Below are 144,179 nucleotides of genomic sequence, written 5' to 3' on the forward strand. Positions count from 1 at the left end.
TCAGATCACATCCTGTCTTGCCACTTGGGGCCAGATGCCATTGTTTAGGGAAGAAAGCTGGGGGTTTTTGTCTGCGTGTTTTTGGACATAGTATATTCCTCTTGTTTCACTTAACACCGATTCACCTTTTGGTATTAAACAGAAAAGCAGAAGAAGAAAAAACTGTACTGATAAGACTATCCCTAGGTATGGTGTGCTGTGGCTGTGTGTGTGTGTGTGTGTGTGTGTGTGTGTGCGTGCGATTCAAAGACAGATTCTGTGGCTGCACAGTGCCTTCAATAATCTGTCAAAAGCTGCCATCACTGAGCAAAGAAGGGCTGTTCATTTCTATATCTCATTTTGGATTGATGTATGTGCCACTTTTTCTATCCTTCAGCTCAGGATAACATTTGCCCTTTCATGTTCTCAGTTTAAGCCACTGGGAATTGAGAGTATTTCAAAGGATAATTATACCAATCTGCATATAAAAGGCTGGATGTCCTACAGAGGGTTCAGTCGAAAAGCAAACTCTTCCCAAAGATGAAAATGAGAAATGAGAAGTAAATCCCAAAACTAAAGATTCAATAAAGTTAATGCATTTTTCATCTGATGCAGGGTGAATGTGGGTTTGTAAAGTGACTGGAAGATTTGCTAAGCCACTGCTTGAGTCACTTTTCTGACATAAAAAGGGAGCTGCTATGGGGGCCCCTTCAGCTTTGGAACTCACTCGCCCTCCCTTGGTTTTTAGAAAAGTGTTAGTTTATTGACCTGCAGGGCATGCTGTAAGGCTGATTTGCTTGCATTAGATGAGGAGAATGGAAGCCTCTGTTAGTCATCTTAACTGTATTTTTGCTGCTAGCTTATCTTTGGATGTTGTGAAGGGAGGTTGCAATAGCAGACTGTTGTTATTTAGCTGTTCTTATTTAGCAATTCTCAAAAGCAATTTTTAGACATATGCACTCTTCTTAATTAAGATCTGTTTGTTGTTTGAGAGCTACTTTAATATTTTTTATTAATTATATACAGGTAAAAATATTGGTACCATCAGTTTGTTGTGAATTTACATTTCATCTTATCTGATTGGAACATGGATCAGCAATTGTCTGATTGAACAACTTCTCTTTCACATCTGTGTTGGATTTAAGCTACAGTTGTTTATACACCAGAAGTAGGTATGGAAAGGAAATGCATAGAGTTTTTATTTCCTATGACAGTATCTGTTTCATACCTCCCGAGAATGGCAAATGGACAAAATATGTCTTGCTTCAGAAATTTTTGTACTTTTGAGGTTTGTAGTGTGTTGTAGTGAAGAAAGGATTGATACAAAACCATGTGTACTTTTCAAAATTGTGCACAACTAAATATTTTTTAGGAATAAATGTGGAAATATTGCAGTCATAATCATCCATGCTATAGTATTTCCAGTTTTCATGTATGGTTGTGAAACACGATACAGTGAAGAAGGCTGACAGAAGGAAAATCAAGTCTTGTGAAATCTGATGGTAGAAGACATGAACCATGCACTACCAAAAAGAGAACAAAATGGGTCTTTTTTTTTTTAGGGGGGGGGGAGAGAAATCTGAGCTTTAACTAGAAAAGTGTTGACTGAGACTGTTGTTGTTATGCACCTTCAGCTTGTTTTTGTCTTATGGCCACACTAAGATTTTATTGGCAGGATTTGTTTCAGTGGGATTTCTCTTTGGTTCCTCTGAGGCTGAGAGAGAATGACTTGACCAAAGTCACCCAGTGCATTTCCTTGGCTGAGTAAGGATATGAACCTTGGTCTCCAGAGCATACTTAAGACATATCTTGTGATTTCATATCTAATCAGAAAAGTCATAATAAAAAGTAGAAAGCAATGAGAAAAGAGGAAGACCATAACAGAGATGGACGGGACCAAAAAAATATCATGGCCCTGAATTTGCATGACTTGAGTGTGAAGAACAGGCAGAAGTATGCCAGGCTAGCAACAGTCAATCAGGAAAAAGCTAGCTACAGCCAATCAGGATTCAGCTGATGACAGCCAAAAGAATGTTAGCCTGTTGCTGACAGACAGTTGGAGTCAAATAGAGTTTTCAGAAATTAGGGTCTGGTTGTATGAAAGTCCAATGGTTAGGGACTGTGGCGGGTTACAAACCGCCCAAAAATACGTATTGAATACGTATTAGGGTTAGGAAGGGGCGGTGCTTCCGCACCCCCCCAACCCTAATACGTAATCAATACGTACAATATGGCGGCGGCCGTTCCACATGGCCGCCGCCATATTGACGTAGCGGACGCTGTGCGTCCGCACATCGCGCGGCACTTATGACGCCGCGAGGGCGCCATTGGCGCCTCGCGGCTTCATAACCACACTGCAGGAAGAAGCTCCATTTTGGAGCTTCTTTTTTGCTCCGCGAGGGAGTTGCGCGGTTTGGCTGCTGCGGCTCCCTCGCGGAGCAAACAGCAGCGCTGGGAGACCGCTGCAAAGCGGCGGTTTGTAACCCACCTGTGAGAGCTAAAGTTTGGAAAGGAACAACTTAGCTCTATGACAAGGTCTGATATGAAACAAGTTCAGAAGAAAGGGACTTGGTCCTGATGCAGCACTCCCAGTGAGGGATAGGGTTAGCCTGAGGGCTAGAACAGAAATAAGGTCAGAAGGATAACAGTAAATGAGGATGGTGTGAGGTCCTAAGTGAGAGTAACTAGAGTTCTCTAGGAAGAGAGAGAGTAAAGTAACAAAGTATAACTAAGTACAACAAAGTAAAACAATGACAAGTGAATGTACCAACTGGACAAATGAAATACTGTTAAACTGTTTTTCAAAAAAAGTTTTATTGTTAATTACTTACATGATTGTCTGGGTCTGAAATAAGCAACCATGCTGCTAAGTGGCATCTGACAGTGAATTCTAAAAAGGGGGAATAAACAGTTTTGATGGTTCTCGTCACATAATTTGGTGGCAGCGGTGAGATGTCAAAACCCATGGAGCTGCTGCAATAGGAAAATAGATTGGTGAGTGGGAATTGTCATCACAAAGTAGAAAGCAATGAGGAAGGAGCAAGTCCAAAGCAGAGATGGGTGGGACCAATGAAATATCATGGCCCTGAATTTGCATGACTTGAGCAGGACTATTGATAACCAGCGGCCTTGGAAATTTTTCATTCATGCAGTCACTTTAAGCCACAGACAGCTTGATACCACAAAACAACAAACATAATTATGTTTTTTAATATATATATACCCAGAGGTATGTGTGTGTGGTGTAGTGGTTTGAGTGTTGAGCTAGGACACTGGGAGACCAGAGTTTGAATCTTGGCTCAGTCCTGGAAATCCATTGGACAAGTCATGTTCTCTCAGTCTCAGAGGATGGCAGAAAAAAACCTCCTCTGAAGAAACGTGCCAAGAACTCCATTATATGTTCACCTTAGGGTCACCATAAGTTGTAAATGATTTGAAGGCACAACAACAGGCACATCCTAGATAGTCACACTATCTGATTATGAGCTTGTTCTGAGGGCTGCAGGATATTATTGTGACCACTATTCTAGTTGATTTGAGTGTGTCACACCAGGTGCCTCTCAGATTACTAAAGGATGGAAATACTGTTTCACTGTAGGGAGCTCCATGAAAAAGTATGTTTTAGGTGTTTGTTTTTGTTTTTCCGCTTAATTTTTTTTGACCAAAGAGATTATTTATGGCTGACTTTTTGGTATAGGGTGGACCAGGAAAAAAAAATCATATAAAAATGCAGAGGGATACAGAATGACAGAAAGGGGAGGTGAGATGCCACCCTTTCTGCCCCAGATGGAGATTGCACCAACCAAAAGGCATGGCCTCCAGGAGGCCTAAAATGAACTTGCTCCTGGCGGGTTCTTTTGAAGCTGCGTGGGGGGGCCATTGCCTCACTCGCGCATGATCATGGTGTTCATGTGGTGCGGCGCTCTTTAGGCGCTGCACCATGTGGACATCTTAATCTCATGCTCCATGTGGACGGGGGTGCAGCAAGATGGTGCACAGGCGCTGATAGTAGGGCTGGGCATGTGAGGACACCCAGCCCAAAGTAGCCCTAGTTTCAGCCCCAGGCCGGTTGAAACCACCAGTCTGTACCGGGCCGAAGTCCCACTTAATGCTATGGCACTTGTTTCTGAGGAGACACATGTAGGATTGCAGTGTTAACATGCCAAGTTTTGACTTTGTGAATTTAATTAGTATTAGAAAATATTTTTTTTCAATTTCAAGTAACATACGCAAGGTAAGTTTTGCATAAGCTAAGTTGCTAGGTAACATATCACACTTTAAAAGTATCTGCTAAGGCTATCTTCTGTGTCATTCTTCTACCACTAAAGGGCTGAACTGTTTAAGCAGAAGGTTTGTGGGAGACATCGCCATACATCCAAAGTTTTGAAATACCCTCCCAGAGGCAGCCTGCTTAGTACAACATAATTTTTTGTTTGGTAAGTGTTTGAGGTATTATATGATAACTTTGCCCCCAGACATTTTGAAATTCTGCTAATGAGGAGTTTGACTACTGTGGCTTTTTCTCCTGATTTATCAGATTGTCTCACTGTGTTTAATGACCTTGTAAACTGCCCTGGAATTTAGATAATTGAAGATAGTATCTAAATATTATCAGCAAAACAAAGAAGTGAGCTTTAAGAATGCACCTAGTCTATAAGAGAAGACTACATTTAAATGGACAGGACAAAATTTTTATAACACAGCAAAAATGTTTTAATGCAGTTTACTGTGGATGTGGAATAATGTGCAATATTTAATTATATTAGCTGTATTTTTTTAGTAACAATAGACAAGGGATTCTATCTGCTCTGCACTTGTGAGTGAGAAGGACTATGTCTGAAAATAGATGATTATAGGAATCATCTCAAACTGAATCCAGACAAAACGGAGGTACTTACAGTAGGGGCCCCCAAACCAGGTTACAACCTCCAGTCCTGGATGGGGTCACACTCTCCTCAAAGGACTGTGTTCACAGGCTGGGGGTGCTTCTAGACCCGTCGCTGCAGATGACAAATCAGATAAATCCGACAGTCAGAAGTGCCTGTTATCAGCTTCGACTCTACATGGGCCTACCATTGTGCTTAGTTCGGACCTTCAGTTAGTACAGAATATGGCAGCCAGGTTGGTTGCTGGAAAATCTAGGAATAACCACATGACATCCATCTTAAAGTCACTCCACTGGCTGCCTATTGGCTTCCAGGCACAGCACAAGGTGTTGGTTATCACCTTTAAAGCCCTACATGGCTTGGGTCCAACCTACCTAAGGGATCGCTTACTTCTGTGTAATCCACCCTGAACCCTCATGTCCTCTGGGAGGAACTTATTGCAGCTGATAAAGACCAGACTAACTGCAATCTCCCAGAGGACATTTTCCACAACCGCTCCCAGACTGTGAAATGGTTTGCCAGAAGAGATCCATGAAATCACATGCTTAAACAGCTTTAAAAAAGCTGTTAAAATGGATCCGTTCCAGCAGGCCTTCCCTGAATAGAATGATCCAATTATGAATAATTTCCCCCCTTCTTATGTAGCATGCCACCACTTTGCCCATTGGACTATTGTACTGTTGACAATACTCTATTTTAACAGATCAGTTTTAATTGTATTATGTTTAATTCTTTTTTTAGGGGGCTAGATATTGTATTGTATATGTATCGTGTACTGTATATTGGTGCTGTTTTAACACGTGAGACGCTTTGATCGCCCTCAACAGAAAAGCGGAATACCAATAAAGGTTTTATTGATTTTATTTATTTATCTGACTGTCAATTGATAGAATTTTTGGCATGACAACTGCTGCTATTGTTGCCTCTTCCTTATTAATACCACAGATAGAAGTGGCCATGTGCATGTTAAACACCACATACAAAACACTGATTGCATTGTATTTTTAGCACATAGCTTTCTGATTGATTGTTTGCTACTTGAAAGAGTAATCCTGTTACCCAAGGTCAGGGAGATCAAACAAGACCAATTGGCATTCAGCAGCCAGAGAGCGCAGCTGCTTTTTCTTGTCAATGGTTGGCCTTCAGTGGAAGGGAAGTTAGTGTTCTAGCTCTCTGCTTCTCTTTATGGTGTGTGTCACGGGAATAAAGGGACCTATGACCTTGAGGCTCCTCAACTGCATTTGATATTACCCCAAACTTCCCCATTAGCAGCCCCACTGTTGGTGGGATGATAGAATTATCTACATCCATAGAGGGCTTTCATGGGTGGACCTACTTTAATGTGGAAAGAGAGAAAGGTAAAAATTATCCAGTGGCCCTTGGCCAGCCTCCCAGGGCACAGAGGACTGCCCTAATTCTGGCTCTTATTAGAGATCTCTCAATCTTATTAAAGATCTCTCAGTTATTGGAGACCAATTGCTGTTTGAATATTCTTTTCTGTTGCTCTTTTAGATTGCTTAAAAGGAGTTAATTCAAGAATGCAGAGTTAAGTATATGCTGTGTTGAAAACTATATGGTCCTCCAGATGTGGCTGCATCTCACTTCATGCTTCACAATTGGCTGTGTTGATTGGGAGCTGCTAAGAGTTGTAGTTCAACACCATTGGAAGAACCACACAATTCCCAACTAATGTAAAGCTGTGCAAATAAATAAATGCATCTGTGATTGGGTTCAGATGATTGTCATTTGAGGGAACTACTCTCCCCACCCACCATACCTAGCCTTATTTACTTTCTTCACCACTATCCTTGATCAGAGTTGCCATATCTCTTTTCACCTCTATAGCTGACAAGCATTGCAGTCATTGGAGGAATATTACATTATTTCATGGCCATTTTGAATCTGTGGTAGACACTTGAACAGAAATCTGTGGTATAAAGCCTGGCCCATACATGTAACTTAATGAGATGAGCAAATCTCATAAAACTACCATTCCCAGAATTCCCTAGCACTAAGCCAGGACAGTTAAAGCAGTCTCACCTTCCACTATTTTTGCAGTGTGTTTTGGACCACAGTTATCTATTAGTACTAGTAATTACAGCTGTATCAGTTTGGAAAATCAGTACGCAAAGAGATCTTGTAACTGTAACACCTTTGAGGCTTACTGAAAGAGAGAAGTTGGTAGCATGTGAACTTTCATAGACTTAAGAGATTATGTCACACAGAAAAACCAGTGGAAGTGAAGCAGGATCTAAAAGACAAAAATGGATTTTCTTGCATTTACCCATGACTAGGCTGTAGACAGCCCTTATCTACCCAGGGAGTCTGTCTACAATCAAGACTTCTCCTGCCACTTTTTCAAGAAGGGGGTTTTCTGCTTTATTGGAATAATAAATAATAAATAGTTAATTTCCATGTATTAGAGGCCGTTTCAAGGTACAGTGGCCCCTTACCTTACGCGAGGGATCTGTTCCAGACCCCCTCCATGTATTGCTTGAGCCCCATTCAATATAATGGAGCTCGTGCTTGCAGTGCAGCAGCGCTCGCGTGCTGTGGGCGCACTCGCCATTCATCCTTTTGTCATGCAGCTTCAGCATAAGTTGAAAGCTGTGTACAGTGTGCCTGTGTATGGCGCACTGTATTTTTTTTAAAAAACATTGAGACAGAGATTTATGAAACTCTTTTAACAATGTTACTTTTTTTTCAATAAAATCAATAGTAAGCAATGGTCAGTGTAACAATACAACAAATTTCTTTTGTCCTAGCTTGTAACAACAAAAATTGTGCTTTACTTTCAAAACACTGCAATGTTTGGAATGAATACCTTATAAAGGTAACTTTCCAAACTCTGGTCTTGGGGGAGACATCACAGAGCTAGTGTGAAAATGGAAATGGAGGAAATGGCATCGAAAATAGAAGTGGGAAGTAGATTGGAAGCAGCATGAGGTAGGAAGATATTTTGACACCCCTTTATAATTGAGTTAGACTTTGTACAGTCCTTGGAATTGATATTTGATGGTCACATAAGGAACAGAGAGTGGGGAGAAGGGAAGTAATAACAAGCTAATAGTGTCTGTTGGTTCTGTCTTATTGTCAAATGGTATTGTTATAACTGAAAACTGGGTGTTTCTTGCACCAAACATAATCTGTCATATTCAGCATCCAATATTAATTAAGCCTTTGGGGTAGATCATCATTTGAAGCTATTAACCTTTAAATAAACTTTAAAACGCTAACTTGAGCAAAATCTAAATCAAGCAAAAGAATTCAGTGCTCAGGAAATGTTTATGAGAGTTCAGTTCCTCATGGGAAATGTAAGATTGTTTAGACTGCCTTTCCAAAAAAAAAAAGTGTGTGTGTGTGTGTGAGAGAGAGAGAGAGAGAGAGACTTTGCAAATGTAATGTGTTTATATTTCACAAATCTTGTATATATCCTAGGAAAAATATAACGAAAGGTTGTTAGCACAAAAATAAAGCAGCACATGGTGATCCCGGTCTCCAACATGAAAATGTGTCTGTCTGTGCCAGCTCTTAATTACTAGCTCATTAACACTCAGGTGTCAATTGCTGGTGGCAAAGGCAATACCCAAATGGCATGGTTGCTGTCATGCACAATGTAATTAAATTGACCTCAGCAAAAGGAGCCCAGCAGTTTCCTGATACCACTTGGACACTGGTTTCAGGCACTATTCACAATAGTGTAATCTGGTGAATCACAAAGTGTAATGAGGGAATGACTCTGGAGAGTAGAAAATTGTACTTGCATATGTAATAATGACTTTAAGCACAATTAAAAGGGTATAATCACTGCTCTGTTTTGTTCCAAGCTAATAAGTGCAGTAACTAGTTGATTTTGTGTTGTTGATTTAAAACTCTGGATGCTGTTAGGGAGTGACATTGTGAAGCAATGTTAAACCCTGAGGATTAACATTAAACATTTTAATGCTAATTGAAAAAGTCTCATAATAGCTCTACTATGGATCCTGTTTTTGGGTGGATTTTTATGAAGCAATTTGATTTGCATATCACCTCCTAACTGAGGGTTGTTGTTATTTTCCTGAACAGGGTATGTTTAAAGCACCTAATGATGACTTAAAAACTAATTGCATCATTATACCCACAAATATGCAAGGATTTTTCTATGTTAAAACTCAGATCCAGTTTGTGTAGCTATTTTTTTTCAGGGGAGGCACTAGACTGGGAATCAATTTTAATCATATTCCAGATAGATTCATGAAAAATGCTGCAATTTATTCACCATGTGTTCAAATAGCCAGTTGGCTGAAGATGGTTTTATTACATCATCTTGTCATGTTCCATAGGCAATAACTTTCCACCTGGCTGAGTCAGATTCTTTTCCACTGAAACTCCTGGATCCAGTTCTGCCTACCCGGGGCTATGGCTTTATAAATAAAGAATGTCTGTAGGGGTAGCCAAGAAAAAGAGAGTTATTCAGCTAAATGTATGCAAGCTATTCTTCTGCCCTTAAGGAAATGGGATGATGTGCAAAGGCTACACCCTTTCACTGAGTTATTTTTCCCTATTTTGTTGTGCATTTGGTGGGGGGGGGGGGGGTAGCAATAACTCAGGAGATCTGTCCAAAATGTAGGGCAATTATTTGATCACACCCAATACACCACTCCATTCACATCAGATGTTCTTCCTTATTTATTGTTGCACCTACTGTTGTCTTGAATATTTTCTCACATGCACAGACATTTAAAAACAAATGAAGCTAACATGTTAGTGGACTGGAGGATGTATAAGTTCTTTTTATTTTGCTTTCTGCATGGCTGTTTGCAGCCATTTAGTTTCATCTATTGGCTGCTTTTTCAGAACCTCCCCATCTTGTGGTTGTGTATGATACCAGCTCCACGCGTAGATGCCACTGACCACAGTTTGGTAGGAACCCAATTGAGATCCAAAGTCAGTCACATTATAATGCCACAAGTCACAAAAATTCCACAAGCGCCTTTCCTTGTTCCTGGCAGAAAGAATACAATAATAGCAAATTTGCTACTCTTTCATGATATTCATCAGTCTTTGCTGGAGTCTGATGTTTTACTCTGATAATGGAAGAGGTGGCCTTGTGTCAGTAATCATATCTTGAAAAACATGATGTCATGAGGGTGTATTTCCAAACTGCTCTTGGCAAAGCAGTGTCATCACTGAAAGCAAACCAAGTTGCCCTGCTCTCAGGGAAGGGTGAGAAGTAGGACCATGCCCCTTAGTTGTCTGCTGTGCTTCTTTTTCCTTTCTTATCACACTGGTTTTTTTATCCTAAACATAAAGCAGTTTAATGACCAGTCCTGGCAACAGGGACAAAACAGGGAAAATATAATTGTTTGGGCAGTGTAAAAATTCCACCCCTATCTCTGGCCTCATGTTCTAGAATTTTGAAGCCATATCTTCATAGCTCTAAATAGAGTATTTGCATCTTTATGACACTTCTTGCTCAACCAAACTGAAGGGATATCCATAATTAAATAGCAGATTCCAGGATTCCATAAGATGGTACTATGGCCCTTAAATCAGAATAGGGTTATAAAAGTGTGTGTAGCTTGGAAACAGACTATACCTGTACCTTGAGTTGCTGTGATGATATTTCTAAACTACAAGATACATTATTAAGACTTAATAATTAAGACAAGATTTATGTTGATTGGAATATTTGTTTGTTCATAATGGTACACAAGACTGTATCTTCAAACACTTGCAGTAATGTACAGTAATTTAAAATTCAGTTCCACATTCTTCTGGTTCTTTTCCAGTAAAATAAAATTCTTCTTTATCAGTTGCCAAAATAGCCCTGGCGTGTGATCAGTTCTAAACACTTATAATGGGGGTGGGGGAGAGTGTCCCTTAAATGGGAAAAATGGTCAGATGGACTCTGTACATTTTGGAGGGCAGTATTTGCAGCATGTGGTGGGAAAATGGGTTATAGTGGGGACAAAAATGGATGGGTGCAGGCTTCCAGGGCCCTGGGGATGGTAATGCAGTTTCCCAGCCACTAGAACTGGCCTGCTCTAGGGGCATGGCCAAAAATACAAATTGGAATTCTGGGCTTTGTATTTCAATGTGCCTAACGTGCCAAATAAGAGGAGGAGAAATGAATATGAGCAAAAATATGATGCCATTTTACAAAAAGTTACTGAGCAGATAAAGGAACAAGGTTTGAGTGTTCCCCCTTCTCTTGTGAATGATGTAAACAGATTTGTTGACAAGTTTATGTAGGGGAAAAGTCATTTCTAGAAACACTACAAAAATCTAATGAATAGATGAAAGCATTTTGTTGATTATGTATTTATTAAAGATTGAAAATTCTGGGGGAAATGATCTAAAAGAAAGAAAGCAGTGAACAAAAGGAAAAGTGCTCCCTTGAAGAGTGACAAGCAGTCACAGAGAGATGGTTTCCATTGAAGTGCTAACAGCTCCTGCAGGTGGGAATGAGCAAACTGAAAGGTACCTGGCTGAAAACACGAGGAAATCAACACCTTTTGGTTTCTCTCTGTGATGAAAACCTTCTAAAATGAATTGAATAAACAATGTTAAGTGAGTGAAGTGGTGATAGGAATAAGGGGAGAAGGATGCCAAACATTTCAAACTTACAATATGAAGAAGGGATTTATGTTTGTGAATTCCAATAAAATGTCTAATATTCAAGAAAAATCTTTATCCATCTTTTAATCCCCCCCTCTCTCTCTCTCTCACACACACACACACATGTGCAAACATACACACATGCCAACTGATGTTTAAATATCATGTGTTCCAACAGGTAGGTTTAAATAATGGGGGAGAGTATAAAGCAAATGCACATGCATGCATACAACCAAAAGAAGATATTGGCTTCATCTTTTCAAGTGATCATGTAGATGGGCATAATTGTATCTTGCCTTTTGGCTAGATTCCTTGAAATAGCTCAAAGTACTCTTAAGATCCACAAATTAAAGATTCTATCAAAACATTGCACTGAAAACTCAAACATAAAATAAACAGGGGGGAAATGTAAGTATTAATTTTTGATTTTTTAATAAAATTACTGAATTAGAATTTCCTATAAAGATATTACTCTTTTTATTAAACCTTTTAAAAGGAATTCAGAAACCTTTTCATTGATTTATTAAGAAAACTCAGGAACTGAGATGATGTAAATGGCTGATGACTGAGATAAAAATTAAACTGTTTCATGAAACCAGAAGACACTGCAGACGGATGATGCATTAAGTTGCCATACTTACTGTGTTCAGTGGGGTTTACTTCCTAGTAAGTATTCTATGGAGTTTATCACACAGCTTTAAAAAGTGACTTACCACTGCCAAATTCAAATTGAATTTGGGATAAATCCACATTTTATTGTACGTGTTTTTGTTGTCCATATCACCAGGCCAGTTTATCCTGGGTAACATCCGGCTAGAATCCGAGTTCAGATGGCCAATTTGCAAAGGTGGGAAGCTCCCAGCTTTGAAAAGAGATTGGCTGAAGTTGGATTCTAGTCTGATGTAACCAGGAATGTGCTTGCCCAGCAGCAGCAGTGGCAAAAACACATCCAATAAAATCCTGATGTATCTCAAATTTGAATTGAATTTGGCAGTGGTAAATTACATTTCTAAACTGTGTGATAATCTCCTAGGATTTCACACCCTTCAACTGTCCTGGTTTGCAAGGGAAGGTCCTGTTTATTCATGTGTTGTCCCACTCTTTCATGACCCTATAAAATGTCCCAATTTCTCTCTTCTCCTTCCACATTTTGCTTCAGATTATTTCAGTTGCTGCAAACTGAGGCCCGTTACAGATGGGCCTTAAACTACGGACTCAGTCTGTACTAGGGTTAAAAAAGGGCATTGCTTCCGGACGCCCCTAACCCTAGTACAGACTGAGTCTGTACAAGATGGCGGTGCCCCATCTACATGGGGGCCGCCATGATGGCATCACTAACGCGCTGCCTCCAAACGAGGCGGCGCGGACGTGACGCCATTGCTCTGCGCGAGGGCGCTTAATGCGCCCTTTCGGCAGAGCAGGAAGGAGCTCCGAAACACACACGTGTGTGTGTGTGTGTGTGTGTGTGTATATATGAGAGAGAGAGAGATTTGGAATGACATGAAAGAAAATTCCCAATAAGTAGACATAAAACATTCTATCTTTTGAAAAGGAATTTCCCTATTTCCTGTGCTGACTTGGAATGTGGATAATGGTTGCAGTCTTTCATCCCAAATATCCCTTATCACTTTCACCAGTATTTTACTGATTTGATGTCCAGTTATCTTTAACAGCATGGGTGGGCTGTTTTTGAAGTCCTCAACTCCTCCGGATTTCCCAAACCACCACTTTTCTGGCCTCAAAGAAAACAAAAATGTAAACTCTCCTTGTCATTCCTGAGCGCTTTTAGGAATGGTGATTCACTTTTATAGTATGCCCAACACTCAGTTTCACCTTTTTCAAATATCTTTCACCCCACTCTAAAACAGAGATGTATTTCTGGCCACTTCTGTTTTCCTCTCCTTTAGCATTTCTGACAGAGATCATTACAAGTGTACTTCTTGATATTAGTAGATCATGGTCTGTGCCATAATGGAACTTCTCCATCTTCTGCTTCCATTCAAGTAGTCTATTTAATATTGGGCACCAAAAGGTGGAAATTCCATTTGGGGCAGTCTGTACCCACCCCTTTCCCTGGTGTATCAGGGCCTCAGCTGCTAGAACGGCAGCCACTGAGGCCCCGATCCGCCGCTTTTCAGGCTGCGGGGAAGCGACAAAACGCCGCTTCCCCGCAGCCTGAAAAGGGATGTCCCTGGGGCTTCAAGCCCCAAGGACACCCCGTGGTGGCGGGGAGGAGGAGAAAGGGGCTGCTTGGCCCCTTTCTCCTTTGGTCCGCTGGGCGCAAACCAGGAAGGAGCTCTGAAACAGAGCTCCTTCCTTCTCCGCGCTAAGGGCGCACTAAGCACCCTGGCGCGGAGCGAGGACGTCACTTCTGCGCCACCCCGTATAGAGGCGGCGCGGTTGTGACGTCCTCATGGTGGCGGCCGTGTGGAACGGCCAGCATCATTTTTTACGTGCAGAGCGCTTATTAGGGTTAGGGAGGTGCGGAAGCGCATACTTTAATGTCGGTGTATAACCCACCTGAATAACCAAGAAAAGAACACATTATATGACCAGGATAAAATAAAGACAATAGAGGCTATACAATGAAGACTTATAGAAAAGAAAGGAAAAGATGTCAGATTCCTTCAAAGAAAAATGTGTTGACAAAGAATATGCAATTTTAGAAAGAGAAGTGGATTCTTCTTTCAAAGCACTTGGAAGAAATAAGTCACCAGGAACCAAAACTATACTAATAGAGCTGTTTCAAGCTACAAAGACAAAATTCACCCAAAATCCTACCATAAACAAACAAACAAACAGACAGATATCAAATATGGAAAACAAAATGTTTTCACAGCATGAAAATATTGAATCTGCATTCAGTTTCCCAAGAAAGAGAACACTAGGGATTGTAGCAACCATTGGACCATTGCATTAATCTCCCAAGCAGACAAAGCAATGTTTAAGATTTTACAACAAAGGCTTTTACAATACATGCAGTGAGAAATGTCATCTATCCAAGCTGGTATTTCAAAAGGAAAAGGCACGATGGATTGTACATGTTGGATAATGGAAAGTACCACAGAATTTTTGAAGAAAATAAACCCATGCTTCATTTTTATAGCAAAGCCCTTGATTGTATATATCAGGAGGGGGAGGCACTTAAGGATTGCTATAAAAATAATGGCAGTACTAAACACTTGATTGTCTTGATATATAACTGGACAAGAGGCGATTGGGAGGATAGAATATGGAGAAATGAGATACCAGTTACCAATTGGCAAGAGGTGTATTTTATCTCCCAGTCTAGTTAAATTTATATGCAGAACAAATAAAGATTGCACAATTAGACTTATATGAAGAAGGTCTGAAAAGAGGAGGGAACATCAAACTCTTAATATATGCAGTTGATACCTGTGTGTGTGTGTGTTTACTTTCAAGTTTCCTATCAAGTTCATAGGATCACCATAGGGTGGAGCCAATTTGATTGTAACAAGTTATCTTCTATGGTCAATGAGATAATGAATACTGCTGAATCATATATGCATGGTGTAACATCACACGTCCTGACATATGTGAAATTTGTATATTATTTGTATATTGAATTCAATAGAACTAGTATCCAGAATGCAAGCATATCTCATTTAACAAAGCCTCTGTCAAAGAAGAGGTATATCTATACATTTTAAGTCATTAATCCATTGTAATGGCCAGCAGTATATTTGTTTAAGACAAATATTATGTCTTTATTTCCTTGATTGCTCAAGATTTAGTCAGCCACATGCAATAAGCATATCATAAACAGACATTTATTGAAACAAAAACACTGCTTTTTGAATTCTAAACTAAGAGATATGGATGGCATCAGGGATGACTGAGGAAGTAGATTTTCCACAGTAACAATATGTGTTACTTGAACTAGCCTTCCTAAATGTGTTACCTATGCAGCCATATATATATATATATTTTAATTACCCAAACAGATCAATCCTTGGTTTCTTATTCTCTGGCTGAAGCCTCAACCTCATCCACCTATTTCCACCCATTGTCAAAATATATGTTTCCCCTTTGTTAATTTTCCAGCCTAGAAGGTTCAAGGGCATATGTCTTGTCCACAGCTTTATCAATCAAACGTGCACGCACACACACACACACACACACACACACACACTTCCTGTACAAGTCTTCAACTTGCCAACGAGATGAATGGATAATTTGGGACTGACCTACAACCTGTACCTGTTCATTAAGTTCATCCACAAAGATGAGCAAGTCAGCTTTTGACTTGTTTCAGGAATCCTGACAACATCACCGTATCAATTTCTGGTAGTCATTAACAGAGGACAATCAGCCATAAGGCTTACTGTAATTTGTTCCTTGCTCTTACTGTTCCCTGGCTGAAAAGCATAAATGAACAACAGAAAAAAAGATTGTTACATTTTCAGTAAGTTGGCAGGTACTGTATATGTTCTATTTTAATCCCATCTCAGTGAAAGGAATGGAATCTGAATAAAATACCAGAGAAGAAATTGCACACTATTGCAGGTTGATGTTCACATATTTTTAAGGGCACACAGCACACAATATCTTAAATACATCCTTAAGTGTGGCAAAGAAATGTCTCGCGGTTATCTTTCAGATAACTTAAAAGTTCCTGCAGAGAAGCTTGAGAATGCATAAGATAAATACTTGCAGAGAAACAGGCATGTTTTTTGTGTATGCCCCAGACATGTCAAAAGACACTGGCCCATTAACATCTACAGTGAGAACAAGCCTGTCTTAAAACTTGTACAGCTAAAACTGTACAATGAGTCATGCTGAGAAAGAAAGCTAAAAATGACATGACCATAAACCATTCAGCTCATGCTCATTTAGAAGGTTACTATGCCCTACTTAAGGGAAGGGAAGTGATTGTACTAAGTCAAACTGCAAGAAACTAGTTTTTTAGTTTTTTCACTATACAATGCTCTATGATGCATTCAGTAGTCTTTAGTTTTTGATGATTACTAATATATGTTTAAAAGCAGACGTAATGAAGCACTGCCATTAGCAAAAGGATCAGAGGTTGTAAAATTAAAGAGAAAGTCTTTATTTAGATTTCCTATTGTAGACACTGAAAGTTTGTGCAGATGCTGTTTGAAAAGTAGTGCATATTTGATTTATTTTTTTCTCCTTTACATGAAACATTCCTGTATTTCATGACCTAAATTGAATTGTTAGTGCCAAATAGGGTAGATCCATTGGAATAACAAGAACTCAATAAATCAACATTTGTGTAAATTCCACTGATTCAATGAGTCTACTCTATTTGGGAATAACAATTAGATTTATCCCCAGATACCAATGTTTTCAGTGGTGTTATTTGTACAGATATAAATAGGGAATTTATTCTTGCAGTGTCAGGATAGCAGTTTCTGGAATTGCTCTGGTATAATGTTCAAGAGACCACAAATGCATATATTTATTTACTATGATTGTAAAATTTTGGGCTGCTTTGGATATGCTATAACTTTTTGTACAGATGTCACTTTTACATTTAAAAAAATCTAAATCAGTAAAAAGTAGCAGAATATGGAGAGGAGCTTCATTAGCAGAACATGTAAGGGAGCTACTTGTTTTACATGCAATAAAATTCATCATATATACAACTATAAGACATTACTATCACCATATTCTGCTAGATCTTTTAATGACTGTGTAGAAAACATTTTAATGTAAAAAAAAATTCTGAATTTTTTCTACAAATATTTAAAGATTTAAAGTATTTCAATAGGCTTATCATGTTTAAAGCAGTTCATGTATAGAGATCACACATTGGAAAGTTAAGGAAACTGTCTATAATCCTTAAAAAGTAGTGTATTGATGTATATCACAAACACTAAAAACTGTGGATCTGGTCATAGAGGATTGCAAATGAAATTCCTATTCCAACTTGCAATATACTGAGTGATCTCAACCAACCCTATATCTTTCAGGATGGTAAAGGTCCATACACACACACACACACACACACACACACACACACACTAACTGATTGAAAGATGTGTTCCCCACTCCCAGTCTTTTCATACATTGCTCTTATCAAGGTACTGAGGAGAAAAACATATACTCTGCAGCATCACATTTGGCACTTTATATTGCCTTCCATTTGGCTTCAGATGCAAGCAAAGTCTCAGAGTGCCTTCACTTCAGTGTTATGTTTCCCTACATTTAAGTATGTTGCAACTGATCCCCTTCATTATGCAAGATGCAAAAACTCTTCATTCACACAAAAAAAAGGAGAAGCAGAGTGAGGAGAAAATCCAAATATTTCCTATTTCTTCTTAGTTTCATAAATTATCTCCTTTGACATATATGGCTTTTGGAAAGAAGCTGATTGACCATGTAGTCATCATTAATATTCAGAATCTTTCATGGATAGAGCATGCCTGCTAACTTAGTTAACATAACATCATAGGCCTAAATGAAAATGCTAGACAATAAGAATAGACCCACTGAATCAATTAATGATAAATCAAGATCTGTATAAATTCCATTGATTCACTGAGTCTACTGTAGTTGGGACTAGCAATCAGATTTAGACTTAACATTAGAATGCCAAGACAATTTTACTAAAATTATGTGAAATTTTTTGGCATTTCTGAAACCATTTAATGGATGGAACAGGATTTCTTATTTATGAATATTTTACAAAGACCTTTAAAAGACATTGGTTTTATTGCAGCTTTGTAACTCAATCTGAAAACAGCATCTTAATGTTACGCATTCCGGTATTGTGACTATAATAGTGATCCAGCAAGCCGGATGACTCTTTTACTTGCTCATAGTCAAATGCTTTGGGTTAAAAAGAAAGAAAGAAAGAAAGAAAGATGTATCCTGACTTGTTACCATAAAATGTATTTCCTTCTCCACCCCAGGATAAGTTGGACTGAATGTCTTTTCTTTCAGGAGAATTGTAACCACAGAACTTTGCTTTGTTTTTCTAGGCAGCTCAGAGTCTTATGATTTAATTTTATTTAACAAGTTCTAACAAAACTTCAGTTCAAGAAAGCTGTCCAAATTAGTTCTTGCCTATGACACATAAGGGTATCTACAAAGGCACAGATACTCAGCAATGGATTTGAATTGTGTTTGTGGGACACAGCCAGTATCTATCTGTGCATATGTCACTTTTATACTAAGACTTAATAGCAGATTAGTGAGAGAGAGAAATAAGATGGAAGAGCTCTTGAAGAGACTTCCAGGCCCTGGTTGTATCTTTTATGTCTATTTGGGCTGTTTACATCAGACAAACAGATTAAACAACTTCCCTCTTCATTTCATCTTCTACTAGCAATACTTTTTGGTGCAAGTGCATATACTAAACTCATGTTTTAAAAGTTCATGATGACTTTCAGGACTAGGAAGTGGACTGCTCTTGATCAAAGCATACTGAAATTAATGGGAATATAAGTGAGGTCTATTATTAAAAAAATTATAAATAACCAGAAACATATTTTTGAGACAGAAAATAAATATCAGTGAATATTCTTTCCATATCTTCTATAAACATTTTTTTCTTTTAAACAAAGCTGGAATTAAGGGGGAAAAGAAATTAATGGGAATACAGTCGGTCCTCCAGACCTGTGGATCCCTCATCCCTGGATTTAACCACTCATTCTGTGTGTGTGTGTGTGTGTGTGTGTGTGTGTAAGCAAACCTTGATTTTGCCATTTTATATAAGGGACACCATTTTACTACACCATTGTATTTAATGGGACTTGAGCATCCACAGATTTTGGTATCCATGTGGGATCTTGGAACCAAATGCCAGTAGATACCAAGGGTGCACTATATCATAGCAGGTGGAAGAATCTAATGACCTTTAAGTGCACCAGAGATTTATTTTAGCATGAACTTGCATGGATTTAAATGTATTTCTTCAGTTGCACCGATGGAGTTCAATAGTCAAGCATAGTTACATAGTCGTTTAAGCACAGTTACATAGCCATGGAGATTTTACACAAAATTCTGCAACCAAGTCCCGAATGCTCTGATTGCTTTGATGTAAAATCAATTCCCTGTGCAGACTTTTAAAAGCAGGGCTGTGTGTGAATGCCCCTTTTGGACACAGACATACTTGTGTCTGGCTCCATCTCTGGCTTTTGTGGGTAGAAATGGGAAAGACTCCTTCATAAAATTTATAGACAGCACTTTTGGCAGGCAGTCCCCAACTTAGAACTTTACCACATGAGAAAAGAAAGCCAAAATGGATTGTGAGAGTAGCAACTTTCTTTGTGCCTTTTTGCCATGGTGTCAAAACTCTTCCATTTTCTTCCCAAGGGAGATGGTAGTAAAAACATGTCTTTTGTTTTGGTGGAAATATCGGTTTGGCAAATGCCATGTTTTTATGACCATCTCTCTCAGGAAGGAGAATGGGGGTGCCATGACAGCATGAGAAGAGGTAAAGAGAAAGCCATTTCGACTTTCTTTTCCATGCAATAAAGCTTTCAGTTGAATTAACAATCTGATTTGGTATAGCCACCTTTTTTAACATGGGATGGTATGTTAGTGTCTGTACTGATGAAGCAAGCAAAAACAATTATTATTTAATTTTGTTGGCATGAATCAGATGAACCCATTTAATTGTCAAATCAGGAGTGTCTCCATCATTCATAGCTGGAAACCAAGGAAGTTTTCATTTTGCATCAGTGACTACTTTAAAATTTCTGCAAAATTTAAAGAGATGCTTGCTAAGCTGAACATAGTAGAGCAGAACATGTGTCTCCTGTTGGAAGCAGTGTACTCAGAATCTGTACTATGTGCATCGCTTATGATGTGGCAAAATCATACATTTGTGATTTTGTATATGGCTGCAAAACTGGGAGAGGAGTTACATTCATATTTCCTCCAAGGAGCTTTTTTTTTTTTAAGGCCATCATTTGTTTCATAAAACACACACACACACACACAACATTTATATTACTCAATTTTGGCATGCATATATGCAAATATGATAAAAGATCAAAACAACATGCTTGATAAGTTGTCTAATAAGTATATGAAAATCAATTTTATGAGTACATGTGCAAAAGTGCAAGTTACCAGTGCCAAAATACTTTCCCCTTCTTCATATCTTCAGTGCTGAAACTCTTCCAAACAATTCTTTCTTGTCCTTCCTCCAAAGAATCTGGAATAGTGTTCAGGTGGTTTCTCATGTGGGTGTAGCCAACGTAGTGTTTTCAGCATTGGACTAGAGTTTGAATCCCTGCTCAGCAGTGAAAACTTACTGAGTGGCCTTGGGCAAATCATACACTCTTAGCTTCAGAAAACTCCATTATAGGTTTCCCTTAGTGCCACCATATGTTGGAAATGACTTGAAGACCCACAACAACTCATGTGGGTTGCTGTCAAGTCTAAACCTATTTAGTAAAAGAACCACATTCATGAAACTTGTGTGGTAGCAATTGGCATTAAGAAAGCTGGTAGGATGTAGTTACTTTTCTTCTTTTACGTGGATGATGTTGCCTGACCCCAAGACCTTTATGGTTACCCCTGAAGCTTCTAAATGTTGGACAGCAACAATTTTGAAAGCTGGTGTGGAAGCTGGCTAAAGATTCATAGTCTCAGTGGAAATACAAAGAATGAACAATCCTGACATAAAACTGAATTCTGCTCTAAATGGTTCCCACAAAGAAATCAGAAAGAGTTGTTTTTCTTTATAGTTACAATTCATCAATTGACAATGAATTCAGCAATTTCACTACTTGGACTCATTTTACCTGTGTAGTAACTACTGACATATGCTTAATATCCTGAATATAATAAAGAAGGCATGATTCATAAGTTTTCTTTCTGACCTAGTTATTTGCTCATGATGTGATTTTTGCCACAATGGTTTCATGTGGTAAATTATTTCATTTGTATCATGTTCTATAAGACTAAATTCTAGGTTTTTAAATAAGATTTGCTAGTCTTCAAATACTAGAAATCACCATAGAAGGAACAAGTTCTAATTAAATATTCATAGTGGTAATATTGATATTACAAGTCACTTTCCAGTAATTTCATCACATCAAAAGTCAATTGCTGGCTTTTCTTTCCACTAGCAACTCAGAGAGAACTGAGCAGATTGTGAATGGTTCCCCCTTGTAGTAATGAAAAACAACAGTGACAGGTCAATCTAGTTTCCACATGTAAGGGTCCCACTGACCTCACTTGTACTGCTTGTATACATAAGTAGAAGAAAGAATGGCTAAAGCAGGAAATTAACTGATACAAGTACAGGCCGTATTTCTCATAGTCCATTATACAGAAAAAATAATGAAAAGTGCACCAAAGAGAGTCTGAAATGTACAGTGCTTATCACAAATATTTTCCCCAAAAAGTTGCATGCAAAATGTGAGGGAGATTTTCAGTAAATAAAAACACTTTAATAGTCTATAAAAAAGAAAATGTGATTTTTTTTTCTCTCAACAGGACTAGAAACAACCCTAATTTACAATATGCACCTCTGTATAGAGAGGCAGTAAAATAAAGCAAAATAATTTCCAAAATGGGCATTCAGATTCTTCCTTAAAAATCAGCAACAAGTTGACAGACTTCACCCGACGGTATATTACCCATACATTTCATTACTAAAATAGCCCATATCTCCCCTTATCCTATGAAACTAACAAGGCATAGAGGTGACCAATACTCCCGTTATCTAAAGCTAAAGATGATTTTACGGCTGTGTTCGATCCAAATGATCATTATTTTTCTGTGCTTCTTTCTATGATTTATATATATCATATACATTGTTAAAAGGATCCCAAGAAATACCTGTTGACATATAAATAGTTTAGAAATATTCACTGGAAGTCTGAGCAGGATTTTTCCCCTTTTTTCCTTGGTTAAATCTTGATCACATCACACACACACACACACACACACACCTCATGGAGAAATGAACACACACAATTCCTGATTGATCAATTGGAATATGATAGAAAAGTAATACCAAGTCATACATTATCCTGTGAACAGTATTCAGTGTAAGAATTCACATTTATGGTCTTTGGGTTTGATCCCAAACTGTCCAAAATTAAATAGATTATATTCAATTGATACAAAGGGGAAATATATCAACTTATTATCTCCAAATGATGTAAATGCTGTTATAAGACATAATGTTATGATTTCTTTTGAAAAGAGTCATCATGAAAAACACAGCATAGTGTGAAAGGAAAAAAGAACAGAGGAAAAGATCTTACCACATTTCACTTTTCCTCAATGGCACTCAGTGGCCAAGAAAGTAAAGGTGATTTTTACTTTGCAACATTTTGAGGTTTTGACAATTTATTCTTTTTCTAATTAAAAATATCTTTTTTGAGATATTCTAAAACACAAAATGACTATAAAAACAACACAGGCAGGATTAACCTGTTTACCATTGAAATTAGTATATAGACTATTCCTAATTTCAAATTGTTGAAAGGCTAAATTCAAATAAAAGATTTGCATTACACTTTGTTTGGTCTTTCTTCGATCATTTTAAACCAGCATTGCCACAGCATCAGCACTGCAGAAATAATCCAGTCTGATACCATTTTAAATGCTATGGCTCAATGCTATGGGATTCTGGAAATTGTAGATTGTTGCAGCACCAGAGCTCTCTGACAGAGAAGGCTAAATGTTTCACAAATAAGTTTATCGCATGGCACTTGCAGGAACAGGAACTGAGTGTCATGGAGTGAGGCGGAGAGAGAATGGGTGTTACCGCACGGAAGAATGCTGACGATGCTGCCAGGAGTTCCCCATCCATTCCATGGCAGCTAATTTTGAAGGATGATTTTGAACCGTTCTTCAAAATTGGCTGCCAGAAATGGCTGGGAAACAGATGGGGAATGGCTTGGGGACCCCTGGCAGCAGTGGCAGCATTCTCCCATGCAGTAACACCCATTCTCCCTCATTCCATGCCATTCCATTCCTGTTCCTGTAAGTGCCATGCGATAAACTTAAAAGGTACAATTCCCAAATTCCATGGCATTGAGCATTTCTGTAGTGCAGTTGCAGCCCATGTCATAAGACAGATGTGTGTGTGTGTGCACGCACGCATGTGTGTAGGGGAGATTTCCTTTAAATAGTTATTTTCACTTACATCATATCTTACATTGCAAAATGTACAGACACCAAGTGTACGTTTCAACAACATATACATGTGAGTTTATAGAGCCTTTATAAAAAGTTTCTTTTTGATTCCAAATTAAAAGCCATAGAAATAGAATCAAAATAATGGAGATTGAATATATATACTATGATAGTACATAGTCAGTGCTCATTTTCATAATTATTGACAGCTGTATCTTTGGCATTGAAAATTCAGTACAACTTTCAGAAAAAAATGATGTTGCTTACAGCTCTTTTTTCTTTTCTTTTCTTTTTTTTAACAAGAACAAACAGGATTGACCAAAGTACAAAAACGGGGGAAGTATTACTAAAGATTTATTTTATTTTTAGGCAAGGATAATTTAAGACCCTGAATTACCTTCTCACTTTAGTGTATGGTGTGCACTGTATGAATTCATTTAAAAATCAACTGAATGGTACCACGTTTCTCGGAAAATTATATGTAATATAATATATATATCTTATATTTATTTAGAAGCTTTGAAATAGTACAGTAAACACTTTGCAACACGGTGTATAAACTACAGAATGTCTTTGATATTTTGTGGGCCTGCAGATTAACAACATTTTCATGACCCACAGGTGAAAAGAACATGATTCACAAGTTTTTTTTTTTTGTAAAGTTGGAATAGTCTGGGGGACACTTGATCACACAAAAATAATATAAAACAGTCAAGTTTAAAACAGTGATATTGCATTTATAATGCATGTTTCCTTTTTTAAAATCTGTACGATTGGCTTCTTGTGGCGAATATAAACATCTAAAGGGCTCAGTGACATTTTGGAGAGAGAAAGAGTAAGAGAGAGCTATATAGTGCTGTAAACAGGCACACACTGATCAGAGAGGCAAAAATCAGTTGCCCCTTGAAGTTTCTACAGTTCCATACATTTCAACTCATTTCTCAGGCCTGCTGAGAGCAATTAGGTCCTATTATTGGCCAGGATGTCTCCAACAGCACAGTAATTCTTCAGTTAACACAGAATCAGATGGCCAAGATAATGAAGTTGAAAAGTTGATGCTTTTGTTGGTCGACTTTTGTGCAAATCATGCTGCTTCAGGTAAGTCCCGTAGAATTGACTAGCATATCCTTTTCCGTGCTGTGGGGGAAAAGAAAGAAACTTCTGAGATATCAAGGAATAATTCTATGTTAGCTAATTCATTATTGGTGCTCTGCTTCAAATACTAGAAGCAGTATTAATCAGTGTTCAATGCTGCATTTAAATCATTCTTAATAGACAGTAGTTAATAACTGATATTTCAACACTCCATTGTACTAAAGGTTGATAGGTAAATAATTTGATTGATAGAACTATCTCACATGATTTGGCAAAAGACCAGCATTTGACGGTTCCATTCATTAAAATGGAGGGAATTAAAGTCATGTTTAATTCTTTCTTGATGGAATTAATAGGACATGCTGAAAATGCCTTGTAAATATTCCTAGATATTAGTTTTACTGGTTACAACAGCATGTAATTAAAAGCAAATGTATGAATTATAATTTTACATATCTTATTGTAGGCTAGATTATGCCCATTTGTATGTACTGTATATTCATTAGAAAGCAGGTATTGCATATCATTCTGATTTTAGATTAGTGAAAAAATCCAGATATGTTGTCATTATTTCTACAAAACATATATACCCAAAGTATACTCCTTATTACATCAACCCATGGTTTATTATTAGCTGGCATGTCCAATCAGAGAAGTCACAGTCTACTCATAAAAATATGATGTCAATGACAATCCACATATGCATGCTTATTCTGCAAGGCTTTCTCTGTCTTGTAGTTTGCCATGTTGGTCATTACCTGCAGAGCTGGGAGTATACACATTCAGTATGTCAAACAGCCAAGTTCCTAATCAGAAAGAGTAGGGTTTTTAAAATCACCAACACTCACTTCATGCACCATGCTTTTAAATGGAGTTAGGCTGAGGGACATTGTCACAAATGGGCAAAATATGATGTTTGGTCTGCATGTGGCCTTTCAGGATGCAATTTGCGGCCTTATACTCACATACTGAACTCCAAAAGCTTCAAAATACTTTTGTACCATCTTTTGGGTGTTTTTTCACATTAAAACTGACCAAATGAGCTCAAAACAGGCTGCAAACATGCCAATTTATTTTCTGCCCAGAACAATCTAATCACCTAATCCTAAAGCCTTACCTGGAAGTGATGTGACATCATTTCCAGCATGATGAAACACACTAGTGTGACTTGCAGCTGCACTGGACTCTGAAGTCAGTGCCCCCCCCCCCCCACCACCAAAGCCTTCAAAGTTTGGCATGGCTGCTGAAGGCACTATCCCCCAGCTGTTGTTTCTGGGGTGGGCACCACTGTGGGATCCAGATGGCCTGTGTAGCTGCTAGGAAAAGAGATTCCATCTCAACATTAAGCGGAACCTCGTGACAGTAAGGGCTGTTCGACAGTGGAACACACTCCCTTGGAGAGTGGTGAAGTCTTCCTCTTTGGAAGTCTTTAAACAGAGGCTTGATGGATATCTGTCAGGTATGCTTTAACTGAGAGTTCTTGCATGGCAGAGGGATGGACTGGATGGCCCTTATGGTCTCTTCCAACTCTATGACTCTATGATTCTAGAAAAGTGCCTTTTCTCACTTGTCCAGTAGCTGTGCCAGTCCCTCTGGCCCCTTAGTGACACTACTAACTTGAAGATATCCAGAATCAGACAGCAGACAAATACTTTGTTCTGCTGAATGTTTTGGTGGACTTCATCAGGTCCACAATTCCTGAAGCATTTTATAGGACAGATGCAAGTTGCATTCTCGGATCTTATTTTTAAAATACCCACCAAAAGTTTCATCAAAACATGGCTTAATCAGTGGAGAGAGGAGGTTTAAGCAATATAGTACAATGCACATAATATTGCACTCACTGGAGAGGGACCCAAAAATTTGAAAGAGGACAGATTTCATCCCTTAAAGCACACAAACAAATATACAAAAGACACAATCAGGCATGGACTAAATTCCCAACTTTAAATGGATACTTAGTGACACAACTACCTCACCTACAAGGATAATTAGCACATAATTCCTAGAATCCTGGTAAATTGGATGTGGGCTAATATAAAAATACCAATGGAGCCTCAGAATCAGAATCACACATGTGAATTATTCTGGATTGTGTGTGATTCTGTCCCCTCCAAAACAGAACTTTTTTAGCATTTGAATGCTAAAACCAGTACTTTTTTAAGCTTTTGGATGCAGAAGTGGTCTGTGGCATTTACAAACTAATTGATTACTCTCTTAACTTGCTATTTGAAGCTAAAGTTTCTACAAAAATCTAGAATTAGTTTTAAAAATGAATCATTACACAATCAGAAAGAGACACATTTTGCCAAGAGGAGAACTGAGTTAAGATTATATAAATACACATGTGAGTGTGTATAAGATTTTCAGTTGGTTGTCACATATATTACATTAATTTCAGCATTCAAGTCCATCAGTGAAAAAGGCCAGCACATTAGGCAAACTGATATCTAAATCTGGCAGGTTTAGTAGCTGTGTATTGTTAGTGCAAGAGATCAGCTATTTTGACTGTAATTGGGAGGAGAGGTAATAAACAATTTGCATTAGCATTCAGAAAAGATACCAGATTGAACTATTTGAGTCAATGGATTGAACTAAGAAAAGACATCAGCTATGTCTCCTTAAAAATACTGCCATTGCATTAATTCAAGGTTCACCATCAAATAAGCTAAAATAATAGAGACAATCCAGTATTTACATACTTCATGGACTCAAACTCTGCATTTACAGTATCTTCAGATACAAAGCATGGTTTTTTTTATTGTTTTTCATTCTATGAGAAAAGAAATAAGCAGAGATCCTCAAGCCTGCTATAACAAAATATTGTGAGCCAGTATTGAATTATGGAGCTAATTAAGTATCATACAATTAAAATCTAATCTGTAAAATGACTATAAAGGACATGGTGGAAAAAATATGCAAGAAGTAGAAAATAACATTTGGTCTTAGCAGTATCTCTGTGTGTTTGACATTTGGACTGAACTCCAAGCAACCAGGGTTCAAATCCATGCTTAGTCATGGAACCCAATAAGTAACCTTGGACAAGTCATAGTCTCTTAGTCCAAGAGGAAGGTAAACCTCCTCAGAATAAATAATTCCAAGAAAATGCTATTAAAGCACATGACAACAAATGCTTATAAATGGAGGGGGAATATGCTATTCAATCTCTTTTCATTAGGTTTGCAAAAATGGCAAAGGTTTAATATACGGAGAGAAGCCAGGTAGGAGTAGGAAAGAAATCTGCCCCAAATCTTTGAAAGGCACTGCCTTTGAGCATGCTATACTGCCCTGGATCCCCACCTGGATTGAACCCCAGGCTGGTGTGGGGATCTGCAATGTGGGGGGGGGGGGCTTCTCAATGGAGTCAGTGGCTGAGTAAAGTAAAAGCTGTATGAGGCTGTCTATTCTGTTGGGGTTTGCCATGAGGTTTCCACAAAACTCTGTGGCAAACGTCAGGTCATTTAGATAAATGTTAAGGCCTCTTTGCCCGAGGATCAGGCTGGATGCACCAGATTTGCATCTGGTCTGCCAGATTGAGGTGCAATCCTGCCTGCATCATCCAAACAGGATGATGTAAGGCTAGAGGAAATATGGGTCTTTTAGCCCATGTGGACAGCTCCATTATTGACACTACTGTATTAGATGGACACAAAACAAAACAGCCTCTAATGAACCTAAACATATAGAATTAGTGTATGATTAACTACTCTGCAAAGAAGGAAAACACATTGGCTAGAATCCAAACAACTATGAAAATGGTCACATAATCTATGGATTGTTTTTTTAGCAGCAGCCCTCCATCTCTCATGGTATGTAGTTTGGAAACTCGGGGAACTTTCAAAGAATTTGTTGTATAGCGTGTGGGTCATTTGTTCAAAGAAAGAAAACCCACTGAATTTATTGTGAGCACCAAAACCACCATACAGAGCAAATTACTGGGATAGAAAAACTGAAAGAAGATGAAAGATGGATAGCCTTAAAAAGAAACAGTCTCCTTTCATTATTTATTGGAACACAAAGTACAAAGTGTATTCCGGCATTTCTTCTGTATTTCAGTGATATTTAATGTATTAAAAGAAAGAGAAAAGAACCTATTTTCTTGAGGTGTTCCTTTTCCAATAGTATATTGTAGTTTTGTCAAGAAAGAGAATAGTGTTTAACTATATTATAGGATCAAAGTTTTGGGATCAAAGTAGAATGAGTGCTTGTAACTGACTGCTGTATGTAAATCATAGCAGAGACCAAAAAGTATAGCACTTTGTTATTGTTTCAAATCAATTCACTGTTAGTTTTTTGAATAAACAATTTAAAGCAATGCTTATAGTAGGTGAAAACAAAAGAGAGCTGTGCCCCCTAAGGAATAACAAGGCATAAGTTTTCAGCAGTAAGGTGAGAAAGAAGTGAAGGGCACGAAGTGCCAACTCTGATAATTATGTTAACATTATATGTAGGAGATGAAATAATTACATTCACCATTCATCAATCAGTGCTGATGATAATAAAAATATCATAGCATTATTTATGTAATTAATTTCCATAGTCTAATGAATAAAAATCCATTATCTTGAATCAGGTGACAGATGGTAAAATTTTGATAAGCTGTAATTCAGGGGTTTCACACCAAAATCTTCCTTTGAAGTTTCTTTGTTCATAATTTGCCATTCTAAGGTCAGTAACACATTGCCTTGCGTGGCTGAAATGTTCTCCTGCTCTGAAATATCAGAACATTATTTGCTGTATTTTTGCTGCAATAAACAAATGTAGATGCGGTACAGACTGCCTCAAAGGGGCAGGTCTGTGGCACCCCTTTTATCTCCGGGTTGGGGGCAGCACATCATTGGGGAATATTTCATTTATGTTTTAAGTAGTATAACTAGTGTAATTTTTTATTTCAATATGTATAATTTATTGTGGTTTTACTGGTAGGCTTTTTTAAAAAAATAGATTAGAATCTTCTTTAGCTCTTCACCACGGGAAAAAAGGCAGAATATAGATTAATCAAGCAAGCACATGACTAAATAAATGAGCAGTGGCATATTCAAGCAGGAAGTAGATTTGCATGGACCACTATCAGTTAAAGACAAACCTTTAGAATATTGGACTAAAGAATTAGGTCAGATTAAATTATCAAGTTATTTACATACACAGTGCACCCCTTCTTTATGCAGGCAATCTCTAATGGACACCCCCCCCCCCGCGAAAGGAAAAAAAAACATGTATGCTGGAGCCCCATTAAAAGTAATGGGGCTTGTGCTCATGGTGCGCCATGGCACACGCGTCACACGCATGCACACCATTACTTCTTCTGGGCGCACCAAGGCTTCTTCTGGTGCAGGCTTCCAGCATATGCCATGTATGGCACGTCCGCATATAATGTGGGTGCACTGTATGATTTTTAAACCTCTTGTATTTGAACAGTTTTAAAGTATAGACCAAAACTTGAGATGAGGTGGAATACAGAAATAGCTCCAAAAAGAATACTTCCTGATATGAAAATGATGTTGAAGAGGCAATAAAACCAACAGCCAAACTAAGTGATGGAGTGTTTATGTTCTACAGATAAAAACACTGATTTGTGAATATACTTCTCCTGACCTATTGGTCCTGGGAGAAGGCTTTGCTGGCCTCTCATTGGAGAGACCAGATATTTAAATAAAAACTGTGCGGCTGTTATCAGGAAGTGGGCAGGGCTTAGCCTTCTTGAGGCTCTCCCGCCTGATCTCCTGTCACTTGCTTTGATCGCTGGCCCACCCTCCCACCTCAACAACAGTGTGAGATTCATTCTGGTCGCTTCAGGGCTGGGTAGGAATTTTTGCCCTTGTTTTTCCAAGGGTTTTTTGCCTACCCTACACTGTTAATTGGGGAATTGAACAATTGGCTCAGGGTGTGGTCATAAATAGGCTTCATGGCATAGGCGGGGGAGACAGAGGTTTTGGTGAACATCTCGGCACCCTCCTAAAGGGTGAAGGTGGGTCTCTGGAACTGAGGTTTACGTCTTGAGACTAAACATGATGGGAAAGAGACTTGCCTTGGGGCTGGCCTGAGATTTAAACCCTCACTTAAGTCTTCAGAATTAAGTGGGGCAGTCTTGGGTTGGCCTTCCAGATGAGGGCCGGCCGGGGAGCAACCCAAATTATGGATTGCCCTTGGAGCTCAGGTGTTTTTGCCCTTTGGAAGCTGGGGAATTGGTCTTGGAACAGACCATCCACCAGCTGTTCCTACACAAGGTTCTCCCCACTGGGCTTGCAGTTCTCAAGAAATAAAGTTAGATAGTTTGAATTTTAATAAAGTTGCCCATTTTATAACCCAGTTCTCTGTGTCTGGTCTCGTTATTCAATGAGTTGGTCAGCAAACCCACTTTAGTCACCAAAAGTAAGTGGCTTAAACTTCTGCAGTCTTTGTTTGTGTAGGCCGAGATGGCAGTGTCTAATGATGGTTATGCTGTCCATGCAGTACTGCTTACCCTGTGCAGCCAAGGCCATACTAAAATAACATTTCAAAAATGGCTCCATTTTGTGAACAGATTCTGACTTCAATGGATCGTTCGAGTGGAATCAGAACTGACCCAGAAGGGAAGGATTGTTAATTCAAATGGCAGACTCACACAGTTCAATCATGCCCCAGTGGCTGGACTATTTAGATAAAATCTAATGCATCCCCACACAGCTAAATTCATAATGAAATTGAAATGAATTTGCTTCTGAATAGACATTGTTGGTTTGCTACATAATGTGCAAGAACTTCTGATAACAGCTCCATCACAGGAAGGAAATCTCTGATGGAATGAAAAATCCTTTAAGTAACAACTTATTGCCTAAAATTCTCCAAAGCATGAACTTGTTTATTGTAAGAGAGAAAATAAAGTATATATTACCCAGCCTACATTGTAGTGGAACGCAGTACATTTCATTAATCTGCAGTTTTGTATGCTTTTAAGTGAGCACTACAACATGCATGTATATCTGCCACCTTATTTATATAAGCAGGAATCACACAGAAATTCCTACAAAATCTTACTGAAAATGACATAGGTGGTGCCCACACAATGCTCAGATGTGGGGGGGGGGGGGGGAATCTTCATACATTGAAATGATACTGCTTGGGACCAGCTGTGGGAATTTTGGAACAAATTTCTCCCAGTTTAAAACCACAAGACCCTAGAATCATGGAATCCTAGAATCGTAGAGTTGGAAGAGACCACAAGGGCCATCCAGTCCAACACCCTGCCATGCAGGAGCTTTCAATCAAAGCATCCCCGACAGATGGCCATCCAACCTCTGCTTAAAGACTTCCAAAGAAGGAGATTCCACTACACTCCAAGGAAGTTTGTTCCACTGTCAAACAGCCCTTACTGTCAGGAAGTTCCTCCTAATGTTGAGGTGGAATCTCTTTTCCTGGAGCTTGCATCCATTGTTCCGGGTCCTGTTCTCTGGAGCAGCAGAAAACAAGCTTGCTCTCTCCTCAATATGACATCCCTCCAACTATTTAAACACGGCTATCATATCACTGCTTAACCTTCTCTTCTCCAGGCTAACATCCCCAGCTCCCTAAGTCGTTCCTCATAGGGCATGGTTTCCAGACCTTTCACCATTTTAGTCGCCCTCCTTTGGACATACTCCAGTTTCTCAATGTCCTTTTTGAATTGTGGCCCAGAATTGGACACAATATTCCAGGTGGGGCCTGACCAAAGCAGAATATAGTAGCACTATTACTTCTCTTGATCTAGACACTATACTTTTATTGATGCAGCCTAAAATTGCATTGGCCCTATTAAAAGGTAAGTCAGGTCAAACCATGCCGAAACAACTCTGTCATTCAAGCTGGGCCTGTAATACCCTTTGCAAGTTTCTAAGTTCTACCCCTTTCTTTCTTCATCCAAGGTGGTGCTGTTCCTAATTATTCATATTAAATATATTCCCCATACCCAAAGAATGGAAATTATGGTGATTTACAAATTAAGCCAGATACCTAATTGTTAATAGCAACAAAATATTATCATTAAAGTGTAATTAAATGATCTATTTAAAAAACCATATATTATAAACTATTTCAAACAGTATAGCACTTTATTAAAACTCTTTTTAAAAAGCATCCCAAATCTTGTCAATACTGTTTGTTTTAAATTCTGCCTGCTGGTGGAAGTGCAACTGGGGAGGGAGCATGTACACTCTAAGGAAGTGAATTCTTCTGCTTAGGAACAACCACCAAGAAGATCGTCTCATGTTCATGTGAGGTGATGGGATTGAGTGACAAATGCTTCCAAAGTTTCAGTGCCTGGCTAGGCTTCTATGGGAGAATATATTCCTTCAGGCAGCCTGACCTGACCCATATAGGGCTGGAGGAGGGGGTGAAGTACATTGTGATCCGTATACCAACAACTTTAAGCTTTAAAGATGAGAATGCAGAACCTATAAATCATAGAAATTATGGGAGATGTACCTCCTACTATCCTTACTGTTTTTAGTTCAGACCAAATCAAAGGCCATTCCAAACTCATTCCAAAAGAGTTCACTCTTTGCTAGTTTTAAGTACAAGAAGTGTAATACCATAATTGTTGCAGCTTTTGATCTTTTTTTTTTTTTAAGGTTACAAAGGAATATAAATCATGACCAAAATTATTTTTAAAAAACCACAAACAAGCCTGTATTTCTTAGAACACACAGGAAAATCAGCAAGTACTTTAAAATGCAAAAACTGGGTCCCAATGAAATGAACTGTGCATATCAGATGTACGTTATTACTTTCTTATAATCTACAGGGTTTTATTTGATCCCCATTCATTTACTGTATATATTTGTGCATAGGTCTAGAAATTTTAGCTTACCAAACCTGCCTTCAGTTTACAAATGAGGTTAACTTATATTTGGATATAAACCATAATTGCTTCATGAACTCCTAGGCATGAGATAGCAGATTTCTGGACTGTTTTAGCAGCCAGATCCATATGCCAAAAGCAATCAAGTCATAGTAAAATCAATGGTAAATGAGCAGAGTAGCAGAAACATCAAAACATGTACTCAGACCAGTTTAAATAATTGTGAGTGAACTAGTTTAAATCTAAGGACTTGGGCATTACAGAGTTTTGATTATACAAAGTGGTCTAGCTAAATCATCACTACCATCATAATCACCACCACCACCTTTGTAGATTTTGGAGATCTATGAAGAAGAGCTAAGATTTCAGCTATTGTGAGCAAAGTTCTCCTCAGACAAATAAATATTGCAACTCTCCCCCTCCCCCAATTTAATACCAGTCTCCCATTAGGTTCTCTGCTTTTGCTCAGAGCTTCATCTAAAATCAAATCATCTAAATTTATCTGTATGAAATTGTGATGCCACAAGCTGCATATTTAAGCATTAAGCAAGCTCCTTCATGGCTTAATTAACCTGGGCACTAATGGGACAATTCTTTATGCCCACATCTGATCAGATATTTATAATATGTAAGCCACTCAGCTAAAGAATGGGTTAAAATATTTTAATAAATATAAACAAAAAACTATAATACTTGAATTTAAATATTTCCACTTGTGGAAATTCAGTACTTCTGTAAACTGTGATCCCTATTTCTGACCACGCCAAGCTTATTTGCCTCCCCCCCCCCCAAAAAAAAAATCCATTAATTATCTCATGTAAAAAACAAAACCCAGAACTCTAAATTGTCACAACTCAGAATTTAGTCTATAAATTCTGCTGGACTCACTTGTTTCCACAGAATATAGGAAACTTCTATTTTTCTCAAAACACCAAAAGAAAGATTAAGTTGGGTCTCTAAAGTAGGGTCAGCACTAACATTCTCTTTCCCCCCCTCTCTTTTCCTTTTCTTCTGCAGGCACAGAAAAGTGACTGCAAAGTAATTGGTCTGGGGTGATATTATTATCCTTGCTTTACAGTTGGGGAAACGGAGTCAGAGAGGTTCTATGGAAAGAAGGATGATCATGGGGTTAAAGCAGAGGATGTGAAGACAATATATCTGAGCTATTTGTGACTCTGCCTTGTAGGTAAGGAAAGGGGAAAGGAAAAGGAAAGAATCACTAAACCTCTCTGTCCATGATTCCCATGTCTGTAAAATGAGAATAATAATGCTTTGCTTACCTATCTCACAGAGGATCTGCAGGTCTTAAAATCACTATTCTTTTATAATCCACTTTGAGATCCACAAATGGCAAGGCCTAGAGAAGTGGAAAGCATCATGGTTATTATAAGAGTTCAATGAACAAATAAAGAGCTGTAAGTCTTGTGCTCACACTATGGATATTTTTAGCCATCTCTCCTCAAGTGTTTTATAGTCTCCTCCTTATGATTTCCTGAAATCAAGTCAAGAGGATAACTTCACGTTGATCCTTTCAGTCTGATGGCTTGATACCTATTTCTTTTACTTTAAAAATAACAATAGTGAATTTAAACAAAATTGTTAATATGTATGGTTCTGAAATAAACGTCTTGGATAAAAAGGATGAAGAATCAGCACATGGGGGGATTTTTAAAAATGCAGGTTTTTTCATCTTAGCTCATTTAACTAAAAATTAACAGTCTCCTTAAAAAACAGAAGATATGAACTATGCTATGCTAGTCTATTCAAAGGAAGAAGAGGTTTTAAAAACTACAGTAAGAGGGCAGAATATAATACAACACAAAAGGAAAGGGAAGCATAATGCTGAACACTGTTTTGGATATTTACTTATTATTAAAATGTCTACCCTATTTTTCTTTTCCAATTCATGCACCCAAAGTAGTTAAAAATGATAGAAATAGAAATGTCATGAACATCAAAGACTAATATGTAGCCGAATATAGAAAACAGTATGATAAAGCTGGAATAATATAGAAGATGGGTAATCAAAGCCATCAGCAGTAGATAGCAGGAAAGGGAAGCATACATATACTGGGCACATTTCCTATGTTCATATACAGTCTGCCCTCATACCCATGGATTCTTTATCCATGGATTCAATCATCCATGGCTTGAAAATCTTCAAAGAAAATATCAGTTTCAAAAGCAAACCTTGATTTTTCCATTTTCATAAGAGACAATATTTTACTATGCCATTGTATATAAGGGACTTGAGCACCCACAAATTTGGGTATCCACGGGTGGTCCTGGAACCCAATCCCAGTGGATAACAAGGGCCACTGTACAAACACCAGAATCAGATAATTGCTTTCCATGTGTGCACATTTCATAAAATGCTACCATAAGATGAAATGATTTAAACAAATAAACAAACAACACATTGGTATTAAGCAAAAATTATCCAGAGGAATAAATAGAAATAAAATAGAAATAGAAATAAAAAGTGCAGCTTTGATAAATGGCCAGATTGTGGTTTACTTCAAGCATGTAATTTGGCAGAAAAAAGACACAGGATTCCTCTGTGCCTTTGCAGATTTTTTTTTAAATCCATGGCCCAGGTAGGGCTCCAGTCACTGTTGTTAATTATAGCTCAAGTGGCTCTATCATAATCTACAATTAAGCTACTTTTACTTCAATATCTCTGACTCTGCTTCAAATGTTCATTTCTGTTCTTCTTTAGGGACTTCAGCTCAATTGTTGGAGATACAAAGATTGCAACCATCTCCCCAAACACCAAAGTAGATGACTGGTACCTGCATAGAGCCAGCAGCTACAAGCAATAGGTGCAGCCTGCTCCACATGAGTTTTAGTATTAAATCAAGTGTATTAAAAATGCTAAGCATGTAGGAATGTAAAAGGAAAAGTTGAGGTCTTTTTTTGTGATGAAGAGCTCTTACGGACTGTACTCAGGCTAGAGAAAAGCATATTTAATCATGAATCCAAGGGAAAATGTACTTTTCAAGTTGTATGGAAAGTTCAAGGATTTTGCAATCAGTGTCAAGAAGCCCTATGGTCAATCTCCACTAGAAATGAGATGAATGTTCAGCTGTGTGTGCTCAGCATACGGCTGAGAAGGAGACTTGTATAAATGAGGAGATGCTGTCAGACAGAAATCTGTCAATAGCAAGGAATTGTCGCATTTAGGAATCTATAGGGAAATGTGGTGAAACTGGGTCTCTCCAGGAGGAATATGTGCTAGGGAATGACTTATTTTGTTTATTGTTGCCATGATTAATGGGTGCAGTTTAAAGAGAAAGGACGAAGGGAATCACCATTCAAACTCTTTTCTTCAGTTCACTGTTTTCATTGATGTTACTTTTGTGATTTCTGGAAGACCCAACTGAAATGACGTTTTGTCCCATATTCTCCACTGTGATTATATGTCTACCAATGTGAACCTGGGATATTTTGTTCAGTGAATCAGAGTACAAGCAATGCCAGCACCAACACTTTAAGAAGCCTAACTGTAGTATTCATAAACCAATTCTTGCCTTAATCTATGTCAAAGGTGAGGAAAGTGCAATTCTGGGAACATATACCACCCCAAGGCTGTTTTTATGGCTCCCTGGATTCTGCCCTTTTTGGTTGGGGGGAAAAAATTGATTTCCTTTCTTCAACCTATCAGGAATGTTGATTTGCCTTATAAGTCACATGGCCTCTCCACACACACACACACATTATTTTTTATTTTTTGGGAAACCAGAAGTGCATTTCCAGCTTCCAATTTTAGGTAGCTCCTGGAGGACCTATACAACAGAAAATTGGTCCCTGGGCCAACATATTATGCAATTCCCTTCTTGAAAAAAGCTACGAATAATTTTAACAATATTGTTCCATCTATGAGAATCCCAAAAATTAACCCATTTTGGGATTTATTCTGCACAAAATTCACATGGTTTTTGTTTTTGGTTTTTTGGGGGGAGGGGTTGTCTGTAGGACAGAAACTAAATTAAATTATCCCAGAACTAAGTGTGAATTTTAAAAAAGAAAAACAGAGTGTGAATTTTGTACACAGTAAGTTCTGAACTGCAAAGATTCATATTGGTAAAATTCTCCTCCTCAGGGTTTCCTAACACTTGAGGAATATATTTTCAACTATTTTTGAATATTTTAAAATTCTTTCTGTCCCTTCCACAAAACTAATCTATACCCACAGTGGTGTCACCTTAAGCTGGACACTACTTCTTTCTGGCAGATCATTCATAGCTACAGTGATAAGAATCAACCATATGCACACACATGCAGCTAATATTATTTTTATTCAATTTACAGAGCAGGATCAACTCCTGAACCAACAGCAGATGCCCACACACCTGATCCATGACCACAAAGGTGCCACCTAAAGCTGGATACTTCACCCTTTTGTATGACAACACAAGGTTCATGCCTGAATTTGTGTCTATTTTTTCTTAGTGGAGAGATCACTCCCATCTACAGTGTTAAGACAAAACTAGTGGTATTTAACTTTTTTCTTTTCAAGGGACCCCCTTTAAATATATTTTGCTGCTGCAAACACCCAAGACTTAACTCTAAATTTAGAACCTGAAGAAGAAGAAGGGTTTTTAAAAACAAACACTAAGACATTACAATTAAACTTTCCCTCAGAGGTGCTGGAGGAGAAGGAAAGATTTTATCTTGCTTCTTCTCACCAGTTTGCAGCTGGAGCAGACTGAATTGTAACATACAGACCCAGCCAGCCAGCCTTTGCCTTTGTCAAGGGAGTGAGTAGCTGAGTGTCAGCAGAGCAGCCATGTGACAGGAGCCAAAGCAAGGTTGGGCTGGTTGAGTTTATGTGTTGCTGTTCAATCTGCTTGGAGGCTGGAGCAGACTGAACTTTGTCCCAAGAATCAGGGGATAGTGTAGCACTGTCCATAAAGGGACTTGTGTACATGGATGTCAAAAACTCAGCTCCCACTGTATACTCTTCCAGTTTTAAGATTCTGTGATTCTATCATACCCCTCAAGTATGTTTTGATTGGATCATGAACTCAAAAATAGGAAAGAGGTGGGTGGAAGATTTTGAGGTCCAGTAGAGGTAGCCTTGGAGAGAGACAGGTGTTGTGATGCCGAGGTAGTAAAGGGAGTTATGTGTCTATTGGTGGGAAAAGAGATGGACAGGAGAGTGAGGAGGATTCACTGTAGGCAGGTGGTGTCAGAGAGCTATGTTGTGTATAAATGCCCTGCTAATTTTAAATAGGTTAGTACAATATCATCCAAACGCCACAAAACAGTGACACCTTTGTTGGATAAACAAAAATGCAGAATAGACATGTTGCAAGTTTTTGAAGCTCTACTGGCCTTTTTACCAGGGAAAAGTGTTAAAAATCATACAGGAGAAAGGGGGGAGGAGGTGACAATGTTAGTCATAGGCCTGCATTTTGTCAAGGTGTTGTGGTCGTTGTTCTCAGTTCAGATGGTATGTTAGGGCATTCATGTTAATTGACAGAAGTTCTGAGGAAGGGTGCCAGACCCTTTGCTTGCTTGCTTGCTTGCTTATTAGTCCACCTGATCTTTCTTTTTTCTTTTCTTTCTCTTTCCCCTATGGTTTCCCAAACTATGAGTTCATAATTTATGCTGCCATACTATTTTAATTCAAATACCAAACCCAAGTATTTCCCTTTACATGATTTTACAATCATTCATCCTCTAAGACCATTGTTGTTTCCTTAGCACCCCAGTTCTCTGGTGTACTCCTGCAGCCTTTAACAATTCATTAGGAATAATTTTCAAAGCAGGAGAACCTTTTTAAATCAGCTAAATTTTACATCACAGGCAGAAAGAAGTGCATACCTGTATATATAATGAGAAAGATATATTTGACTTTAAAAAGACACCCCTCTCTCTTTCTGTATTTTTTTTCCTCCTTTGGAATAATCTATACTTTCACAAACAGGGAAATGCATATGAAAAAAAATGATGTAGCCTTGCATGTCACCTAAACTGGAAAGTTATAGACAATCACATTTTTAAATAAGCTGACTTACCTCTTCTGTTTTAAAGTCAAATGTAGGATCTAGCCAGGTATTATTGGGAGCTTCCCAATTTTGAAAATCAGCCATTAGAGTGTGGCTTCTAGCCAGGTTTTAGGTGGGATGCAGTGGGCTGTTAGCGTCTGTGGCATTTTCTTTGTCACTGCATCCCTCATTTGACTTTAAAACAGAAGAGGAGGTAAGTTGGCATATTTAAAAATGTGATAAGCTCCAAACTCTGAAGACTTATTTTTACATGTAAGGTAGGGTTTCCAAACCATGACTGATATTTGTTCTTCTGCTTGTTTGTCTTCTGTCATTGCTGACAATAATAAACCATACTTAAATTGACAGAATTCCTGATTGAGGCATGTGCAAAAAGAGATGAGGTACTGATTTTCCGAGAAAACTAGTTGTGTTGGCACACAGTAATGGAAAGATACACATGCAATCTATTGTGGTTTAGAGGTTACAATATTGGATAGGAACTTGGCTACAGAGATGCATAATTAAGTCCCTACTGAGTCATGATATCACTGGATAAGTATGGGCCTGTCATTTTTTCAGCATGTCCAACCTCAAAAGGCAGTTGTATAGATAAACTAGAGTAGGAGAGAACAAGGTTGGGCATCTCAGGCTCACTGGAGAAACAGCAGCATGGAAATGTAACCAATACATCTCTGCTTGTTATACATGAGGTTAGAATAAAGAACTAAAGGGTAGGTCCATTTAAAATCAGTTTTCATGCTATCAACGTTCATTCCCAAAGTGCCTGTTTATGTTGCTGGTTATTTAACATTATATTTCATGTAATCAAGTAGGATGGAAACAATAGTGGTTTGGGCTGGTACTTGAACTGCAAAACTGAAGTAAAAATACTAGGCAGCTCACCACACTTTGCAGATTTAATTGCATATGCTGTGAGACCCATCTGGAATAATCACCTTTCCTATGTATTTTCTCTCCCCATCTCTTCTCCCTCTCCCGCTTTCTCTCACTCCAACAGGGTAAATTATCTAGAATTCAGGCAAATATCACAGTTCTGTAGGGCCATTTTTTACCACAAAAGAAGCAGAGATAGCAGGTGATCTTAGTATACTATATGTATTTCTGCATGTGTGTGTTTGTGTAAAAGAGGTGGGGGGAGGGAGAAGAAGAGGGCTGTGTTGTGTCTGTGTAGAAAGTTTATCTGTCAATGGGAAAAAAGACTAACAGCACTTATAGAAGGATTGAGGATTTTTTCAGCGTCCCAGCTATTCTCTTGAAAACAGCCCAAAATGAACACAACCCAGTACCTCAATAAGAAGAGGAAAGATCCTTAAAGAAATGAAGATGGTTCCATTATGGAGACCTCAGTAAGCTCAGGTCTGACTATCTGCATACACTCTAATCGTGACAACAACAGCGTGAGATTACAGTTAGTGTGTTAGACGGGGAACACTCAAATGATCACTCAGCTAAGAAGTCCACTGGGTAGCCCTGGGCCACCTGCTTTTTCTCAGCCTAATCTACTTTGCAGAGCTCCTGTGAGGGAGAACAAAATGATATCACCAGAGCAAGTCTGATATCATTTTTAAGATAACTAGCCCTGGTAAATCAGTTTATCTCTTCTTGTACCATGTAGCCTCTGAAGAAAAGCTGGGGTGTTTTAGAACAAGCAATTTATTTATAGCATTTATAACCTACTATTTAGCCACAAAAATTCTCAGAGTGGCTTACAGATCATAAATTAGACAGTTCCCTGCCCTCAGGTTTACAATCTAAAAAGACATGACACAAAAGGAGAAGGGAATGACGGTGGGGAAGGGGAATAAGTCCAACAGGTCTTCTCTCCCTCTGAAGTCTGGACCATGACAGATGGACTGGAGGGAGGGCCCTTCTTCTTACAATCTGTAGAATTCATATGGCTCAACATTCTATTATTCACTTTGTTAAAGTATTTATATACCAGTTTCCTAGTCTTCTATGCAGACTACAGTCATGCTGCTTATAAAATACATATCAGGTTTAAAAAAAAATAACCAAACACCAACAACCAACTCTAATTCCTGAAGGGAGACTGTGAACACTAAGGCACATCTTTCTATTTCATACATTTGAGCAAATGTCACATTATGAAATATCACATTATGGGGCAGCAATGACCAACTGCTTGCTCATGAGCCAAATCTAGCCCCTTAGCTACTTCTAATGCCCAGTACCAATGTTTTCCAAATACTTAATCTGGAAATAAGGTTAAGAAGTAAAGACAGCGGCAGATGGTCAGCAGTAGCCATACACTCAGTGAAGCCTCCACAACACTGCAACTCTTCCCACGATTTCTGAGCAAACTGTCCAGCACATTGTCCTTCTAAGAGGTGAAATAGCTACCAAACTGACTCTCTAGTGACACAGCAGTTTTTAGGCTCATCTCTTCAATCAGCACTGGTAAAAATGAAGTGCTGTTGGACAGTTCAAAACATTCTTCATGGTGGAGCCATGGCTCTGGCAGTGTTATTTCCTGCACAAAACTGCCCACTGTAATGCACATAGACTAAAGGATTCCAGGAACAAATTTCTTGCAAAAAAGCAGCTCCAAGAAAGCATCCTTGTTCTCAACTGCCATTAGGTTTTGGGGAAGATTTCAGACTCTTCTGGGGAGCAGGTGATGTCATCACAGGTACAAACACCTTGCTCCTGAAGATATGAAAAACTGCATCAAAAGATACTGGTAATTTAAAATGGTCTATTGTGACACTGAAAGGAGTTGACTTTTCACAATGACTCTGCTACATCACTTAGGGTGAAACAGACTACCCCTTTGTGTCGCTGTGCAGGTGGCTTCATAGTGCAGCATTTTGTCCACATGTCGGCTGGCTTCCAGGCATTTTGGTGGCATGACATTTGGACACCACACACTGTCAGAGCATCACAAAGCCAGCTTCCAGCTGCAGTGGAGCCGAAATGCCAGCTTTTTGCCAGAACAAAAAGGAGCAGCTATTTGTCACTTTTTGCAGCCAACAAAAAGGTCAATTGGGCCAAATGTGCAGTTGTCAGGGGCAACTTCAAGCTGGCCCTTTGGGGTGGTCTGTTTCACCCTATTGATGATGGCTTCCAAGCTCCATCCACCCTGTCCAAGGTCTTGACTATATTGTTGCTTACATCTGTTCTTGTTATCTGGTCAGACCTGTCGGAGTATAGTGGAGTCTCCTTCCTTAGAGGTCTTTAAACAGATGCTGGATGACCATCTGTCGGGGATGCTTCGATTTAAATTTCCTGCATGGCAGGGTGTTAGACTGGATGGCCCTTGCAGACTCTTCCAACTCTATGATTCTATGATTCTATGCAGGAGCATGCAGCCATTGGAGTCAATAGGAATTTCAATACTGGTGATTTTCCATTTTCGCTGTGGGTTCCAGAATTTACTTCTTGTTGTTGTGTGCATCCAAGTCATATTTGGCAACTCTAAGGCAAACCTGTCATGGCAAGTTTCTTCAGAAGGGTTTCACATTGCCATCCTCTGAGGCTGAGAGAGTGTGACTTGCCTGAGATCACCCAGTGGGTTTTTGGTTGGTTTTTTTGCTTGAGTGGGGAATCAATCCCTGGTCTCCAAAGTTGTAATCACTCAAACCACTACACCACATTGGCTCTTATATATATTTTCAAATCTGTGAGACATAGGCTATTGCAGCATATAGAGAGCAATCAAAGAGCAGCACCCAGAATGCTATTGTAGGAAATGGAAAAAGGCTCTTAGGCTGTGATTCTTGATGTGAGAAATGAGATATCAACTATTCAAGAACATAACTGATTCCATCCTCAAAATGCTGAATAGTACATGTATTGTAGAGAAAAAGTGGTTCTGAGACAGTTCAGGTTAAGAGGTATTGTACACTTCCATCTTAATGTATGTATTAAAGCCAAACTTCTGTATCCTGTTTTAAATTGGTAAATCTGAGTTTGGTCCTCTGTATACAATAGCCAGTGCAAACTAGGATCTTCTTCTCACTACTTATTTGCTTTCACTGAGAACAGTGTATTTGCATCTTGCAGTCATGACTTGATTACTCTGACTGAGATATAGAATCAGTGTTAAATGAAACTGTTCTTGAGTTTGAACTTTGAGAGACAGAGAAGTCCTTAAATGCAGATCCTCGCATCTAAAATAAATTTAGGGCAAGGGTGGGGAACCTTGGTTATTTGAATAGGTAGATTTCAATGCTCAGAGGTGGGATAGGTGGCATCACTGAGGTTGGCATCACCCAAGTCGTGCCAGACTGGGTTGGACTGGAAGGCCCTTGGCTTGTTTGGGGAGCAGTGGTATCATCCCCCTTAGGGTGTCACTTGGTGTGACCTCCCTCCTACCATACTCTCTTAGTGATTCTCCTAGGTGGAGTTGCACCTAGTGGAGTCAAAGTGAGGGATTTTTCACTTGCAAATCATTGGCTAATACAGCAAAGCAAAGTCCTATGCTGAAGTCCAATTATATAAAACTACATACTCTCTTCCAAACTCAATCAACAGGAAATATTCATCCAACTTCATATTTGTCTAGCCTGTTCCACAGAAAGAATATTCCATATCCTGGCCTGCAACAACAAAAGGACCATCTAAAATGCAACCTTTAGTTTTCTCCCATATGCTAAATTCGAGCACATACATCACATTTTCTGTCTATCTATCCAATCATACACACTCCAACAACTTACAAGATGAGAAACAGAGTAAGAATAGGTTCCCTCTAGAACAACCGAGACTCCAGAACAGAAGCATCCAAGATAAGAACAGCACCACATCTAGAAACCTCAGCATTTTCTTACAATAGCAGCTTCGGACCAGAGACCCTCTCACAGCTGCAGGAGTTTACTGCATACCATGCAGCTGCGGACAAGTCTACATAGGGACCACCAAATGCTGTGTGCAAATAAGAATCAAGCAGCCCTGGTGGCGCAGTGGTTAAATGCCTGTACTGCAGCCATTCACTCGAAACCACAAGGTTGCGAGTTCAAGACTAGCAAAAGGGCCCAAGCTCGACTCAGGCTTGCATCCTTCCGAGGTCGCTAAAATGAGTACCCAGACTGTTGGGGGCAAATTAGCTTACTTGCTAATTAGCTTACTTGCTGTTCACCGCTATGATCTTTGGAATAGCGGTATATAAATAAAACAAATTATTATTATTAACACAAGAGACACTGCAGACCGGGCCAGCCAGAACATGCCACAAACGATCCTGGGCATAAAATACTGTTTGAAAACACTGAAATTCTGGACCATGCCAACCACTACCATGTCAGGATGCACAGGGAAGCCACTGAAATCCACAAAGATCTGGATAATTTCAACCAGAAAGAAGAAACCCTTAAAGTGAACAAAATTTGGCTACCAGTCCTGAGGAACAGCAAAATGCAGACTCAGCAAATGCAAATGGGAAACCACTGAGAGTCAGGGACTTTCCCAGCAGATAATGATCACCAATTAGAAGACATTAATCCTCTTTTGCATTAGCCTCCCAGCCTGAGGCCTGCCATCAGCACAGAACAATACACATGCAAATCACTCCTGCATTCCCAGGCTCACACAGTGTATATACACCCATCTTTTTCCAGGCAAGCATTCTCTGAAGATGCCAGCCACAGATGCTGGCGAAACGTCAGGAAGAAATTCTTCTAGAATACTGCCACATAGCCCAAAAAACCCACAAAAAACAATAGCAGGTCCACTTCTATACCACTTCATACTTCACTAACCAGTCTCTAAATGGTTTACAACTGTAAGCTAATTGCCTCCCAGCAAGATCTTCCGAGGTCATTTTAGTGACCTTAGAAAGATGCAAGGCTGAGTCGACCCTGTGCCCTTGGCTGGGATTGAACTCACAACCTTATGGTTTGTGAGTGAGCGGCTACAGTACCAGCACTGTGCTATTAGAGCTCTTATTCTGACCCATTAGTTACCATTAGCTGAATTTTAATTTTTTGTACCTATGGCTACACAATCAGCTGAAAGAAAGAGTGTACAGTAAAATGCTACAACTAAAGAAAAGTTCTAATGCTGTCAGCCAGTGGTTATCCTTCCTGTGACAACAACTCATAAGATAGCAAACATGCCTACAGTGCCTACTGTCTCTATGCCTTCACTCACAGGAGGAAACAAGAGTCTAAATGATATTGTTTGTGTCAACTAAAATAGACCCATTAAATAATTGTGGTTTCATAAGTATTCACTCACAATTCAACAATTGATTCAGTGGGTCTACTTTAGCTGTGATTAACAAATAAGAGTCAAGATACTGAGTTTTGTTTATTCTCAAAATAGTACCTATCATACCAAGGTTATATAGGTATGTAATATTCATAGGTATGTAACTGTTATTTTAATTGTGTATTTTGCTTTGTTTGCTACTTTGGACATTTTATATGGAAAGACAGGGAATAAATCTGACACTTTAGTATTTAAATAAGAATGTATTTGAATGTGATACAATGTAAGTATATTTTAAATGTGCCCTTTCAAAGTTATTTCCCTGATCAAATATTTCAGTCTAACTACTTTGAGTTGCTGGAAATCATTTGAAATATTTATGGAACATGTAAAATTAACATGATGTTTTGTTTTGCTTTACTTTCCATGTCTAAATATAAGTCAAATATATTAAATCAGATCTTGAACAATTTAGGGAGAGGATCTGAAAAGTTTTCTGATTCAAAGTATACAGAAAATCCACATAAGCAATAAAAGCAAAACAAAAGATGTAGTCAAGCCTGGCCACATGTATATGTGTGCAGCGGGTACCTAGAAAATATCACACCTCATTAACAACCCCAACTGTATACAAAAGATTGATTGGAGGCTGGTAATGAGCAATTAATTCATGCATCATGTATCTTAAAAAGACAGAAATACTGCAGTTGCCTTCAGTTTGAGGAAATATAAGAAATCTAAGACCTGTTCCAGTTTCCATACAAAATATATTTGTGTTTTTTTATGGTCATATGCATTAAGGTCATGTTAATTTATAACTACTGAAAGCCCTATGGATCTGAATGTATTCCTATGTGGCTCTTCCCTTTGAAAGGAATTACTCATCCGTGTGTATGGAGGGTGCCCTTCCTCCTGTCCCTGTGGGTGATTTGTTCCCCTTTATTAAAAAAAGGAAAAAGGAAAATAAAAAAGAACTGTAGCTCAGTGATGAACATGCTTTGAGAACAAAAAGGTCACAAGTTATCCTGGCATCTGCAGGTATTGGTGTGAAAGACTCTTATTTTAAATCCTGGAAAGCCACTGCTAGTCAGTATAAACAATACAGTACTTGAGTTAAGTGGTTCATTCAGACAACAGCATGTATAGCAAAATCTTATTGGATTCCCATTTTGACAATTCGGGTTTGTCTTTAGCTATTGTGCCACCTACTGTATCTGACAACCAAATGGGGCAAATGAAACTGTCATCTGGCAAATGGATTAGCTAATGAAATCAATAAGCCAGAGCAACCCCATAGATCAACAAGCTATTCCTTGTTATTGTTCCATGTTTATTTGCATACCTAAATTACAAAATTAATAAACTACTACATATCAAAGATTTTGGAGGACTATGCAGTAAATTAAAATAATATCCTGCCACTGCCACTGCCCTGGCCCCAAAGGGAGAGAAGAGGCCGGCACAGCTCCACCATACACCATACAACTATGTTACCCGCTTTGATCTACCCAGGAAAAGCGGGCTACAAATAAATTATTTATTATTTATTATTATTATACCATGCCTAGCCTGGACACAGATGAAGGACCCTCACTCCATTCCAACTGCCAGCACCCTGGCCAAGAAAGTTGAAAAGATGCAGGCACAGCTCCACCATGCCTAGCCCAGAGGCAGAGGAAAGCCCTCCACTCCATTCCAACTGCCATTGCCCTGGCATTGGAGGGAGAGAATAACCAGCAGTATCTGCCGGACTTGATCCCCTTCCCTACTGCCATTTCCCTCTGCTTTTATGTCATGTCTTTTTTAGATTGTAAGTTTGAGGGCAAAAATTTTCAAATTAACAATTTGTAAGCTGCTCAAAAAAGAGTGGGATAGAATCACAGAATCAAAGAATCTTAGGAGATTATTGCACCGGGGTTAAAACATTCCCCGGTGTGTTCTAACGTGCACGTGCAGGGGTGCGCACGGAGCGTGATGGGAACCCGATGAGGCCCAGAACACTAGTTTACTGCACACAGGAACGCTGCCGCCGCCAAACATTCCCATCGCATTCCCATTGAGTTCCAGGGGATGCCATTTCTGGGGATGCTTTGAAACAGTTCCCAGAAATGGCGTCTCCTGGAACTCGATGGAAACATGATGGGAATGCTCGGCAGTGGTGGCATTCCTGTGGGCAGTAAACTAGCGTTCTGGGCCCCATCGGGTTCCCATCATGCTCCGTGCACGCCCCCACGCATGCACGTTAGAATGCACCAGGGAACGTTTTAACCCCAGTGCGATAATCTTCATAGAATCATAGAATTGGAAGAGACCACAAGGGCCATCCAGTCCAACCACCTGCCATGCAGGAAATCGCAATTAAAGCATCCCGATATAAATACAGTCATCCCTTCCGATTCACAGGAGATCTGTTCTTGACAAACACACACCCTGCAAATCGGGAAAATTGCCGATATTGGGGTCCTATTTATTTCAATGGCCTCATGCTCCTGCGCATGGCCCTGTGTGAGTGCCATGGGTGCACACGCCCATCTGTGAGTAGTCAAGACCACAGATTCCAAGTCTGCAAACAGGGAGGGATGAGTCAATGAATGAATGTACATGAAAAAAATCACAAGAAAAGGCATTAAACATGACTGAAATTTATCAGACAGAAAAGGTTTATTTGAGGGGGGGGGGAAATCTCAGCATGGGCCAACATCACGATAATATAGATACAAATCCATACTCAGTTTTCATAGGTGAGATACTACTCCTATGGGCCCTACACAAATTTGGACCCAACAGGAGCATTTGTGAGGAAAATCTTAGCAATCAGGCAGTTTGATAAGGGATAACATGTGTCCTCTTGTTGCCACCTGGACTCCATTTTGTGATGTACAAAGCACCTACAAGGCTGTTTTTCACTACACCACTATGGCAACATATTTTTTTAGCATATCTGAGAATACAGTGTCAGCTTGCTCACATCAAAGGGCTATGATTCTTCGTTACTTTCAAGTGGGAAGAAACAGAAGGCTTCCTCCCACAAAGACTTCAAATCTAGTTTAAATGAGACCTGGAGCTTCAGTGCTAATAAGGCTGTGTTGTTCTTTCCAGATTCTAAAATACCCAGAATTCATATGCAAGTCTCTTAGATAAGATGATAAAATTCACCCTGGCATGTACAATTATTTAGAAGTCATGTAAAATGGGGGTGGGGATGAGAGCAGTGAACATGAGGTCTCCAGGCTGTGAAGGAAATTAAAAGTAGTAATTATTCTGTTCTCTGCCTTTGTTAAAAAAAAAAAAAAGCCTTGCTTTTATCTAAATATATAAATAAAATCAGCAGTTTAAATCTTCTTTTCCTCTATCAATGATCTTGCCATACTTTGAGGTCATAAGATGAATAAGCACAACTAGAAGCTTTCTCACCCATAGCTGGTATAAAACAGCCTCATGGACTTAGGGTTTAATGTAGTTGCATGTAACTGCATTTGTAATATCACTGCCTGAATCAACTCATATCTATTTTGACAACAACGATTCTGAGGCCAACAGGGATGGAAATGGCACTGATGGATAGAGCACTAACCATTCAGAGTTTTCCCTCCATTCAGAGTGACTTTGACACTGATGTTGTTACCTCCACCATCAAAAGGGGACAGATGGTTCATCTAAATGGAAATAGGTCACTTTTTCTGTCAGAGCATATTTGTAGATACTGGACCAAAAATGAAATGAATTTGCTTAAAAGGTTTATGAACCTAATTTTATGTGTGTGTGCGTGTGCGTGTGCGCGCGTGCGCGCGCGCACACACACACACTCCTATAATAGTTTTAGCCTGAAATATGACTGTGTGTTTGATGCCACTAAACACTCTTCATTTGCCTGTGAGCAAGATTTTTTATCTGTCTTTCTGGAAGGAAACAGGCTATGTAGCCAAGTAAATTCACCTTCTTTACCTACAATCCTATGCATTCAAAGACATACCTAAGGCCTGTTACAGACAGCCAAAATAAAGCTGCTTCGAGTCACAGTGGAGGTATGGTGCTTCAATGATGCATGCATCCAAAGAGTCCAGAAGTCGGACCAAAGCCACACTCCAGCCCTAAGGACTGGAGTGTGGCTTTGGTGTGGCTTCTGGACTCTTAGGACGCATGCATCATTGAAACACCATACCTCCACTGTGACTCGAAGCAGCTTTATTTTGGCTGTCTGTAACAGGCCCAAGTTAGTCTGGAAAATCAGTATGCAAAGGGATCTTGCAGCACCTTTGAGACTAACTGAAAGACCAACGTTGGTAGCATGAGCTTTTGTGGACTTGAGCCTACTTCCTCAGATTTATTTGGAGAGACTATGCATGTGTACTGGAGGTTATACTCACTGAACAGTGTGAAACTTAGGGGCTGTGCAGAGGGGCAGCTCCATGCCACCCATTTTTGCCCCGGAAGGAGGCCATGGCAAGCAGATGTCACGGCTTTCAGAGGGACCAAAAAGAACCCGCTTCTGGGTGGGTTATTTTTGCATCCCCAAAGGGATGCCGTTGGTGCGCTCGTGCACCATGATGATACCCCTTGTGCTGCACCTGAGTGCTGCACCTGAGGGGCATCATCATGGCATACCCTGTGCGTACGGAGCGTGCTATAATGGCAGCTGGGCTGCGGAACTAGGGCTTGGAGCAGGAACGTAGCCAAGGGGGGGGTCCCGACCCCCCTTCTATTAGATACAATGAATGGTGCGTTCTGCCGTGCCACCGCACCCAAGCCCCATTATAATGGTGGCACTTAGTCTGGACTCCCCCTTTCCCAAAATCCTAGCTACATCCCTGCTTGGAGCATGTGAATGCTCTGTCCTAGTTCAGCTCTAGTATGTGGCCAGGCCAGCACAACGTTGCCGGTCTGTATTGTCTCTTAGAGTTTTGACAGATGAGTGATAAAGACCGGCACACGCCCTGATGCTGTACTGATGCTGCCGTCATGCTGCGCTTGACCACATGGTGGACGGTGGCACAGCATTCCTCTGGCATTGAGTCCAGTGACGCAGTGCCAAAGGAGCACTGAAAAGCTGTAGCAGCAGCGGCTATGGTGCCCTTTCCATGGTGCAAAAAGGAACCGCTTTTTGGTGTTTCTTTTTGCACTGCCAGATCAGAGCTGCAGTGTGTAGTTGCCGCAGCATCGATCTGGCAAAGAAAGAGGTGGCTACAGGCCTAAACATTATTTATCTTTGGTACTGTATAAAATCCAAAAGCATGTACATAATTGTTATACCATGATATTTGTTTGTATAGGACTATTGAAATGTAGTCTATGCCTGTGACTCTTTTGCACCTTTTAAAGATTTCAGACAGCTTGGGTATTTATTGAGTATGTATTCAATGTTTGGGGTTATGGTGTAGACAGATAAATTTTGATTTACTGTAATCACAACAACAAAAAAATTATAAAACTGTTGTGATACATATCAAGATATCAGCACTTATTGATCTTCAATTTCATACTGTTAACTGAAAAAAGCCTTGTCTCAGTATAAGAACAGATACCTACACTCTGCTAAGGAAATGGGAGAAACATTCTTCTTTATTTAGAAGGATACTAGCTATTCAATAACATTGGGAACATATGCAAAGGGATTATCTTAATTTTATATGCAAAATTATCATTCCACCCCCTTTCCCCTTCAATGTTAATAACAAATAGTATGTATTTCTAGTGTGGGATGCTGCCTTACATACAACTGAGGACTTCTACTTTTGATATATGCAATGGAAAGCAGATTCCTGCTGATTCCTTTTTAAAAGGCCCACCACTATCTCATTTTCAAAGACACATGGAGTTTCATTAATAAGTCAGAGGTGAAGAATACCTGTTCCAACCTTTTAGAGAGGTAACAAATTTAAATGAATGAATTTATTTTCAACATATTGCAAGACAAAGAAGTTCCTGAAATAGTCAAATTTTGAAAGCTTTGGTTTTAAATCATGAAGCATTAGAAACTGTGGTGAAAGAAGGGGAGTCCAGGGCCAGATTTATTTATATGTTTATGTTTTTACTTTATTTTATTTACTTCATTTATATGCCACCTTTCTTCCGGAATGGGACCCAAGGTAGCTTCCAGAAATTACAAATTAAAAATGTTTACAATAAAATTTAAAAATAATTTTAAAAATTCCCATATTAAACACTATAAAATTATTTAAAAGCCATTCAAAAGTTCAAAACAAATAAAGCACACATCTATAAAAAGAACCTTTCCTGCTTAACCATTAGAAGCCTGCTTAAACAAATATGACCTTTGTCTGCTGTCAACAGGGAAACAAGGAGGAGGCCAGCCTAGTTTGACACGGAGGGTGAAAGCAGCCACTGAGAAGGCTCTTCTGTGCTCACCAAACAAGACTGTGATGATGGTAGGACTGAGAGAAAGCCTTACCTTGAAGATCTATCTATGTAGCTATGTATTTAAGGGAAGCATGTTTTCCTAGAAGGAATGGTGGTTGATACCCTCTAGGGCTGGTGGGGTAGAAGGAAGAATTATTAGAAGTAAAGCCAGTGATTTCTAGTTGACTAAGTAACCTCCTCCCCTACAGCATCTAAGCATACCTTACAAACATCCCTAATGGTGGCAATGGCTATTGGAGGAAAGATGAGCGGTGCTCAATCTAGCAAACTATGGCCCGTTACAAACGGGCCGTTTTGTGCGTGAGGAGTGCGCACTAGGGTTAGAAAGGGGTGGTGCTTCCGCACCCCCTAACCCTAGTGTGCGCTCCGCACGCACAAAATGGTGGCGGCCGTTCCACACGGCCGCCACCATGAGGACGTCACAACCGCGCCGCCTCTATACGGGGTGGCGCAGAAGTGACGTCCTCGCTCCGCGCCAGGGTGCTTAGTGCGCCCTTAGCGCGGAGAAGGAAGGAGCTCTGTTTCGGAGCTCCTTCCTGGTTTGGTCCGCTGGGCGCAGCCTTCACACACCTGCGCCCAGCGGACCAAAGGAGAAAGGGGCCAAGCAGCCCCTTTCTCCTCCTCCCCGCCACCACGGGGTGTCCTTGGGGCTTGAAGCCCCAGGGACATCCCTTTTCAGGCTGCGGGGAAGCGGCGTTTTGTCGCTTCCCCACAGCCTGAAAAGCGGTGGATCGGGGCCTCAGCGGCTGCCGTTCTGGCCGCTGAGGCCCCGATACACCAGGGAAAGGGGCGGGTACAGCCCGCCCCAAATGGGCGGTCTGTAACCCGCCTATAGAACCATCCCTACTTAGAACTATTGAACCATCCTACTTATAACAAAGTATGAAACCATCCCTATTTAAAATTCTGATGGTGGTGGTACATATATTTGAAGGTTGTTTTTGTTTTTGTTTTTAAAAAATCTCTCAGAAAAGGAGGAGTTCAAGGAAATGGCCCAAGTTTCACTGGTATCCCAGTCTTCCACAAGCTGAAAGCTTCTTTTTCTTTTTAATGTGGTGGAAACATAGACGTGTGCCATCTGTCACTGCATTTAAAATAGATACAGATGAAGGGAGCATCGTGTGAGGTTTTTTCCCCTACTTTGCAGATCAGCTCTTAGTTCAGCATTTGTGAAGCAAAAGTAGAGAATAAATGGATAATCTTGATGTGTTTTTTTCCCACATTGCTACACCACCACCACAATGTTATTTTTGCTCTATTTTGCTATTATTAAATGTTAGTACAAATTGGATATTCTGTTACTCTAATCTAGCTGGTATTTCCTATAACTTCGTCACATCATATTTATTCTTACTTTCAGGTTGTGCTTTTTTTTTAAAAAAGAAAGAAAAATTCTTTATCTATTTCACCCTTTTGTGTTCAAAAGCAAACCAATTATATCTTATTTTGAAGTGCTATCCTATCAAATTTCAGTCTGTCCTTCCGATTTATCAAGATTATAGAGTACTTAATTGCATTCTGCACATAATTTGCAATCTTTTCCAAGCCTGTATTGTTTAAATATGTGATTAGTGCACTCTTCACTGCAATTTCTAAGTCAGGGATGGGTCATATTATGCCTAAAATAGGCCACTTGTTATGCTCTTCACCACTGACACTGGGCCATCATAACAACAATTAGAGAGCTTTGTTACTGTGAGCTATATTTCTAAGCTGTTGTTTTATTTAACCATGAAAAGGCACTGACACAATGAGTTTAATTCTGAATTGATTAAACTTGATGTTGTAAATTTATGTGTCCTTTGCAGGTAGGCCTAAAGAAAATGTTTATCATTGTCTCAATTTAAAGATGGCAAAACTGGCTCAACAGTTTGGGTTTTTTAACACAGCAAAAACAAAAAAAGTAGATGAGCATTATTTACTGAGATGTGGCTTACATAATGGAATTCCATCATGTATTGCAGTACCGGATTTGTAACCTAGAGTTATGGATACATAACTGCTCCATATTCAGTAATACTTTGTATTCATGACACTATTGCGAGAATTGTAAATTCCTCCCTCCACACCTACCTTATCATCTAGCAACTATATCAAGCAATGGAGAACCTTTCAGCTGGTAATTGGGGCACAGCAGCAAGGCATTTCCAGCAAGCAAGGCTGTGACAATCAGAAGCAAGACTTCAAGGCAATTTCACATTGCCGCCTCACTTGCTGGTCAGAAGCAGATGGAAATGGCATCCTGCTGTGCCTTAAATGCTAGCTGGACAGTGCTCCATTGCTTAATATGACTACTGGTCATATTGGGAAGGACTTGGGCCAGGAACTATTACTTATTCATAACTAAGGGTCAGAATAGATGGGCATGAAGAGGCGGCTTGAAGCCACCCTGCCCAAGACACCTTGGGGCTGCAGCAAGCACAAGCTTCAGCCCAGTCCACCAGGAATCAAGCCCATATAGGAGCAGGAAAGATCTGCTCCTATCTGTGCCAGGTTTAAAGTGCACTGCCACAGCTCCAGGGAATCTTGGGGCGGGGTCATCTAAACACCATGCCCCCAAGATGTCTTGAAGCCGCCACTGATTGACTGGGCGGCTTCAAGACGTCTTGGGGGGAGTCATCTACATTGACTTTTAGAGCTGGTCTGTGCCAGCCCTAAATAGGCAATTTTGGATCTCAGATTTTTTTCCTTTTCCTTTTCCTTTTCCTCAAGCAGAAAAAGAGGATACTGATGACTAAGCAATATCTTGCCACCTATAATCACTTTATAAGTGTTTTCTCCAAGATATTTTAAGAAATGCTGTCCCAGATTAAGAACTGATGGGATAAATGATACTTAATATGCATCTGCTATGGTCAAACATGTTGTTGTTGTTGTTGTTGTTGTTGTTGTGTGCCTTCAAGTCATTTCCTACTTATGGTCACCCTAAGTAGAACCTATCACAGGATTTTCTTGGCACATTTCTTCAGAGGAAGTTTGCTATTGCCTTCCTCTGAGGCTGAGAGAGTGTGACATGCCCAAGGTCACCTAATTGGTTTCTAAGGCTGAGTGAAGATTCGAACCTGGCTTCCAGAGTAATAGTCCAACACTCAAAACATTACACTTTACTGGCTCTCGTGGTCAAACTATAACCACCTAATTTTCCAGCATTTAATCTGCAGTTGTACCATGTCATTTTATGTTTTGTTTTTGAGATAGCCCATAAAATGTGTCAAAGATGGCATCATGCAAAGGCTTAGGTGGTATCCAAGTTAAAGAGAGAAATAGAGAATATATTTCTATATTTTAAAAAACTTGCCAAGGTGAAATTGTGGCAACATGTTCTAAATGTTGTTAGCTAAAGGATTCCAATGAATTTTGCACAGGTACTACTGGTCTGGTTTTTTTTAAACAATATAGGCATATTGCTAGCAGAGATGTTATAGATTTCAGAGAGAATAAAACTATTACCTCAATGTGGTAAAGGATTTGAATGGAGCTAGTCTGACACACACAGACACGCATAGTTTGTTAAAAAGCCTGTTCTTGGAAATTGGTTTTTCCCATCCATTAGCTACAAAACATACTAACTACATCAATACAAAATTAATCTGAAACTTTTCCTTTGAAGTTCTGTTTTTATAGGTTCTTTACACACCACATCTATTTTTGCAATTCATCAGGTGTTTTACTGGCATTGCATTATCTCTCCAGAAGATATCATAGCAGACCTGAATTTCAATATTCATATTTATTTTATCCCAGTGGCTTATGGTACTCAATAACATTCATGATAACACATTGTATAACCTATCTGCATGTTGTCCAGGAACACAGTTTCTTTTCTGAGCCTGCATTGGAAGGGACCAAAGGCTTCTACATTGAAACTGAGATAGGAAAGTTAATAGTAGGTAAAATTAAATGATCAGCTAATAGTTAAAATGTTAAAGAAAAGACTTCTGTGACACTCTTCCTTGTTCATTTGCAAGGGAGAAGTGAGCAGGTGCCAGGCTGCCCAGAGGCAAGGGAGTCTGAAGAATGTGTGCCTGATAGACATGATTTCCTCTGCCTCCTCTGCTGCACTGGAAATGCTTCTTACTGCATCCATATATATATGCATTTTCAGTACTCAGTGAGTTAAATTCATGGATCCAAAGCCTGCAGATAGGGTGGGCCCACTGTACTAAATTTCTATTTAACTTTAAGATAAATGCCTGAACTAAATACGCTATGAGAATAAAGGTGAAAAAAGCTTCTAGTGATTTATCCCCAAACCCTTATCCTTGTTTTGAGCTATGGGAAGAAGGAAACATCTATGTCAATTTTTGGAAATACTGTACCATTTTATTTATAGGGTATTTTCTTACTCCCTCATGATCTCATCTGCTTAACCTAACTCCTTCTATAGTTTACCAGCTCCTTTCCTGATCCAGGCAAAGATCCCAGGGTTAAGAGCTTTAACATTTAGTTTTCTGGAAAGCTTCTACACAATGTCCAGTGTAGAACACAGAAAATTCACCCAGCTGAAGAAAGCATGACCCACTTTCAAACTGTTCAATTTGTTTAAAAAAGAAACTGGTTATTAGACTGTAATCCTATAGATTTCTATAGCCATTCGCATTTATTTATTTAAGAAACAAGCTTGAAAATGTTGATCTGCAATGAAGAAGTTAATAGCTAAACTGGGGCATTAAGTTGTGGCTGAAAGTCTATCACAATTAATCAAGTTTGGTTTTTTTAAAGGTTTTTAATTAAGTTGTATATTTTCATTAGAAAATGTCTAACTTAAATGATACATTGATTTAAATTAATTAGTTCCTATCACTGTGTTGGAATGTATATATTTCCATTCCAACTTTACATTGAAGCAGACACATACAATATCCTGCCAAATGTTGTTTTATATATGTAAGCAAATTCATATTTTATCTTTCAGTTTGCAAAATTGCACATATTTCCCTCATGAAACTTAGCTCTGAAACATCATTTACATTTATTTTGTTATCACAGAAAGACAATTGCTTGCTTATCCTAGTACTTATTTCCTTAGTCTGGTTCAATGTAATATATGGGGAAATGGTTACATATCCATCAAGCTCACTTCAAAAACAATATTGCTGGTTGTGTATATTCTCCACCAGCCTTTTCTAGTAGGATGCTCACTATCTTTATTAATCCATGCTCAGTGATATCTAATTTGTTTGGAAAAGCAGTAGTTCAATGTTCCCAGAGGTTGGGAAAGTTATCAAAGGTTTGCTGGGAGATTTTGTGAGTTGTAGCTCTCAAAAGTAACTTTTTGAGCTCTCTCTGTTCTTTCTTGTTTCTCTGTTACCAGTTCCAAGTCCTGTCATCTTTCAAACTTTCAACTTCACACATACTCATGGAAGAAGTGTTACTTGGGGGCACAAAAAGTAACAGATCCTCCTCAACAAAGTATCCACACCACATACATGCTTCATCCAAGTTTGGATAAACAAGGCAATGATCTCTCCCTCTAATGAACATGTAGGTCATAGAAAGCGTAACAGAGCTATAAGGATCATCACAAGTCATTACCAGAAGTTAAGACAATTATAACTCAAAACTGAGAGAAAGCATGGTGCAGTGATTTGAATATTGGTCTATAATTCTGGAGACTAGTTTTTTAATCTCTGCTCATCCATGAAAATGCACTGGGTGACCTTGGGTAAGTCATACTGTCTCAGCCTCAAAGGAAGGCAAAGGCAAAAGCAAACTCCTCTCTGAACAAATTCTGCTAAGAAAACCCCAGAATACGTTTGCCTTAGGGTCATCATAAGTGAAAAATGACTTAAAGGCACACAGCAACAACAACCTCTGAACTAAGCACAAATTACTGAGAAATAATTGGTACACATCGCACAGAACAATGCAAGTGCTTAGAAAAGCCTTGGGAAGAGTCTGCAGATTAATTCACTCCTTTTGGAAAGATCACTGGGTAACACTGCTTCCAGAGTTTTGACCTCTATAAGAATGTGTGCATAATACACCTTTAACATGGAATCTGTTTTATTCTAGTGAAAAAGAGGACTTTAGCAAAAGCCACTGCCATAATTTTCTTCTTTTAAAGTATCACATTACTAACTATACAGGGAAATATGTGACTGTCACTCACAGACGGCCAATGACTGTCAGCCTTTGCAACTATTGCAGATGAGTAGAAGTGAGACTGGACCTTGCTAACACAGACCTTAATAATATCAGGACTAGATCACTACCATGCATAGGAGTTAATTGTATGTTAAATGTATGTACAGCTATTTGAGAAGTGTCTGGGAACTTCAATTAGTCCAAAATGTGGCAGCACCTTCACAGCTTTGTCCAAAGCTGACTTTGGAGACAATCCAATTAACACCTATAAATAACAATTATATTGATTCTAGGTTCACTTTTCATCACAATTTTCAATAGTTCTTTTAAAGCTTAGGGTACCTGAAGCACCATCTTCTATGGGAACTCGTCCATTTATGAATGTAAACTAGAGAAGTTCTTATCTGTAGTGGTTATTATCAGTAGTGGAGCCATGTCTAGTGATTGCATTTGCGCAAAGTACAAGCAAAGTGTAGGGATGCTCAGTCCATATACTGACATATATGTCACAATGTGAGGGAAGCCAAAGTAAACACTTTGGGAACATGGCAGGGAAGTCTGAGACAGTTTAGACAGACACAGTTATCAGCACCATACACCTGTTACACTAACTGAATATTAGTAGTGTGGATGAAGATTTAATGTGGATCAGAATTGAACTAAAAAACAGTAAGGACATGGTAGATGAATGCAGGCTATAATGGATAATAATCCCAACAATTTTGTTACAGATCAGCACTTAAAATTTAGTCATGACTTTTTCCATGATCTTCATTACAAAATTCAGTACTGTATTCATGCTTATTAAAAATTGATCTAGCAGTTTATCAGATAAGGTTCATTCATTCCTCATCACTTCTGATACTTATACTGTATACATTCTTTAGATATTGTGAGAGGTGCATACATGTGGATAACATGTTCATAGTAAAATTAATGCTATTTCCATTTATACTTTTTATTTTACCAATAAATCTTTTGCTCTGATACATTCGGAGGACTTCTCTTTCATTCCTTATTCCCTCCATTTTTTCCCTACCCAATGACCAGTCACACAACACTGGTACATCTATTACATGATTATATAACAATAGGCTTGAATATTTCTGAGTTCATAAACATTTCAGACTGCTCCATATTAGCTCAAGTTTTGTGTCCATCTAATCCAATATTATCTTTTCTGAGCGGCAACAGCTTTTCAGGGGCTCAGACACCTGTCTTTCACATTGCCTGCTACCTCATCCTTCTTAAAATGGAGATTGCCAAATATTTAAACAAGAACCTCAGACTGGGGAGTGAAGAAATGTTACATACAAATTCAAGTAAGCTTGTTTTTTGTTACCCCAGAGATCAGGAAACAAACCAGTGGATTCAAATTACAAGTAAAGAGCTTTTATCTAAATATCAGAAAGCACCTCTCTGTTGTAAGAACTATTTGGCAGCGGAATAGACTGTCTCAAAAGATGGTTGACTCTAATTTGGAGGGTTTCAAACAGAGGTTGAATGGACATCTTTCAGTAGTGCTTTGATTGTGTATATGATGCTGTGAAAACCTGTGTTGTAGCCCTGAACTAAGGTATTTATATAATAGAGTTTGCACAATTGTTGTTGTTGTTGTTATTTTCTAACAAAATCCAACTTCAAAAAACAATGAAATAACAATGAATAACATTCATTGTGAGCACTACAAATTTCTACAAAAAAACACAACAGAAATCATTTATGTAAGAGTTATCATTCACTTTTCCTGGCACAAGCTTGTGTTCCTGTACATGTCTAAGCAGCTGATGTGGAAGGAGACAAGGGCTTCTCAGAGATCTGGTTTAATTTGTTGCTCTTCATATGGTTCCTTCTTGTGACGAATGAAGGCACTTGAAAGAAAGTCTTCTTAAGTCAAGATGGATGTTTTGGAACCAGGGACCTTAAGATAGTAGTATCAGAGTAGAAGCAAAAATATAAGCAAGTTGCAGTAGACTGCCCAGAAAAAAACGTCAAAGAGAAACATATTTACAAGAAAATTTTATCTCCAAAATACAGATTTTTTAAAACATGATATCAAGCCCTATTATCTATCTGCTTCAGGATGGAAGAAGTTCCATCTACCAGGAGAAGTTTTCATCTCCAGTAAAAATGGCAAAGATGGTATGTGGGGTGCTGAAAGAATCAACAGTGCTAGCATGTACTTATTTTGTGCTGTCTGCCCATAATGACAGAGTTCTCATAATTTTCCAACAGTCCCTTTGTGTGTTCTGTATGTTGAAGATCTCTGCTGCGGGAATTCTAATAAATGATATTTTTCTAATGCTTCTATGATACCCCAGATATAATTGAACAGTAACTCTGAGAAGAACTAGATAGAAGAAAACGGAGTGCTGGGAACTGTTCAACCACAGCTGGAGGACCATACTGTTCATACTCATGTTTCATGATTTAGATTTTACATTCCATATCCTAAATCAATGACATTACAGTGCTGTCTTTCAGTTAAGAAATTATAGAAATAGAAATCCTACAAATTAATCTGTAAAATTCCATAATACTATAAAATAATTCTCTTAAAATTTACACAGGTGAAGCCAAGCTGCTAATTGTCAGCTTCTCTATGAACAAAACCCAGCCCTGGCTGTTAGTAATGTACAGCATTTCTTTACAGAAGTGACGTCCATACAGTAGTGAGCTAATGTTACCTATTCTTAGTTTTGTTAAGAGGTTTCTAGTCATTCTGGATGAAAGGTACTTTGCAAATGTAAATCAATGGCACTGAATCATCTATGTCCTTTTTATATATTATAGAGGCATACTGCCAAGCTCTCTCCACTGTCTTTACCACACAAAGAAATGCAGGCAATTACTGTGTGCAATAGCTATTTTGTAAATCGCATGGCTAAAATTAGAAAGGTGGAAATATATTTTTCCTAGGTTTTTTTCCTGTTTGTTCTTTTTATTTTATTATTAAAGCATGATTCAGAAATTTATCAGACTATTACTGATTTGTAATTAAAAACAGAACACTATGTTCAGACTGTCAGCATTTTTCTATGATTAACTATTTCATCACTGTTTCTTTGAATATTTAGAGAATTTTCTAGTTTCATGTTGAATACTGTCCTTCTAAATAAAAATTAGCAACTTCATTCCAAGAAATAAAGCTCAATAGGTCAATACATCTTCTATATCTGTCCATATAACTCTTTTTTTCTATTACTGCATGAAACATTCCTTTGGTTTTAATCCCCTAAGAGCAAGTAACTAAAACAAATCCATAAAATAACTAAAAGAGGTGTGTATGAGATAGAGAATCATTTCAAACTTCCTAAAAATTGATTAAAGTGATTCATATGAGATTGCATTACTACCCACTTTTTAAAAAGGAAAAATAAAACTATTTTAATAGAATTCTCTTTACTTATTAAAAATACTGATTATTAAGAAAGTGCTACATTAAAATTACATATTATATTATGTAGCTAGTTCAATAAAGCTTAATTTAAGGTATGTACATATAACACTGTAACTTGACAGTGCAAATCACTGGCATGACTATTCAGAAGTAAGTCATAATGAATTCAGGTTATAGAACTGCAGCCTTAAAGGATTTTTTTTAAATTGTATTTTTAATTGGGCTAGTTATAGATACTTCTGTTAATTTTCTGCCTGGTACAGGCACTAGAAAACATAAAGAGTTCACGTGTGCTTTAGTGGTAGCAGATGTTTCAGTTATTGGTATAAGAGTACCAGTTCATGTTGTATTTCTGTTCATGTTACTTTCCATTAAAATAAACAACTAAATAAATCACAAGTCTGTTATCAAATGTGAATAGCATGACTAAATGTGTGAATAACATAATATTCTGTCATGGTCATTGAGGCCTAGCTGACATATACAATAGTGATGGGTAACTGCCAGAGTCTGTGGGGTTGCACGGCCTTCCACCCCTATTGAGAACCCCTTCACTGGTCCCATATTCCCCACATCTTATTTTTATTCTGAGTGTTAAAAACTCAAAATAGGAAAAAACTACCTCCACCTCCTCCTTCACTAATAATGCGAGTGGGTATTTCCTCTCCACCAGTGACATCGATAGGGTTGATGTCACTCGATGCAGTAACTCATGGTGTCACCCCACCACCACCACCATTCACTTTCTCCCATTTCACCCCATACATAATCCTCAGTAATGCTTTTCTGCACTAATGTTACTCGTAAATCATAATTCCCATATGCCACTGAATGTAGTGCTAATAGTTGTGATGTAAACAACTGGCAAAATTAAAATTATACCTTCAAATTACAATTTCATATGCACAACCTAAACGTATTTACATATGTTTAGTGATGTGGTTAAAGTGTGATGTTTCTAAAAAAAATTTAAAGAGATTTTTTTTAAAAAAATAAAGTTTGATAGGTCAATACATCTTCTATATCTGTCCTTATAACATACCTCTTTTTTCCTGTATGTTACTGCATGAAGCATTCCTTTGATTTTAATCCCCTAAGAGCAAGTTTAATTTTTTTTTAAAAAAATACTATTTATTTATTTTTAAAATGAAATTTGAAATTTTAATTTTTAAAAATTCCAGAGCCTCTCCTTTCTCTTCCCACTGAGCTTCACCCCACAGTATCTCTTAAAGGATTTTAAAGGGAAGCAGGTGAGTGCCACAGCCTGAGTATGCCAAAAGGTAAGAGTTTGAGGAACAGTGGTGTCACCCCTCTTAGGGTGTCACCTGGTGCAGTGCCCACATCCCCCCCACACCCCAATGATGCCCAAAGGGTCTTTTTGTCTGCCGCTCCCAGGTTATGGTATGGCCTGCCAAGGAGATCTGGTATATTACTAATCTTGACTGCTTTAAAAAGATGGTATTGGCGGGTTACAGACCACCATGAAAGTACGTAGTCAGTCCGTATTAGGGTTAGGAAGGTGCGGTGCTTCCGCACCCCCCTAACCCTAGTACGGACTGAGTCCGAACAAAATGGCGACGCCCCATCTACATGGGGGCCACCATGACGACGTCATGACCGCTCCGCCTCTATACGGGGCGGCGTGGACGTGACGTCGTCGCTCCGTTTCCGAGCTCCTTCTTGGTTTGCGCCGCTGGGCGCAGCCTTCACACAGATGTGCCCAGCGATGCAAAGGAGAAAGGGGCCAAGCGGCCCCTTTCTTCTCCTCCCCGCCGCCACGGGGTGTCCTTGGGGCTTCAAGCCCCAAGGACACCCCTTTCCAGGCTGCGGGGAAGCAGCCTTTTGCTGCTTCCCTGCAGCCTGGAAAGCAGCAGATTGGGGCCTCAGAGGCTGCCGTTCTGGCCACTGAGGCCCCGATACCCCGGGGAAAGGGGCGGGTACAGGCCGCCTCAAAGGGGCGGTCTGTAACGCGCCATTGTATTGTATTTATATTTTAATGTTGTAAGCCTTGATCTCATTGGAGAGGTGGGCTATAAATAAATTTTATATTATTATTATTATTATTATTATTATTATTATTCTGTTTCTGTTCATTACTGGCAGATTTATTCACTGAAGCAGAAGATATTGAGAAAATGCTATTTACTAAAAATTCAACACTTCTCTGTTGTTGGGTGCCTTCAAGTAGTTTCTGACTTATGGCAACCTTAAGATCAACCTATCATGGGGTTTTCCTGGCAAAATTCATTCAGAGGAGGTTTGCCATTGCCTTCCCCTGAAGCTGAGAGCATGTGACTTGCCCAAGGCCATCAGTGGATTTCATGGCCAAGCTGGGAACAAAACCCTTGTCTCTAGAGTTGTAATCCAACACTCAAACTACTTTTTAAGTACCAGTTTGGAAAGGGTGCGGGGCTACTGCTCTTGTAAGGTGGGGAGGAAAGGGGAGGGAATGAGAAGCTGTCAAGGGCTTCTGCAGAGATCTCTGCACAGGTTGCTCAATCTTTTCATAAACTATGGAACCAGAATCTGGCTCTTGGAACGTGGGGGGTGGGCAGGAATGTTTGCTGAGGCTTTTGCAGACATGGTTTCACACTATGCAGGCTACTGCTACAAAGTACCGATCCAGATTCCACTCTTGGAGGGTAAAGACATATGAGAGAGGTTTTCAGAGGCTTCTGCACAGATGTTTGCAAAGCACAGAAAAACAGGGAGCCAAGATCAGCTTTTCGGATCTAATCTATAGTGCAAAAATAATACAATTTGACACAGATTTAATTGTCATGGCTCCATCCTGTGGAATCCTGGGATCTGAAGTTTGTTGCATCACCAAAGTTCTCTGATAGAGAATGCTAAATATCTCACAAAACAACAAATTCCATAATTCCATAGCACTGGACCATGGCAGTTAAAGTGGTGCCAAATAACAGTACAGATTAGATCTCAGGTGCTATATAGATGGGCAACTAAACACCACCCCTGTATGCCCTGGATTGGTGCCAGAGCAGTTGCAAACTGCGGCACCGATCCACACCCCAAAAGAAGCTGCTCTGAGCAGCTTCCTGGAAGGGGCGTCATTGGCGCACACACACACCATGATGATTCCCTTTCCAGACAGCACTGTTTGGGTGCTGTGTGCCATGGATGTCATCATGTTGCACACCGTATGGATGGGTGCGTGCCATGATGGCAGCCGAGCAGTGAAACTAGGGCTGGGGCATGTGGATGCTCAGCCCTAGTTCAGCCCTACTCTGCAGTCAGGCCGGCAAAAAGTGTCGGTGTGCACTGCCTCTCAGTCTCTCTTTAAGTGCTGCCACACTTGCAGAAATAAAGCAGTTTGACACCAGTTTAACTGACATAATAATGCTATGAATTTCTGGGATTTGAAGTTTTGTGAAATATTTAGCCTTCTCTGTCTGAAAGCTTTGGTACCTCACCAAACTATTAATTCCAGAATTCTGGACCATTGAGTCTTGGAAGTTAGACTGGTGTCAAATTGCTTTAATTCTGCAGTGTGGCAAGTCTGTCCCGGGACAGAGTTAGTTTAGCTTTGAGCTTGTTGGAATTGGTTTCATTTTGAATACATCACAGAAATGGATTTAGGAGCAGTGAGTTGGCAGCTTTTGTTTATTCCCACCAATGCTGGCAGCACTGCCATTAAAGGAAACCGAAAAATTTTGTATAGCCTTGGAGCTATATAATTCTAACCCCCTGCTTCTCCCTGGAAGCTTTTAAACCCGCATTTCCTCCAGCAGGTATTATCATTAAAAGGAAAGAGGGTAGAGCAAGGAACAGATTGCAATATAATCTATAGCTTCAATTTGCCACAGATTTTTTGTGGTGATGACTTTGGTTTCATTTATGATGCATTAGGGGCTTTGGGGACTTCAGAATGGAGCTGGGGGCACATGTTGCCTATAGGATACACTTTCCCCACCTCTGACATAGAAGATCTAAAAGCTCCTACAGCACGAACACAAATGCTAAACGATTTTCTTCTATTTCACTTTTAACTGCAGTCTCTTGCATTGCACTGAATGGTACTCCTAAGAGTTTCCTGACCTTCATTATTGATTTTTTTAAAAATCAAGTTTAGCTTTTTAAGGTGTGAAAGACAGCTTTGGGACAGCTATGGACCTGAGAAGACCCAATGTATTGGTGGCTCACTGAATGTGGGTAGCAATAAGTAACCTTTTATAACTCATCAGCTGAAATGTAAAAGGCTGTTGAATGTATGATTGAATTTTACCTGGCATGAAGGCAAGAAAACTAGGGTCATATATGAAAGACTGTAGCCACTCTTCACCTAGACATTTAAAATGCATGCCAACTTGAGTCTAATAACATACCATCAGGTATGATTTGGTCACCAAAGGCTAGCATAGCATTTTAAAGAAACCAGTTGTGCTTTCCCCTTAAACAGCAATGTACTGATGCATCTGGTTCCAGGGATTTGCAATAATTTATGACAGAATTAGTTCTGTGACTTTGCTATAAAGTCAAATCTAGTGTCATTGACCACTATTGGACTAGTGTTATTGACCACTATAGGTTTTATGGTCCAAAATTCTTAGGATCTACTTACTTTGGTTCTTTGTTGATAGTCAGCTGAAGAACTGAAACAGAATATCACATTTCTACTTTAAAGAACCACATCTATCTGCTTTCAAAGCACTATGTGTCTCTGCTATTTCAGATTCTTCAAGCTAAAATTAAAAATTTGATGCACAGTGGACAACATCCTGTTAGTGATATATGGAAGCAATGTGGTGCAATGATTTGAGCACTAGATTATGACTCTAGAGACCAGAGTTTGAATACCTATTGAACGATGGAAATCTATTGGTTGGGCAAGTCATACTCTCTCAGACTCAGAGAAAGGCAAAAACAAACCCTTTCTGCCTACCTTGCAAAGACAGGTTCACCCATGATAGATTCACCTCAGGGTCACCATAGGTTGGGAAAGACTTGAAGAGGCACAACAACAAGAGGCCCATTTTATATTTGTATATGGGTTTTTTCTCTTTCTCCATCTAAATGTGGTGCAAAAGCTCCCACCACCACCACCAATCCATTGCTAGTGGAGAGCAAAGGGGATCACAGAAGCATCTGGTCATAGTACCATAACTCCCATAGCCATAATTCTGCTGAGACCTCTGCAAGATGCTAGCAAATTTTGGTGGAATATGTCTTCAGTCTTCATTTGGCTATAGAGACACAGCAGACACTTCTTTGATTTCCCTGCTTTTCACCAGCCATAGAATAGCTATGGAAGAAGCTATCACAGAACAAAGGGTAATCCTAGGGCTGGTAACAGGAAAGCCCTAATGAAGATTCTATAGAATCACAGAATCATAGAGTTAGAAGAGAGCTCACAGGCCATCCAATCCAACCACCTGACATGTACACAGTCAAAGCATTCCAGACAGATGGCCATCCAGCCTCTGTTTAAAAGCCTCCAAAGAAGGAGACTCCATCACACTCTGAGACAGCATATTCCGCTGTTGAATAACTCTTACCATCAGGAACTTCTTACCAATGCTTAAGTGTAATTTCTTTTCCTGTATTTTGAAACCATTGTTCTGTGTCCTAGTCTCTGCAGCAGCAGAAAAAAAGCTTGCTCCATCTTTAATATGATGGTATTTCATATAGTTAAACATGGCTTTCATGTCACATTTTAAATGTCTTTTCCCCATGCTAAACATACCCAGTTCTTCAAGCCACGCCTCATAGGGCATGGTTTCCAGACCTTTCATCATTCTGGTCACCCTTATACTCAGCCATGTAGGATCTCAGCCAATGTCTAATTTCTTCTAGGGACTACTCTCTCCCCATTTAACCTCTCGCTACTTTTTTTACATTTTTGCCCCACTCTTGCCCACAAACACAGTGGGGATTTTTTTGCTGTTATGAAACATATGTTCATTAATAGTTTTCCTTTCTCCAGAACATCCTCTGTAAAAACAGAATCTATCATTCATATCAGTGGAGATACAGTGCTTTGATAACACATAGCTCCTTTTCTCCAATTTTGCCTTGATCAATATGATTAGAAAGAACACACTTCGTTCTTCTCTCTCTGGTGATTTAACAGTTCCAGCTCTTGTGCATTCTCTTGTATTTTAACATTAATTTTCTAAACTAATAGTATTTGTTATGGTTATAAGATTTAAAAGTATTTTAAAGTGAAATATGTTTTTCTAAATTTAATTTTATCTAGAGCATCGGACACTGTAACCTTAGACTGGGATTTTTGGAAACCAAGTCAACATTTCAGATGAAAATTCTTTCATCTGTTGGATGAACACCATCTGGTGTAAGCAACTTATTTTTATTTAATGTGTCAATTTGTTCCAGCACTTTGTCACTTGACTTCTCTTCTTCAGATACAGCCTCTTCATTGTTACCTGATAAGAAGTTAAAAAATGTAGACATCTGTCCTATCAACTTCTTCAAGATGTACTTAAACCTGTAAACTGATCCATAAGCCAGATCAATTCTATGCATTTTCTCAACCTTTCAAATAATGTTCAGTGGTGGTCAAGATATTCATTTTTATCATACTGACAAGTTGTATTAGAAATACATTACACTGTATTTTCTTCAATTAACAATAATTCACTTTATGTTTCCTACTTACTTTGTAAAGCTATTCATCTGTTATGTACCTTGCAGTTTTGCCATGTGGAATACATGTTGTTATACATGCATTTTGTGGCTAACATGATGGAATTAAACTAGCAACTACTGACAAGAGCACTACTCACACACAGCCTAAATTACCTTCTTCCCAGACTTTGGAAGTAATGTATTACTAGAACAAACTATCTGTATACATCACTTTGGGACTGACAAGGCAACAACATTCTTTTACTTTTGCATTATTTTTTTCCTCTTTTTTCTACATACTAAAAAGCATTTACAGATTATGGGGGAGGCATAAATTACTTCATGGGCATTTTGATATTTTAGAGGTTTGTTTTTTGTTTTTAAGAAGCTATTTTACTGTTTTCAAATGATTTTTTTAAAAAAAATGAAACCCCTTCAAGGGGTTTCTTCCAATCTCTACTTATTTCTCACATCTACCAATCCATGCTTCCTTCTTAATTACCAATTTAGCATGTGATTACACATGGCATGTGCTCATACACTGTAGCCTTTTCAGTGTTCCTTTCCATTGCTCTGAACACTGTTTCTGAGACCTATCTCTCTATTAAACTCAAATGGAGCTGGCTTATTTTGGAATAAACTGGACCAAAATATTGGAAGCAAACAGATATATGGGGTGGGGGGGGGGTGTTAAGGCAAGTTCTAGATATGTCTCACTCCATCTCTAGCAGTTAATTACACCTCTCCTAGGTAATAAATATTTGTTCTGACCAATAAACTAAGCATGTTGCTCATTCTTTCATAAATTAAAAACAAAACAAAATGTGAAATAAAAAATGTTTCTAACTCAAGTACACAGCTCCATGAACCCAACACTGATTTGATTAATGCTTTAACTGCAGATTTAGTGTTTTCTCAATTATGTGTTTGTTTAATTCCTTTTGTAGATTTCAATGTTTCTTTAATCGGTTTTTTTGTGTGCAATCTGCCCCAAGAGAACAGTAAACTTAATTACGTTGTGGTCACTATTACTCAGCTGCTAGCTCTGCCATGGTTACCACTCTGCTGGCTTATTTAGAATTGAACTGAGAATGGTCTCTTCACTTGTTGCATTCAATGAATGTTATTCACTGTGGAATATTTTTACAGCTCTACAAAATACTTCAATAGCTTTCTCTTCTTCTTTTTTTAAAATAGCCCCTACTTTATATGCATTTCAAAACCCAATATTCTATTAAAGAAGTAATAATTGCAAGTAAATATAACAAAACCAGCTATGTAATAGTAGATTATAGGTTTAGCAGAGTATAGGATAGAATGTAATCCCATTATCCCAAAACAAGATGATCCTTTCCCTTTCCCAACTCACACCTGAAATATATATCAAATACAAAAAATGCTTCAAAGGTAGAAGACACAGCTTGCAAGAAAATAAACTAGAAGAAAGCTGGCTTATAGTGTACTCCATATCAAAAATACTACGGCATAAGAAAGTGATGGATTCTAATTACAAACTGTTTTTATATACATTCAGATATCAGTTTGTCCTTGTAAAGATAGCTCTTCAGCTACTCAAGTGAAATATCTGATTGTTTTATAAAATGATCAAGCCTAGGTGCCATGAGACATACAATGCAGTGGGATGGGAACATTTGAATTTAGGTTGTTAAAAGAACATTTGACTTAAAAAGTAGTATCACAGTCTAGGAAGTTCTTGAAATGGCTCATGAGATGAACACAAGCTTTTCTCCTCTAGATCATTAAGTTCAAAGGCAGCCTAGCTGGCTGTTTCAGAAAAAGTTATGTGCTTCAACATTAGGAGCTGGTAACTAAATAAATAAATCACGAGGCTGATTTATTTCTGCTCTGCTCAACTCAGTCTACAAGTTGAAATATAATATGATATAATAAATCAGACTAAAAGACAGAACTACCATTTTACAATAGACTATCCCCAAGAGAGAAAACTTGGAGAGGGGCGTGTTTCCTTTTTTTTTTTTTTTTTTTAAGAAAAACCTCACCAAAATGAAGTATGAAACATGTGACTATGTATTTGAATAGTGACATAACCACTGTTATAATATTGATTTCAAAACAATCTCTTTTTGAAGCCACTGAAACTTACTAAATCAAAGCAAAGTTTTTACTAATACTATGTTGCTCTCCAAAGACCCATTCACACATACGATTAGAATCATCATTCAGACTTGTAATCAAAGGAAGACTTTTTATTATCTCATAATAAAATATAAAGTGCTGGTAAAGATAATGATCTAGCATCTTGGGCCAAAGAGTGACTTCAGTAGACTCCACCTAGCAAAGTATCTGAAATGAATAATGAAATAACTTTCCCAAGCTTCTCTTCTTTGTCATATATAAACACCACACTATCAAGAAGCATAAGAATAGAATATTCAAGTCCAAGGAAATAAAAGGTAGAGGGAACAGCAGGAAAATATGACTCACATAGGATGATCTCCAGGCCTTGCTCAATGGGAACAAACCATCCATGGTACAAAACAGTTTGGTGCAGCAAGAAGTTTCAATCAAGAGGCACCACAGATAGCTACAAATATGAAGAAATACTTGTCTTGCTAATTATTTACTTGAAAGAAAAATCACTAAGGCATCAGTTCCAGAAAAAATCAGCATAGGCATTTTGTTTTTACCGATCCATCTTCAACAAGTTCCTAGAGGTGATAAATTTTTAAATGCCACAGATGTTTGGGTTTTTTTTTAAAAAAAAAAAAGAAAGAAAGAAAATTCAACATTGCTCTCTTCAGTGATTCTCAATCCAAAGGGATTCAGGGTTTTCCCCCTATTGCCTCTGGTATATTTCTCTACTCCTAGCAAGCACACTGGGGAATGGAGTTTGATTCTCATAAATGGAACACTCTCTAGCAGCCTTTGGAACAGTACTTACTCAAATATGGTGGTTTGTAAGGCGCTCGTGTATTAGACAGCAGTCCATCCAGTTCCTTCCTCTCCAGAGTGCCGTGAAGGGCCTTCTCTTTGCCAAAGGTGGAGAAGGACCTCTCTGCCCCTGGCTGGGCTTCTGGTGTTTCAAACACTTCAGTGTCTGGAACAGAGTCCATACCGGGTACATGAAGATTGCTGCGGTAATCCGCAGCCTGGCGTCCATCGGAAGGGACAAAAGAGGGCATCCAGCACCGATCCGAGTGGCCCAAAGCTTTACATTCCTCCGTGCAATTAGAGAAGAGATCCATGCCTGCAAGCAGGAAAGAGAGAAAACTGCAGATATAATCTTCAGCATCATCACTAGCTGCTGATAGATTTATATGAGCATGGTGGTCAAAAATACTTTTTTTTCCAATCACCATTCTACCAATAAAGAAATTTGATCATTTTGTCTTCCAAAAAGAAAAGAAGAAAAGAAAAGTGGCAGCATCAGCATTAAAAAGGAAAGGAAGTGCTAGAGATCTCCACAGCTAGCAAAGCAATAATGATAAATGGGATTGTTATTATTAAAAATGTGAACCTCCTCCAAGCCATCAAGAAACACGTCACTGAAGGAACTGCTGCCATTAGGCTGATGCCCAGTCATAGTTAACAAGGGCTTACTATGACAAAAAAGGGGAGATGCAATGCTGAAAAAAGATCTGATTGTGAAAATATTGTCTACTCTTCTTCACCTAGATTTTACTACCAAGGAGGGAAGTGGAGGATGTCCCTGGAAATATCCACATATAGACAGGCTACAAATCAAGTATTTGGAGCAAGGATTATCCCCTAAAAGAGCAAATTCTCATTGCCATTTCTTTCAAGATAATTTCTGCTACTCTAGCAACCTCCTAACCCACATTTGGAGCTGTAGAAAAGCCTATGGTGAAATAACTGTAATTAGTGACACTGGGGAAAGCTCAAGTCCAATGTGACACAGATCCAGATACTATTGACAAAATGTATTAATGTTTACTCTATACCAGCAAGCACAGGCTCTTGCCAACACGAAACAGTTTGCTTACAAATCCTTTAAAGCTATTAAGTTTTCAAATGACAAGCCATTGACTATCTTCCGATTGGAATTTCAATAGTCTGACTGAATACTTAAACCACTGGGGCAGGTTTCTTGAAGCAGCAGCAATGTCTGAAGTCTTTAGAGAAGAATGGAATGACCAGTGTTTACTCAAAGTGATGTTAAGAAGAATAAAGTAAGAGTTCAGTAGAAGAAAGCTGTTTCTCATAGCTTTGCTGTGGGGAGTGGATTAAATGAAATGTTTTAGAGGAGAATATAAAATTTAATAGATGAAGATAATCTTAATCTAGTTTTAAAACAGTGACTTCAAATTCTTGTTATTATTGTGTGTCTTCCAGTTGTTTCTGACTTATAGCAACCCTAAGACAAACCTATTATAAGTGTCACCCACTGGGTTTCCATGGCTGAGCAGGAAATCAAACCCGGATCTCCAGAGTTGTAGTCCAACCCTCAAACCACTACACCACTAGCTCTCTGACTTTCACATTACCTTCACACATACGCCACCATATGAGCCCCAGACACCATAACACTTTAACATTAAAGATAATTTTTAGAATCAACAGTCCACATGACCAAGCCACCATGAGTTGTTCTTCACCATAGACCAGACTTTCTAACCAGGGATCCCTAGAGTCCTAGGGTTTCATGAAAGGACACCAAGATTTCCATAAGAGATCATGATCACACTTTTTTTAGCTTTAGATATAATAATTTTTATGGAAGGGTTCCCTGAGACCTCAACACTATTTCAAGCATTCCTCCACAGAAAAGGAAGTTGACAAAAGCTGCCATAAACTATAGTTTGAAAATTCACAAAACCATGGGCCAAGCCTAAGAATTACTGGCAATGCATTATGGAAGCATTGCCACTCAGTTGGCATACCACTAATTGTAAAGATTAGGAGTTATTTACCACAGGTCCTTTAAACTATGTAGCTCTTCTTTGTTAGAATTTGAAAATGGCAGATGGCTACATTTTCTGGGGAGAAAAGCCCGCATTTTTGCTAAAAGGGTATGCAACCAAAGCTACAAAATACATCATTAGCTATATCCCTGAAGCAAAGATTAATGTTTAAAATTCTGTTATGCCTTTCAATTTTGAACTGATGCATGTAAGTAGAAGCAATGCTTGAGCAAATTTTCTGGAGATAAGAAATCCCACAAAGTTACCAAGTGCTTGAGAACTGGAAACATACAACGGGATTTGCCTCAGATTAATCTCATGTTATAATGACAATTTTTATTTTAAATTAAGCTATGTGCAATACAAAATCTGGCTTTGATTGTAACCTACTGATAATTGGCATGCTCAAGTCAAGTACTTCCAGACTTGAAGTAAATTACTAAGCGGTGAGCTGTTGAAGAATGCAAACCTGAATAGAAGCTGGGATTAAATAGTTAGGAGAAGAATGGCATGGAAGACATACAAATGGTTAGCAAAATAAATTGCCAACTCAAATTTTGGTGGTGGAACACAAGATAATTAAAAAGGGGGGGGGGGGATCTAGGAATAATTTCAACATTTCTTTAGCAGTATTATTTGTCTATACATTTTTCTCGTCAATTTTCCAGCAGATATTACAGTTGAAAATATTTTAATATCACATTAGCATTTATATTTCAGAATAAATGAATGAAATGTAAGGAGAAAAGTCATAATATTATCTACAAAGATTCCAAATTTCATTACAGCTTCAGTAAGAATGAAATTCAGTTTCTGAAAATGATGCCAAAATGTTAGGAACAGTATAAAACAAGGCTATTTTTCTCCTATAGTGAAAAAACTGTGTGTGTGTGTTGTTTTTTTTAAATTATCCAAGAACAAAGCTCCCATTTAATTTCCCTTCGCCAATTTAGCTTTTTTAGTTGAAACTACCTGCTGTTTACAAGTTCATATCAGGTTTTAAACTGCAGACTCCTTTGATTTCTGCTGCCAACTGCAGTCAACCAAACAAATTAAATAACAGTGTAATTCAATATATGTAAATGTACAAATGCACTACTACAAATTAAAGGTATGATTCAACTCCAGTTAAGCACTTTAAGTCTGTAATCTACACATTCACCAGGGAAGAAAGTGAGACTGAAAATAATGTGCCCTATTTCTAAGTAGACATGTACATAATTGCACTGTTAGACTGCTATTGCTAGCAAGTGTTGAAATGTAGGATCAAAGAAATACAACAGAACAATCTTATATATGGTATAACTTATCAGAATTATGTTCCATTAAATTCAGTGGCATATAGAGCCCAGGACCTCCATGATATCCAGGTCCTTCTGCAAGAACCAGTAATGTCCCCCTTCCTCCTGTACCCTTACCATTCAATACACTCTAATTAAAAACTGCTTGGGATGGCTTGGTCACCATCTTTAACAGGATTATGATGCCACAGAGGACTATAGATGGTGAAAAAACCTCCTGTTTCTATGGGTTTCTAACACTGAAGTATATCTCTGGATCTCAGCCAAAGTGTTAAATTATTCTGAATGCCATTTTAGCATCATTTAAATGAAAGAATGTAAGAAAGGAGATATAGATCTTTCAGATTTAGGTTTAGGTCCAAAAGACACTGCAGAAATAATCCAGTTTGAAACTGCTTCAACTGCCCTCACTCATTGCTTGGGAATCCTGGGAAAAGAACAGGGGAGGCTAAATGTCTCACAACACTACAGTTCCCAGAATTTCCTAGGACTGAGCCAGAGCAGATAAATCAGTCTCAGACTGGATTATTTCTGCAGGCTTTTGGACCTCAATTTTGTTTGTTTGTTTGTTGTTGTTGTTGTTAAAATAAAAAGGAAAGCTCTGAAACATGGATTACAAAAATATAGCTCCATCAACTAGAATAAAAGGCTATATGCAGGCATTTTGAATGTAAAGTAAATTTCCAGGAAGGCTGTGAGGGGGGAAATAAACAGAATAAAGATGCAATTCTGTCCTATACTCATTAACCTGGGTGTTAGCTCCACTGACCTGAAGGGGATTTAATTTTGAGCAGACATGTATAGGACCGCACTGTTTAAAGATGGTGGTATAATGTTTCTAGAATCTGAGGAGACATTTGCCAGTTGTCCCAGAGCAACTGTTTCTGTTTGTTCACCACACTTTTTTTCCCAGCTGTGAAGTCCAAATGTCAAAAGCTTCCTCCACAGAAGTAAAGCGAAGGCAAATACTGCAAATCTTTTAGCTGGAAAGCAGAAATTCTAAGCAATCTTAGAAATTGTTATACTAATACCAACTGTTGCCCATGCCTGTAGATTTTGGATATCTGGATTCTGTTATATCTTACAATATAATAAAGTGAAATGGGGTATCTGGTTTCAAAATTGCACAGGCACATATGCAGACTTTAACTCGAGTTCTGCATTCACTATGTTTTAAACAGTCTATAATATGGTGACATTTTACCAAATGGCTTCTAACAGGTGTTTCTTCATGGCGTCATAATGGCCTAGAATTGAAGCAATAGAAGCACAGCTGGTGATGCATAGATTCAGTAAACAGGCTGTGTATGGCTTAGAGGCTGGGGATTTAATTGGTTCTGAATTTTTGCAAATCTCACTGCTTTCTTGCCACAAGATTTAGACTGTGATCCCACACATTTTACCTGGGAGTAAGTGCCAATGATTTCAGTTTAACTAATATTTGATTATAAATGGATATCAAATGGAGTGGTATTCATTATTATAATGTCTAACAAGAGTCCTCAGTTTGGGAAAACAGAAAAAAGGTTTTTCTCCATTTCATTTGTTGCTGTTGACTACCATGTTGCTTTTCGATTGCTTTAAAAGTCAGTAGAATGAAATAAATTATTTTAATCACCAGCTCCTATTGATTTATCCCTCATCCAGGGAAATCGGACATTTTAGTCATCCATAAGCACATTTTGCTGCAGAATTCACACAAAACTAAGTGTGAACTAACCAACAATTTGTGAGGGTTATTTGGACAAAAGCTGTATAAAATGTACAAACTGTGTTCATTAGAAAACACTTCTCTTCCAAAAAAAAAAAAAAAAAGGGGGGGGGAGCTGTCACCTACTCAAACATCCCAATTCATGCGAATGTGAGGGGTTTTTTTTTGGCTGTGCCAGGTCCATGATTTTGTACACACAAACACTACATAGGACATAAGATATTTTAATTCCCTATAGCACACTGGATTTTTCATTGGATTCAGAAAATACCCCAAATTAAGTCACTCATTGCAAATTCTTCTCATCTGCTTGTCTGTGGGTTAATGCAAAATGAGGATCTTATTTATAGACTAGCATGCTAAAAAAATCCTATTAAGGTTTGAATATAACCATCAGTATACTCAACTTGTCTTCAAAGACTATTTATTTAAGACTGTCCTTTCTATACCATTCCATACATCCAAACACTGTAGGCAGCAAATGTACCCCATTCCTTCAAAACAGGCATACTGTAAACAAAGAACAGCAAAAGAAAATAAACTCATTTGTTCCTTTTGCTCACTGTGGCAAGTCTTTAATCTAAGGGGAGGGAGCTAAATATTGTGTAAAAAGAAATCAATAGTCACTGGCAGTTGTTATCACTATCTTCTATTCAGCTGATTTACAACTAAAAACAAAGCTTGTATACTATTTGGCAAACCTTCTGGCTCTGCAAAATGGCCCTGCCAACAAGGATTGTGAGGAAATGGCTGATCACTTTGTAGGCCTCCATAAACTATTAGTCCTGTTATCCACTCTTCCAGATATTCGCCCCTTCACTCTTTCATAACATGGTGTGTATGCTCTCAGCTAACTGATCTAGCATTCTTTCTGATCTCGGGTAGTGGTTGGAAATTAAAAACTTGAATAGAATTTGAAATTTTAATTTAACATCTTCCAAACTAGGATTTTAAAAGTGAAGGTGGCATATGGCTTTTCAGAAGCTGTTCCAAAGTCAGTTCTAATAACAAAGAGAAGGCATCCCTCCATAATAGTGGAACAAACTCCCTCGGAGTATAGTGGAATCTCCTTCCTTAGAGGTTTTTAAACAGAGGCTGGATTGCCATCTGTCGGGGATGCTTTGATTTAGATTTCCTGCATGGCAGGGGATTGGACTGTATGGGCCTTGCGGTCTCTTCCAACTCTATGATTCTAATATTCATCTATATTACATCCAACCTCATGTACTATGATAGCGTTATCTTATATATGATGTCATACATTTATAGATCATAAAAATACACCATTTTGTCCTTCTCTGCCTAGCACATCTTCTGACAACATCTGCTATCTTCTGACAACATCTACTATCACTACATCTACTATCATTAGCCAGATAATGAATGTGAAGTAAATTATAATTATGAAGAAAACATTGTAGCAAAATACTAGTTGCAAATAGAAACAAAGCTATGAGACAATCTTAATAAAAAACTCTCCCCAGCACTGACTTCAAAAGTAAAACATGGACATTGGCTGCAATCATATGAAAGGATAGGGGTGTATCAATACCACAAGATTAAAGTGGGGTAGGCAAAGTGTAAACCGGGGCTACATGTGGGTGCCTGAGGCTATTTCTGCATCCCCTGTCATCCCAGTTGCCAAGAGCTGCAATTTTTTATATACATGTCATGAGGATCCTCTTCCACTGTTTAATAGAAAAATACTTTTTCGCTCAAGTGGAAGTGTCTATTCCACTACTTACTCCTGCCTTCACATAACTTTTGGCAGTTTGTATAGCCCTGGCAGGTTCCAGGTTTAGAAAATAAACCCCACCTAAATGCACCCACCCCTGGACTAAATCATCCTAAATATCAAAATGTTTGGCCTTTATGGATTATTAGGGCTTACATGACATCACATATTTTGCTCCAAATGTGATGCATATTTGAGATTTATTACTTCTTGATTAAATTATGCAGAAGAAGAGAAAACCTATGCATACAAAGCCCCTAGAGCTTTTGAATAATCTTCAAAGTATCATTCGCTAATTATCCAATTAAAAATTGCAATTGTAAGTAATAAGTCTGTCAGATTTATCTTCCAACGATACCCATTTCCTGCAATGAGTAACATTTTTATGCCTTCATTTGTAAAGGTGGTCTTCACGTTTGCTTTCAACCATCTTTCTATGTGTCCTTCCCATCCAGCCTTCTCCCACCAGGCAATATCCCTAATATTTATGTTTTATAACATTCTACCATTGTAAACAACGTTATGGATAGCTACTAACAACAAAAACAAATACATGCTTGCATACTATCAAAAAAACTAACCGAAACATTTCACACCTGTTAAATCTCATTTCTTCCAAGACAATAAAAGAGAAAATGATATTTGATGCAGGGCTGAGTTATATCGTTACATGCAAAAGGAGAAAATATTTTCTGTCCTTTTGTAAATTCTGATATTTTCATTTCCCCCTTTCCTCCCAGGAACTGCAATGTAGAAAATTCCTACTTTCTGTAACTGAAACACACTAGGTCACTTTAGAGCTACTGACAGTTTTCAGAACTGTTTCTAAAAATATTTTTCCAAGAAACAGAATCTGACACACACACACACACAGTACATTACCTTTATAAAAAATGCTTATGTAATGTGCTAATAGTGATAATTTTCTTACAGATGCTCAGACGTAAACAAAAAATAACAACACCCAATCATATATAAGAAAACTATGTACCCTTCAGTGTTCCACTCATATGACAGTTTACCACTTGTACTTGTGTTCTTAAGCAAAGCAATCAGTGCAGTCTGTAATCTAAGTCTAGAAAATATCCTGCACTGTAAGTAAGCACTGTCTTAAAAAGAGCCCCCCCCCTTTCCCTGCATGTACATTTTCCTGAAATGTAGTATTTTCAACCCAGCATCATCTTTAGTTCCTTAATCTGTGAAGACCTAAATGAAATGAGGCAATGGCTTAGGGCCAATTTCCGAAACACAGGTGTTCACATCACACAGCACAAACCACAAACAAACACAGAGAGAACTACTTAGCACCTATGTTGGAAGTCTCAGAAGAGAAGCCAAGAGTTTTTCTACCTATGGATAAAACAAGAGTGTGTGTGCACACAGGCACAAACAAACCTCAGAAGGATTTATCTCCATTAGATTGTTGTATGCAGAGAAAGGCGTTTTCTAGCAGAATCCACTCTGTTGAAAGCTAATGGGCTTTTTATCACAGTCACAATCTTAGCATCCATCCTGGATGTTAAATTCATTTCTTCAATGAAATTGCTGCCTGTTCTCCACCTGAGAAATCATTTACTGATTTTGCTTTCATTCTTTCTAGATGTCTACTTTCCCTCTCTTTTAGCAAAAGTTCATCTCCAATGCTAATAATTTAGTAAATCATTAGCTATTTTAAATTGAGCTGGGATTAAACCAAATAAGCAACCAACCCACAGTATTTCAACAAATTGTAATCCAGGAACTGCAATGTAGAAAATTCCTACTTTCTGTAACTGAAACATGATGGTACCATGATAGTTGATCCCATTCCAAGGGGAGTTGGACATTAGTCTAGATCATCTTCAATTAAATATTATATTGTATTCCATCTTTTTAAAAGGGAAAGTAATAGCTTCTAGAACATTTCTGAGACTGATTCAAAATCAGGATCATTTTCTGAAGCCTTCTCCACACGTCTCCTCCAATGAAGTGAGGCAACTAATTATTAAAGACAGTGATTTTAAAAGGATGGTACCATGATAGTTGATCCCATTCCAAGGGAAGTTCACACATATTGTAGACTTTGGGGAATTGGGGCAGACTCCAGTTTTCCCATTTTAATAGGGTTTTGTTGCTGTTGTGTTTTTTAGATTCTTGTACTGTTGTTGTCTTTGGCTGCTGGTTTTGCATTGGTTTTTAAATGACCATTTTAATGTATTTTTAAAAAAGATTTTTCATTGATTCCATGAAGAAAGTGGGTTTTCAGTAGGAGTGCTGGAAAATCATAGCACAATCTGTTTACATCTATTTTGAAGTCTCATTAAGTACAATGGGTCTTACTCTAGGAGTGTGAGTATAGGGCTGGATCCTTAATTTATTTTTATTTTTTTTTATGTGACTTATTTTAATAATTTCAGAATACTAATATAATCCAATTATGGAAACCAATCCAGACAGACACACGAAAGTAATCAGTGAAAATGAGTAAGTCAAATAAAACATAAAGGGAAGGAGATAGGAAACATTAAAGAACAAGATATAATAATTTGCTGCCTTAAATAAAGTGGCTTATTTTAAAAAGAAGAGTAGATTGACGAAACCAGATAGAAGCATGGTGGCCATTTGCTATGGTTCTGATAAAGGTACATAATAGTACAAACACACACATATGAAAATGAACAACAGAGAAAACAGCGGTATGCTTAAAAGTACTTATTTAAAGTATTTAGGCCACTTTTTCATTTAGACTACTGATGAAGCTGGAAACTGAAACACTTCATTAAATTCACTAATTTATATATTAGTATTGATGTGAGCATCATACACTATCTCATCTGAGTACAGCATTGTTTAGCTATTCTTTACAGTATGTTTTTAAATATGCATCCATTTGTCTAAGTATACACGTGGCCCTCCATATCCATGGATTTTTTTATCCATGGATTCAACTATCCACAGTTTGAGGAATTCCAAAAAGACAGAAATTCCAAAAAGCAAACTTTGATTTTGCCATTTTATATAAGGGACACCATTTCACTATGCCATTATGTTTAATGGGACTTAAGCATCCACAGATTTTGGTATCCATGGGGAGGGGGGGAGGAGGGGGTCCTAGAACCAACCCCCAGCAGATACCAAGGACCTACTGCCTGGGAGAGAGCATGTGGGCATTTATGTGTTTGTATATACATGTAGACATATGCCATAATGTCATGAAATATCTTCTACATTGTTATAAACTATTCCACTTCAAACAACATTAGCTCTCACTCTTTCTGTAAGAAACAGACAGGAACAAGAAACACCTTCCTGAGGGAGCTAATCACCTGTATATTTCCCAATATCACAGATATAAGGTTAGATATACTACAGCACTTACCATGAATCCATGCTATGCAAAGAAATAATGCCCAGCAGTAATTTCTCAAAAGTGGCTACCACGTGTATTAATTTAAGTTGAAGTTCCAATTGAAAATGCTAATTCTCATTAGAGTCAAATGCAATTGTCAAATGTAATTTGCTCCTCACATTTTTATTTGCAGAAACCTGTAATTCAGTGTAATAGGCAAGCAGGTATGCATAGACCATGGATATAAAGTAAGTGGATACCAATTAGCTTAAATTCAAGCATTTTAGCTTTCTAAGCTTGTTGTTGCAACAGAAAATAACTAGAGTCAAATAAAATAATGCCACCAAGCTGAGGTCCTATGTTGTGAAATGAAATACATCCATGAATTAGTCCAATGTAAGAACAGACACCAAATTTGAGGACATCACCAATAACCTAATTTCAGATGAACCATAACAATCCCACACAAGAACCCTAAATATAGTAACATTGGAAGAAGCATCTAAAATAAAATGGCATTTTTCTTGATGTGTACCACAGTGATTATATTCCTGCATTTTGCTTTTCCATTTCAAGCCCTCGTACAGATGTTTATTCTTTCTCTCCTATTTGGTTATTATGGTTCATTATGCTGGGGGAATAAGCTGATTGAAACGTTCATGGTGATGAGTACGGCAATAAAATGTGTAGAGAGAAAAAAGGCAAGGAGGGAGGGAGAGACAGTCAGGGAGATAAGGCAAAGGATTTTATAACCTTCTGAGTATTGACTGCTGCCTTAGAAATGGTGCAAAGGAACTGAAAAGAGAGTGGTGTGTGGGCGTAGAAAGGGGGAGCCAAATGCACACATTTGGGAGACTACAATCAATCACACACCAAATATAGGGCAGAAACAAACAAATAAATAAATAAAGTGGGGCTGTCTTCTGATGCAAACTTCTGGCAAGAGCTGGTCTGTCATCAGGTTCCCAGACACAAAATAAATGCTGTGTTCATTAAGCATGGTGCCCTGCAAAGAGCAATGGGAGCTCAGAGGCTCTTGGCTCTCCCAAGTCTCATGAGGTCTGCATATTGATGACTTGCAGTCATATAAAACAAGCCTTGAATAGACATCCTGCTCTCTCCACCCCATCACACACCCTGCAACGTGCCTCAGCTTCCCATAGTAAAAAAAAAACAGCATATTTAGGTTGCCTCCACCTTGTGCCTCAGTGATCCTGAGCATCTTCAATTTGATGCTTTAGGCTAGATTAGAGGATGCTTTCAGGGAAAGAGATTAGAAGTGGGGGGAGAGCACAGAGCATCCATTTAGGAGGCACTTTTACAGAAACAACATGTCCCTGGAGCTTTTGTGAGCTGGAGAAAGGCAGAGGTTACCCCAGCCAATCCTGGATTCCAAGACTCCTGTTGATGACAATTAAGTAGCAACTGGCTTTGACACCTGCTTACCTGCAGGGTGCATTACAGTCAAATAAACACCAAAAAAGGTGTCAACAGTCCTCTTAAACAGGTGAAGCAGAAGCATTTTAACATTAGTCTGTTTTCCATAGTTAGCAAACAGAGGTCAAATCATCAAACATATACTTTAACTATTACCACCCCACCCCCAAAAAACCACCATTATAAATTGTTCCCTTATTAGTATGGAAATGCTAACTCTCCATATGAGAAGTACAATGCTCAACAAACAAGGTAATACAAGTCTTATCCAGTGAGAGACATCTGTGATCTTCACCAAAAATACACTCAAAAAGAGCCCCCCCAAGGCTTTCACAATCCAGCTTGTCATTCACTCCTGACTCTCCCTCCTTCCGTCTCTAGGGGCACAACTCTTGAGCATCACTGCTCACCAGCTCTCCAGCAGGAGTTGCAAAATACTTTCAACTCAACAGTTTTTGCAGTAGGCCTTTTTGCCATCCATCCATACTCTGTACCTCACATATACAAGGAGAAGCAGGCTTAAGACAGCAAAACTCTCCAGCTTCCCAATACAAGCCATGTATATCTATATCTATATAGATATCTGAATAAATAAATAGAAAACGACGACTCTCTGTATACTATGAACTAGATCACTCTCAGCCATCCAGTTGTACATGAACGTAAGAGGATAAACACTCTGTATCTCATTACTTCTGGCCTATTATTTATTTATCTATCTGTAATTGCCCTTGCTGCCTCTCTTATTAAAAGATCAAATATTTAGATTTCTCCTTATCAGACTTACCAGAGGATTGACCTCGATTAGTGGCGTCATGATCGCTGTCTCCTTGCTCGCTGTCTCCATGACCACTGTCCTTAGAGCTTACTATGTCTGCTTCCTGGAATGCAGAACTAGAAACATTTAAAAAAAGAGGGGGGGGGTTAATATTTGAACACCCAGAAACAGAGAAACTCATAAAACATTCTTCTGCCATCACATGGCCACACACGGTGCTGCACTCAGCTAGACTTGCTCACAACACTGTTTCTGTTCAGCACCTATTTCCATCACAAACAGAATGTGCACTTTCTAATATTAATAACTCAACCAGACCAGACTTCAGGCCTTATTACACTCCTCTGTGTTAAATGTAATTGTTCTAAACGACTGAACTGAATTTGCTTAAGCTGGGAAGCTAAATTTGCACAGAGAAGTCAATATTATCTGCTGATTCTTGCAGAAGGGCTCATGAGTATGTGAGGCACGTTTCAGACCAGCACAAAATGAGATTCCACTCTCTTTTCAGGTAATCTGAGAGCCTTACCAAAAGCCATAATTCAAAGATGTTCATTCAGTGCCGATTTATTTTGCTTAATGGTACTGTCTGAACAAATTCATTTTTATATCTCTCGGCTATTTTTCAACTCCTGCAGTAAACACATTTCCATATTCTCTTCATGCTTGCTGAAATATATCTCAGGTTGTGCAAAATTAGGGTCATCACTTAAGAAATGAGGAGGTCCTACCTGTTTACCCGCCGTGGTCTATCAACTAGATAACTGAGCTCTGCACGCTGGTGTTTAGTCTAGAAAAATGATGCGGAAAATAAAAATTACATTCTTAATGGTTTGTTTTGAAGCGACTTACTTTGTGCATCTACAGTTGCTGCAATGGGTGTAAAAGCATTTATGACTAAGGCATTAAGCACAAAATAAGGAATGTTGTTAGGCTGTCTTATCCATCTTTCCCCACAGCTTTATTCATAAAAACAAGGACTAGTGGCCTGGTTCTAAGGCCAACGTACAGAGAGTGTTCTTGTCTAAGACTGAATTTAAACCCCTTATCTACCAAAAAAACCCAATTTAAATGTTATAATACACCTTAATTTTTAACACTTGGATGAAAAGTGTGAAGCCAGTGCTATTTCTTCTGAATAGCAGAACTACAATTGTATAAAAATATGTATTTTGATGCAGATGTAAAAAGGGAATATTGCTGATTAAAAGAAGGAGGAAAATTAAAGCCAAGAAGACACATTTCCTGAAGACAATCCTTAAAAATCTTTTAAAGATCAACATAAAAAGTCTAAAAACCTTATATGAATTTACACAGGATGGAATAAATCCAGGTAAACTTGACAGAACTTGTTCCACTGGTAACTGGCTTAACAGGGCTCAAAGCAGTGTTTTCCACCAGCAATGTATGCAGAGAGTATAGACACAATTTAATCTCTAGCAAACCACATTTTAATAGAAGACTGTTAAACCCAAATTATGTGAACTGAAATAATTATTTACACACCAAGGTAGCATGAGATATGCATAATGGGGCAAAGTGTATGTAGGCTTTGCATTCTTTTGAGATGCCTGCAACAACATTTTTTTCTCATATGGAACAACTCTTGCTAGAGTCATGAAAAGTTAATTAATAAATCCTTAATTCTCAAATTAATTAAAACTGCTGCCTTGTAGTTAAGATGTTCATAAATCACACAAGAGAATTTCTCCACATTCTTAATCATAAATGCAGGCATTCTTAGATGTATTTAAAAAAAAACCTGCACTTAATAGAGTGATTATTAAAAAGACACATTCAGGTTTGCTGTGTTTGTTCCTGAAAGCAGCAATAAAATAACAAGTGTTTTTGTCTCGTTTGAAGTGGCATTCAGATGCATCAGAGGGTTTGCACAATATAAAAATAAACGTTGGCACCCAGCCTAGCAGAAAAAGCTAGGTTACCTCTATGTGTATGTACATGCCTTCAAGTTGCCTGTCTACTTATGGTGACTGAATGAATTTCATAGGGTTTTCTTAGGCAAGGGATACTCAGAGGTGGTTTTGCCAGTTCCCTCCTTTGAAATATAGCTTAGGGCACCAGTTATTCACTGATGGTCTCCCATCCAAGTGCTAGCTTCATTCCAATGACCACAACATGGTCATTTGACTGCATCCATTTATGAACATGCCCTCCAGTGCACTGGTCATTCTCCCTTTAATAATAAACTATTGACTGGCTTGAACCCAAAGGTACCTTAGTTCAAGTTAGCCTGCAGGTTTTGCATCATAATTAAATGCAGGAGGAGAGCTATACAGAAGGGGATGTTGGGGGCTGTGTGTGCATTGCATGGGCAATGCAATCCTATGCATTTTCATTCAAAAGACTCATGTTCAGTGGAGCTTGAGAGAAAACAGCAATGCAGTGCTGTTTGACAGTGCTGGGGGGAGATTCTTGCTATGAAGAGGAGGTGCTACTGGAGAGCTAACATAGATCAGTAAAGTATTCATCTGTTACTACTTGTAGTAATATTGTAGCAACAATTGTTACTAAGGAAGGAATGCTTTGTGTCAGAATAAGTTAGAAAACACAAAAGATAGGCAGAAGGCAAAAACTACAAGCCAACTGTCCTACTACCATTACTCTTCTGCATGCTAGTAACACTAAAACTTGTAGTAATGTTACTCTGAGTAGTAAATGGAACCTTAGTAGGTGGTCGTGGACATGAAACTACTGGGCTTAGGCAGAGCAGGGGAGGATGGAGGGCTTGAAAATATCTTGTCCACAGGTCACTATGAGTCAGGGCCTGCACAATGGCAGTTAACAACAATGAATCCACTAGTGACTCTAATACCTGTAGTAATTTTACTATGAGTACTAAATTGCAGCTTAGTAACCAATACAGTTGCAATCTGGTTTGATCAAATAAATCCCGCTCCCTCTAGTGCAATTCTTTTGAATAAACACCTCTACTGTTGGCCTGTTAGGCTGAAATTTACACCTTCAAACTTTGTGGGACTTTCTCCTTCAAGAAATAAAGAACAAATAGAACCACTTTCCCCCTTCTCAGGGATGGCAGGGGAATGGTGGGCCCTGGGGTCAGGAGATGGCCCTGGAGTTGTGGGGGGCTCAGTCCAATGTCCTCACTACAAAGGAGTACAAGGCACTGCAAAGTGGAGGACATTCAAGAAAAATGGAGGATATGACCAAAGAAAAGCTAAAAACATTCAAATAAATGTAAATGCATGCTTCTTTGGCATGCTCCAAATGGAGGGCCTTTTGGGATTCCTCCTGGACAAGAAGGCTGAAAAGTCCGGGAAAAGGACATGTAGGGCATGTGAAAAAACATGTAGGACACTGCAAAAATAAAAACTAGAAAAACTGATAGGAATCTACATTCCTGCTTCTTAGTCCTGCAGGATATGGGAGGACATTTTGGGATTCCTCTTGAGCAGAAGGTTCAAATGTATGCCATGTCTTGGAAAAAGAGGATGCCAGGAGAAAGGGAAGACCTCTGGTCACCATGGAGAAAGGAGGATCTCTGGCCAATCTGGGAAAAGGAGAACTTCTGGTCAATCTGAGGGAAAGGAGGATCTCTAGTCAAGAAAGGAGAACTTCTGGTCACCATTGGAAGGGGAGAACCTCTGGTCCCCTTGGGGAAAGGAAGACGTTTGTCCCCCTGGGAAGAGGAGGAGCTCTAGTTACTCTGGGAAAAGGAGAACCTCCACACAATCTGGCAAAAAGAGGAGCTCTGGTCCCCATGGGAAGAGGAAGACCCCTACCACTCTGGGGAAAAAAGAGGGCCTCTGCTCAGTCTGGGAAACGAGGGCCTCTGGCCACCAGGGGAAGAGGAGGACCTCTGGTTCCTCTGGGCAAAGGGGAAGAGGAGGTGCATCCAGCCGCCCCTTACCTCGCTGGAGAGGATGCTGCCGTTGGAGATGATGTCGGGCTGCTGGTCGGCGTAGCCGGTGACGATGGCGCCGCAGGGGTTGTGCTCGGCGTCGGTGCTGCGGGAAGGGCTGCAGGGCTTGAGGAACATCAGGTCGGTCTTGGCCGACTCCGGGGTGAGGCAGACCTGGTAGCAGTAGTTCTGGTTGTGGTGGTGAGAGCCGAAGCTGGCCGCCTCCTCGGCGGGGCCCTGGGCCGGGTTGCCGCCGCCGCCGCCTCCGATGGTGCCGCTGGGCGCGTTGGCGGCGCTCTGGACCAGCATGATGTCGGACTTGCTGAGCTTCTTCTTGCGGGCGCGGGCTTGGCGGCTGCAGCAGGGGCAGCAGCAGCAGCAGCAGCTCAGGCAGCAGTCGCTGGCCAGGCAGCTGTAGATATTGAGCTTCTTCTCCTTCTGGCAGCGGACGGCCAGCACGATCATGGCCAGCAGGAAGATGAAGGAGACCGAGCCCAGGGCGATGATCAGGATCAGGGTCAGGTCCAGGGAGCTCTCGCCAGCCCCCACCGAGCCTCCTCCGCCGCGGCTGGGACGGTGCTCTCCGCCGGGGCCCCCCGCTCCCCCGGGGCCCAGCCCGGCCCCCCCGCCGCCGCCGCCCCCGGCCCCCGAGCCGCCGGCCCCGGCCCCTTGGCGCTCGACGGCGCTGTCCACCAGGAGGACGTGGAGGGCGGCGGTGGAGGAGAGCGGCGGCTGGCCGTGGTCGCGGACCTCGATCAGCAGCTCGAAGGGGCGCTGCGGGTCGCGCTTGGCTGGCACTTTGCGGGCGGTGCGGAGCTCCCCGGTGCGCCAGTCCATGCGGAAGAGGCTGGCCTCGTTGCCGCGGACGATGCTGTAGGTCAGGCGGGCGTTCTCGCCGTCGTCCGCGTCCACCGCCGCCACCCGGGTCACCAGGTAGCCCGGCTCGGCCCCGCGGGGCAAGACCTCCCGCGCCGGGGTGCCGTTGCGGCCGGGCAGGGGGCTGACGATGGCCGGGGCGTTGTCGTTCTGGTCCACCACCACGATGTTGACGGTGGCGTTGCCCGAGAGCGCCGGGGCCGCCTCCTCTTCTCCGCCGTCGGCGCTGGCACTAGCACTGGTGCTGGCGGCGTCCCGGGCCTGGACCTGGAAGCTGAACTCCTTGAGCTGCTCGTAGTCGAAGGAGCGGAGGGCGTAGAGGAAGCCGTTCTCGGCGTTGATGGAGACGTAGGTGAAGACGGACATGCCCTGGATCTGGCCCTCCAGGATGGAGTAGGCCAGCTCGGCGTTGGCGCCCTGGTCGCGGTCCGAGGCGCTGACGGCGTAGATGTAGGCGCCGGGCACGTTGTTCTCGCTGACGTAGACCTGGTAGACGGGCTGCGAGAAGCGGGGCGCGTTGTCGTTGACGTCGCTGACCCGCACCTGGATGGACTGGCTGGCGCTGAGGGCCGGGCGGCCCAGGTCCCGCGCCACCACCGTCAAGGTGTAGGCCTCGCCGCCGGGCTGCTCGCGGTCCAGGGCGCCCTCGGTGACGATGGTGTAGTAGTTCTTGAAGGAGCTCTTCAGGCGGAAGGGCGCCTCGCCCTGCAGCAGCTGGCACTGGACCTGGCCGTTCTCCTCCGAGTCCCGGTCCGAGACGCTGAAGAGGGCCACCACCGTCCCCGGGGCCGCCGCCTCGCTCACCGCCTCCTTGACGGTGGAGAAGCTGATCTCGGGCGCGTTGTCGTTGGCGTCCAGCACCCGCACCAGCACCTTGCAGTGGGCCGGCACGGCGTTGGGCCCCAGGTCCTTGGCCTGGACGTAGACCTGGTAGACGCCGCTCTCCTCGAAGTCCAGCTCGCCGTTGACCTCCAGCCGCCCGGTCCGCGGGGAGATGCCGAAGAGCTCCCGCGCCCGGGCCGAGATGTGGCTGCTGAAGGAGTAGATGATCTCGCCGTTCTGGCCCTCGTCCGGGTCGCTGGCGTTGAGCTGCAGCACCAGGGTCCCCGGCGGGGAGTTCTCCGGCAAGGCCACGGTGTAGACGGGCTGCTCGAAGGCCGGCACGTTGTCGTTGGAGTCCAGGACGCGGACGGTGAGCAGGGCGGTGCCGGTGCGGGGCTGGGGCTGCCCGCCGTCCACGGCCGTCAAGACGTAGCGGTGCAGGGCCTGCTGCTCCCGGTCCAGGGGCTTGGAGAGGACCAGCTCGGCGAAGCGGTTCCCGTCGGGCTGCGTCTGGACGTCGAGCGAGAAGTAGGCGTTGGGGGTGATCTCGTAGGTGCGGAGGGCGTTGGTGCCCACGTCCGGGTCGAAGGCGCTCTCCAGCGGGAAGCGGGTGCCCGGCGTGGCGCTCTCCGAGATCTCCACCGTCAGGTCGGGCTCCGGGAAGGACGGCGGGTTGTCGTTGATGTCCAGGACGTCAATCTCGACGCGGAAGAGCTCTAGCGGGTTCTCCAGGAAGACCTCCAGGTGGAGCTGGCAGGAGGGGCTCTGCTTGCAGATCTGCTCCCGGTCGATCTTCTCGCTCACGTAGAGGACCCCGGTCTCCAGGTTGAGCTCCAGGTAAGGGCTCCGGGAATTGGGCACCGTCTGGAAGCGCCGGGCGGAAAGCTTGGTGATGTCCAAGCCCAGGTCCTCGGCGATATTCCCCACGAAAGTGCCATGCTCCTGCTCCTCCTGCACCGTGTAGTGGAGCTGCGCCAGGGTCCCCGCCGCCAGCCAGAGGAGGGAGGCCAAGCGGACGAGCAGCACCACCATCGCCAAAGGAAGGGAGGAAGGGCAGAGGGAGAGAGCGTCCCCACCTCCTTCCCCCTCCGACGACGACGCTTCTTCCCCCTTGCTCCAAAAAACGGAAGAGAGACAAGAAGGGGGGGGGGGGGAGAGAAAAGAAACGATCCCCTTCCCCCTCCTCCTTGGAGAAGCACCGCGTTTGGGGGGCGGAGGGAGGGAGGGAGGGAGGGGTGGGAGCAGAGGGAGGCGAGCCTCAGAAAGGATGGAGCCTTACTCCTTCTCCTTCATTTTCGCTTTTCTCCCTCATCGCCTTCCTTCTGAAAATAATAAGATATATATATTTCTTTTTAAAAAACAGAGATTGAGAGGGAAGGACTGCGAAATCAGCCCCGATGGGGACAAGAGATCTCCCAGCTCAGCGGTGATCTTGACAGGAAAGGACCGACTCTCGAGGCAAGAGAGAGACAGAGAGACCGGAGCCCGCTTTAATTTATTCCCAGCGTCCTGGCACTGCAACGCGGCAGCTGGAGAGAAGGAGGAGGAGGAGGAAGGAGGAGGAGGAAGGTGGTAGTGATGGTGCTGGTGGCAGCAAATCCCGGGCTGGTGGTCCTTTTCCAAGATTGTCCTCCGTTTGGCTTTTCCCGGTAGGAAGGCAGAGAAGGCTGCGGGAAGGAGAAGGTGGAGGAGAAGAAGAAGAACCGCTCATCGGATGGAGGGGAAAAAAAGAAACACCTTTGCAAAAAGAGGAGCGGGGGGAAATGTATCAAAATGATGATAATAGAAGTAATAATAATAATAAAACCCAGCCAGCGAAAGGGGAGAGGAAGAAAAGCCAGGGAGAAGTGCCCGGCAGCAGCTCCAAACTTTAATTTCCCTGAATTTCTCGGGAGCTGACGCGGAGATGCTCTGAAATCTCCCTCCTCGCCATCTCTTCTTGGAGGGTCTTTAGTGCCCGGAGCACCCCTATATATATGACACATATATATCTTTGCTATCTAATGAAGGTCCAGATCAGTTTCCTTCCAGCCTTTTCTCTCTCGGTCTCTCTCTCTCTCTCTCTGCTTTCCAAACACAGGCGGATTGCCGGCTGGCTGGGCCTCCTGGCTGCTGCTGCGATCTCGGCGGGCAGATTCTGAGCTCGGAGCGCTCGGCGGCTCTGTTTTTGCGCAGCGAGCTGCTCCTGCCAACCAATCCCTTCCCAAGGAAAGCCTCCGGGCGGCAAGCCATTGGTCGGGCCTTACGTCCAGCAGCCTCCGTCACGGGGAATGGAAAAGGAGGGAGGGATGGAAAGGAGGAGGTGGAAGGCAGAGAACCCGCCTCTCCCTCCCTCCTTCTCTCCATCCTTCCATCCATCCTTTCTCCCTTGTGTGTTTCTATGGCTGCATCTACACTGGAAAGAGACCCCGCTTTGGCACCGCTTTAACTCTTTCTGGCTCAAGGCTATGGGATTCTGGGAGTTGGAGTTTGTTGTGGGGCCCAGAGCGAAGCTCCGCTCTGGGCCCGCAACAAACACCAACTCCCAGAATTCCATAGCCTTGAGCCAGAAAGAGTTAAAGCGGTGCCAAAGCGGGGTCTCTTTCCAGTGTGGATGCAGCATATGTCTAAGGCAGCCGGCCGCTCCCCGAGCGCTTTGTCGGGGGAAATCTCTGCCGCGGAAAGTCCCGATTCCCTGGGTGCCCTCCTCGGTCCCTGAGCAGGAGATCTCCTCGCTCGTCATTCGAGGCGGAACCATGACGCTGGCAAACAACGCCGCTCCGGGGAGACGGAGTTTCCACTGCCCCTGGCTTTACCCTTTGCGTTCTTCTTTTCCTTTCCACTTCCAAAAAGGAAAAAATATAATAATAATAACCGTGCTATCTATAGACATACTCCACGGATCACAAACAAGGGGAAAAATGAAGGTAGATGTTCCACCTCCTTCGTTTTCCTTTTGCTCTGAGACTGCATCCGCACTGGAGAAATGATCCGGTTGAAGCCCTCTTTGACTGCCGTGGCTCAAGGCTATAGAACTGTGGGAATGGTCGTTTGCTGTGGTGTGTTCTGTGTGTGTGTGTGTGTGTGTGTGTGTGTGTTGTGTGCCTTCAAGTCCTTTCTGATTTATGGCGACCTCTTCATGGTGTTTTGTTAGTAGGATTGGCTCATTGGAGGTTTGCCATTGCCTTCCTCAGAGGCTGAGAGTATGTGACACGGCTGCGTCTAGCAGGATGGCATTTTGTGTATGTGTGTTGTGTGCCTCAGGGTGCCACAACCAACGACCATTCCCAGAATTCCATAGTCTTGAGCCTTTGGCAGTTAAAACTGCACTCCAACCGGATTTTCCCCCCCTGCTTTCCCAAAGGCCTCTCTCTGGAAGGGAAATGTAATAGGGAGAGATTTAAAAATGTAGTCTTCCTATTTATTCTCTATCCAGGGCCTGGAGCACAACCTTTGTGTATCTGTGTTTCTGGGTGACAAAGGTCTTGGCTCAGCTTGTGTGGTTGCCTCCTCCTGGGTCCATTTCCCACTAAAGATACACAAGAGAAAGGGGAAAGTGTGAATGGTGGAGGTGGAAGAGAGTGGGTTTTTCCTCCTCAGGAGGAAAATTAAGCCACTGAGAAAGACCAAGAGTCTTATTGGATCTTGAAGGCTAAGGATTGTATCCAGCTTCCCTGAAATAGAGCTCGCCTCCTTGGAGGGAAAACAGGATACTGATATTAAACGATAGGGCCTAAAAATGTGGCAGAGGTTCACACACATTTCTGTGACAGCCACATCTCGAAGCACTTGGATTTCTTTGTTTCACTAGAATTCCTTTTTTTCACATGAATTTCACTTGAATTTTCTTGGCTGAGGGTTGGATTGGGCATCGTGTGTGTGTGTGTGTGTGTGTGTGTGTGTTATGTGTGCCTCCCAGTCCTCTCTGAGTTATGGTGACCCTAAAGCGACCCTCTCATGGGTTTTTCTTAGCAAGATGTGTTGGAGGTTTGTCATTGCCTTCCTCAGAGGCTGAGAGCCTGTGACGTGGCTGTGAGTAGAGATGGTGGCATGTTATGTATGTGTGTGTTGTGTGTGCCCTCCAATGGTTTCTGACTTATGAAGACCGTAAGGTGAACCTATCATGGGGTTTTCTTCTTTCCTTAGCAAGATTTGTTCACAAGAGGTTTGCCCTTGCCTCCCCCTGAGGCTGAGAGAGTGTGACTTGCCCAAGGGTTTCATGGGTTTCATGGCTGAGCCGGGAGTCGAGTCCAATACTGGAACCACTGGGCATGCAGAAAGGTTACCCTCCGTAAAAGGTGCCATCTCAGTCTGAAGGAAGTAACGGCAGCTCAGGGTTCAAATCCTGCCCAGGGGGGTGTCGCAGAGCTGTCCTATGCCTGCCTATACACCTCGGCTTGTGCTGCGCCGGTAATTCAAGAGATTTTTCAGAGTGGAGGAATGGCATACACGAGATCGATCCCCTTAGATCCATTCAGATCCTTTCAGAAATGGCCTCTCAAAGAGAGGCTGATCCTGCAGGGATTTCCCGGTAAGGAAGCTGTGGGTGTCTAGGGATGGCAACCGGAGTATCCTCTCACTTGCTCAGGCCTGGCTCAAACGGACGTACTCCAGAAGTAAATTGCTTGTACAATGGCAGGATGGGTGCATGGGGTTGAGGAACACGGGGCGTTTCCATGTACACTGCCTCAGGTTCCAATGTTAGGAGATGTTAGGAGAAGTCCGGGTCAGCCTTCACAGTGTAACCAGATATCCAAACCGCAAAATGTAGGACACCCAAGAAGTATGGAGGACACGACCAAATACTCGTGGAACACTCATGGGAATGTAAATTCGTGCTGCTTTAGTCAGGCTCAAAAATGGAGGGCATTTTGGAATCTCTCCTGGACAGGAGGTCCAAATGGAGGACAGGTCCTGGAAAAGGAGGACCCCTTGTCACTCTGTCCTATAGCATTCCCGCCTTCATCTTCAAACATTTCGAATCTTCCCGACGCTCAAAACGGCTCTCTCTCAACTCAGGGCTGCATCCGCATTGCCGAAATAACCAGGTTTGACTCCGCTTCAACTGTCACAGGGGGAAGTGCAGTTTGTTGTGGCACTAGAATAATTCCGTCGCATTGAGCCATGGCAGTTAAGTCGGTGTGGAAGCGGGTCATTTCTGCAGAGCGGATGCAGCCACCATATGATTTATGACAAGAGAAAAGCAACCTCTCCAGCAATGCTATCTTTTATATATATTGTATATTAGAGAGCTATTTTTTGGCGTTTTAAAGCTCCTACCTCTCTTGCCTCGACTCCCATTCAGCTTTTCGGGGCTGTGAGGAAAGAGAGAGAGAGCCATCCTTCCTCTTTGGCTGCGAAGGGAAATCCCCTCGGAGGGTATTTAGACAGGAATTAGTATTAAACCGGAGCCAAAGGAGGAAGGGATGTGGGTAGAGAAAAGGGAGAGTTTCCAACAGCAGCCCCTCATCATAGAAGAGCCTCCAGGTCCAGGGTGACCAGAGGTCCTCCTTTTTGCCCCGGACACGCCCTCCACTTCAGCCTTATTCTCTCCAGGAGGGATTCCAAGATGTCCCTCCATTTTGAGCCTTTCCCAGAAGAATGGATTGATACTTGTACCAGTGTTTGGGGTTTTATTTGGTGGGGTCCTACATTTGGTGATGCCTTGTCCTCCTTTGGGGTGACGACATCCTGTGCCTCTCCCTTTCTCTCTCTCTCTCTCTCCCTTTCTTTCTCCCCCCTCAGCCTCCTTTCCCACCCCTTTGAAAGCCTCCTTCGCCTCCGTAGCCCTCCTCCGCTTCTCTTCCTGTGGAAACGGATCCTCTATTGGAGCTGCCAGCGAAACGGGAGGGAAAGGGGAGGGCTGGAGGGAAGGCGAGCGGGCGAAGGGAAAGGCAGGCTGACCAGACGTCCCCTTTTTCCAGGACATGTCCTCCATTCCAACCTTCAGAGTGACCAGACGTCCTCTTTTTCCAGGACATGTCCTCCATTCCAACCTTCAGGGTAATCAGCCGTCCTCCTTTATCCAAGGCATGCCCTCCATTTCAGCCTTCAGGGTGACCAGACGTCCTCCTTTTTCCAGGACATGCCCTCCATATTTCATCATTCAAGGCGACCAGGCGTCCTCCATTCCCACCTTCAGAGTGACCAGCTGCCTTCCTGACACATCCTCTATGTCAATCCTCTGTCCAGGAGGAATTCCCCTTCTGAGGTCCTCCTTTCTGAGCATGGATTTATATTTTCATGTCCGTTCTTAGCTTTGCCCTCCGTTTTTGTCTGAAAGGTCCTACATTTTTTGTGGCGCCTGGTCCTCCTTTGGGGCGAGGACGGCTGGTGGTCACCTCGAGGGAAATGGCCGAGAGGGAGGGAGGCGGGGGCGGCTTCCGAGAGGCAACCTGTGGCTTTTTCTCTGGGAGGGAGAAGCCTCTGGAGGGGCGCTTTTGCCTGGCTATCCTCGCGAGCCTTTTTTCTTGGCATGTTTCTTCAGAGTGGGCTTTGCCCTGGCCCATCCTCTGAGGCCGAGAGAGTGTGACTCGCCTAAGGTCACCCACTGGTTTTCCATGGCCGAGCCGGGACTCGAGACCTGGTTTCCGGAGTCTGCCTCCGCACTGGAGAAATAACCCACTTTAACTTCCACGGCTCAATGCTCTGGGAGCCTGGGAGCTGTATAGCTTGTTGTGGCACCAGAGCTCTCTTGTCAGGGAAGGCTAAAAATGCCTCACAACAGAATTCCACAGCACTGAGCTCTGGCGGTGAAAGCGGATTATTTCTGCAGTGCGGATGCAGCAGCCCTAGCCCAAGGCTCAGACCGCCCACTCCACATTGGGGGAATCATCCGATTGGATCGATGCCGCTCTAAAACGCAGGCTGAACAGGGCTTGTCTCATTGACAAGAACCAACCTGAGGCCATTTGGCACTCTTTCTTTTCTCCACTCCTCCTTCCCCTTCCTCTCTCTCTCTCTTTCTTCCTTTCATTTTGTTTTTTCTCCTCTTGGAGAGGAAACTTTAATCCAAACGGGGGTCGATGTAGGCTTCAAAGGAGAGAGAGGGAGAGGGAGAAGGAGGGAATATGGGGAAAGATGGACGTCCCTGCTAGTAAATAATCCGCTGTATCCACTCAAACCCGCCTTCCTCCTCTCCAGCGCCCAAAGCCAGAGGAAACGGAGCCAGCCCAGCTCCCTTCGCTTCGCAAATGTAAGCTGCAGGCTCCCCCTGGCGGCCGCTCTCAGCAACTACTGGTGGGAACGTGACTTTTGGTAGAAAGCCTGTGCAGCTACTCATCGTGCCTCTCTCCCCATTTCTCCCCCTCTCTTCCTTCCCCTCCGAGGAGCTCCATCATCCCCTCTCTTCTTCCTCTTTTCTAAAGTACAATATCAAAAATCCACCCAACTGTCCTTTGAATCGGCCCAGCAAATGGCACAAAACGCAGGATGAATGCGAAGGGGAAGCATAGTAACGCTGTAGTAGTCCTGTAGCGGAATGCAATACCATCCAAAATCCACCAGACAGTGACCCTTTTACCGGCCAACCAAAATGCACAATAATATCCAAAATCAACCAATAGACTCCTTTAATCAGCCAACCAAAAAATGAAGACTAATATCCAAAATCCACCAAACAATGACCCCCCCCCCCGCTTTAACCGGCCAACCCAAATACACAAAATACAGGACGCAAGCTAAGCGGAGCAGAGTAGTACTGTAGTAGTATGATCATATCCCCGAATCCCCCAAATCCCCCCCAAATGTGCGTTTTGGTTGGCCGAGGGATCGCCTGTTTGGTGGATTTGGGGCGTTGTTGCACTTTGCTTGGTTTGCATCCTGCATTTTGTGTCTCTGGGTTGACCGATCCCGATCGCTGCTTGGCGGATTCTGGATGTTATGGTGCTCCACTATAGGGCCAACACAGTTACCCCCTGATTAGTAGGTTTCCTCTTTTCTCAAGCCATCCTCGAAGTCTTTCTATCGTTGCAGCCTCCCCTCTCCATCCGCAGCTGGTCGTGCTAAAGCCAAGCAGTCTCCAAACAGCAGCAAAGCTTCGTCCTTTGGGGCCTGGGATGGGGTTTATTTAAGGGGGGTGGTTTTTAAAAAAGCAACCCCCCCCCCCCCGAGGCCTTCCAGCCTGGGTCGAAGCCCTGTTCTTCCCTGCCTGTCTCCTTCCCTTTTCTTTCATTCCCCCCCATGCAGCGTCCATCGCCGTTGTTGTTTTTCTACGAGGAAGTCGCATTACATAAACAAATGGCTTGAGGGGGAGGAAGGCTGCTGTGAAGCGCAACAGATAAAAATCAACATCGCCTTGCCTTTGGAAGACAGCTGGAATGACAACACAACAGCACCCTGCTCCCCAACGCAATCCATCAGCATCGCCCCACACTAGGCACTGCACCGGGGGAGGGGGAGGGGGAAAATGAGGACTTTGAGTAAGAGTTCTCCCCCCCCCCCCAAAAAAAAACCTGTCATTTTCCTTCAGTCCCCAGATTTCTAGGGTTGCGGAGAGTGAGACGTTGAAAATCCTTCCTATCTAGTTCTCTTCTCTTTGCTCTGTTGGCGTCCCCTTGCTCTTTGGGTGCCTACACACTGGAAACATTGCAATTGGACACCACGTTCAAGGGCTGTTGTTCCATCCTAGGGGATTGTGGGATTTGCAGTTTAACAAAGGTGTTAGCCTTCTCTGCCAAAGCAGGCTGGTGCCTCACAAAAGCTTGCAAAAACCAAGGTTCTGTAGGATGGAGCCATGTCCAACTCAGTGGTTTCCAAACTTTGGTCCTCCATTTGTTTTGGATTTCGGCTCCCAGAATTCCTGGTGGTTGGCCAAACTGGAGAGGGCTCCTGGGCGTTGAAGTCCAAAATACCTGGGGGACCAAAGTTTGAGAAACACTGATCCAACTGCATTATTTCTACAGTGTAGTGGCACCAGTATGGTGTAGTGGTTTGAATGTTTTGGACTGTGACTCTGGAGACCAGAATTTGGTTCCCAGCTTGGCCATATAACCCATTGGATGACCTTGGGTAAGTCACATTCTCTCAGCCACAGGGGAAGGCAATGGCAAGCCTCCTCTGAACAAATCTTGCCAAGAAAACTACATGGCATCTATGTGTCAAAGGCAACATGAAAGCACACAACAACAATAGGATGACCCTAGTTTACTCCAATGCAAGGAATTTGAGAATTGAAGGAAAATTCCATTGGGAGGCAGAATTCTTATTTTTTTTTGGGGGGGGGGGGCTGTTGCCTGCATTTTGGCCCAAGTAGCTACACCTTGGGAGAGGGAACCTACAAAAACAAAGGTTGGGTCAGTCTTCCATCCTTCTGGTCTCAAAGGTTTCAGCTCAGGGTCACAGGCTGGCCAATTGTTCCTTCCCAACCAAACATGACTGTCCAAGTTCTAACTACATGGATGATGTTTAGTTGGCACTAGCAGTTGGGACTATTTAAAGAGTGGGAGTCACATGGCTCTCCAGGTGTCAAGAGACAGCAGCACCCATATCTTGGCTATGGTAGCAAGGACTGATAGGATCTGTAGTCCAACATCATCTGGAGGGCTGAATGATTTCCACTGATGATTTAACCCACTGATTTCTTCAGGTTTTTGCAATTAAGTAGCAGTTGTGTTCTTGTTTTAAGAGCAGCATTTTCCAACCTGCTGCTCCACTGGCTGTGTTGATTGTGGATGACTGGAATGGTAGGTCAACCATCACATCTCAAAAGGGTGGGAGTGAGAAAAACTATGTTAAGCCTTCCCCCTATTCTTTATCTTTTTTATTTTTCAAAACATTGCCCATATTTTTCTTTTCAGAGTCTCAATAAAATAAAAAGTGTGTGTATGGGTGGGGAGGGAGGGAGGGAGGATTGGACTCTCTGTCTTACCTACCCTTTGGGGAAAGGAAAAGGAGGGCAGTTTGTTAACATCTGGATAAATGACTGCTTGTGGTGATTTAATATGACTTGAAAGCAATCTGTTTCTAAATCCTCTTATTATTGTGGCATGCTTGGAGCTTGGCGAGAGGCATTTTCCCTAGTAATTGAGGGGGAAAAATGGAAATCCAGATGGGGTAATAAAAAGGCAACCTGAGGAGAAGGAGGAGGAGGAGGAGGAGAAGTAGTTGTAGAAGGAAAGGCAACACAGTGGCCCAGCTAGGATAATTAACCAATAAACATTGGGGAACATGGGGCAAAGGAAACAAAAATGTTTCTTCAGGAAAAATCATTGAGAAGAGGTAGTATTCAAGTAAAAGAGAAAAGAAGAAAAGCCCTAGAAAACATACTGCCATTTTACCAGAATGTGGTTATCACCTTGCAACAGCTTTAGCAATGAAGAGGATGTAATAATTTGTTCAGTTTCTGAATACCTTGCATACCCTGCCCTTCAAGTTAAGGATGCACTGTTCTACTTGTCAGCATGCATATATTACTGGTAGAAAGAACAGAGTCCTTGTGGCATCTTAGACTAACAAATTTATTATGGCATGAGCATGGGTAGACTTTCACCCACTTTATCAGGTACATGGAATGTTATGCAGAAATACTGGATAACACTTGGTGCACCTGATGAAGTGACAATGCACCACAAAAGCCAATGCTCTAATAAACAGGGTTGTGCAACCAGTTCAGCTAGGTGCAAGATCTTAAAGCAAAATGCTACTACTTCTGGATCAGACAAATTCATTCCAATTTAGTTCTGGAGTGGCAGGACATGGCCTGAAACTGTTCAGACTGATTTTGAGATTATTTTAGACATCAAAAAGAAGCAGGTAAAAGTCAGTGTGGTTTAGAGGTTTGATCATTGGACTGCAACACTGGAGACCAAGTGTTTTGGCCACTAAAACCCACAAGCTTGGGCAAATCACACTCTCTCAGCCTCATGAGAAGCCAAAGGGGGTTTCCCTCTGAACAAATTTAGCCAAGAACACCCTGTGGCAGGGCTGCTTTAGGGCCCTCATAGTCAGAAATGTCTTGAAGGCACACAATAACAAGAACAACATGTCTCTACATTGAACATATGGGGGGAAAACCAATGTAAGTTGTAGAGGGGGAGATGAAAGCTGTAGTTTGCTCACTAGGAGCTCTAACATGCAATCTTAAGCAAAAAATCTCACCAGCACTCTCTACAGGCTGGATTATGAGATGTCACAGAAATTATATATAGTCGGTTATCTTCTGCAACTTTTTGTTTGTTGCAAGGTTTAGCCTTTAGTAGAAGAATAATGAAAGAGCTGTGCTGAGGGTTTGGACAGTTGTTAATTATTATCTGGATTTGGTTTTCCATAACATTATTTTTTTTAGTTTACAATTATTTAATATTTTTTCTTAGTTTTCTGCTATCTTTCCTTTTAATTTGTTACCCTGAGTAATAAACTGCTTATGATTTTTTTGTGTGTTTTAGGTGATACTATTTAATCTGTCTCCCCATCCCAACTGCCCCACTAGTAGTTAGGTGTCTAGTTGTTTTCTCAGTGTGATTCAGTTTTTAAAAATAATCTCTGTTAATTCCTCTCTCTGTCTCTTTGTTCATGTATGAGTGGAAAAAGTATTTCATTCACACAGCATTTTTCTTCGCCTCCCCTTCTTTCCCCTCCCTTTCCCACTACTGTCCCACATGTTTAACTGATATTATGGAGCAAAACAAACATGATTATTTTATTGCCCATTTGATTTAGCAAACAAACTACAGTCAGCCCTCTATATCATATCATTTCATATTTATTTGTATCCCACTCTTTCCACTGAACTGGGACTCAGAGTGGTTATTCATGGATTTGGCATCCATGGATTCAAACATCCATGACTTGCAAATATATGTATGTATGTATGTATCCCAAAAAGCAAACTCTGATTTTGCCTTTTGTTCAAGGGACATCATTTTAGTACACTAGTACTACACTAGTACATTAGTACATTAGTATATAATGGAACTTGAGCATCTAGAGATTTTGGTATCCATGGGGAGTCCTGGAACCAAACCCCAGTGGATACCAAGACCTCACGGCACCTCCATTAGATTTCTGTTAGTTAAACTTCTACATCATTTATAGTTTTTGAAACAACAACAACAACAACAACAACAACAATTTATTATAATTTTAACTTAATCATATGTAATGCAAGTACATAGGATGCCTCTTGGGATGGAGAGGAAAAGTCTGGTTTGTCTGTACCCCCCAAAGGGTCAGTAGTTCGGGTGGTAGTGAGAGCAAGCCTGCTTCGCCCCCACTAAGGAGTTTACAATAAATAATAATCAATAAAAATTTTATTTGTATCCTGCTTTTCAGCTGCAGGGCAATCAAAGTGGCTTACATGTTAAAACAAGACCAATATACAGCACATAATACATATACAATGCAATAGCTACCCCCTAAAAAGAATTAAACATAATGCAATTAAAATTAAACTTTTAAATTATAATATTATCACCAGTCCAATACTCCAGTGGGCAAAGTGGTGGTATACTACATAAGAAGGGGGAAATTAATTCATAGCTGAGTCATTCTATTCAAGGAAGGCCTACCAAAAGAGATCTGTCTTAACAGCTTTTTAAAAGATGTCTAGGCATGTAATTTGATGGATCTCTTCAGGTAGACCATTCAACAGTCTGGTGGTTGTGGAAAATGTCCTCTGGGAGGTTGCAGTTAGTCTGGTCTTTATTGGCTGCAATAAGTTCCTCCCCTGAGAGTGCGGGGTGGCTTATACGGAAATAGGAGATCCCTTAGTAGGAGATCCCTTAGATAGGTTGGATTCAAGCCATGTAGGGCATTAAAGGTGATAAGCAACACCTTGCACTGTGCCCGGAAGCCAATAGTTTACATGGGGAAAATCGGAAGTTTAAACTGGTCAGAACCCGTGGTTATCCAGGGTATTAGGCACAATTGTGCAATTGGTTTTCAGATGACGCTGCATGAAAACTGCTTGGAATCTGAACAGCAAATGAATGAATCAGGGAATAGTCATTTTAAGGGAAATGCTGTGTTTTCATTTCCATTTCACTCATGAATTCACTTTCTTTGTACAATTACTTTAGTGTGAAAGCTATTTGTGGGATTCTCCCCATTTTTATGCTTGTTGACATGGTTCTTTACTGCTTTGTTGTGCTGAGAGGGCCAAGAGGGAAACAGTCTTTAATGCTTCACCCATCACCCAGGATCTTAAAAGAACAGCAGGCACACACACACACACACACACACAGAGAGAGAGAGAGAGAGAGAGTGAGCTTGGTTCTCTCCCTTGCATGGTTTGTGTCTTCCTCCTTTAGCCTCTGAACAGCTGGTGAGGGAAGGCTGGGAGAGTGAGAGAGAGGATGTTTTGGAATTCCTCCTGGACAGGAGGGAGAAAGGGAGAATATGTTCTGGGAAAGGAGGACATCTAGTCATTCCAGCTGGCCTAAGGCAGGTTTATGGTCTACCCTGTTTGGAGCTGCATTTTGCAGCAAAGGGCTGGAGAGCTCTAGGAGCACGGTGACCAGCCACATCCTTCTTTTCCCTTCTCTCTGGTGTGTGTGTGTGTTTATGTGAGTGGTTTGTGTTGTTTTATGGGAGTTTGCAAATGAAAACCTCAGCCTGCCTTCCTCTGAAACAGCATCTGGGGCAAAGAGTGTTTTCCTCCCTGTTTTCCCTTCTCTCTGGAGCATGTTTGTGTGTATGCACTTGGAAATGACAGCTTTGTGTGTCACTTCTGGTGATGCAACTACTGCTTCTATGCACATCAATGGGATTTGTCACATCTATGTGAAAATCAAATGCGCTTTCTACCCATTTTCTCACATTAGTAATGTGCTTTTAACATGCTGTTGCGCTTTGTGTGTGATAATCAGTTGCACATTGGCATGCTTTTTTTGGGATGCGGGCACTTTAACCATTTTCAGGATGGAAGCACGTAGGTCCTTGTGTGATAAACTCCTTAGATTTGTAAAGGCTTAAGGTGGTGGTAGAGAGAAGTGGTTTTCTCTTGGAAAGTTGGACCAGATTTGATGAAGACTAAATCAAGCCCACATTTCATTATCATACTGGGTTCTGGAGCGAGAGTTTGCTGGTCTCTAAGATGCCTCAGAACTTCCCTAGTTAGCTGTTAAAGGTATAGAACCTCTCTTAAAGATTATGTGGGACAGACTACAATTCATGAGAGCTTGTGTTTCCCTTTGAAGAAACATGTGGATACAGACTCTAAGAAAGCATATACCATATTGTATTACTCTACCTACATGGACCAAGATTCTATATCAAAGAGATGAAATTATGCTCATGGAGTTATACAATGGTGGTGCAGTGCCATCTTATTAGTGAATTGTGAACTTAAGAAACTGAATATGCAACCAAATCTGTAATGTGCACTGGCATACACAATATTCAATCTGCATCTTTGCATGTTTACTCTATATGGACAATGTTCACCCAAAGCAAAGCATCACCTCTGCAGCCTGAAACCAGATGCAGATATTTTGCATTGAATTACAAAAATGGCCATTTACTTCTGTAGGCGAACATATATGTTGAAGACACCACCATGGGAATTTAGACAATTGAGGAAAACAGTTATCAGTTTGCCCCATATTTGTCAACATGCTGGCAGTATGTGTCCTCCATTTCTCAGTGCAGCATATTTGGCCATTATTGCCTAGTAGCCAGGTATAGATATGCAAACACTGTGCTTTAGAGAAATGAAATGGGTAAGTGAAGTGACTAAGTGTACCATTTTTTATACTTTTCATTCTGTTCTCCATATTCCAGACAACAATATCCTCTAGTTTGTGGCCATCTCATCTGCATCTTTGTAGAAGGGATTGCCCCCTGCCCAATTCTCTTGGAGGTAACTCTAGTCACACCATAATCCAGATTTTATGAATAGACTCAATGGAAAGGAGCCAGAGAGTTAGAAATATTTAATGTGATTTCTTCATACATGAGCACAGTAAACAAATGCCCAACACACAAACTGGCATAATCAGGGACATAGCCTATCAACACCCATTCCCCTCTCATCATTTCTGTGCAGTGACATGGGAGAAGAGATTATATCTAATAAGCATAAACAAAGCATCAGAGTTACAAGAACATTGCTAACGGTTAAGGGCATCCTCCTTATCTCTTCTCTCTATTTGTCCAAACTCCATGCTAGACCACTTAGTTCTCATAAAGTCTCAGTTGTCAGGCAGGGCTGGGCAGCATTTTGTTAAACTCTAAATAGTGAATTAAAAGCACTGATGATCTGAAGCAGCTCCCTAATGCAAAATGACAAATTGCACTTAGGCAATACATGAACAAGAAAATGATTTATAGATTTTCACGATGGCCTGAGCAAATGAAGGCAATATGAATTATACATCCTAATGTTCACTATATCATTTTCTAATAATACTGTTGCAGCTGTGATGCCATACATGGCTCTCTTCAATAGGGGCTATTGATTAATAAGAAGTCTAGGCCTAGTTTTACAGCAGATACGCTTCCCCCCTCTTTAAAAATGCCAACACCAAATGAGGGTTTCTATTTTATATTATTTATTTCTTCATTTCTGAGGCAAGTGACAAAATCGACCCCAACACCACAGTTCCTGTCAGCTCCTCCATATGTCATTGTTTTAGGCAGCAATTACTTCAACAAATGAAGACTAATAGTTTGCAAAACCCCGTTTTGCTCCATGCTGCCACTTAGAAATGCAAATAAATGGTTCCAGGCTGGTAAATCCACCTTTCAGATTGAAAGGGGAAATTAGCAACAGATTTCTCTCACTCTTGCACAGTGTCTTGATCTTGGTTATCATTTGTCTCCTTGGACTTCATAAAATGTTTTTCCTTCCATTATCCAAGCATTGGGGTTCAGGAAAAGATGATTTTTAGTATGAAATTACCAATTTTGTTTTGTTTTTATGGAGGGAACATATATCAGCCAATAACATTGTTTGGCCCATTTACCTAAGCTGTTGCATTTTCTGTCTATGTTCATTCACACTACCGGTTAGAAATGTAAAGAAATGGTTCCAGCCTGGTAAATTAATCTTTCAGATAAATTATCTATAGGATCCTAACTGCCATAGTGTTCATATTTTTCTCAATTGTCAGAAGATCAAGAGATAAACAACAACAACAACCCTGAATGGTACCTTTTGATCCTGTATTTTTCTGTCAGTGATCTTAAAATAGCAAATATCTTTGACATGGCAGGGGGGACTTTCTTTCATTTGTTTTTGCACTTAACTTTGAAGTGGGGTTACAGAGGACAGCATCCTTGATTTAACAGATTGAGTGTCCATACATCAAAACAGACCTGTGCACACATGTTGTTTAGTAGACCTCTCTATATTCTATTTTAGTCTTTGTTTGTGAACCAGATGCTACCCTAGTTAAAGTTACCTGCGACAGATGCACTAAACAGATTTAAGTGTAAATGAGAAGTTATTCACACCACTATTTTATAATTGTAAAGTGACTCTACTGCAGTGTTTTCACAGAGAGATGAAAAGATCTCAAAGTTTATCTAATCCAACTCTGCTAACGTGTGCAGTTTACTTTCACAGCATTGCTGCAATGTAGCCATCTAATATATAGTTTAAAAAGCTTGAATTAAAGAGCCTATACCATCTTCCCTGTACTACTTTTTAGTCTATTCTATTGTCTAGGAACCACCAGTAGATTCTTTGCAATGTTAAGACACAAGCCCCTCCTTTTTTGTTTAACAAATTGAGCCCATTGATTTGAGTTCTATCCTCTGCACCAACAGAAAACAAACATGTTCTGTCATGTATACAACTTGCCCTTCGTGTTTTTGAAGACTGGAATATTATCTCATTTTAGTCTTCTCCTTGTTGGACTAAACACATCCAGCTCCTTCAGCTATTTTTCATTGCTTTGGTCTCCAGGTCCTTCACCATGTTCAGATGGACATATTCCAGATGATCCTGGTTCACATTCATGGATAAGAGTGATTCAATCTAAGTAAGCCTAGGCACAGTTATCAGTGTGCTACATAAGTTAGATAGACGTCATCTTTTAGTGAGAAAATGCTTGTGTGCAGTTCAGCTGCAGAATACTGAATTGATGGAGCTAAATAAATTTAAATCTGGGCTGAAATCAACTCTTTCCTGTGGGAAAATGGAATTTGTATTAAATAATGCACTCTGTAATACAAGTTAAGATGAAACCATAATAATTGGTGATTGTATTAGTTAAAGAATGTAAATCTCTGTATTTCAAAGAGACAAACAGTCTTAAGCTTAACCCCAAATCTCTTCAAATAGATTTTGTAAAACTGGGATGTAAAACTGACATAATATACCTCTGTGTCTCTTTTGCATGATAACTATTCCAATGAAGCCTTGTAGACAAGGAAAGGAAACTCTAATATGCTCAGGAAAAGTGTATTCAATGTGTGTGTGTGTGCGCGCGCGCATGTGTGTGCATGCTTGCGCAGGCATGCATATCCTGTTACCCCCATGGGCAGACTCTCAATCATCCCTCTCATATATATGATACCAATTTAATATCAAAAGGAGCACTGCAGTGAGTAGCCTAAGAGGGACAACCCCCCCCCCCCGCCGCATAAAACAGCCAGACCATATTTGGAAATTTAGTTGGCTCTAGCAAGGGGGAAGCAAGAGCACCCACTGTAATGATGGGTTTCTGACCTGGGGTGACTGTACATACACAAACAAAAGTTCCTCAGTGGAGGGAGTTTTTGTCCCCATTCCCACTCGCCCATTTGCCCTGGATAGAACTGGGCAGATCCAGGTCCCCCCCTCTCGAAACTGCTTGGAAAAACAAGTGCCCACTATCTTTTACCTTCATCGGGGCAATTTACCCCTCTGAAGTTCACATTTGTAGTACCGGTTTAAAATGAGGCCTCCTTTGCTGTCAATCAAATTCACTTCCGCTTTCATCAAAGGTGACGTATCCTACAGCCATTGGCAATGGAATCAGTGCTTCCCCCCCCCCCCTTTAAAAAAAAAAAACTGGCGGCAGCATGCACATATTTTGTCAACTTCTGTGTGTTTGTGCATGTGTTGTGTGCTTTCAGGTCATTCAGATTCCCTCCCCTTTGCATCCTCTGTTTCCCTCCGTTTCCCAGAATGCAATCCCTCCTTCTCTCTCATTCGCACCCTGATCACCCACAATCCAGTTGTCTCTTTTGGACACACACACACACACACACACACACACACACACACACACATTCCCCAACCCCCAGAACAACAATCCAACAGTTGTCTCTCCTGGTAACACACAAACGCCACATCCCCATATCCCTGATCACCCTCATCGGAGGGGAGGGGGAGAAGGAAAGAGCCGAAGGAAAAAGGGAATCTGGATGCAAAGAGTGACAGGAGGCAAACAGGGAAATCAGGGTGACAAGGGCTTCAAAGGGCTGGCGGGGGGGGGGGGAGATGGAGAAAGTGATGGAGGAGGAGGAGGAGGAGAAGGGAGCCATGGGAAGAAGGGAGGCATGGAGGGCATCCTATAATGGAGCAGGAGGAGGAGGATGAAGGAACCAGGGCAACTCAGAGGGAGGTGAGGGTCGGAAAGAAGGAGGAGGAGGAGGATTGCCCAGGGAAATAGGGCTGTGGGGCCAAGCTGGGGGATATAGGGAAATGGATGCAACAGAAGCAGCCTCTTTTGACAATTTATGCACATGATTTTTTGGGTGCTTGCTTGTGCTACTTTAATTTCATCTTGCTCCTGGATTATTATTATTATTGTTATTATTATTATTATTATTATTGGGTGCTACAGTCAGAATGCCTGCGCTGCATTTCCCTTTTATTCCCAATTGATTCCATGGGTCAGCTGGAACTGACAGGTCACTCTCTCTCAGCCTCAGTGGAAGGCATTGGCAAAGTGTAAGCAGGAGGAAAAGGGTCAGTTCAGTTCAGGCCAAAGGCAGGGGGCATGAACGGAGCTCCCATCAGGCACTTTCCTCCCTTTTTTACTTTTTTAAAATTAATTTTGACAAAATGTGTGCATGTTTTGTTTTGTTTTTTCTTTTTAATTATTTTTGGCTGTCTATGCGTATGTTCTTGGCAAGATAGATAGATAGATAGATAGCTGGTGAGCAGGAGCAAGGGTCAATTCAGGGCAGGGGGGGAGAGCAAGACAAGCCTCCCCTATCCATCAGGGACCTTTTCCCTTTGATGTGTATTTTTTTTAAAAATTATTTTTCTCTGTCTATGCGCATATTCTTTCCCTTGGAATTATTGCTGGATTGCGAATGAATGTTACCAATCGAATGTAATGTTGCAACTTGGCAAATTAATACAGCTTTTGCTAGGGCAGCCTATTTTTTCCTTTGAAGTGATTGCTGGATTGTGAATGAATGTTACCAATCGAATGTAATGCTTCTCTTTACAATTACGTAAATTGGCAAACTGATACAGCTTTTGCTAGGCATTCAGGGGTAGCCTGGGGAGAGCCCAAAAAATGCATCCTTTTCTGGCATTTCGAGGTGAGGATTTAATATTATTGATATTATTATTATTATTATTATTATTATTATTATTATTATTACCTGTGTATGAGGCATTCTGGGGTGGCAAGGAGTGGGGGATACTGGATGCATTAGCTTGCATTTTGGGGTTGAAAATGGGGCCAAGGGCAGATCATAACCTACAACACTGACCAAATGCCCACAACACACACACATACACACACACACCAGAGGTTTTTAAATTTGACAAGTGGTGCCTGGTCCTTTTAAAAAAAGGAGGGGTGGAAAGCACACTTCTGATGCCCCTATCGGTGCTGGAAATGTCACCTATGACCATCGCGGAACTAACTTTGATTGACAGCCAGGCACCTTCACCTTAAACCCGAATTCTCCAAGAGGGCATTCGTGTTAAAATGCCTCTGATTGGTAGTCAGCACTTGCTTCTGGAGAGATTCGGGAGGGGGCCCCCCAAACTTGCCCAGTTCCTTCCGGAGCAATGCCGCCAGTGTGAATGAGCCCAAAGGGTCAATAGTCCACTTTGAGAAGAACCACGCTAAGGGCGATTTGCCCTGGATCTGCTATGCAAGCCCTTGATTGAGAAGTGTAAAATTCGGTGCAAGTGAAAACTTCCAACTTTTAAACCGGGTTGGGAACCGGGTTAAAAGATAGTCTGAATGGCCCCTTCCTTTGTTTGGAATATTCATGCCAAGTGCCTGAGCATCTTCTCAGTTCCCCAACTATTCTTCTCCGCTGGGAAATCCATTTGTTGATGAGGTAGTCTATTCATCCTGAGAATACTGCTTTGGGACATTATTTTAAGTATAAATATTACTGCCCCCATAGTAACATTTTGATCTAGTGTGGAGCAGGACAGAACCTCTAGATTCCTCAATAAGCCAGCCACCCCGACTTGCCATGGTGGCTATTGAGCAATCTCCATTCCGGATGCCCCTGATGGAGCTACACTTCAGGAAAGGTGGTATCGCCTCTTAGCAACCCTCAGAGTCCTTATTTTTCTCACTTTTGCTTTGTTAGTTCTTGTGTGTGTGCATGAGAGTGTCTGTGTGTACATGTTGATTATTTTACTAATAAAACTGAGAAATCTTATTTGGAATTGCCCCTGGAGTTCTGTGTGGTTTGGAACCATTATACAAAGGGGAAGATCTCAGGCTGAATATTGTCCCAGTCAAGGTATACTTTCATTTGAGCTATTAAAATTTCCCTAATTTTGGTGTGGCCTTCCAGGACTCCAGCTTTTTGAGTAACAGCCCTCAACTTGCCTGTAGACTTATGGTCATCCCATGCATTTCCTAGGGTTTTCATAGATAGTAAAGACTGAGAGGTGGTTTTGCCAGTTCCTTTCTCTGAAATATAGCCTGCAACTCTTGGTATTCCTTGGTGGCCTCCCATCCAAGTACTAACCAGGGGTGACTCTTCTTAGCACCCAGGATCAGATGAGATCTGGTTCTTTAGTTAATAAGGCCTAAATACAGTGAAACAGTCCTTGCAACACCCCTTGCCCATATTGTCTAAATCAAACATGTTCCAGAGGGTTTCCCAGCATTCCAGGCCAGTTTTTCAGGGTGCATAAAGGATTGCAATGAGGAGGAGAAATCACCCCTTCTTGCTTCTGTTGGTCTTCAGCTCAGTTCCCTATTTCATCCTTTATATAAACATATTTTATTTCTTTGTTATTTAGGTTACTTTTGTGCTTTTATTATAAATTCAATAAGGAAATGGACATGGTGTGATGTCCTGTCAAATGCATGTCTAACCAGGCATCTATCAAACTTGAGTAGAGGTAGCTTTTATTTATTTGTTTATTAATTTAGATTATCATAGTCCTGATTATCATAACCTGTGCAAGACAGTACATTCAGGATCTCTTGCAATTGGATTCAGTGGCGTCAATAAAGTTGGCATTACTTGATGTGGTAACTCATGGTGTTACACACATACCCATTGACCTCCTCCCATACCACACCATACCAAATCCCTTTAGTAATGTGTTTTTGTGCTAATGTTACTCATAAATCCATTCCCTTCTCCTTTTGACCATCCATTAAGAACCCAAGCCCTTCCTCCATTCCATCTGCCTTGGTCCAGGCCTCAGAGGTAGAGAAGAACTGCTGGACCTGATCCCCTTCCCCACCACCTCTCCCTTCTCCTTTTGTGTCGTGTCTTTTTAGATTGTAAGCCTGCAGGCATGCAGCCGTCTAACTAAAAGGTTGTATGTACAGCGCTGTGTAAATTTACAGCACTTTATAAATAAAGGTTAATAATAATAATAATAATAATAATAATAATAATAATAATAATAATAATAATAATTTCCATATGTCACTGAATGTAGCTGCAATAATTGTGACATAAACAACTAGCAAAATTAAAATTATATATTTAAATTACAATATCTTGTGCACAGTCTGAATGTATTTACATGTACATAGTTTCATGTGGTTAAAATGAAAATTTGAGAAGAAGTGATATTTAAAAAGAACATTTTGATTTTTTTAAAATAAAAAATAAAATTATATATATAATACATACACACCGGGGCATCCCCATGCTTCTCCCACTGAACATCACATCATTCAGCCTACCTCTTCAGTGTTTTAAAGGAGCACAGGTGGATGTTACAGATGGTTCCTGACAAAAAGCAGATATTTGGGGAGCAGTGGTGTCACTCCCTCCTTAAGATGTCATCTGGTGTAGTCAGCAGCTCCCACAGCCCCCTAGTGATGCCTCTGACTGAATCTCATCTCTCAGGAGAAAAGTGGGGTATAAATCAATCAATTAATCAATAAAATTATCTTATGTTAAGAAATGGAAATTGTCTTCCTGAATTTGGTGATCATTTTTTTTTCTTATTAAAACACTTTAGGTGAGTTTGATGAGGGGGAAGTTATTAAAAATACACAGGACAGGAACAAATTCTCCAACTATTCTGATTAGGCAGGGACAGTCTCAATGAACTGTCTTTTGTACAACTTTTCCAGTGGCTTAAAAGATCCCAGTTTCTGTCTCCTCAAACTTTCCCTCTTTGCCCTCAGCTTACTTCAGTTGTTACAATTTGCAGTGCAAAAGTAGTTTGAACTCTATTAATTCAGCAGCAGACAGAGGACAGGAGTGGGCAGAATCCTGCCCTTCCCAGTAGGCTGAGGCAAAAACAAACTACTCCAGCCTCTCTTAGCTTGTCTGTTCTTTCTCCTTATTTCTTCCATCTTGACCACACCTTGATGTTGTTTGGTCACATGTGTCCCAGCTTTCATGAGTGAAATATTGTGGGATACAATAATCTCTATTACCGAAAGAAATCTAGAGAGGGTGGTGGGGGGGAGGATGGGTAAACCTAGGGATCATTTGTACCTGTATATACCAGTAATAACTGAGGAGGACTAGAGGTTAGGGTGAACTAAGGGAATTTTCTTTAGAAAATGAAGAATGTGATCTCTCTCACACACAATAGCAATTTACACATACTCAGAATTCAGAGCTAACCAAAATGGAAATATGGAAACTGATAGTGGAGTTTGAGTGGAAAGTTAGCACACTCCCACTGTGGCCCGATGCTGGCGTTTATTGCCGGTCTGTTTAAGGCCTTGGTCAGCTATACAGTACAAACTGCTACATTAAAAAAAAAAGATTTCAAGCTTCTGTTTTTGGTGCATACATGTTTTTAGTTACACTGGGAAATTCTGTACTTTAGTTTCTCCATTACTGTGGTTGTGGTCTTTCTAACCATTGTAAGGGAAATCTCTGGGGTGCCATTACTCAGCTTAATTTTAATTATCTAGACAAACAAACACCCTGGTCCTGTTTTGAGAGGATTAATAACTGCTCTTAGTGCAGGAAAGATTACCAAAATCAATGATGTGATTAGGATTGTAAATAAGAAGAACAAGCTGTTACCATATTTTAAAAAGTTGTCTTCAAGTCTAACAGCTAGATCTGTGTTCTGTCAGTGGGGCCCCAGGCCAAAATCTTGCTCCAGGCACTCAGGACCAAACAGGAAATTATCTGGAAGGCCTAATTTTAGGTTAATTATATGAAATGAGGAGGTTAAATACCCTTGCTACCACCTACTCTCCTAAAGACTTCATTTTTAATTGCTACTGAAGAGAGAAGGAAAGTAAAAACTGTGTTCCTAGGCAGACACATTTAACTATGTGGGATTTACTTTTAAATAAACATGCTTACTCATTCTATATGACTCTGTGGCCCCATAGTAGAAATTTTTTTATCTGTGGTTTAGCATTTTCACCTGATAAGAAGCTCCAATCTGATGCCTTTTCATGCAAACTATTTTAGTGATATGTGATCTAATACTGGGAAATCAATTGCTTTTGCCAAGGAAGACAGTATCAGCTTGTATTTTATGAAAGAGAGGGGAAAAGGGTTCTGCAGACACTTTTTGTGTGTTCATAATCTCCATTTCTTTGGAGTAATATTTGGTGCCATGGATTTCTTCCTCTTCCCAGTCAGGGTCTCTCATTATTCCAGTTGGTACCAGTGCAAAGGCAGGTTTAATGCTGAACATAAAGAAAACAAAAATAATGACCACAGGGAAGCTACATAAATTCAACCTTGAGAGTAAGGAAATTGAAATAGTTAAAGAATTCATGTACTTTGGATCAAATATTGACCAGAATGGAGACTGTAGTGAAGACATCAGAACACGAGCAATGGGAAAGAATATGAAAGTATTAGACAATTTCTTAAGGTGCAAAGATATACAACTGAATAATAATGTTAGAATTTCCAATCCATTGTATCCCCCATCACTATGTACAGATGCAAGAGTTAGTGGGGAAAAACCAGACACGAGGAGAATTAACTCTTTTGAAATGTGTTGCTGGAGAAGAGTGCTGAGGATACCATGGACAGCCAAAAGGACAAACAAGTGGGTTCTTGAATAGAAATTTCCCTGGAAACCAAGATGACCAAATTAAGGCTCTCATTCTTTGGCCACATCCTGAGAAAACATAACTCACGAGAAAAGACAATAATACTAGGGAAGGTAGAGGGCAGTAGAAAAAGAGAGGGACCACATGCCACATGATATACTGAATCAGGAAAGTAATGAGAATGAACCTGCAAGACTTAGGCAGAGCAGTGGATGATAGGGTGGCTTAGAGAGATCCCATCCATAGGGTTGCCATAAGTTGGGGATGACACAAGGGCAGTTAACAACAAAAGAACAACAATTTCTTAGCATAAGATTTTTTCCCTCTTTCAAAAAATGTATTGTGTTTATTTTTTATTTATTTTATTTTATTTATTTGTATCCCACTCTTTTCCCAGGACTGGTACTCAGAGGGCTTTACAGTATTTTTTAAAAAATAGTACAATAAAATAAAAAGTACATTGAAAAGAATTTTTAAACTGGTCCAACATCGAACATCCCAGCCTGTCCTTATAGTAATTGTAAGAGTAATTGTTAGAAATTCCCTAAATGCCTGTGTGAACAGGTAGGTCTTCACCTGCTGGCGGAAGGCCATCAAGGAGGGAGCTGTTCTGATCACCCTGGGCAGAGAGTTCCAGAGTCTAGAGGCAGCCATCGAGAAGGTCCTCTCTCATGTCCCCACCAACCGTGTTTGTGATGATGTTGGGACAGAGCGAAGGGCTTCCCCAGAGGTTCTTAGAGACCAGGCCGGTTCATACCAGGAGAAACGGTGTGCCAAATAGTGTGGACCTGAGCCATGTAGGGCTTTGTAGGTAATAACCAGGACCTTGAATTGTGCCTGGAAACAAACTGGCAGCCAATGAAGCTGTTTCAACAGGGACATTGTATGGTTTCTGTAATCTGCCCCTGTTAATAGCCTGGCAGCAGCTCTTTCAACCAGCTGAATTTTCTGAACACTTTTCAAAGGCCATGTAGAGCCCATTACAGCAGTCCAAATGGGATGTAACCAAGGCATGTACTACCGTGGCCAAATCTGGCTTCTCAAGGAATGGGCACAGCTGGCGTACAAGTTTTAAATGTGCGAAAGCACTCCTGGTCACAGCAGAGACCTGGGCTTCCAGGTTCAAAGCTGAGTCCAAGAGTACCCCCAAACTGCAAACCTGTGACTTCAGGGGGAGTGTGACCCCATCTAACACAGGCTGAATCCCTATTCCCCAATCTGCCTTCCGACTGACCTTGAGCACCTCTGTCTTGTCTGGATTAAGTTTCAACTTGTCTGCCCTCATCCAGTCCATTACTGAACACAGGCACTGGTTTAGGACCAGGACAGCCTCCTTGGATTGAGGTGGGAAGGAGTGTTGATTGAGGTGTGTTGAAGAGTCTTTTGTATTCTTGTACAAACTTATGTAGCTGCAAGTTCTGTTTATTTTTTATACCATCCCTTGAACTTGCCATACATTCCTTGTATTGTACTGTATGAAAATGAGGTGGGTGGAGTGGGACAGGGGAAGATATGTTATTGTGGGACACAGAAACAGCCTCCTTTCCGTTCTTGCTACCCTGAAATGGTGGCTATGCACAATGTGTTTGTCTGATTTATTCTCATGGCTTTCTGAAGAAATGTGATGGGTGCCCCTTAGAGTATATCTACAATGCACAATTATATCATTGTCATACAGCTTCTACTGTCAATGCTTCTACCTTATGGAATTTGTAACGTGATGAACTACAGCAACAACAAATGATGAAGATGATGATGATGATGATGATGATGATAATAATAATAATAATAATAATAATTTACACCCTGCTTCCCCCACCTTAGTGCAAAAAGCAACATTAAAATGTAATTAAAGTATAAACAATACTAAAATAAAGCAAAATTAAAAATGTAGAGAAAAACAGCTCTTAAAAACTGTACAATTAAAACAGTAGAGCACACACTTAAAATACATTTCTTTAAAAAGTTTCAATTCTCAGACGTATGACAGGAGGGGGAAAACCCCACCACATTGGCCTACTGATGGAAAAACAGCAAGGAGATCTCTATAAATAGGCAGTACTGTAGGAGAGAATTCTGAGTATCTCACCAAGCTACAAATCTCACAATTCCATAGTATGTAGCCATGACAGTGAAAGTGGTATGAAACTTACCAGTGCAGTCTTGTTGTACCCCATCACAAAATTTAATGTGGAATTGTAATATTTGTTTCAGGTCACCATAATCTGACATATTTCTGAGTATTTTGTTTAAATCCTGCCACAAGGATAGGAAGAAGTGTTGGTTTATGAGGACAAAACCTCTCAGGAGTTTTTTAGCAGTGGATTGCTACACTCTTTGGGTGTTAGACTAGATAGCAGTTGGGTTCCCTTTCCACTATATGAATGATTCTATGAGTGTGTTCCTTGGTCTAACAAGGTCTGCTACGTCCAAAGAATTTCAGGGGCACTCCTGCTGCTCCTGTCTCTCAAGCCTATTTTGAAGGCTTAATAACTCTGCACACCATGGCACTGGGAGAAAGGGGGAAATGTTCTTTTCATGGTACAGCCCAAGTATTAATGAATGAGATGAGCTTAATGATGCTTATCTTTAACTGAACAGTAAGGCAAGTAGGTGTGTGCGTGCACGCAGGCATGCTTGTATGTGTATTCTAGATTGTGTGTATCAATGTGAATAAGAGTGACAGAACTGGGTTATATCTTTAGTATTCCAAATGACATTTTATGATGCCTGATGACAAGGTGACAAAGGTTTCCTAAAGTGACTAGTCATTTCAGGTTTCACTTTATTTGGAGTGCTTCACTTGAGTCCAGTTTATGAGTCTAGATTTCTTTTTAAAGACATGGTGTTTATATATTTTTCTTCAGATGAACATCTACACTTGAAACATGTAAGCAATCATGATTAAAGAAGTAGGAGACTATTAAAACATCACTGCAACATTTTCTACTGAAAGTATTGATGGTGATGAAGACCACAAATAAAATTCCCATAAAATGAGTTTGCACTCTTAACAATCCTTGGTTGTTGTTCTTGCTGTTGTCTTTTTTAAAGACTATAAACCAGGCACTGCATGCCCTTATTCCTGATGTTTTTATTGTATACATACAAGGGAATAAACTGGTATGTATTTTGTGCAGATACCCAGTTTTATGTCTGCATGTGTGGCTTCCTTCAGAATAGTTTGAAAAGGCTGGTAAACGCTGTTAGCACATGCACTTGAATAAGACATTAACTTTCTATTAGATACTTCTATTTTAGTAAAGTCTTCTACCTTTTCTACAGATAGAAAAATGGCTTCCCAAATGAAGTAACAATGTTACAGTCATTCTTTACTTGATTCTGGGACCACATGTGCTTAACCAGCACTCAATTATATTTTCCCCTGGAGAAGAAGACTTGGGGAGAGAAGGATGCATACTATTAGCCCTCTTAAAGGATGGCATTTCTGCACTATTGGGCAAGTGACTATAGAGTGGTGGCCACTGTTTCTGAAGCTGCCAAACCTCTTCTCATTTTATTTTTTAGCAGGCAGTCTGTTACAAAAACATTAAAATTTGTAATTCATAACAAGCATAACTATTATGCAATTTCTTCTGTCTAACAACCTAGTACTGTTTTTGATCAGCATTGCAAGAATGCACATACAGCACAGTATTACAGGCTAGTTTGAATCCACTCCCCCTAAAAGGTATTCCCCTATTCCCAACTTCCAGTCACTTACAGGGATTGCTCAAAATGAGTGGAACAAATATTATTGTTTGTTGTTAACTGCCCTCAAATCGATCGTGACTCATGGTGACAATATGGATGAGACATCTCCAAGACCCTCTTGTCCTCCACTGCTCTGCTTAATTCCTGCAACCCCATATCCGTGACCTCCTTAATAGAGTCCAAATATGGTCCAAACAAAATTAGTGGGTCACTAGAATAAAATTATACAGTAATTTTTATCTTTGTTATTTGACATTAAATTGGCTTTACCTTATAGTGACTCTGTAATTAGAGAGGTCTATGAACCTTTGTCATCAACAGCCCTGCTCAGGACTTGAAACCTCAAGTCTTGATTCAATCATTCCATATCTAATATGGTCAATGGTTGGAATCCTGTTGGGGACTGATGTCTTTGTAAGTGGACTTACATTTGTGGCAATTGGAACTGGGCTGTTCCATAACATTTTTATTCAGTAAGGGGCGGCTGTTATGTTACTACATAGGGGAGCTGGCAAAGTGATTGATAAACAATGGGACCAGTACACATTGGTCCCAATGTGTATTAGTTTCATTGTGCATTGGGTCACTGGCTAAGCAATGCCAATATGTATCAGGAGAGACTCTTGCTAGTGTCACATTCTGCATCTTTGCAATTCACTAACAGGGTTCTTAGTGTTTCTGTTACATAGCTAAGTAAAGTTATGTAACAGCTTGGTAAAGGATTCTAGCCAACCTCCTTTTCTGCTGTCTTTTTGGCAGTTCCTGTTGTCCACAGAACTTTCCTCCAGTACCATCAGTGACAGGCAAATACTCCATTCTCCCCCATCCTAGCATGGTTTTGTTTTTATATGGTGTTTGTATATTATAAAATAGTAGTGCATGCAAAATGGTAAAGCAATGAGAGCAAAAGAAAAGCAAAACCAGGACCATTATCTTAATTTGTTCTCTTGAAGGAATGTGTTCTTTAACAAGATGTTTCTTCCATGTCTGTATTATTATTGTAAATAAAGAGTAAACATGATTTACAATGCAGTACTCTTTGACTAATGAACTAGTTTTCCCTTGTGAGTCTTGCTTGCCCTACAGCTAAATGGGCTATCATGTTGAATACACCAACTTTATCCTCAGCAATTACAGTCCCTCTTTCTTCAATCTCTACATTTTATTCATATCTAATCATGTAATATTCAACTACAAATTGCTTCATAATGCACACACACCTACACAATCTCAGAATTTTAATTTAATTGAATTTTAATTGGAAAATGTTTACAGACCCTAGTGTGTAGTTGTCAAGGGTATGGTGAGTCCAAGAAGTCTTCAGGAAAAATAAGGGAGTACATTTCTTACAATTTTAATATATTTATTGTATTTCTTATAATATTTGCCTTTCTTATTAATCAGAGCAAGTCCCTGTCTGTGGCTGTGACTTACATACAATCAGAGACACCTGAGGGATTTGATCTTCACAAAGTACGTTCTAAATTAACCTGATCACAACACCAGACAAATGTATGGATTACAGTGTAGTGATCTGTTGGATTTTGCTCTTCTCCAAATATTGTGACATGTTACTTATTTTGCATATATATATATGTGTGTGTGTGTGTGTTTCTAAATCTCTAAATGAGAGCAAGAACATTTAAAATATAGAATTAAATGGGAATTATTGACTGAATCTTCAATAACTATCACAGATTAATGTGCAGCGGAATGCAATGGACTTACAGGTAAACACATGTAAAAGTGATACAGACAGAAAATAGTGTATTCTTTCGATGTATAGAGAAAGGAAATGGTTTACCTATAAGGAGGTAACAATGAAAGAAGATGGGGGAATTAAACTTAAAACACAAAGGAGTTACACAAATTAGGATTCGATCTAGGCTGGTTTGCCTATAGACAGATGAGGGAAAGATTGAGGAGGTAAGGGAAGCTGAGGCCTAAAGGCTCCCAGAGACCAGCACTCATCATCCACTGACCCTACCTTTCTGCTCTTCTTTGAAATCCTAGCCCCATCTGCCCCTGATGGTCCTACTCCATTGCCTGATTTTTTGCTGTTTTTTGTTGTTTTGTAACTAGTACAACTATTTTAAATATGTAATTATAGTGATTGTTACTTTGCTGTCAGGAAAGAGTTGGGGATTGTCCTATCAATTATTATGCTATATTATACAACGAATTAAGGAAAATTATTATAAGCTTATCTGGAAATGGTACTTGATACCAGTGAGATTACATAATATATGTAGATAAGATTACTTCAAAATATTGTTGGAGAGGATGTAATGAAGCAGGATCATATATACATATGTGGTGGCAATGAACTAAATATGTCAAAATATTTGGGAAACAGTAATATTAGAAATAGAAAATATTATAGATATAAGAATAGATAGAAAACCAAATATAGTATTGTTATCACTGTATAATGATGTAGAATGGAAAAAAGAAGAAAGAAATCTTGTAACAAATTTGCTTACAGCAGCAAGATTAATTATAGCAAGAAGTTGGAAATTGAAAATAAATGTGGAACTGGAAGATTGGTATAAAGAAGTCTGGCAAATAGTGATTAATGATAAATTAACATGTAAATTGAAAGTGAAAAGAAATGATTTTGATGAAATATGGAAAAAAATTATTGAAAAAGTATTAAGAAAAGAAGATGGAAAATTACCTTCACGAGATGAATTAAAATTTTGGTTGGAGTATGTGGATGGGAATTGCTCCGGGGAAGGGGTGCACTGAGGTGATATTTAGAATAAAATAAGTAGGGTTAAAGCATATATTTGTATGAAGAAAGTATAATAATTTGTACTGTAAAATTTAAAAATATTAATTAAAAAAAACAAAATCAACAATCTTTCCAGGAAAAATAGCTCCCACTCATTGATTATGTTAATGCGAAATTGGTGGCAGCCTTTCTTCCAAATGGCCAGCTGTCTCTGTGGTCTAATGTGTTTCAAATAAACCAAAATGTATGAGATTTTTTCTACATGATGTGAAAGCTTTTGCAATAATGTATGATGTGAGAGTTCTTGTAACATTGTGATATAACTGTAAATTTTGGTATGATTTTAACCCCACTTTTATTCTTTCTATTGTATAACTTTATAAAGTCTTTTTAAATAAAAACTCTTTAAAAAAAAGAACAGTAGGAATTATATGAAAGGAGTAAAATAAGATTGATAAATGAAAAGGCAGGAAACACAAGGTTGAGTGGTGAATGTATGAGTTAGAATAATAATTAATGAATGGAAGGATAATATTAAGAGAGGGATAAGTAGGTTGTAGAAGGTAAGAGTAGGTGTTGAAAGAGGAAGAGGAGAGTAGGTTGAGATGAAGAAGAAGGAAAGAGAATATGGAAATGAAAGGTTGGAATGGAAGAAGAAAGGAAGTTTTAGGTAGAAACAGAATGATAGAAGAATTTAATAGACAATAAGCATAGAAGATGTAGTAACATGATGTTTGTTCTGGGTATGTATGTTATATGGATGTTTGTTTAAATTTTTCAATAAAAATTGAAATTAAAAAAATGCTTATTCAGTCTCACTGAACACACATATGAATGCACACACACACACACACACACACACACACATAAAGGCACACAGACAGTTTTGATACTTCTGATAGAGAGATCTAAAACTGATCTTTGAAGCTCAGCAAGGTTGCCCCAGTCCTGCATTCATTTTCCTCTTACTATTACATTTTAACAGCTTTCCACCTAGTCACCCAATTTTCCTCTAACAACATTGCCTGAAAGTTATCAGAAAGAATGAAATTGTAAATGTATAAAATAGGTGAAAATGCTTTACTTCTATCTCTCTCCCCCTCTCTCTTAGTGCAAGTTAGAAGAAAACATTAGAAAAAACTTCTGGGAACCGCCATCAAAACCTCATCCTGTCAAGACAATGTCGCATGACATGACCCACAATTATTTTTTTTTAAAAATTACTACATTCTGAATGCCATGTATTTTGTTTATATTTTGTCAGCATTTGCATAGATAGAACCCAAGTAGTTGAAAAAGTGCAGGGTCTGAGTATGGGCCCATCTCTTTCAGTTAGTCTCAAAGGTGGTACAAGATCGCTCCATGTAATGAACTTATGATGGCGTTTTCTTGGCACGTTTTGTACAGAGAGGATTTGCCATTACCTTCCTCTGAGTCTGAGGGTATGGTCACCCAGGGCAGGGCCACACTTGTCAGAATAATCTGGGCTACTCTTAAAATATTCTGGCCCTGAAGCTGGCTCAAATTCACCCTGTGACCTGCACATTCCTAAGGAGTGCTGGATAGCTGTGTTATCCAAAGAAAGGGAGGACTGGAGGGTTTCCACCAATTATCAGCTTCACTTTAAATGTTAGGAGAATTGGCTTAAGCTTTGCAGAAGGCTGGGTAACCTTAGGACCGCTACCACCTGTGTATACTGGTATTAACTGAGGAGGACTCCAGGTCTGAGTGAATTAAGTAGGTTTTATTTAGAAATATGCAAGAGTACAATTGAACACACAATGCTAATTCACACAGACACAGGATTCAGAGCCAACTGAAAAGGAGGTATGGAAATTGGATAGCAGAGTTGGAGGTGGCTGAAGATGGTGATATCTACATGTTCAAAGAGTTGACCATGGAAATTGGGAATGGTTCAGACCAGATCTGAGGGTGGTTCAGCTCACACACAGAGCATATGTGACACTAACTGTATGCATACAATGTGTATATGCTGTGTGCTGGTTGTAATGAAGTTAGGTTTTGATAACTAGCCTCTGGGTTTAGGGCCGGTGCTTGATGATTTCTAACAAAGATCTGATATGAAGTTAAAGGCTTTCATGGCTGGCATCCATGGTTTTTTGTGGGTTTTTCGGGCTATGTGGCCATGTTCTAGAAGATTTTCTTCCTGACGTTTCGCCAGCATCTGTGGCTGGCATCTTCAGAGAATGTTTTCCTGGAAAAAGTGGGTCTATATATACTGTGTGAGCCAGGCTCACACAGTATATATAGAGCCACCTTTTCCAGGTAAGCATTCTCTGTAGATACCAGCCACAGATGCTGGTGAAACGTCATGAAGAAAATCTTCTAGAACATGGCCACATAGCCCAAAAAACCCACCAAAAACCAAAGATCTGATAGCTTTCCCAGGAATTAACAATAGGATTCTGGACCAGTTGATGGCTTTAACTTTAGGGTACAAAAACAGTAATAGGACAAAGACAGCACCAGCGTGGGTGGACAGGGACATTGGCTAGAAGAATGGCAGGGTGTAGGCAGAAGGAGCTGGCTCACTGCCTTGGTGTAGCATTATCTGTACACATGTCCTTGGGTCTTCACTACTTTCTCATGGGAACATCATCTAGTATTCCAAAAAGTCATCATGAATGTGGTTAATTTGGCCTATGTAGATATGTCTCCAGTGGATTTCTATGGCAGAGAAAGGATTCAAAACATGGTCCCCTGGAGTCTTAGTTAGCACTCAGACCACTATACAATGCTGGCTCTCATTAATTCTACTTTTTTTTGTCAGGGATGATGGGAGTTGTAGCTCTTCACCTCTGGCTCAAACTCACCACCTTGTTACGCACCGGCGCTGACCAGTTTTGGCCAGTGGTTAAAGCTTTGCTGTAAAGCAGCAGAGTTACAGAGAATAGGCTAAAGACCCTGACAAACTCTCCAAGCCTTCTCACTCTTGCTTCCACAGAAGTCTTCCCACTTCTTCAGGATCCAGCTGGCTCTTGTATCTTCACCCAAGACACCAGACAACTCAGTAGTCTTATATAAAAGATCTACTTTATTCTACTATATACAGCTCCAAAACTATCCAATACAACAATACTACCCACAAAATACATTAGGATTCATAGCCATTATTATAGTCCTTGGATCATACCACCCACTCTTGTCAGTTTCCACCCAGTGGGCGTGTACATCCACTCTCATTGGTTCTCTTGTTTCTACCCAGAATTAATGATTTCATCATCTCAGCCTTGACCACTTAACAATTCTCAGGTGTGTTCAATTATCCACTTTACATTTCTGTCCTTGGCATTCAGGACTTGTTAATTACATTACCTTTTACACCTGTGTTGCTCCTAATTGCTTCTGCTGAGTCACCCTGACTCTCACATACAAGTTTTATTTCTTTCACTGTATATCCCATGTTGCTTTTTCCTTAACATTTTTTGCATTCTTAGTTCTGCTGTTTTGCCAAGGGATGCACCTAGAATTGTTTTGTGAAAGATCCAATTGTTTCCTTTCATCCACTATTATTCAGTTATGTGACTGCTGGGGATTGCATCCAAAATCAGTAGAAAATTCCTGTTCACCTCAATGGGCTTTTGATCAGTTTCTCATTCTTCTACAGGCAGCTGAGTGCAACTGAACCGTGGTTTGACTGGTGCTGACTATGCAGTGTGTCTATTTTTGTGGTTAATTGAAGAGAATGAAGAGTTTTACTAACATATATTCTTTGGGGATTTTGTTTGACTTCACTGTTATTTTCTTCTCACAGGTGTTTATATAAACAGGTAGTAAAAATTCAAGTAAATTCCTTAAAAAGAAAATGTGCTTTTGCATTAAGGTATCTAAAGCCTGAGGCCATATATATACATATATATCTCCCCTTAATGAAAGATGATCTGTTAGGGCTTATGCTGCAGTAAACATCCGCTTATCTCCTGTGAATGGGAAGTTAACATCAAGTGGAGAGAGGATCACAAGTTGTTTACAAATGAGGGCTTATCTTCTCTTTACATACCAGTCATTGGTGTCTAAATGAAATCTGAATATTAACATCCAAAAGTTTCTCTTCTGAAAATGATAAATCACTCTTTTCTGCCCATCATTTCCATTTTGTTCAGGGCTGGGTTTTGTTATGGAGGAAAGGATAGTGCTATTTGCTTATAAAATTTAATTCCCCAGTCATCAACTCAAATTGAAGGTGATTTTCAATTAAGGAGATTAAATGAATAAAAAACTTCAAATAAAGAAAATTAAGAACCCTTGTGAATTTGAAAACAAAGCAGAGGCAGAGAGTCAACAGCAATTTTCTGAAAAACAAATGAGAGATTAAAATATTTGGATGGACAAATGTTGTCTGGCACCCAGATTAAAAAAAGGAATAAATTCTGCACTTCCCCATCATTCATGAAGGTACAGCCACTGAAAAAGCCTTTTCACTGGTCATTCACCTGACATCAGAATCTGTGGATTGTTAGAAGTAGGGAAATGTGTAATCACACCCAAGTAACTTATCTTGCCTGTTCTATTGCTCCCCTACCTATTTACTTCACTTGCACATTCCTCCCTTTCTTAGGAACTGAGGAGATGGGCCAGGATAGCATGGATTTACCCTGGCATATTCTGCCCCCAGTAGTTACCCAGATCTGTTCCCAGATAGGCATGGGTATGGGACAAGTGTTTACACATCTATCCCCCTGCTAACCCAGGACCCACTACTGGCATGCATTCCTTACTTTGCTGTGCTGTTGCTGGTACTGAGAAGCCCTCAGTCATCACATCTAATGTGGAAATGTGGTGCCTAGCTGCATCTATACATTCCCAGGAAACTCCATGGCAAACCATGAGTTAAATTGACCTGGGGTAAATACTGTTCACCTTGGGATTGAACCAGATCAACTGGATCTGTGTCTGGTCTGGCAAGACCGGGCTCGATCCTGGCTCTGGGATTTTGGCCTGCATAATCTGAATTAAATGACTTGAGGCCAGGGGAACATGTGCCTTTTGACCTCTGCAACAATCCCTTAGTCAGGTAGCAGATCCCATCTTTCTCCTCCCTTGAATATCGTTCACTAATAAACATCTTTCTCTTCACTGAATAGTTTTGTTGTTGTTGATGATGTGGTGGTGATGATTCCAGATACCCTTGGAAGTAACTGTAATAATAAATGTTGGAAGATGTTATATGTCAGAGATGTCACCTGGGCATAAAACACAGCTTGATCTGATAACACTTCCAAACTATGAATTTTGTCTTTTATTGACAATAGCCTGATCCACAACAGGTTTAACAACACAACCCTAGTTCTTCAATCCCACCTTCCCAACAACTTCACCTTGACTGGAATGAACTTCAGTTGATTGGTTTTCATTCTGTACTCTACCAATCTAAACATTTCTGCTGTTTTAGGTAAATAATGGTGTGAGTTTCTCCAGCATAGTGATGGTACTTTATACCAGATGTACTTTACACAAAATGTGGGAGAAAACAGTATAAATCATGGAAAAGCACAAATGTGATGGACAGAACAATATTACTATAGATTTGCTTTCTGAAGATGGCTATCCTGCTAAGAATAAACCACTGAAGCACTGAATCTTAATTGCCATACTTGGTTGGCAGCTGTTCCAGAAGAATACTATGACTACTGGCATCAAAAGTTGTCAAGAAGTCTGGAGATTTGGTAGGATCATGATCTTTCAGTCCTTCTCTTGCCATAAATTACAGATCAGGGTGATCATAGTACCAACACTGAAAACAAAACCAGATTAAAATAGATCCAGATAATTTACATAAAATATTTACAAATAAAATAAAATAAAATGGTTAAAGTTACACAGTTACCAGCCACTCAAACATGTTTTCTCCCAAACATGGTTAATCAGTTAAGGCCACATGTAATGATATTGATTGGCTGCTTTACCATTATAGTAGAAACTCTGGGAATATATGAGAAGATTTAACCTGTAAACAATGTGACCTTTTCGCAGGAGGAACTTTGCTTTGATACCAGGAAGTAGGTCATGTAGATTTCATAGAGAGTCCAAATAATTAGTAGACCCCTTCTGCAGGGTGGATCATCAGTTACAGGCAGGGGACCATCACTGTACATTACAGTACTGATAACATGTTTGTGTACTGCAGGATTGAGCAATATATCCAGTGCTTGTAATTCTGTTCAAAAGAAATGGATCTAAAGATATAGAGGTAAGTACACTTAAACAATATTAAGTTTTGTTTAACTTAATAGGACATCTAAATACAGCAAACAGAAAGAATTCCAGTCAAAAGCAAGAATTGCACAATTGCTTTTCTAGAGCTGGAGAATACTGCCTGCATGTTTTTACTTGTTTGCCGTAAAGAAAAGGGCTAATTCCTATATCCCAGTCTTAAATGTGTGCTTACTTGATCACTTTTTTAAAAAAAATACTTTATATCACTTTTCATATTATTGTCATTGTTGTTAACTGCCCTTGAATTGACTGCAATTTATGGCAACCTTGTGGATGAGACCTCTCAATATACTCTGTTCTCCACTGTTTTGCTAATTACAGCAGGCTCAGGCCTATGGCCTCTCTGATAGAGTCCGTGCATCTGACATATGGTCTCCCTTTCGTTCTACTTTCCTTCTACTACCTTTCCTAGTATTTTTGTCTTTTCTAACGATTAATGCCTTCTCATGAAGTGGCCAAAGTGTGACAGCCTCGATTTAGTCTTCCTGGCTTCCAGGGAGAGTTAGGGCTTGTCTTTTCTAGGACCCATTTATTTGTCTTCTTGGCTATCCATGAAATCCTCAGTGCTCTTCTCCAGCACCACATCTTGGATAAATTTATTTACTTTCTGTTGCATTTCTTCACTGTTCAGCTCTCACATCCATACATAGTAATGGTGAGTATGATGACTAGCTTCACTTTAGTGTTCAGAATTATATCTTTACATTTTAGAATATTGTCCAGTTCTTTCATAGCTGCCCTTACCATCCCTAGTCATCTTCTAATTTCTTGACTGCAGTCTCCTTTCCGATCAGTGTTTGATCCAAGATATGGGAAAACTTTGACTATTTTGATTTTTAATTTGTTTAGGATGAATTCTTGTAGCTCTTCCATAGTCAGTATTTTAATTTTCTTAATGCTTAACATTAAGCCTACATTGACACGTTTTTCCCAGATCTTCTCCAGTAATTGTTCTAGGTCTTTGTTGTTTTCTGCTAATATGTCATCTGCATATCTTAGGTTATTAATGTCCCTTCCTGCATTCTTCACTCCTCACTTTTCTGCTTCTAAGCCTGCACTGCTGTGAGGTTCTCTGTGGGTCCCACAGTTTAGGGTTGCCATAATTCTCTACTAAAAACCGGGACAAACTGTAGGACAAAACTGAGACCAAAATATAGGACAATTGTAGGATAAAATTTAGCCCAAAATGTAGGACATTGAAGAAAAATAGAGGACCTTAAATGTCCTACATTTTGGGCTAAATTTTATCCTACAATTGTCCTATATTTTGGTCTCAGTTTTGTCCTACAGTTTGTCCCAGTTTTTAGTAGAGAATTATGGCAACCCTACTCCCACTCTGCTCCTAGAGAGTTAGGTGGGACTCCTTGAGATTGGCTTTTATATAAAGAACTCACTGTCACTTCTCAATGAATACTCCTCCCACTTTGAATATTTTGTCAATCCAAATTCCCCCTCCCCCCCACACATATTAGAACAAGGGTTCTTAATCTGTGGTTCATGGACCTCAGGGTGTCCATGAACTGATTGCAAAACTATTTATTTTTCTTCAATTCTTTACCTATTACTTGTATACACTTTTGTTTTTATTTGTATTTTTTTAACAAAATAGTAAAGTAAAAACATTTATTGTACATGACCATAGATTGTCACAACACACACACACTCTCTCTCACACACACACACAGGCATAGTAAAAATGGGATGTAAATGAGATATTAAAATATCACAATAGATATGACTTTAAAACCAGATTAAATTCAAAACCTTCTTAAATTTAAATTACACAGATGGGCCACACATTATGAGAGTGTGTATTTCATTCTAGGTCATTTAGAGTAACTTCATATCAGGTTCTAGACATTTCTGTTCAAACTTCTTGTTTGATTGATAATGACTGGCCCAGACCTTGGCTAAGGCTAATAGGAAAGTTGTGGCTCTTCTAAATATAATGGGTTCATTACTGTAAAGTAAAAATTTAATTTTTTGGCTTTCTGTCCAGAGGTCTTTACCTTGTGGGGGACCTAAAAGGAATTTATTCCTAATTTCAGATGACAGCGGACAACTAAATAAATAATGCAGAATATCTTCAATTTCATTTTGACCACAGTGACAGAGACACAATTGGTATGGTATTTTGGGATCTCTGCCCTCTAGTATTATTGAAGGCATCAGTTGAAATCTGGATACAGTGTATTTTCTCCTTAAGCAACATTTGTTGATTTTAAATTGTCCTTGTAGGCCCGTTCCGGACGGGCGTATAGTACGTCCCCAAGACGTACTAGGGTTAGGAAGGGGCGTCACTTCCTGACGCCCCTAACCCTAGTATGGACTGGGTCCATACAAAATGGCAGCACCTGTTCTACACAGGCACTGCCATTTTGACATTGCAGACGCATAGCATCTGAACGTCGCGCAGCGGAAGTGACACCGCGAGTGTGCGACTAGCGCCTCATGGCACCACTTCTGGGGCACAAAAAGAAGTGCCATTTTGGCACTTCTTTTTTGCTGCACCCTGGAACTGTGCAGTTTGGCCACTGCAGTTCCCAGACACAGCAACTGCCGCCAGTTGCTGTGTCTGGGAACCGCAGCGGCCAAACCGCACAGTTCCTGGGTGCAGCAAAAAAGAAGTGCCAAAATGGTCTGTAACGCGCCATAGAAAAGAATATGTCGAATTTTCATATTAAGATATTGTTTCATTCTATACTAGGGTGGAATGAGATGCTACTTGATAATGGCCAGGTAACAATAAAGTAATTTTCATTATGTTACAGGAATTGGCCCATAGCTAAGATCAAGATCTCAAAGGAATTTATGACCCCTAAAGGTACTGACAATATTAGAAGAAAAAAGCGATGGGATCCACAAGTCTTCCACATAACTGCATATGTATCCTTTATAACATTTTCTACTTTGCATGCATAACATTTATTATGGTTTTCAGTTCAATGAAAGGTGAAAATACAGGGAAGGTTCTGGTATAGCCTTGAAATATGGACTGGATATTGCCCACTTAGTGTATGGCTATTGCTCTATGTGGGGAGTTGGTATTTGAAAAGATCAGTGATCCTTGTACTATACTACTAGCAGAAACAACTGCAAAGCCTAACATTTAAATGACTTAAGGACGAACAAATGAAAAACAAACAAACAATGGATTAGGAATACTTAGATTATAATAATAATAATAATAATAATAATAATAATAATATAAACAGGGCTGGTTGGTTGGCCTGCTCAAATCCTTCACAGTAGAAGCAGGTGTTGTGTATTGTTGGGAACATAGAAAACTGGCTTGTACTTAGTTACACCAATTACCCTTTTAACTCAATTTTGCTGTTCTGATTGTCAATTCAGCAGTACCTCTCTAGGGTTTTAGACTGGGATATCTCTAGGAATTGAATTTGGGATTGACTGTGTTTTTTTTTTAATTTAATTTTTTTTATTTTTTTGTATACAAACCATATGATCTTCCATTGAGTTATGACTCCTCTGAAAATAGAAAAGCATATACCAGTTTTTCTTCTTTCCCTGACTAATGAGTAAATAAAGATGCTGATGCTATTATGTCACTGAAACATCATTTTCTGCTGGGATCAATGAAAACTGAACTAGACTTCTCATAATCCCTAGTGGAAAGTAATGCTTCCAGAATCGTACACAGACATTGAAGATATCCACATAATTGCAGAGTGTCTATCCCTCATCCATCCTAAATATCAATTCACAACCCATCCTTCTCTTACTCTGTCTTCTTTTATTCATTCAGGTATATAAAACATGCTTATTCAATTGTACAGTCCTCAATGCATCCCCCCCTCCAAAAAAAAATCTATCCTGCCCTATCTTGTATTACCATACTCTTCCATGTATCCAAATACAAACCCCTCTATTTTCCATCAAAGGCCCTGGTGCAGAGTAGTTAAACTTAAACTGTTCTTAACTTAAACAGTTAAACTGCAGCCATTCACTCATAAACCATAAGGTAGTGAGTTCAATACCAGCCAGAGCTCAGGCTCAACCTAAATTTGCATCCTTTCAAGGTCACTAAAATGAGTGCCTGGCTTGTTGGGGGGAATTAGCTTACAGTTTTAAACCACCTAGAGACTACCTAGATGGTATGAAGAGGTATATAAATGAATCTGCTATTGCTATTGCTAATAATTTATTAAATCCAATCCCTTTCTTACTTTGGTCTTAACCTTAGGTACACATTAACACAATCCATTCCTTCCTCCTGATATGCAAACACAGAGACCCCCTTGTCATATTTGCTGGCTGGTATGCAGTGGCTGCTATGTTGCTGATTCCTTGTTTGGGTTTTAGGACTTTATCACATGGGGGAGAAATCAGGGGTTTAAAAAGGCATTTTCCCAGGACAGTCGCTTGATCACAGCAAAGATTTTCCCTTACATCATGCTTAAAACTGAATTATCCCAGGAAGAACCAGGAATGCTCCAGCGACAAATCATTCTTGGGTTTTCCCTGTGAATGATTTGTTGCCAGAACATTCCTGGTTCTTCCTGGGATAAATCCTCTCTAATTGCGACACTGTGGAAAAATCTTTGCCGCAATTGCTCAACTGTCCTGGGAAAATGCCTTTTTAAACCCCAATATTGCCCCCTTCAAAACTTGGAGGTGTTATGGGTGATTTTAGATCTTTTCCCAGTATGCAAAAAAGTTTTTTAGGGGGTGAGATGGGTGCGAACTAAGGGATATGGTGAACCCTGGTGGCTGCAAAAATGGCTTTGGGGCTCATAGGCAACCTATGGCACATATTGTTTCCCACTCTTATTTTATGATGTGAAAACAGAAATATCATAATAAACAATCAAAGCCTAAATCAGGATGCTAGTCCAAATAAGAGTAAATCCAATGAACCTAACACTTGATAAGCCAACAATGTGACATGATAAGCCAACACTGCTTCTTACCAGCTGAGCCAGGTAAAACGTTGTGTCAAGCTACAATTACAATCAACCAGCTTGAGTGACACACATGATAAAACCAATTATTGTGCTCAAAGTGGTATTAAACTAAGTTTTGCACAGATGACCAAAGGAGGTTGTGGAGAAGATTGATAAGGTAAGCTAAGACCACTGGCATAATTCAAAAGATGGCTCTGTAGCTGCTGTACTTTGGAATGGCTGCACAATTATAAATTTCATCTAAAAACAAGATAAATGAGTCAGTTTTACTGAGTCTTTAAATATGCATGAACTTGGTATTTGCTTAGAATCAAATTATAAAATCTAGATGATTAAATTCTGGAGGCTATTCAGTTTGTAAAATCAATTAACTTGAATAATCTGTAAGAATTAATGAACAGAGTTTATTTTTAAACCAAAATTTTATAAATTTCTAACTAGGTAAGATTTTCTATCATCTTCATAACTCATAGAGATCCTCTGCACTTATATGACTAAAATCAAGTTTAATTTATCATGCATGATAAATTCTCATGTTAATGAAATCATGTAGGATGTCACAATCATATAGGGTGGATTCTTGCATGAAGTTTAATGAAGTGAGTGGATATTGAACAGTAGCAATGCCAGTAGTGCCCCCAGAATTTCAGTTCATTTTGAAAGAACTTATATGGAGATTGAGGGGTGGAACAGACAGCCCAACGGAGTGGCTTCAAGTCGCCCCTGAGAAAGTAGGAAAATGGTTGTAAACTGCTTAGACACTGCTTAGGCGGTATGAAGCGGTATATAAATGAAACTTGTTTGTTTGTTTGTTTGTTTGTTTATGGTGCAGCCCCAATCCACCTTTTTGCTGTCCCAAAAAGAAGTGGCAAATTGCCACTCCTTTTGGGCTGACAAAAACCCGACTTTCCCCACCCTGCCATGGGTTTATGGCACCCCTGTGGTGTGCAGCATGAAAATGCCATGCTGCTGGAGTGTCCGGAAGCTGACCCACATCTGGGCAGCTGGGCGGCTTCTGGGCATCTTGGGGGATGCGGCATCTAAATGCCATGTCCCCAAGCTGCCGGGAAGCCGGGGCCCTTAAGACTGTAAACTGCTGTACTTTATTTAAAGTTAAAATAGCAAGAAAGCTTATACAGATTTACCTACTGAACAGAATTGATTCCTTCTGAGTAAGAACAAATCCACTTGACCTCTCACCATTCCTTTTTAATAGCCTTCATATCTCACTTTCTACAGTGAAGAGCTAAATATTAATATAAATTTTATTTATAATAACAATGTCTATTGGTTTGTCTGTCATATTAAAAGAAGTTTGCAAAAAACAATAAGAAGCAAAGGTTAAATTTAAGTGGGACACAAAAGAAATAAAGATAAAGACTCAAAATACTTGAAAGTCTATCTTTCATCTCTCTCATTCTCTCTTTCTCTCTCATCTATTTATATATCTAAACAAAGTACAAAAAGACAAACCAGCAAACTCGGGCACCAAAGTTTACAAAGCTTACAAGATTGCAAGGTTCTGCAGGACCAACTGAGGTGTAAATAGTTCAGGAAGAAGATGAAGTGTAGTAACAAGAGTAGGTTTCTCAAGAGAGATCCCACATCTATCCACATCTATCTTCTGCAGCCTTATGGAATAAGTGGTGACAGTAGAAGGACATGAAGATTGAAAGAAGAGGTGGTTTTGATATACCTTAAATATGACCCTATAATTGCATAAATATGATAGTACTTGCATTCAGTACTCCATATTGACTCATTTGTATATGAAAAGTAAAGCTTGGAGAATGGAAATGCTGTTTGTATAACCTTACCTAAAATTAGAAATGTTACTTTTTTGGACCCTCACAAAGGGATCCTGCCTAATCTTAACAAATGCTTTCCATCCCACATTGATACTCTTTCTGCAACTCAAACTTAGGAAAGGCATCATGAAAATTATACCATGTTATTACTTTCATGGTACAAAATTCTTCCCTGAGATCCTGCATCAAGAGATGCACATCTCTTAGTGTTATCTCCTGAACCCATTTTGAAGAGATATGGCGCTCAACACATTAGCAGACTGGAACAAATTATTACTGCTACACCCCACACAATATGACAATTCTTACACCTTTGGGGAGTGGGGAGATCAGCAGAGTCTCATTCAACTAGTTTACTGTAGCTAAATGTGCTGCAATAGACATCCACAGTGACCTCTAGAAGATACATGTTGCAGTGCATACAGCTACAGGAAAATAGCTGGACACATCTCTGCTGATTGCCCCACTCTCTAACAACAGCAACACAGAAATGGCCATGTTGGATGGGGTGCTACATTGCTTAAAAGATGGGTTACTAAAAATTCGGACCTCCACAACCAACAAAATAGTAGGCTATGGAAGTATATGTTGGCTGTTGGCTTGCATAACTTGCTGAAAGGATGTCAATCCCTGTTTTTTAAAAAGCCAGAGTATCTTTGCTAGGATTAGCACCTTATGCAGGGGTAATGCTGCATATCCAGTTATTTCTCTACAGAGAAAAACAATGCCAAACCTTGACTGTTTGGGGCTAGGACATTTAAGAGCATTTTTTCTGTATGCAGAGAGCTTTCTAAATGAATACAGTTTGAACATTGGGTTACCCCCTCTGTGTGTATGTGGTCAGTTGTTCTTGATTTCATACCTGAATGTATAAAGTAGCTCCATTTGAAAGGCTGATTTTCATGCTCCTCTGTCCTGTAACTTCATTGTACATAAAAATGTCCCAACTGCAATTTTTAGTATGCATCAGGACAGCTTGACTTTAAAAGTAAATAATAATATCTATATTTTTTTCCTAATAGTTAATATTAGAAACTGAAACTGAAACTGAAAATTGTGTGTCTTTACTAAAAAGAGAATTTTTCTGCACTATTTAATGGACAAGGCAGTTTCTAACATTTCTTCCAGTCTTAAAATGCTATGACCATATGATTGATCCACATTTTTTTTTAAAAAAGTGTCATCAAAATAGTACTGAAACTTTTGTTTAACTCATGCAAGAAGTGAGGCAATCAATTCTAAAGGAACAGTTTTTTGTTATGTTAAAGATGGACAAATACATTTTGCACAGAAACATGGAAATGAATTCCTTTCTATGTATGAAAATTGTCCCTTTGTGAATTCCATGCAGTTTTGTAATTACACTCATGAAGAGTTTAATTTGTATCAGTAAACTTATTTAATTCATTGAAATTTTCATTTGCTAGGTATATTTTTCCAGTTACATAAAGTACAGTGAGGTGCATGCATGCTTCACTGCATTGGAATAAATGTTCAAGTAGTCAGATTAAAACAAGCACAAGCTATCCTTGAAGTAGACTAAATACACTAAAGATACAAAATAGAATTTTAACAAAAATGTTTGGTAGAAAATGGGTAAGGATCACAATTATCTGCACAATGCACGCACGCACACCAAACAAAGTTGCACAAAGAATTTTATGTAAGAAATGTGAAAGAACAAAATTTACACTTTGATCCTTAGAAATGTACTTAGCTGTAGGAACCATCAAAACAAACTCAAAAGATGCCACATGCATTCACTATACAGATATTGCCTCATGCCATTGACTGTAATACCAGGGGAATGAAATTGATAGGTAGAGAAGTAGATACATAGACGAACAGACAGATAGACAGATATGGTTCAGCAAGTACAGGGGATGAGTAGACCAATATTTGATCTCTGCTGAATTGCCCCTTTGAAAACTAATCCCTCTATGCTTGGGGGAATTGGCTTGCTTTTGGGAGTGAAGCTTATGACAAAAATCAAACAAAAATGGAAGCCATAATTCACACCTAATAATAATAATAATAATAATAATTTATATGCTGCCCAATCGCTGGGAATCCAGGCGGCTTACAACAGAGGGAATAATAGACGGTTCCCTGCCCTCAGGCTTACAATCTAAAAAGACACAAAAGGAAAAGGGAATAGTGAGGGGGAGAGGGGATCAGGTCCAGCAGTTCTTCTCTCCCTCTGAGGCCTGGACCAAGACAGATGGACTGGAGGGAGGGCTCTTCTTCTTACTTTCCATTTTTTTTTAAAAAAAATTAAACTAAGGGGTGCTCTTGAGATATCTGTCACATTTAAATACAGCTATTATCAATTCTGAGATTATTTTGCATCACCATTTGGTGTTGGGGAGGGTTTGGTACTCAAGGAAATAAAGGAGCATTTGGAAGTTGTCTAGGGACACAAAATTCTCCAGGACTCATGTCTAATAGGCTTTGTTCTCTAGCTCATGCTATACAGTGAATTCCTCATTTTGAAAGTCACCACAGACATCTCAGGTAGGGAAGGCCTCTCAGTATGGAGATTTCCTGATAAGCAAGCTTTCATGCATAGAAACTATGCCAGATGATGTCCTTACCTTAGAAGCCCATGCTATTTCACAGATAGGCTGGGGAGGGTAGTACTGGTTCATTCTTTCCTATCTCCCTTCAGATATGTGCAACTGACAATTGTAGAGCAGATTCAGACCCATCTGTTATAAATCCTGAACTGCATCATTTAAAAATCCAACAGTTGAATTGGCTGTACTTCTCTTAATGGTCAGGTCACCTTGAAAAGCAAAATGAACAGGTAGTCCTATTACCTTCACTGGAATATAATTGCAGGTTCAGCCATGCAATGCATGTTATAGAGTGCCCTAGATGTCACTCTCAGTTTTTCTCAGGAATGGAACACCTTTTCTGCAGTTAGAAGTAACAAGTTAGCAATCACAGCATAAAATCTTGAACATACTATTGCAAGACATTTTAATTTAGATGAATTTGTTCCCTTCAGATAAAAAAAAAACCAAACACTTTTCAATAGAAAAATCACCAAGACTTTAACAAGAAAAAGAGAAGGAGGGGGAGGATTTTGACACAGAGCATGAGATCCAATTCCAATCAGATGCTGATAGAGCAATGAAAACCAGTGGGAGCAGGAAGAGAAGATCTCCACTTCCCACTGCAGCACCATGTCCTTCCCCCCCCCCCAAAAAAAAAAACCCCAACAGTCCCAGATGTCAGGGAAACCCTGCAGTGGTGGTTTTTGCATAGCTCCAGAGGTTCTATATTAAGAGAAGAAGGAAGAAGCTCTGTTGCTCTGGTCCTGCAGCACCAACACAATCGTGGATTTCAGCTATAGTTTTATATGTTGTTGTGGTGGTGGTGGTTGTGGTTTTTGTTAACTGTCCTCATGTTGACCTTGACTCCTGGTGACTCCATGGATGAGACTTGACCAAGACTCCCTATCCTCTACTGCTCTGTTCAGATCCTTCAAGCTCAGGCCTGTGGCCTTTCTGATCAAGTCCATTCATCTGGCATATAATCTCCCTCTCTTTTTCTGCCTTTTACCTTTCCTAGCATTGCATTTTGTAATGATGCATGACTTCTCATGATGTGATCAAAGTATGGTATCCTCAATTTAGTCATTCTGGCTTCCAGGGCGAATTTGAGCTTGATTTGTTCTAGAACCTTTTCCCTCCTCTTCTTAGCAGCCATGGAACCTTCAGACCTCTTTCCCAGCACTACATCTCAAAAGAGTTTATTTTCTTCTTATCCACTTTCTTCACTGTCCAGCTTTCACATCCATACATGGTGATGGGAAACATGATGGCTTAGAAAAGCATCACTTAGAGTTATATCTTTGCTCTTTAGGATTTTATCCAGTTCTTTCATAGCCCTCCACAACTGCAGCCTTCTTCTAATTTCTTGACTGCAGTCTCTGTTATGATTATTGTTTGTTCCAAGGAATGGAATTTTTTTGACTATTTCAATTTTTTTGTTATCTCATTATTTTATATAGTAGGCCTTAAATTAGATAATATTTTAAGTTTTTCACATTCTTTTTCTTACTTTTAATTTTTTCTCTCTCCACCTACTGGGTAGATTCTAAGTGCACTGCTAGCTCTAAAATCCAATTATAACTGTATTCACATATTGCATGTGTAGGAATTCCCTGTGGATTACAGGAAACAGGACCATTGGCCCTGTTGCCTGACATTAATGAGCAATGTTAGTTCAGTCCCATTATAATCTGTAAAGAGACGTCTCTGTGTGAACATACATAGGTGCACTGAACAATTAGACTGCCATGTGCAGATAGGGCTTCTGTTGTTGAAAGAATAATAAACAATAGTTTTCACTACTGACAGAAAATGTGAAGTCCAACGTTTTAAATAAATGTTTAAATCACTATGTTTTAGCAACCACTTATTTACATATGCATTTCTTTGTAACTGCCTGTGTTTTCTTAGGATCTAGAGCCTGCAGAAGTGCAGCATGATTTAATTGTTTTTCAGATCCTCTATGCATATTTTAATAAATATGCACTTTTCTGTATTATACACTTTGGTTTTCATTATATATTGAATCATCATCAACATAGCAGGGATGGAATCAACACGATGTTAAGATTTTATTTTATTTTAGTAAAAGACCAGCACCTGAATCCTAACTGCAGAAAACCTATGCTGATGGAGTTTAAAAACCCTTCTGGCTCTTCTTTGAATGGGTGGATTTCCCACTACTGAATAAAAAAATGAACAGAAGTTAATCAGATCTCAAAACCAACTGCATTCTTTCAGCTAAGTTGTATTTTTTCTGTTGTTGTGTGTAACATTCTCAGCAAACCAGGAGAAATTATTGTGCTTGTAAGAAGGCATACCTCGGTTATAGTCTCTCTTACTTAGCAAATATTGGAAAGAATGAGCCTGTAAAGAATTAGTTTTGCTTGTGATATGAAATCCTCCAAAATCTTAGATTGAGGTCTGGGTAATTGGAGATGCTAAGAGCCTTCCATATACAAACCAAGTGTCTAGGGAGCAGAGCCTTTTTAGCCTGATGCATGGAAGAGTGTGGGATAGCAGTATGCTACGTTCTTTAAGCTGCTATTTTATTTTGCACTTAGATACATTCATATTCAACCTTACATTCATAGTCAACATTTCTTAAATGTATTCAATGTGACATTCATGGCTTTTCCCTTCCACATTTATTTTTCTATCAACTGTATGAAAGTAAAATAATAACAAAAAAAAGCTAATTTTGTTGAACTGGCTAAAAAACAAACAAAAGCAAAACACAACCTGTTACTATTATTGCTTATATATATGTCCCACCTGGATCCCTTAAGTCTCTGCTTTTTAAAGGAAGATCAGAAGTGGTATAGAAATTAAGTACGATCAGCCTCCATATCCATGGATTCTTATCCATGGATTCCAGTATCTATGGCTTGAAATATCCCCAAAAGATATAAGTTTCATAAAGCAAATCTTGATTTTGCTATTTTATATAAGGGACAGCATTTCACTATGTTTTTGTATTTAATGAGGCTTCAGCACCCACAGATTATGGTATTCATGGATGGTCCTGGAACTAAACCTTACAGGACTCCAAGGGTCTACTGTATTCTCTTGCTGGTTGATTCCCTGGGTATAAGACTCTTAAGTCTATTAATTCAGATATTCTACTTTTCTTTTATGTTCCTGGGTTTGATGGAAACATTTAGCTGTCAAGAAAATTCTGGCCATCAGAGGGTAAATATTGTTGGGTTGTCTTCTCAGTCTGTTATACCCCAATGGCCAACTGACTTTTCTTTTGCTCAAGACATGGTATTTTCAGGACACTAAATATGAATTTAACATTCATAAGGTTCTTGAAGAGTGGTCTTGTGAGAGAGGTACAGCAGCAAATAACAGGAAACCTTTATGTCTGGATATCCTTAAGGGTTTGTCCAGACTATGGGCAGGTATTTGCACCTCACAATATGAGGTCTTCCAATTTCATGAAGCTTCTTTGGCATGTTACAGACGCGCCAAAGGGGCGTACTAGGGTTAGAAAGGGGCGTGTTAGGGTTGAGAAGGGGCGTCCCTTCCGGACGCCCCTCAACCCTAATAAGGACCAAGTCCGTACAAAATGGTGGCGCCTGTCCACACAGGGGGCGCCATTTTGACATCACGGACGCATAGCATCCAGATGTCACGCGGCGGAAATGACGCCGTGAGTGCACGATTAGTGCCTCGTGGCGCCACTTCTGGGGCCCAGAAAGAAGCGCAATTTCAGCGCTTCTTTCTTGCTGTGCCCGGGAGCCGCGTGGTTTGGCCGCTGTGGTTCCCAGACGTAGCAACCAGCAGCGGTGGCAGAGCGACCTTCTTGGGCGCTCTGTAACACGCCTTTAATTGATTTAATGGGTGACTTGAGAATAGGTGAACTGGTGGTTTAGTCAAGAAAGGTTTTAGAGTTCCATTAACTTAGCTTGGGGACACAGAATGTAGCCCTTAGAACACATTCATGCAAAATAGATCAAAGGAAGGCTGAATTCTGTTTAAGGCTTCAGACTTGCAGCCGCTAGTCTCTATGTCCAGTTCATGCCTTGCAGCATTATATTCAACTCAGGGATCCCATCCTGGCCTCTTGTTTTGCCATGCTGATTTTTTGCCCTAGACTAAATACCAATTTGGTAACATCATTTCCAAGGCCTTATTCTTGTTGGGTTTTAAGGGGAGCTAATTTGATACCCATTTGTTATGGACTGGGGCTGCTTCAACTGCATCAGTGATGGGTATTTGGTGGTCTTCAGCATAGCAGAGGTATGTTTGTTCTTTTCAATATTAATGTTTTGCTTTTGTTGTTCTTTCAGATTCTAGGTTATGGCCAGAGAGGCATCAAGTTCTGATTTGAAGTAGTGTGTCTGGCCTGCTTTTGAATCTGATCTGGATGTGGTTGGGTGGCTGGAAAATAATGGTCTTTGTTGGCATGTACTGCTTCTCATGTTGCTTGGGGAGTGCAATATGCCTCCCATTCACCTAAGGGGTAATGACCTAAATTTTTGAAAGGCAAGCTCTGGTTATTCAAGCCATTCACAAAATGAAGATCATACAGTCCAACTGGCCTGGGATTTTGTCATTCCTCCTCCAGGACTCTGAGTTGGACTCTATGAAGGAAGGCTCTGATACAGAGCCAGGCAACCCAGAGGATATACTAGTCAGCAGCCACACAAGGAGATGCTCCAGCAAGCACAGGAGCAGAGTTTTCAGCAGCCACAACCCTCAGAGAAAGGGCCAGACCTACCACTTCTTCCCCCCACCCCATCAGGACAGAGAAAGACACAGACACTCACAGTGTTCATTTAGGAAGCACACTACAACTAAGGAGCACCTGCAATACCTGGCCAGGCTACAAATAAGCCAGGGCATTCCCAGACAAGTGAAGCCTTGGACTTCACAACCAACCTTTTCTTTGGGAGAAAGCTATGTTGGTGCCGTGTTCCATGACTGATGGGCATGTTCCATGACTTTAACTCTGCCTGGACTCCTGACTGCTCTTCTGAACAATCCTTTGGATTCTCTGCCCAGACTGAAGACTGTTTCTCAGTTGAATCTTTTGGTGAGCTTGGATATACTCTCTCTCCTTAAAAGCTCTGGGATGCTGAGCTTTCTTAGGATGCCGAACCTTCCTGCTGGTTTGCTTACCAAGAGCAAAACAGAACAGATTCCCATAATGTCATCTGCCATTTTGCCTTAACAGATATGAAAGGTTGAAGGGGAGCCTTTGTGCATTGATAGAGCCCAGAGAAGAATGAATAGGCAAATTCAAAATACCTTGTTGAAGGTGTTGGGCCACTTTTTGCCATATCCTCAGATATTATTTTAGAATCCTGAGCTCTAGAGAGGTGATGGCATTCACTTATCAGAAGCAGTAATCTGTTATTTCTGGAAGATCTGCAGCAGTAAATGTGGGCCCTTTGGGCCAGCCTTGTGGGGGGATGGAGGTAAGCAAATACTTGCCCTGATCCATGGCAGACAGTGGGGAGTGAGAAGTAGACGCTCAGTGAATATCTATGGCAACCATTTGGTTAAAGGGATGGCTCTGGAGCTGTGTCTTTTTAAGTCATACAACCAGGAGGTAGAGAAGGAAAGTTCCCTTGGAGTTGCCCTGGGGATTAAGCCCTCACTTTAAGTCTTGTGACTTGGGAAAGGGCTTCTTGGGTGGACCTTTCCATGATGGACCAGCTGGGGAGCAACTCACCATTTTGGTTCTCCTTGAGCTCAAGTGTTTCATCCAGGGGAAGCTGTGGAGGAGGTCTGGGTGAGACTACCTGTCTTATCTACTCATGCTAGATTTCTCACACCTTTTGCATCTTACATTTTAACTAACTGATTAGGGCTTAAAGGTTAAACAAGTTAATAGCTAAAATAAACTGATCCTTTTCCAATTCTGTCTTCCTTGTTTGGTCTCTTTAGTTCCATGATTGGTCAGCATTGCAAACACAAACACTTTGTGTAATTAGGTTCATTCCCCTAACAATAGAATTACTGATTAATTACTCAAATTGAATTGATTATTGAATTGATGCTGATGAAAATACAATTCCTTTTCACAATAAGAAAGTTAAAAGTAAGAATAGTGCTTTTAGGGGAGAGGAACTTAACCAGAACATGTCATTTTGCGGCAGTGGTAATGGCTTGAACAGAAAAAAAGACAGGCTTTCATTATATTTCAATAAACTTCAGACCCCCTTGTGATATTGTTTGAAGGCTCTGCAAAGAAGAGTTTAAAGGTCTACTATAAAGGACCAAAAGTCTGTTTATTAATTAGTGTAGTAAAAGGCTACTTTGTATCTGGAAAAAATGGATAACATTTATTCCAGGGGTATAACTAAGCCCTTGATCTCATGTGATTTCCCACTTTCTCAGATAGATAGATAGATAGATAGATAGATAGATAGATAGATAGATAGATTATTTAGTTATTGCTCTAGACCAGATATTCAATGTTTAGATTTTCTTTTTATGTTACAGTTTGTCTCCTCTTTCTGGGAAAAATGGATTGTTGTAATGGCATTAAATGTTTTGACCAGATGGTTCCTGTTAGGCACACTCCAGTGTATCATCCAATAAGCACAGTTGTTACATACCCATGTCTCCTTCTGACCATTCAAGCAGGAGGGGAAGAGTTGCATCAAAAACCAGCAAGCAGGAACTAATACTTTCTTGTAACCCAAGAAAGATTTTTCTTTTCTCCCACTATTTCTCTCAGTAGGTTTTGGAAACAGAAATAAAGACGGCCAGAGGAGGAAAGAACTGTGCAGGAAAATACATTTGCCAGTGCTCTTCCACAGATGGTCTTCTGTATCATCATTAAACAGAAAACATGGAGAAACACAAGACTGCCAAGATAACTAGTAATTCTCCATATAATTCCAACTCTTTGTTACTTAGGAAATATATTCTCAGTGTAGGCCCTGATGGAATACTTTTGGCTCTCTTGACTTCTTAGATTACATTTTCTGCAATCCTTTCCTAAGAGCTGATAAGAATTGTACATTGAAACATGTGGAAGGTCAAATGTTCCATAGTCCTGGTGTACAGATTCTGTGTATTGGCCAAGGACACATCAGATTGTCTGAGAGACGTTGCCAAGCTAATCTTGGAAGGGTGTACAACATTCTCATATATTCATCTCAATGACTTATGCATGTAGAAGCTGGCAATTATATTGTGTATTGTTTACATTTTCTATTCTATCCCACAGTTGTCTTTTTAATAGCTGTGAAACTTGCTGTGCCAGTAGGGATTGCCTTTTCTTTGTCAATATAAACAAACTCCATACAAACAGAAGATGTATAAAATCAGAAAGGCAAAAGTATGGTATGTATTAAAGCTAACAATGTAAGGAACAATAACAAAATCCCACTACTACATCAAAAGCAAGAGTTAAAGTAGACACTACATTAAAGATACAGCATCCAGGGAATCTTCCTTCCCTCCATTCCCCCCTAGAAACACCAGTTAATATCTTCTCTCTTTTTAACCAATCCAAATAGGGGTGATATATTTTTGGAAGAAGAGGTGGTTCAAGGAAGTTTTAAATCTTCCCTACCCATGCACAGTAAACTTTATCAAGGTTTAGCCCTTGAATACTTACCAAGAAATACAGTTGAGAGGAGAAGGAGAGGAGCTGCTTGGCAGCCATTTTGAGACCGTGTGCGCGAGACCGTGTGCTCGTTGCTGAAGGGGAGGAGCTTCTGTGAGTCACATCTGTGAGTCACAAGGGGGTGGAGCTAGCAGACTAGCTTTATATACCAACTTCCAGAGCCTTCCAGAACAGTCCGGCCAGAGAGAGGAGAAGGAGAGGAGCTGCTTGGCAGCCATTTTGAGACCGTGTGCTCGAGACCGTGTGCTCGTTGCTGAAGGGGAGGAGCTTCTGTGAGTCACATCTGTGAGTCACAAGGGGGCGGAGCTAGCAGACTAGCTTTATATACCATCTTCCAGAGCCTTCCAGAACAGTCCGGCCAGAGAGAGGAGAAGGAGAGGAGCTGCTTGGCAGCCATTTTGAGACCGTGTGCGCGAGACCGTGTGCTCGTTGCTGAAGGGGAGGAGCTTCTGTGAGTCACATCTGTGAGTCACAAGGGGGCGGAGCTAGCAGACTAGCTTTATATACCATCTTCCAGAGCATCTTCAACAACTCTGCTCAAGTGGCATCAGGTTAGAATCAGATATTGAAACAGAACCTTCCCTTTAAGTGTAAGATAGCAGCCAGTACATTCCTTTAAAGAAGTATTCCCAGTAGATTGACTGTTATACTCATTACTAAAGACTTTGCAGTATGGACAACGAGGGATCTGCTGCAGTCACCTGCAACTCTTGTGGGATGTTTCTCTTCTTGCCTACAGAAGTGGAGAACTTCACATGCACCAAGTGCAAGTTGGTAGCACTCTTGGAGGAGAAAGTGCAGCAGCTGGAGTCCAGAGTAGCTACGCTTCAGCATATTAGGGAACAAGAGGATTTGCTGGACACAATAGAACTAACCATCTTGGATGAGTACCACGCAGAGGAAGATGCTAGGGTGGAATAGGTCACTTGCCAAACAGAGGAGGTAGACAGTTGGAGGAATGTCACAAAGAGAAGTAAGCCAAGAAGGAATTGTTCGGGGAGTTTGCAGCTAGAGAATCGATTCCAAGCTCTTTCCCTTATCAAGGAGGATGAAGAAGAGCAGCATGGACAGACTTCAGGGACAGAGCAGGGGAGCCCAAGTGTCCCACCCGAGGGAACAGTCGCTGCTAAGCCTCGGAGGAGGCGTGTGGTCGTAGTGGGGGACTCCTTGCTGAGGGGTACAGAAGCAGTGATTTGTAGGCCTGACAAGATGTCTCGAGAGGTGTGTTGTCTTCCAGGGGCAAAGATCCGTGATGTGACAGAGAGGCTGACAAGACTGGTCAAGCCTACTGACAAATACTCCTTCCTTTTGGTCCACGTGGGAACTAATGATACTGCAAGACACAGCATTCAGAACATCAAAAGGGATTACGAGGCGCTTGGTAGGACGCTGAAAGGAATGGATGTACAGGTTGTCATCTCGTCTC

At 40.2% G+C, this 144,179-nt stretch overlaps 1 protein-coding gene across 3 annotated transcripts; it reads right to left on the reverse strand.

The window, feature by feature from the left end:
- Positions 1 to 21,829: 21,829 nt before the first annotated feature.
- On the reverse strand, positions 21,830 to 90,999 carry PCDH10 (protocadherin 10). Of its 3 annotated transcripts, none has more exons than XR_016281337.1 (6): positions 87,208 to 90,999; positions 84,050 to 84,108; positions 83,328 to 83,434; positions 71,048 to 71,353; positions 59,861 to 60,039; positions 21,830 to 24,695 (listed from the first exon to the last, which is right to left on the reverse strand). XR_016281337.1 is itself a non-coding variant. In XM_089525794.1 (6 exons), exons 1-5 carry the CDS (start codon positions 89,926 to 89,928, stop codon positions 34,791 to 34,793), a joined length of 3,228 nt encoding a protein of 1,075 aa, XP_089381920.1. In that variant the 5' UTR covers positions 89,929 to 90,999; the 3' UTR covers positions 21,831 to 24,695; positions 34,749 to 34,790. The 3 variants fall into 3 exon arrangements, 2 of the variants coding, with proteins under 2 accessions (XP_089381920.1, XP_089381921.1); XM_089525794.1 differs by lacking the exon at positions 59,861 to 60,039 and adding an exon at positions 34,749 to 34,825 and having other exon boundaries at positions 21,831 to 24,695; XM_089525795.1 differs by lacking the exon at positions 59,861 to 60,039 and having other exon boundaries at positions 21,833 to 24,695.
- Between the last annotated feature and the right edge of the window lie 53,180 nt (positions 91,000 to 144,179).

Source organism: Sceloporus occidentalis, unplaced genomic scaffold, assembly GCF_023333645.1.
Source record: "Sceloporus occidentalis isolate IW3139 unplaced genomic scaffold, rSceOcc1.0.p SCAF_5, whole genome shotgun sequence".
Taxonomy (NCBI): Eukaryota; Metazoa; Chordata; class Lepidosauria; order Squamata; family Phrynosomatidae; genus Sceloporus; species Sceloporus occidentalis.

Bases quoted from the DNA above. Each gene is read 5' to 3' on its own strand.
- PCDH10 (XM_089525794.1), bottom strand. From the start codon at position 89,928: ATGGTGGTGCTGCTCGTCCGCTTGGCCTCCCTCCTCTGGCTGGCGGCG. The intron at 71,354-83,327 runs GTAAGTCTGATA...TCCTGCTTGCAG, and splicing joins TAATCGAGGTCAATCCTCTG to GCATGGATCTCTTCTCTAAT. The intron at 34,826-71,047 runs GTAAGTACTGTT...CCACTTCTCTAG, and splicing joins TTACAAACCACCATATTTGA to GCCTTGCCATTTGTGGATCT.